The 128,762-nt window shown below is 39.7% G+C and overlaps 1 protein-coding gene across 3 annotated transcripts; it reads left to right on the top strand.

Moving 5' to 3' along the window:
- Nucleotides 1-15,757: 15,757 nt before the first annotated feature.
- Nucleotides 15,758-127,538, top strand: L3MBTL3 (L3MBTL histone methyl-lysine binding protein 3). 3 transcript variants are annotated; one of them, XM_044249080.1, is made up of 23 exons: nucleotides 15,758-15,851; nucleotides 19,352-19,436; nucleotides 38,994-39,110; nucleotides 45,794-45,905; nucleotides 46,270-46,344; nucleotides 47,773-47,932; nucleotides 49,039-49,171; nucleotides 51,021-51,105; nucleotides 52,653-52,744; nucleotides 54,432-54,536; nucleotides 56,224-56,359; nucleotides 58,241-58,332; nucleotides 60,838-60,989; nucleotides 73,386-73,462; nucleotides 78,628-78,713; nucleotides 80,511-80,621; nucleotides 85,138-85,252; nucleotides 86,570-86,672; nucleotides 96,053-96,202; nucleotides 109,376-109,455; nucleotides 120,052-120,221; nucleotides 120,445-120,507; nucleotides 125,723-127,538. In XM_044249080.1, the coding sequence occupies exons 3-23, from the start codon at nucleotides 39,009-39,011 to the stop codon at nucleotides 125,864-125,866; spliced, it is 2,343 nt and encodes a 780-aa protein (XP_044105015.1). In that variant the 5' UTR covers nucleotides 15,758-15,851; nucleotides 19,352-19,436; nucleotides 38,994-39,008; the 3' UTR covers nucleotides 125,867-127,538. The 3 variants fall into 3 exon arrangements, with proteins under 3 accessions (XP_044105015.1, XP_044105005.1, XP_044105022.1); XM_044249070.1 differs by lacking the exon at nucleotides 15,758-15,851 and adding an exon at nucleotides 17,532-17,835; XM_044249087.1 differs by lacking the exons at nucleotides 15,758-15,851; nucleotides 46,270-46,344 and adding an exon at nucleotides 17,532-17,835.
- Nucleotides 127,539-128,762: the final 1,224 nt, after the last annotated feature.

Genomic DNA, 128,762 nt, shown 5'->3' with positions numbered 1-128,762 from the left:
ACCACTCTTCATTCCTTCTTTGGAAAACCTAATGATTTTTTCATAAAAGTATGTTAGTTATGTTCACATGGAATGGGTTTGTTGCTGTGTCCTAATATGTCAGGAGAGGAAGGGGTGAGGAAGCTAGTGTCCCACTTACGAAGCCTCCGCCCTCAGCATCTAATCAGCACTCACGGACCCCACACCCTAATATCATCATATTGGGAGTTAGGTTTTAACATATAAACTTTAGGGGAACACAAACATTCAGTCTATCATAGTACATATTAAATAAATACATGTGTATGCACACATATATACACATATATCAGTTCTTTACATAGCCTCCTTTTCTTATACAAAGCACCCAGGGATCACTGAAGCTGCTCCTTGCTGTCCTTACAACAAGCCTTCAGCATTATTCTATATCAGTACATATATATCTTCCTTATTCTCTTTATGCTACATATTATCTCCTCTTCAGAATTAACCATCATTTTAAAAACTCGTCCCATATTGATACATTTTTTTCAAGTTATTTTGTTCTTCTAAATAACACTGCAGTAACCCCGTACTATGTTATGTCACACGTGTAAAAGGAAATCTGTAGGACGGAAGTAGAAATGCTGGTCAAAGATTTAAGTGCAATTATAATTTTGATATATGTTGCAAAACTTATAAACTCACGCTTTTTTAAAAACAAAGTATTTTATTATAGCTTTATAAAAATAGATTCCATCAATTACATTAAGTTGTGATCAGGGAATATAAGAGTTGAGTGGGATGCACACACACATACACAATTTACACGTTTAGAAGCAAAAATGAATTTCAAAAAAATAAAAATTAATAAAGTATAAAGTCTATCATAATATACAAAATGTATTGTTGGGGGCGCCTGGGTGGCTCAGTCGTTAAGCGTTTGCCTTCAGCTCGGGCCATGATCCCAGGAAGGGTCCTGGGATCCAGCCCTGCATCTGGCTCCCTGCTCCGCGGAAGGCGTGCTTCTCCCTCTCCCACTCCCCCTGCTTGTGTTCCCTGTTTAACTGTGTCTCTCTCCTGTCAAGTAAATAAAGATCTTTGAAAATAATAAATTAAAAATTAAATGAATTGTTGATTGTCCATGAATCTCTTATATCATGAAAGTAATTGGGGAGAAGTTATAAGCTTTTGGCACTTGTTCAGTGTGTAGTTGACACAATCTGGCAACTTGTGCTGGAGGCCCTGAGGCGGCTGGCATGGACAGCACCCATGAACACAACGTCCCACCATTTGTAAATTCCAAATTCACGTGGCCAGTGAAGGAGATGATGCTTGTCATTACAGGGCAAGATTTCAGAGTTGGGTGGAGCTAGATTCTAGGCAAAACCTGATGAAGACAAGCCAGGTGAGCTCTTGAGTTCTTTGGACGCTGCAGGTAAGGACTTGTGGCTCACATGTATGTGCTGGTAAGTGATAAAATGAAGCGTTTTTGTGTGGGAAGATGGATTTTTTTAATCTAACATTTTCAAATAGTTTAAAGAAATGAAAGCTCTTCGTTACAACCCCTCTGTCCCCAAATAACTATCATAATTTTTCTTTTGGTCCTTATTGATCTTCTGCTCATTCCAGGGTGTCCCGTGTCTCCCATTCTATGTTTACATGTCAACTTAAATGCCCTCTCCTCCAGAAAGCCTCAAAGTTTCCCTTGAACTCAAAAAAATGATTTTCCTTCATACTTCCCTAGCATTTTTTCCTTTCTCTACCATAGCACATGTTTTCATGTATTATAATTGCCCATTTACTGACAATATCTACACTGCATCTTACATCCTAAGAGGAGTGCTGATACTTGTCTTACTCAGTGCTTTGTTCCTAGACCCTAGTATAGTACCTGGCTTATCATAGGTACTCAATAAGTATTTGTTGAATTAATGAATAAATAGAAGAATAAATTCGGGGAGAATATGGGCTCTGGGTATCTGGAATTTTTTTTTTAAGATTTTATTTATTTATTTGACAGAGAGAGATCACAAGTAGGCAGAGAGGCAGGCAGAGAGAGAGGAGGAAGCAGGCTCCCCGCTGAGCAGAGAGCCCGATGCGGGACTCGATCCCAGGACCCTGAGATCATGACCTGAGCCGAAGGCAGCGGCTTAACCCACTGAGCCACCCAGGCGCCCTGGAAATTTTAATTTAAATGCCCCAAATCTCTTTTTTTTAAAATTTTTTATTTTTTATAAACATCTAATATATTTTTATCCCCAGGGGTACAGGTCTGTGAATCGCCAGGTTTACACACTTTACAGCACTCACCATACCACATACCCCCAACCAATGTCCATAACCCCACCCCCCTTCTCCCAACCCCCCTCCCCCCAGCAACCCTCAGTTTTTGTGAGATTAAGAGTCACTTATAGTTTGTCTCCCTCCCAATCCCTTCTTGTTTCATTTATTCTTCTCCTACCCACTTAACCCCCCCATGCTGCATCTCCACTTCCTCATATCAGGGAGATCACATGATAGTTGTCTTTCTCTGATTGACTTATTTCGCTAAGCACGATACCCTCTAGTTCCATCCATGTTGTCGCAAATGGCAAGATTTCATTTCTTTTGATGTAAATGCCCCAAATCTCTTAGCAACTACTTTCAACAGCACTATTTTCACATCATTTGTTTTACTGCTTCATGTAAAATTTCTAGCAAAATAAATACACATAATATTTCTTTTCTTTTTTTTTTTTTTAAAGATTTTATTTATTTATTTGTCAGAGACAGAGGGAGAGAGAGCGAGTGAGCACAGGCAGACAAAGAGGCAGGCAGAGGCAGAGGGAGAAGCAGGCTCCCTGCTGAGCAAGGAGCCCGATGTGGGACTCGACCCCAGAACCCTGGGATCATGACCTGAGCCGAAGGCAGCGGCTTAACCCACTGAGCCACCCAGGCATCCCAATACACATAATATTTCTAATGTGGATATACTATAATTTGATATAATATACAATTTGATATAATATACAGTTTGATATAATTAATATAATATAATATAATACAATGCCAAGTATCTGACCTAATTGGGTAAGGCTTTTTCTTTACTATCCCTAGTGATGTTAGTCCTATTTGCCTTACTGGCCATCACTGGCACCTTGGGCCAAAGAAAAAAAATGGATTCTCCAAGAAGCAATAGGATAAATCACATAAGAAAAGTAGCAGTCAGTAAGTTGGGATAATATACACATAACAAGCCAGTGAAACATTCTTTAGAAGGTACTAGGAAGTATGAGACTATTTTTCAGTATTGACCAAAATTGATTTATTGTCCTTGGTTTTTTAACTACATTAGATCAAAGGAAGAAAACAGAACGCCAAGATATGGAGTAACAATACCATCTTTTGGTTCAATTTACAATGAACAAGGATCAAATGAGGAGAAACTCATGAAAGGAGGGAGTTTCAGGAAGATGCTTCCTGCTACCTCCTCTCTTTTCTGAAAGGCCAAATCCTATTCATTTCTTTTAAAGATTTTTCTATTTCATCTTTCCTTCCTTCCTTCCTTTCTTTCTTTCAAGTGCATGTGAGTTGGGGGGAGGGTTCAGAGAAAAAGGGAGAGAGAGAATCTTAAGTGGGCTCCACACCAGCATGGAGTCCAACATGATCTCATGGCCCTGAGATCATGACCTAAGCTGTAATCAACAGTGGGACACTGGATAGTAACTGACTGAGCCACCCAGGTGTCCCTTGTGTTTTCATTCCAGTCAGAATTCATTATTCCCTCTTCTGTCCTCTCCTTTACTTTTTTTTCACATATGTTCATAATTTTGCATCCAGTCTTGTGTCTTTGATAGAAAATGCATTTCTTGGGGTCCACCTTGAGTTTTCTTGAGCATCCAGCACTGTGCACCGTGACTTCCATCTGCTCATGCTCCATAGATTTCGTCAGATGCCTTAGCATCTCTGTAGGGACTTGCCTTATTGTCTACGTGGACATGTGATGGCAAGAACTAGGGTATTTAGATCCAGGGAAATATGAGGCCAGACAAACTCTTAACAATACAGAAAAGTTTCAGTAGGTACAAGAAAATTTAAATGAAGAAGGTAAAAAGGATTTCAAGATCATCACAGCTTAGCTGTGGTGACAGGGGACAGGCCCGGTTCAAATTTTGACATTCATATTTAGAAGTTTGTGATTTTTGCCAGATGACTTCAGTTTACAGCTTATTCAACTGTAAACTGAGGATAATAAGAGTAACTACCTATGTCAGGCAGACTTATAAGATGGCTCCAAAATTTCCCTCAGGCTGGAGTGTACTCTATTCTAATTGCCTCCCCTTGACTGTGAGAGAGCCCTAATGGGATGTTACGCTGGTGATTAGAGCATGTGATGTGACAAAAGTGAAGGGATTTTCAGATGTAATTAAGATTCCTAATCATTTAACTTTGAGCTAATCGAAAAGGAGATAATGCCAAGTATCTGACCTAATTGGGTGAGCCCTTAAAAGGAGGGTCCTGGGTTTTCCTGAAGGGAAAGAGATTTTGCCGCCCTGCTTGAAGAAGCAAACTGCCTTGTTTTGAGAAACCTGGGGATAGGGTCATGTAGCACAAACTGCAGTCCTAGCAGACAATGGTGATGGCCAGCATGGAAAGGGAATCCCGTCCTGCAGTCACCAGGAGCAGAATTGTGCCAACAGCCATGCAAAGTGCAGAGGACTCCAAACCTCAGACAGAGCTTAGCCCTGGCTGACATTGACTGTAGCCTTGAGAGAACCCCAGCCGAGGACCTAGGCAGCTCTGCCCAGGGCCCTAACCCCTAGAAACTGTGCAACAGTCAACATTGGTTGTCAGCAGCTGCATTTGTGACCATTTGTTATAGAACAATGGAAAACAAATATGCTACTTTATTGGGATGCTTTTTAGGTTATAGGCCATTGAGTCCAGCTAACATTGGGTTTTTCTAAAAGCAGAATATATTGGGCCAGAATTTGCTATGTCAGAGTTGGAAGAAAAGTTAAATGATTAGGCCCTGGGGGTAACAGGGACCAGGGCCACTCTGAGGTTATTGTTCAAGAATCTAGGGAAAGGGTGTATTTTGAAATAACCTGCCTCAACCACCATACCTTTGTCACTTGGCCCATGAATCAGATCCTCCCGACAGTCTAATTGGCCTCACTTCCATTACCTACCCCTTCTTTGGTGTCAGGAAGTGTTAGAACAGACAGGCCCCCAAGACCACATAGAATGAGGCTGGGAGCCCCCTAGGATCCAGGTGGTGGCGTTAATGAAAGAGAAGAAAGGGAATCTGGGGAAGCCACAAACAAAAGAAATCCACCTTTCTCCCTATAGCATTGTGAAGAAGACATAAGATAACACAGATAAAAATGTGTAACACTGGTCTTGGCACTCAGTGACCACTCAGGAAATTTTAACCACAATTATGAAGCACCAGGGCGCCTAAATCTTATCTTGACAGTAAAATAAAGTACTCTGCCTCTGGAGATGAAAAGAAAAATCCTATCTTGATGAGGGAAAAATTTTCCTAGCACTCAAGAAGACAGGCTTAAGTGCCTGTTGCTACCTAGATGATTTATAATTAAAGGGTTATCAGAGGATAGAAAGTTCTAGATTCCTAAGTGCTATTTGTGCGGATTATTGCCATGTACTCAAAACCAGACCAGCTCTGGGGCAGATTGCTCCAAACTCTGTGGGTCAGGGAGGGAAGCCAACTGATGGTGGCTATATCTCTTCTCACAAAACTCTTCATGATTGGTTCACAGCTAGGATTGTAAATATGCCAGACAGTGGCGAGGCCCAACCATCCATGCTGAAATGATGGCTTTCAATTTGAAATTTTAGAAAATTAATTCGGATATGAAATGATAGCCACATTTACTGAGGATCATAAATCAAACCTGTAACAGCTCTGAGTACCTAGTATTGAGGGATGTAGTGGTATTTTTGAGGTGGGCTTTCTTTTGATCGTTTAGTTGGCAAATGCCATTGGTCAGGAAACCCATTCTGAGGAAGGCCCATCTCATCAGGCACTGTCATTTCCAGTCTGGAACATCACTGATGGTCAAATTTAACTTCCATTCCATTCTGTTCTACTCTACAAGTATTTATGGAGCTCCCGTTATGTGCAATGAACTGCATTAAGTGCTATGATAGATTTAAAAAAATGGATAGATAAGACAGAGCTCTTGATCTTACATATTTTATTACCCCAAAAGACAGACAAAAGTTTACAAGGACTGGACACAACATAGAGCAGAATGTGGCAAATGCTAAAACAGATACAGAGACAGAAGAAAGCTTTAAACTCCCAGTGGAATAACCTGGAGTTTTGCATGGTAGAGGTAGACTTTGAGCCTTTCTCAATTATATGCCTCTTGGGGAACAGTCAGCACTTTATTCATTTATTTATTTATTTACTTTTTGAATTCCCCATACCTAGAATAATCGCTGGTACTCAATAGATGTAAGTAAAAATGAATCAGAAAAACAAGTAAACTGTGGTAAAATATATATAACATGAAATTGACCATTTTTAAATGTACAGGACAGTGATATTGAGTACAGTTGCACTGTGGCAAAGCCATTTAGCACCAGCCATCTTCAGAAATTTTTTTTGCCTTGCAAAATTGAAGCTCTGTGTTCATTAAACAATAACTCCCCATTTCCCCTTCCCCCTGCCCTTGGCTATCATCATTCTACTTTCTGTCTCTGAATTTGTTTTTATTTTTTAATTTAAATTCAAGTAGCCAACATATAGGACATCATTAGTTTTTGGTATAGTGGTCAATGATCAATTAGATGCATATAACACCCAGTGCTCATCACATCATGTGCCCTCCTTAATGCCCATGACCCAGTTCCCCCATTCCACCACCTACCTCCCTTTCCATAACCCTCAGTTTGTTTCCCAGAGTCAAGAGTGTATCATGGTTTATCTCCCTCTCTGATTTCTTCCTACTCAGTTTTCCCTCCCTTTCCCTGTGGTCCTCTGTGCTATTTCTTATATTCCACATATGACTGACACCATATAATTTTCTTTCCCTGACTGACTTATTTCACTTAGCATAATATCCTCCAGTTGCATCCATGTCAGTGTAAATGATAGGCATTCATCCTTTCTGATGGCTGAGTAATATTCCATTGTATCTCCTTCTTGATCTATCTTCTTTATCCATTCATTTGTTGAAGGACATCTTGGCTCCTTCCATAGTTTGGCTATTGTGGAAATCGCTGGTATGAACTTTGGAATGTATGTGTCCCTTCTTTTCACTACATCCATATCTTTGGGCAGACTAATCTAGGTACCTCATATAAGTGGAACCCTATAATACCTGTCCTTTTGTGATTGGCTTATTTTATTTCACATGTTTTCAGGTTCATTTGTGTTATAGCATGTGTCAGAATTTCCTTCCTTTTATAAGGCTTATTAATATTCCAGTGTATGTACATACCACATTTTGTTTAACCATTCTTCTGTTGACAGAGATTTGTGCCATTCCCACCTTTTGGCTATTGCGAATATGCAGCTATAAATATGAGTATGCAAATATCTGTCCAATTGAGAAATTTTGATAGGTCAAGCAGGTGCAAGGACAGGGCATTTCATGTTTAAGAAATAACATGAACAAAAGCAAAGTCAAGTGACAGTGCACCAGGCTCTCTTGGTATGGCTTCCTCATGGGTTTGTGGGGTGTACTAGCTGAAGATGGAAAGACCACTCTACCCTCATGGTTGAAGGGAACTAAGTACCACATTGAAGAGATAAACTTTTTCTAAAGTTATGAGGAACTACTCAGGGATTGGTAGCAGGGGAGTAATGTTACTAACGCTATACTTGAGGAAGATAATTGTAGTGGAAAGGCTACAGTTAGAAATACAGGGTAGTAATCCTGGCAGGAGACAAAGTAGGGCAGTGCCATTTGAATTAGAAAAAGGCAAGAGAGGGCATAGAGGAGAGATTATTATAGAGGAACAATCAATAGGATCTGTTAACAACTGGACGTGGGTGGCAGGAAGAGGAAGTTGTAGTTAAATCAGTGACTGAGAGAACAGTGACATTATAAACTAAGATGAAGAATGCAGAAGGAAGGAGAAGCAGGGGAAAACAGTAGTTACGGGTTTACTAAGCTCTTACAGGTTAGACAACTTCCAGACATTATCTCATTTAATCTTAACAATGACCCAGTGAAGGATGGGTTATTGTATGTGGGAGGAAACTCAGGTTTAGGTAGATTAAGTTACTAATATCTGATTAAGGGGTAGAATTGGGTGGAACTCCAACCAACCAACCAACCAACCAACCCAGAGTAACTCCAAAGTTGAAGCCTTTGTTCTGGTAAACCTCCACACCATGCCGTTGCCGTCAAACACATAGAATACCCATGTGGATCTATCTCTCAAAAAATTGGAAATGTAGTTTGAAGCTCAGTGGAATGCTCATGTACAAAAATGTGGTCCAAGAATTCTTCACACAACAGTGAGTTCAAATGATCCTGGGTGAGTACATGAGTTCACTCCAGAGAGAAGTTAGAGATAGAAGGGAAGGCCAGAAGCTAATTCCAGAGGCACTCATACTTATCAAATGTCAGGAGAAAAAAGGACTAGGTCTGAAGGATAAAAACAAAACAAAACAAAAAAACATTGAAAATCGTGAATTGGCAACAAGTATGAATGAAAAGACAATTTCAAAGAAGAGATTAGTCAACATTGTCAAATCTAGAATCTTAACTAGGAGGTGGACTGTGGCCATTAGATTTGACATTTAAGAATTCATTGGAGACTTTACAGAGAAGAAAGCATATATCATAACATCCATGGATTAAAGAATGAATGGGAGGTAAGGAAATGAAGAAAGTGAATATAAACTATTTGTTCAAGAAGTTTGGCAGCAAAGGAAAAGAGAAGTGGTACAGTATTTTAAAAAGTGTGGAATTGACAAAAGTTTTTCTTTCTCAGGATTGAGAAGATAAGCACGAGTATGGTTTTTGGCTGTGAAAAAGCAAGTGCTGAATAATGGACTGTAAACATTGGGAGAATCATGAAAATTTGTGGAGAACTAAAAAGAGGGTGTGATCAAGTACGCATTTGGAAGCTCTGCCTAGGGAAGACTTAGGGATGTCTTTCACTAGAGATGGGACAGGAAAAGAGAGAGATTTGGAAGTCAAAGGGGAGAGATGAAGGAGACTGAATGGGGAGAGAAACCCTGGAGTGGAATCTGACCTTCAGATCAGTAAAGAGTTGATTTGGCCATGGAAGATGGCGTCAACTAGAGACAAATGAAGGGATTATCCAGCTCTCCTTGAGACTCCTCTGAGTTGGGAGTTTTTGTTTTGGTTTGGCTGGGTTTGGTATTTTTTTTTAAATTATTGAAGTATTATTAATATATGAGATTATGTTAGTTTCTGATGTCCAACATACTGAGTTGACAGTAATATAATTACAGAATGATAATTGTGGTTACTATCAGTCACCATGCAGAGTTATGACAGTATTATTGACTCTATTCCTGTGGTCAATCAGCTGAAATAACAACCGAAGCCGGTATCTCTTTTTGGCCCAGTACATTTCAGACTTACTTGAAACTCCACAGGGACACCTGATTGGATTTAGGTATTTCCCAAACGTTCTCAGCCCTTTTGTAGACACTTAACTTAGATTACTTTTGACCGCTTTCATCAATGGTATGCTGATTTTTTTCCCACTTCATTCCTCACTGTCTACAAATTCTAAGGGCACACATACAGAAACCGTCGACACATTGACACTAGGAAAAAAGTACTGTCTTGAAGACATTTTCATAGAAGAAAGATTGTGCAATTACTGAGATATTGTGAACTATTTCAATACTGAATTTCAAAATTTTGTTCTTTAAAGATTTCAAACCCATTGAGAAACCTCAGTTTAAAAACCTTTCTATTGATGGTAGTTTCTGAAATAGAACCAAGGGAAAGGCGTAGCTAGTGTAATTTAAAGTGACAGATTGTCTTCTTCTCAAACACTGACATTCCATTCGGCATTCTACATGAACCAAGTAATGTTCCAGATTTTATATATATATATATATATATATATATATATATATACAGTTACACTTACTGTATTTATGTGATGAATTCAATTCCAGATCTAGGTATTAGCGATTGGAACCATGCCTCAGTTACCTCCCTTATGAAAGATAACGTAGGAATGTTATAACAAATATTTAGTTAAAAAACTGCAAAGGGCTTTGAAAATGTAAAAGTGTAATATAAATGCTAAATAAAGATAATATATTCTGAACAGCAGGCTCCTTTGAAATAGGGCCTATGAATTCCATTAGCACTCTCTGTTTACATGCTTTTAGGAACTTTTAGGGGGATGTTGCCTATGAGCATGTCTGTGACATGATACCTATGGCCTAGTAACCAGCCGTAAAAGGGACAAGTAGCAAAGCAGGTGTAATAATTTGTGTACTAATATTTCCTTAAGTCATTCAATAAATATTTTCTCCTAGTTAACTGTGTGCAGGTACAATTCTGAACGTTAGCAGTACAGCAGAAAACAAAAACAAGCAAAAATCCCGACTCTCAGGCTCACGTTTACCGAATACTAACCCTGTGCCAAGATTTAGTCTTGCATAGATCCATTCAATCCTTAGAAAGACACTATGAGCTAGGTGCTAGTCATATGCGCATTTTAGAGATCTAGAGAATGAGGTGAAGTTCCCCTCTACTTGCAAGTCTAATGGGAACAAGTCATCCTCCTTGCCGTTGCTTGGGTTCTTTTGTTTACCCACTCAGTTCAAAATAGGACTCAATTTCCCATAAGGAATGCCGAGTTATTATGGTAATACATGTGAATACAGAAATTCTAGCTATGTGGGTAGCCTTCATGGTGACCATAGAGGGGCCAGGCCTCTCCAAGCCTAGAATGACCTTTGGGAATAGGAGGTCATGCTGAGCCCAGTGAAACTATGGCACTTCTATCTTTATCTGGCTACCTTATCAGTTCTATTTATGCGTAGTTTCTAAGGCTTAATAGTTAATGAGCCTGCAGTCTACCTTATTCTCTCTGTGAATCGTTTAGTTTTTATAATGCCTATGAACTAACTTTATCTTCAGTAGTTCCAGTTCATATGGCCAAGTTTAAGAATATGGCGGGTCCATTTCATCACTGTTATTCATATGGGAAAGAACTCCCTGCTGACTCCTAGGCCACCCCTTGCTACTCAATTTGGTCCTGGGATTAAAAGTTCTTTCCTGGACCAATCAGCTGGGGTCAGGAGGCCAAGTCAAATGGAAGTGCTCGCTTCGGCAGCACATATACCAAGTCAAATGGAAAGAACATTCTAGGACCCCCTCAGACATTCTTAAGAGTCTGAGGGGCTATTGTTACAGACATGTTCTGAAGACTGGCTTGCGCCTTTTAACAATTTTTAGTCATAAACCTTTTGGGTTTAGGCTTTAAATGAGTGAGTATATTATAAAAAACTATAAATTATCTTTTTCCTTTAAATTTAGAAGGCACTTTACAGTCCCAGATTATTCTACTCTTTTGGATATGCCTGTCATATTTCTATCTACTTTTGTATCTAAACAAAATGATAATAAATATTCACATCTATCCAGAAGCTCTTTCTATATTAATTTCCTTAGGATGTTGAGAATGTGATACACATTATAATGCTTTCCCTACCTGATGAGTAATATACCCTTTTTCTTTCACCCTTAGCATTTCAATTACATTTTACCATCACAAGCTGTGTTAAGAATGTATGCAGATGTGTCACAATAAAGATAACCAGGATTCAAATGAGAGTACTTAATAAACATTTCAGCGTTATCTAGAACACTAACAAGAAAATCAAACTCAGCTCTTACAAATATCAATAATAAGAATCTCGGCCAAATCAATGTTAACGTCATTTTTATACTTGGAAAAACATGGAGCACACAATTATGTAGGCTAAAAAAATCAATAACTTGACTCATACTTAAAAGTAAGATAATACATTAAAAGGATGATTTCAAGTATTGTTCATTTAGAATATTCCTATGGAAAGATTCAATTTTACTTCAAGACTTGTGACCAGCAGCACACGTTACAACTGGGGGACTGGTGTTAGAGAAGCAGTTTGTGGCTATGAAACAGATCAAAACTAACTAGCGATTAGGGAATGGAACCCATGACCTTGATCTCATTAGTACCAGGCTTAAACCAACTGAATGAGCTATAAACTGATAACATTCTGATACCTAGCAGATGGATGGATTTTCACTCCTTAAAATTCCTTTCTTGGTTCCATATTATTTGTACCAAAATATGACAGCACTCCTGTTTGGTGGGAAAAATGGGGAAGGACGTGGCTTTCAAAGAGGCCTCAGAAATCAATTACTCTGTTTTCTTTGTCTAACAAGTGAGAGAATTGAAGCCCTGAAATGTGAGTTGACCCACCTAATGGTTCCCAGCGGGTGGTGGCAGAACCGGATTTGAACGCAAATCTCTTGGACTTCACTCCAATTTCAATTTGTGAAGGACTGGCCCTTGGAGGAGGTCCTCCTTGAACTGTTGCAGGCCAGGAAGAGTGAGTCCTATCAATGCAGGACAGGCTGAGTGTAGGAAAAGAGATGTTAGGTTTTTAAACTGAAGTTCACGCAGAGTAGAGGTAAGAGAAAGGAGCACAGTGAGAGAGGTTTTATTTTGTTTTATTTTTTTACCATTTATTTTCTTTAAAAAATTTTTTTATTTAAATTCAATTTCGTTAACATATAATGTATTATTAGTTTCAGGGGTAGAATTCAGTGATTCATCAGTTGCATACAACACCCAGTGCTCATCACAAGTGCCCTCCTTAATACCCATCATTCAATCCCCCCATTCCCTATCCATCTCCCCTCCAGAAACCCTCAGTTTGTTTCCTCAAGTTAAGAGTCCAGTGAGAGAGCTTTTCAATATTCTTCACTGGGGAGGCCTCAGAAAGTCTCTGAAGAATGAAAGCAGTGATTTGTTTAAAATATTTTCCATGTAAAATAACTTTGGCTTCAGAATATTTAGGAATGGAGTAAACCAAAGTCATTGGGTGGGGGGAATCAGTTTGGGTTTAAATAAATCAATACAAAGAATAATAAAGGAATGAGCTAATACTTTGGTTTGAGGAATCAAGGAAATTGATCTCAACTGAAGGACAGATTTGATACATAGGTGTCAGAGGGTAGAGCAGGGTGGAGTGGGAACCCAGGAATGGTAAGGAGTGATGATATTAAGTGAAGCCGGAAAGAAGGGATTCATGATGAATTATTAAGCAGTGACTAGATGGGGGAGGGGTGAAGGAACAGCAAAGAAGCTTCTACTTACTAGTCTATTACCATTTAGGGACTGGATGGAGAGAGGTCCTGTAAATAGTAGCAGTTTACCTGAAGAACACCACAGTGTTATCTAGATCCTAATGCTGCGCTCTACGTCTGTCTCCGGTGGTGGCACTAAAGGATTCTTTGTAGAAAAATTCAGAGGCAGTCTTATTTTTACATGTGAGTACCTTCAAAATATCTCCTACAGTGAACCACGTCTTGGGAACAGCCGAAATGAAATCTTTGAGGTTTTACAGACAGTCTCGGGAGGAGAAAGGCAAGGTATTCCAGAGAGCCTCAACTCATCTTCATTTTTGTTAGTGGACCTCAATTAAATGCACAAGTCCCAGGCAAGCCTTGCTCTCCAAATCCTTAGACTTCCTCTGATTGGATCATTTTTCCCAGAGGAAAAGTGGAACAACGCACCAGGGATGGCTGTCCTTCAAGAATCAGCTTAGCTATGACGTTTTCTGGAAAACCTGTCCTCATTGACATAGGCACTTCTCAACTCTCTTTGCTCTGCATACCCTACAATGGCACACATACTGTAAGGCAACGCCCAGTTCCCTGGACTGAATTCCTTGTGGCCAGTTTTTTGACTGCTCTTCTTCCCTAGCACCTTGCAGAGTGCTCAACATAGGCCATTAATATAAGTTTACAGACTTTTGAACCAACATCTCTGAAAATATACGTGAAACAGAAATATCATGCCGAAGTTATCTAGAGAGAAACAATCTATTTATTTTAGAAATAAAAATCTAAAGTTTAGGGTTTTTTTTTGCGGGGAGGTGGTAAGGCCTTAGTTTTGCATTATAGTTCATGGTCTTTTTTTTTGGCTCCTCCGATAGTCTGCCTTTGGCCATTTCACTGCTTATTATTCAAGGGCTAAGGGGAAAAGGAGAGGAGCTGAAATTCAGATCAATTAATTAGGCTGTTTGGGAACAGCTCTGAAAAGGGTTGGATGTAGTGGGTGAAATCAATAGTTAACTGGTGGTCTCAGATTATCAATAGCTCTCACTAACCCAGCCTGCGCCACTTCGCACCCCTAAACTGATGGCTGCCCAACATATGAGCATATTTTATAAGCTCATTTCAGCTTCACGGGTTTGTTCCTTTGTTCTTGAGTACATGGCAAGCCTTATGTCCTGATTTTTGGTTTGGAGAATTTGGTCACTATACCAACAGAAGAAATTGTGGGGTGGTCAGCTTCTCTAGGGTAATTTCATGGTCCTAAAGGAAGAAATTAACAGTTTATTTTCTGAAACTGGTTCAAGGAACATTCCTTAAGTAAAAAAAAAAAAAAATCAATCAAGAAATAATATTACTTACATTTTGAAGAAGGATTTTTAATACAGTATTTCCATCTGTGATATATTTAAACTCTAGGCCTCAGGCAGCAATTCTGGAAAAAGGCCTCCTTTACCCTTTACGAGATGCAAAATAAATAGTCCACTCCGAGGGCCGGAGCCTTTTTCTCTTCCTTTCCCACCCTTGCAAAATGTTAAGACTTGCTTCTTGCCATTCTGGAAATCACACGTGCTACTCCGATTTTTTTCCCCCTCGAATTGCCTACTGTTATTAACATTACAATGCTTATCACAACTTCAATTACACACATTATTTTGTAATACCTGCATCTGGTAGAAAAGGAGAACGGAGAGCTGCCCAAAAGGAGGCCTGCAGTCACTAAGTGGAAGGCTGTCAATCCTGAAATACAATACTCTCTTGATCTAGTTTTGACGCCTTAACAAAGACAGGTTTTGCTCTTCAGGAAGGCTCAGCGCTCTTGACTGGTTGCACGAAGAGGGTAGCCCTCGCTCTGCCTTTTGCCCGGGTCTGGAAACACGGATTTCTAAGTTGATGAGCGAATCCAAACATATTTCACAACAGAGGCCTAACATGTAGAAGCTGTCCATAAAGACCAACATTTGAGGAACTGAAAGAACACGCAAGTTTTACACGCACAGTTTACCCGTGCCTTCTTCCAGTCCTCAAACAGGGGGAGGTTCTACCGCTTGGAAGCTTACAACTTTATTTCTTATTTTTCATGACCTGTGGCATGTATTGAGCCTTTCGGTAATGTTTGCATAAGACCAAGGCCCACTCTTTAATGGCTGAATGAATACATTTACAGTACATGCTGGATTAGCTGCTCTGAGAATTGCCTTAAAAAAAAAAAAAAAAGTAAAGTGAAAAACAGACAAAGAAATCTATAACCTGAGCAGTCTTTCATATTTGTTTTGACTGTTTTTGAACCAGCTCTGAGGCGGTGACAAGGATACTGAAAAGATGCACCTGAAACAGTATCTGCGGGCAGCTGCATTTGCCAAGCGGCTTTATTGCTGCTTTCCAGCGGCGAAGGCGCAGCAGCAGTAACAGGGAAGCCAGAGCGAGCCTCCCCGGCAGCGGCGGCGGCGGCGGCGGCGGCGGCGGCACCAGCACCAGCGCAGTTTCCCCTCTCCCCAGCCCTGACTCTACGCGCACATGCGCACTGCGCCCGCAGCCCTGGACCATTTGTCAGGACTACTCGTGAGACGGAGAAAAAAAAAAAGAGAAAATTTGGGGGTAAGAAGCGGTTGATCGGATCTAATCTCTAATTAATCAGAAGATTGGTCCGTGCAAAAGCCATTCATTTATTTTTCTGGGTGAGGATGAAAGTTAAGAGACCTATGGAGAGAAGGAAGCGCACCCTCGTCTTGTGAAACAGATCAGGGGAGGGGAAAGGACAGAAGGGGTTTCTCCCCCACTTCTCTGCGCCTCTGGGAAAGAGGAGAAAACTTAATCCCGGGGAAAAAAGTGGGCAAGTGACTCGGAAACGGCTGGAGGGGGAGTCTCTGGGCATCTCACTCTCAAGTAGTGAGTGCGAGTGTGAAAGAGGAACAAAAGAGAGAGAAAAGAGAAAGGAAAAAATGGGGGGAGGAGAGACTTGTATTTTTTTCTTTGCGCGCACACGGGGAAGGGTGTGGGGGGCCGTGCTGAAGGGAGCCGGGGCGAGGCGGCCGCGTCGGGCTCTCGCCGGCGCGCAGGCGGCGGGATGCGTGTGGGCCCCCTCCCCCGCGCCCCCCGAGCTTGTCACTTTGGTCGCTTTCATGACACCGGGCGCGGGGTGGGGGAGCGCGGCGGCGCCGGGCTCCGCCGGGGTGCGTGCCCGAGTGGGCGCCGCGGAGCTGCAGCCCGGGCGGCGAGCGCGGCCGCCGAGGCGGGGGGCGCCGGCGGGGGGCGCGGGGGCGGCCGGGGCGGCGGATCCGTGCGGCGGGAGGCGCGAGCCCCGCGCGCCGCCCCTGCGGCCCCCTCCGCCCGTGTGGCCTTTGTGCCGGGCGCGCACCGGAGAGCGAGCGAGTGAGCGAGCGAGCGCGAGAAGTACAAGTACGGGAGACCGAGGCAGTGGGAAAAGAGGCCGGGCCACTTTCTCCCCGCTCGGGCTGCGGAGAATGGACTGGTTGAATGTGCAGGCGCGTCTCCCCGGCGTGTGCTGTGTGTGTGCGCGGCGGAAAGGCCTCCCCGACTCCCACCGCGCACACGCACACTCACACGCACGCACACACTCGCGGACCCGCGGCGGGGCTCGGCGGCCGAGAGTTTGCGTTTGCTTCCTCGCCGCCTCCCCCTTCCCAACCGACTGTGTGAGAATTTCATATAGATCAGCTCCAATTTCCGCCATTTTGGGAAAGTTGCACAAAAATAAACCCTCCGGTTTATTTCTGCCCGAGGCAGGAAAGTGCTTCGGGAAGCAAGGCGGCGCGGGCCCGCCGCGGCCGTCCGCGCGGGGGAGGGCGCGGGCCGCGGGCCGGGCCGGGAGCCCGCGCCGTCGCGGCGTTCGCCCCGCTCGGTGCCGAGCCGCGCCGGCCAGGGTGCGGGCGCGGGCGTGTGTCGGGAGGCGGCGGCGGCGGTAGCGGCGGGCAGCGGCGGCGGCCGCGCCGGGGCGGCGGGCGGGCGGGGGGAGGCACGGGGCTGCTTTTCCTGCAACTTGTTTACGCCGCCCTTATATTGGGGAGGCAGAGTGGGGTCCGGGTCGGGCCGCCGCCCGCTTCGCGCCGCGTGCGTGTGCCATTCCGGAATAATGGGTTTTGCACACTCGCGTCTTGGGCCCGGCGGGCCGTCCTCGCGCCGCGGCGGCCGGGCGGGGGGGAAGTAGAGGCCGGCGGGGGTGGGGATCGGGAAGCGCAGGAGCCGAGCCATCCGCCGCGCGCCCCGCGAGCGGGTGGGGGGGACAGGGAGGAAAACTTGTGAGCCCTGGAGGGGTGGGGGGGCACGGTGGCACGGGCGGGGGGAGGACGCAACTTTTGTGCTGGTGGTAAAACTTTAATTACCTTTAAAGAAAAAGGCCTTTTGATTACCTCCCCCCCCACCCCTTTCTGGTCAAAGCATGGCCCACAGTGCGACCGTGAGAGAAAGTTTAAAAGCAGGCGGTTTCTTCCCCGCCTTCTCCGCGGAGGGGTGAGGGTATCTGTTTGTCCGTCTGCGCACGGAGAGAGGTGGGGGTAACGAGCCGCCCTCCGGGGTCGCGGAGACCGCAGCCTTTACCCCACCCTTCCACGGGGAGACGAAGGTAAACGTCGCTTCAGTTTCCCTCCTCCCCGCCTCCCCCCCACCCCGCTTCCTTTTCCTCCCCCTCCCCGCCGATTTTTTGAGGGGACCCAAAAAACGGAGTCTCTTTCCTTATGCAACTTCCTCGGGCGCCGTGAGCACGGCCCTTCCCCCTCCCTGCATCCCTTGGCCCGCTCCTTTCCCACCTCGGGTCCACCGCCAGAAAAATGCATTAGAAATCATTCAAAGTCTACAGAAACAAAAATAGATTTTTTAATTGTTCTAAGTTTAAGTTAAGGGAAACTGAGATGAGAAATAAGATTTTGGGTGGGGGGGGCGGGCGAGGGCTGGGCGAGTGCGTCGAATTTTAATTTTGATTTTCCTAGAGCGTTGTTTGTGATATCTTTATTGGTTTGTGGAGCCCGAGAGTCTCTGTACTGGCTAGTTCGGTCGCGTGGATTTTTGCGCAAGTTTTTAGAAAAACACTGACTCGAGTAGAGCATTTCTCCGGAAAGTTTCAAGTGCAGCAAAATAGCGAACATGCAAAACTGGCCAAGGGGAGACCTCTAGTGGTTAAACGCATCTTTAAGTTCGGAAGGCCGAGAGCAAAGTTTGGCCTTTGCTTGTAGCTACGTAGTCTGTTCAGACGTGGAAGTAATTAGAAGACCTGAGCGAGCAGCCAGATGTTGTGTGAATGGATGCCGATCACAAATAGAAGGTTTAGGAAATTGGAGAGCAGATAAGTTCTGACGATCCAGCGCCTGTAGCATCGATCCCTCTGCGTTTATATGGGAAAAACGCTTTGCTTTTATCCGGGGATCTGAGATGGGTCCGTAACTGGGTTAGAAACATTTTGTCTTTATTTATCATCGTCTTTGTTTTTAATCAATCAAGAGTCACAGCAGGTCATTTCATTTGGAATGTTAATAAAAATGCCAAGTGTTTAAAACTTTGAGAAAAATGAAGGAGACGTGTGATTGAAATTTGTCTTTTATATAAACTGACCATTTTATTCTCTGGTAAATACAATTAAAGACTGGTACTTAGTTTCTTAACCGTGCAGTTATATATAGTCATAAAGTAAGTGGTCCTTTTTAGTTCTAAGAGTGTAATTTTGTTTCACTGGTTAAAACATTATTTTCAGAATACATTGTGTTTAAGTTGTGATTTAAACATTTACATACATGGGGAAAAATTGCTTACATAATATCTGTTCATTTGCCAGTGTTTGTTCTGAGGAGTAACTTTAATTTTAAAAATAAAAGCGCTGAGAAAAATTAAAGTCGAGTCAAATGATCCCTGTTACTTTCATGTATTGTTCATATAAAGGGAGATCTTTAATTTAGGAATTTAGGATAAGGGAGTAAGAATGGTAAGACCCATTTCATCTCATCCAGAACTAGTTTATTTTTAATATTATGAGTGGTATTGTGTGAAATTATGCAATAAGTCAGTGATTCAAAATTTTAACATATTAATTGTGGACTTGAAAGCTTTTTTAATGACAATGCATTGATTTTATTTTTCCACTCTTTCAGTTAGTGCTGGACCTTTAGGAGAAGTGTTGGGGGGTGGACAGCAATCCTAAAGACCACTGGAGAGTTATTTCTTCACCACCACTAGGTAAGATTTGCTTGTTGAAACAAATTGTGTGGTATATTTGCAAACGTTAAAAGCTGTGCTTGGGAATCAGGAAGGAGAATGTGGGGCAGTGTTGGCAGAAAAGCATCATTTTGTGGTGGCTGCTTTGAATGCATGAAAGTCTTGATGTGAAGTGTGATTGAGGCTCAAGTAAAACAGTAGGAAAAGTTCTGAGATTGTCCTGGATAATTTATGTACTGCCTCCTTTACTAGATTCCTAATTTGCATTTCATTTGTACCTGTTTTCTGCTGAAAGTAAATAATTTTATTCCTTGGAATTGAAAAAATGGGAAAACTAGAACAAAGCACTTGTAAGTTAATGTAACTGTTGTAACCCAGTGATATGGAAGATTCTGGAACTTGTTAAAATTTTGTAGGTGAAATTTATAACAAGAGCTCTGGGGTATTTAAGTGATTTAACTTTTGTGGCTTAAATCCAGTGTGGCCCCACTTGTGCCAAATATCATGTCAAAGGGCTGTAGTGACTTTTCCTGTGTATTAACATAGACTTGTCAACTTTTGAACTATCTCCACAGAATATATGGCTGTTGTCTAATAAGATCCCTATGGTAATTTTGGAGGGTTCTTGCTGGTTTATCTCCAGTAATTCAGGGCCTATTTTCAGGACAAAGGTTGTTCTCCGGCAAAGAGGGCAGCCTGCTGTAGGTAAACCATCAAAGTATATTTGTGCTACTCTAGGGCTTTCTTGTTATACCTATAATCCCCTTCTCTCTTTAATTTTTTTCCTCTCCTTTTTTGCCTCTTTTTATTTGATCTGTCTTAAGTGTTAAAGGAGTTGCTAATTCTTGTTAAGCAAAAACAAATAAAACAAAATCAATTAGACCTACCTTTTATGAGTAAGACTAATAATCCTCATTGGGGTATCTTAGAATGAGGATAGGTATGACCTAGATGTCAACACTGAATAATTACTGGTGTAAAAGTGATTGTTAACAGGAGTTCGTTGTCATTTTCTGCTTGTGGATGGTTTCGAGTGGAGTAATTAGTGAAATAAATAGATGAGGTCCATGTTGGTGATGCAACAGAGACGGTGGGCTGAGAATAACTCCTAGAAGATCATGCAGATGGAAGTAGAGTATAAGCAGAGTAGAAGATGTTTCCTAGGGTGTTGAGTTTCGTGTTTGGACATGCCGGGTGGAAGACAGTGACTCTTTTTTTCACTGTGGATAGTGTGGCTGTGGATAGAGTGCTAGAGTGGGAATCAGAAGACAGTTTGGCCTCTAAATGTATCACATTTTATCAGTCACTTTACCTCTTTCAGCCTAGATTTCTCCATCTGGACAATGGGGGCAACAGTGCTTGCCTCACTTCCTTTGTTAAAAGGATAAAATTAAGTAAGGTTTTGAGAAATATAAAGACATATTCAAATGTTTGGTAGTCATATTACCATTTTACCTTAGTCAGGTTTTGTGAAGGGCAGGGAGTAGGTTGTAAAGGGCAGAACAGAGTGATTTAAATCCTGGCTGAAATGATGACATTGGTTTCTGGTATATATATTATGTGGCCTTGTCACAGTACTTCCGGGGGATATTTCTTTTCTTTAGGAAAAAAATAGTTTATCTTTAATAGTGTTGGCTCATTGCAGGAAGGGACCATGTTTTAACATGATGCTAAATATAAACTGAAATGTATTTATCCCAATCTGGTCATTTAAAAGGTAGGAGTAAGTGAAATAAGTCAAATTAAAAATGATGCCTAATTGTGGAAATGGGAGGGTAGTGAAAGTAGAAGGGTTGGTGTGAGGGGAATTCATGTGCTGTAATTAATATTTTAGTTGTGTGAGTCTGCTGGGAAATGAGCATGAGAAAATAGCTAACTGGGGTGGTAAGATTTATACTCTAGGGGTCAGAAAATGGGTCCTGCAGATGCTTGTGGATTTAGGGAAAAGTCCATGCAGGACTTCCCCTACACCCCACTTAATGCTTTTTAGACCCCTTTGCTACTTTATTCTAATTATAACCAACTGCCTATTATCTAAATAGAAAAAAACAATCGCAAGGATTGACTGTCATCATTCTCAATTTGCTGATACTGAACTTGACAAATCCTGACAAGTTTTAGTTCATCTCTCTTCTTTTGTAGATTATCCAATCACTGTTTCAAGAATTCAAAAACCCAATAGTAGGGGAAGAAGAAATATGTGTCCTGTTGAATTCATTGGTTGGTTCTTGAATAGTTTCTCCTGGTTTGTTTGGTAGTTTATTTCTAAGAACACATATTTCAATTAAGGCTTTTTGTTGCAGATGCAGTTAAGATGGGAAATTTATAAGAGAAGTTACTTTATGTAATATGGAAAAAGGGTACCTTTGGGGTTTGGAGGATGAGTAACTTGAATGATCCCTCTTATAATGTTTCTACTAGTTAACTAGTTGTTTTTTTTTTTATATAAAGATTTTATTTATTTATCTGACAGACAGAGATCACAAGTAGGCAGAGAGACTGGCAGAGAGAGGAGGAAGCAGGCTCCCCACTGAGTAGAGAGCCCGATGTGGGGCTCGATACCAGGACCCTGATATCATGACCTGAGCCGAAGGCAGAGGCTTTAACCCACTAAGCCACCCAGGTACCCCTAGTTAACTAGTTTTTGTGGAGCTCTTATAGTGCTGAACACCAAAAGACTAGGTCTTTGCCCCTGAGTTCCCTGGACCATAACCCCAGGAGTGGACACAACTCTGAGCTGTTAAGAAGAATATAGCAGCTCCGCTTGGTCAAGGGACCCTGCGCTCTTGGGAGCCAGTGAGTCAGGAAACAGATTCCTGGGTTCACTGAAGAGGACAGTGCTGTATAATTGTATATACAATATTCTATCCCTTTCTTAATGCTTCGTCTTCAGAAGTTAATATGAAGCTCTTTATCCAGGATCATGAAATTTCTGAATTGTATATCCAGTTACGGTAATGGGTTTGGGCAGTTCTTTTCTGCGTTGACTAGTGTGTTCACAAAGATAACTTTCTGGTGGAGATTGCTCTACTTGCTCCCACTGAGGGATTCATTCCTCACAAGAATTTGGGGGACACTGTGTTTAAAGAGAACATTTATACCTTCGTATGTGTGTATATTTGCATATGACATCTTGAAATTCAGGGTATCTGTAGAAGATAGATTTTGTAAAGGATCTCATTATCCAACGGTAATGTTCTCAGGTTGTCCCTTCAGTAAGTTAAATTATTTTACTGATACGTGAGGACATGAGTAAATAGTGGCATATTTGTACTAAATTTGTACTGATTGTAGCAGCAGCTATACAGCAAGTAGATGAAACAAAACACCAGGAAAAAGGTACCCTTACAATGTAAGCGAGTTTGATTTATGAAGTCAAAATGTGAAAGACATATAAGAAATTTCCCCATTGAGGAGACAGGGTGGTTTGGGGGAAAGAACAAGGGCTTTTGAGAGGAACTCGAATGAAGCTGGGTGATCTTGGGTGAGAGCTTCCTTAAAAGTGGACCTGGAATTGGTTACTTGGAAAGTGATGGAGGAATTACATGTGTATTATACATAATAGTTAAAGTGCTTCCTTTATTATTCTTCTTCCTGTAATCCAGGGTTTGTGTCAATCAGCAAATATTTATTGAGCACCTAGGTTTTGGAAGTCTCATTTGAAGAGTGCTTCACAATCCTCACTTAAAACAGCGTCAAATGAATGAATGGGTTAGGGCATTACAAGGAAAGCAGCAGACCTTGGCCTCCATGTGTTCGTAATTCTATTTGAGGAAATAACCCGCACCTCGTACAGTACAGTGGTGACTAACAAAACAAAGCCACCATTCAGTGCTCCTGCTTCAGAAGGGTAGAGATGAGCACAGTGAGTACTCTGGTGGAACCACTGGTTGTGGCCTTGAACCTATTACTATGGTAAGGACCTGGGAGGTGGGGCGCCCTCTGTAAAACACTGCCAAATGTTGCTCTATTAAGTGTGATTGTATATTGAGTGCCTTTTGAATGTCAGGCATTGAGCTAGGCGCTTTATATTCTTTGATTCATTCATTCATTTATTTATATATCCAACAAATGCTAAGTGCCTTCTGTCTTCCCAGGTGCTAGTGTCTGCACTATTATCTCTAACACTTTCCCTAACCTTGAGGAGTTGGTATTATTTTACTTTTAGAGCAAACTGATGCTCAGAGATACTTAGTAATAGTCTAAGTTCATATCATACAGTTTGAAAGGGCTGGGACCAGGGAAACTGATACTGGCTTATGATTATCTTGTTAGGTCTTTAGTTTCTAATTTTTGAAAAAGTAATTCTTAGGGACGCCTGGGTGGCTCAGTTGGTTAAGCAGCTGCCTTCAGCTCAGGTCATGATCCCTGCGTCCTGGGATTGAGTCCCACATCAGGCTCCTTGCTCAGCAGGGAGCCTGCTTCTCTGTCTGCCTCTGCCTGCCGTTCTGTCTGCCTGTGCTCGCTCTTTCTCTCTCTCTCTGACAAATAAATAAATAAAATCATTTTTTAAAAAAAAGTAATTCTTAGAATATTTTTAAGAAAACACATTTCCAGATTAATGTGCTCACTTTTATAGATTGGTTTACTAAGATAAGCAATAGCAAACAGGTATCAGAAAAAAGAATGGGAAGAAAACTTTATCTCTTCCCTTTCCCTTTTTTTTTTTCTTTTTTAAAGCAAGAATTGGGAAAAGACCAATTACTGAATTATACTGAAAGAAACACCTTGGTCTGGCTCATGGCCTTGAAATGATTATAAACTGTTAAGAAAACATAACTCAGATTAGGTAATTCTCATACCTAATATGAGAATATGTGAAAAAGGTTTCACTTGTTCTTTGTAGGAAGAGACTAGATGAGGCAGTAGGGTTAGTTCCCCCAAAATGTGGATCATTCAGTCGGTAGAAAGGATGGGACCTAAATGTGTTAAAGTGAACACAAAAGATATGGAGTTTTCTCAAGAAGCAGGATTATTAAAGGGAAGAAGAAAAATAAATGGAGGTATAGAGATATTGGTGGGGAGAAGTAGGGGGGCAGGGCTGAGTATAGAATGCTGGAATCAAAATTAAAAAAAAAAGAAAACAGGAAATATGACTAATAATACATTCAACAACAGTGCTATGGTAACTGTTATACTCTTTAACCAGAAGAGTATGCTCATGCTTGCCAGATGAAGGGAAGAGTCTCTATTTATTCATTGTTTCTGTTCTGCAGTGGGAGTCAGGTAGTATCTCTCGTATATGAGTTATGGTCCATCAGATGGAGCTTCAGTCTGATGTAGAAGGACACCCCTGCGCACATTGATCATAGGGTAATAGACGGTTTCTCCTTTAAGGGAGCTCTGTCTCTATAAACTTCTTTGAGCATGTGCTACAGGCAGGCTGTTTTAAGATTGGACGGTAGCTTTATGTTACGTGTAATTTTGTAACATTAAACTCCTTCAGTAGTAGAACATTTTGAGTAGGATTGCTCAGGCCCCAAAAGTCATTTGATTATTTTCCCTTCATCTGTTACACTGACTGAACCCTGAACCATGAATTGAAATTCCTAAGAGATCAGTGTGGTCAGGTTGTTAAGCGGTCGAAATAATTCACCCTTTTGCTTTGTGTTCTTATTTGGTGGATTTGAGGCCTAGCTGTTCAATCTGTTGATAAGGAGTTTAGCTACAAATGGTTATCAAGATAAACCTATAGACTTGACTCGTGTGAAATAAAATCTGGTCACATCTACTTTATTAGATACAAAAGAGAAATCAAGTGTAAATCTCTTAATTTTAGCTCTGTGTTCTATAAAAATATGAAGCGAGTAAGAAAAAAGATCCCACTTTTAGCATTTAAAAATTATGAAATGAAATAAGAGAAAAGAACAAGATACTACTTTTAGTTTTTCTTTTTTGAGTTTCTGCATATTTTGCATAAGCATGGACATATCTGTGTCAGACAGGTTCTTGTTCTTTTTATGCCCTTTGAGTCCCCTTAATGGGTGTAAAATTTCTATTATGACTCTATTAGTGTAGTGATGTTGATGATATGATAGCACTTGTCAGGATATTTTTGCCTCAAATCGAGATATGTTGCCCTCCACACTAAAAGTGAACTTCCAATAAAAGCATTTGATGAGAGTATATTAAATATGCCATAAGCCTGTTAATGTCAGTTTGTGATTTCGTTTTCTATGTACATTTTTTTTTCTTGAAAGGCATATTTCATTTTCTGTTCCTCCTTTAGAGGAAGTAAGTAGGTTAGGCCACAGAATCTCAAATAATTCATCCTTCTTACAGTAACAAGCGGGAAGGCAGGAAGTTGAGATTTTGTAAAGGTTGCTTTCTGTGACTACCCCTTTGTGTATAATCTCCATGGCAGAAAAGGTAGCAAATCAGATAAACCATAGCTGCGTTAATAGGATCATTGTCATTAGCATACGACCAGGAGATACGTTTTGAGAAAATATCAATTAAGAAGGAACTATCCCATAATCGATTTCATATATTTTTTTAAAGATCTTATTTATTTACTTGAGAGTGAGAGAGAGAGAGAGACAGTGTGTGCACACACACAAGTTGGGGTGGAGGGGCAGAAGGAGAGGTAGAGGGAGAAGCAGACTCCCCACTGAGCAGGGAGCCTGATGTGGGGCTTGATCCCAGGACCCCGGGGTTCATGACCTGAGCCGAAGGCAGAGGCTTAACCCACTGAGACACCCAAGTGTCCCTCAGTTTTATATTTAGAGAAAGTGGGGATTAGTTGCCACTCAGTCATCTACCAAATAAGGATAGATGTGGACAGAAGACCCAGATTCTCAAAGATTGTTCTTGACAGTCCTGAGATTTCATTTCTTCCATTGAAATGATCTAGAGTTTTGCCTACCTAAAATCTATGAACTTGGGCCCTGGGGGCAAAATTTTACATCTTTCCACAACAGGATCTCAATTCCAGTATGTGTGTGATTCAGAGTTCTTATCAGGCGGGCGAGTAGAATATCGAAGCTGGTATCTTTCATGCTTGATTTGAAAGGAAAATTTTTCTTTGTAGCAATATGTGTTTGTTGAGAGATGCTTCAAGTGTGAGTTTAGATTTGTCTCTTATCCTTATTGAATAAGCCTGCTTAAGAGGTTTGAGTTTAACTTCTTTTGATGTGTCCTCCACTGACACTTAAATAAGGAGGGTTTCTTGGAGCCAGTAATGTTATGCTTCTGCCAACAAGGCAAGTGAATACTTAGCAGCCTAGCTGTGAGTTAGAATGTCACTGAAGAATATGAGATAGATGGACAAATGAATTCGATCTTTTTTTAAAACTTAATTTTTTTTTCAATGTTCCAAAAGTCATTGTTTATGCACCACACAATACATGCCCTCCTTAATACCACCATCAGGCTTAGTTTGATCTTTTTTTCTGATTTCCCCTCTCCCTAATTCCCACCCACAACTAGTCTGTTTCATTTTCCCCTTCTTTTTTAATTCATTCACTTAATAAATTTTATTGATACCTACAGTAGGTATTCATAAGGGATAAGGAAATGAATAAGTCAAGGTCCCTTTCCTCCAAAGCCTGGTCAAAGTAGATAATCATGATACACTGTCAGAAGTATTGTGATGAGGTTATAGATTTGTTCTTCAAAGTCTCTCTTCTGGTGCATATCACATACACAGGCTCCAGTTCTTATAAAGAGGGGGACTTATTCTAGTTCCTTTGGGACAATCCCTAGCTCTGGTCTGTCTTTCTCCTACTGGCCTTTTGCAAGACCTGGAACCGCAGTTGGTATGTGAGGAAGCTTTTGTACCTCCTCAGCAAAAATACCCATAAGGTTGCCAGTGGTCTACTCTGGGGTGATCATTTAGAGATTATGTCCTTCTGACTTTTTTGGTTGCTATAACATTCTTTTCTTTATAAGAATGTGGCAAAACTAAAACTAACTCATTTTGAAATTTTCCATGTCCGTGAAATCCAGAGTCTTACCGTTGATCCTAACATCCCATTTTTCTTTACCTTCACCTCTGGACTCCTGAGATATCACTTAGGGCTTTGTGGTGCAGAGGTCTCGGCCTTTGCAGTTATCATTCCTGTGCTCTGGTATGCTACAGATACTGGGTAAAGTGGTGCCTGGAGGGAACGTGGACACTGGAGTGCGGTTTGTTTTGTTTTCTTCAAAATAGCTACAGCTCTGTGTACTGCATGTCTACCATGTGCCAAATACTCTTAGCACACATGATCAAAACACAGATTTTTACAACTCTGTAGATATTCCCCTTCCATTTTATTGACGAAGGAGCCTAACGCTCAGGAGAGGTTATGTACCCTGCCCAGGATTATGCAGTAGTTTGGAAAATAGGAGACTAGGACTCAAACCCAGGTGCTGTGGCCCCGGAGCCCGTGCTTATCACCCTCACACTAGACTGGCTTCTGTTAGCTAAAATGCAACAAGCCGGGCCATGTGGGATAGTCTGAGGGCCACTGTCTTGGGAGACAAAAGTTTTCTTGGCTGCATGACCTCCATTTTCTTGCCTGTAAAATGGAATTAGTCGTAAGAGTAGTCGTGAGGGTCAAACGGCTGCTGTTGGTGAGATCCTTTAAAATAAATGGCAACTCATGGAGGAGAGCTCTCTGCTCTGGTCTGTCTGTATCCCCTTCATGTATATTAGGATTTTTGCCTTTGGCCGGTCACCCTTTTGTAGCTGTGTATTTGTGAGCATGTGTGTTTGCCCCTTATAGGCTGTGTACTTCAGAGAGCTGAGGTCACAAGGGTGCAGGCCAGCAGAGAGTAAGTCAGAAAATGGTAGATAGGCCTGAGGAGTCAGAGGCTGTATCTTTCTCAGGATCACTTTCTCTAGCCGGACTTCAAGGACTACATGTCCGGAGGGCGTTCTCCGGTCTAAGACACTAAGAGTCTCACCCCTCGGATGCAGGTTGGGAACTAGATCCAAAGGTAGCATTTGTAGCTGGATCTAACCTGAAGAGGAGTCCGTTTTATTCCTGTAAAATGCTCCCTACTTTCATGTTATTTCCTGAATTTATTTTCCATAGCTCAGCATTTTCCCAAAGGCCGGGGGCAGGGGATAGAGGACTCCATGGAATTCGATGCCCTGTGATAATAGAGTCACAAGGCGAGGGGACCGTGGGAAGCTTTGGCTTGGCCAGTACTTACCAGATGCCACAGTGCTGCTGACGTGCGCTGTACGTGTCCTGAAGACCCCCGGGGTATTCACATCTCTCTCAACAAAACAACTGCATCACAGGCCCTGAATAAATGGTCTCCTAAAGGCTGTGTTTTGAGGAATAGGCTGGGAGATGTTGCCCTGGCCTTTCATCTAGTTTTGTTGCTAAGCCTCTGCCTGGCCTGCAGTGTGTGGTCAGACCAGCATGGAGGCAGAGAGAGCCTGGCCTTCAGGCCCAGCTCCCTCCCGTTATGGCAAAGCCTTCTCTGTCACTGGAAGTATTGGCTTTTGAAGAAGGGTGATAGTCGAGGGAAACAAAAGCAAAAATAAACTGCTGGGACTCCACGAAATAAAAAGCTTTTACACAGAAACGGAAACCATTAATGAAACAGAAAGGCATCCTACTGAATGGAAGGAGGTGTTTGCAAGTGATATATCCAATAAGGGGTTAATATCCAAAGTATATAAATAACTTACACAATGCAATACACACACACACACCCCAATCCAATGAAAAGATGGGCAGAGGACTTCAATAGATATTTTTCCAAAGCAGACCTGCACATGGCCAATGGACAAATGAAAGATGCTTGACATCACCCACCATACTGGAAATGTGAATCAAAACCACAATGAGATAAGAGCTCATACCAGTCAGAATGGCTACTGTGAAAAAGACAAGAAATCCCGAGTGTTGGGTGAGCATGTGGAGTAAAGGGAACCCTCACCCGCTGTTGGTGGGAATGTGATTGGTGCCTCCGTCATGGAAAACAGTATGGGAGTTCCTCAAAACATTAAAAAATAGAAATACTGATACTGTATGATCCTGTAATTCTACTACCAGTTAATTATCCAAAGAAAATGAAAAATACTAATTTGAAAAGATATATGCATCCCTGTGTATTGTGGCATTACTTATAATAGCCAAGCTATGGAAATAATCCAAGTGTCTAGCCATAGATGAATGGATAAAGAAGATGTGATACACACAGACACACACACACCACAGGAGTATTACTCAGGCTTAAGAAAGGATGAGATCTTGCCTTCAGCCGCAAGTGGATGGACCTGGAGGGAATTATGCTACGTGAAACAATCAGACAGAGAAAGACAGAAACCACATGATTTTGCTTATATGTGGAATCTGAAAAAAAAAAAAAAAACCAAATGGACAAATAAAAAGACAGATTTTCAGGTATAAGGAACAAACTGCTAGTTGCCAAAGGGGAGGGCAGAGGGGGGATGGGCAGAATAGGTGAAGAGCATGAAGAGGTATAAAAAGAGCTAGTAGTCTTTTCTGGAGCTATGTAAACATGAGATATTATGAACAATAAAATATCTGCTTTTATGGAGTGATCTTGAGTCTTGTGATACTTAGATTTTGAACAGGTGCCTTACCGTTAAGAGATACTACAGAAATACAATTAAATAAGAGAAAAGTCACTGTCTGATATTTTTAAGGTCACTCGAGAGCTCGAATAATTGTTAAACCAGATAATTATAATAAAAAGCTAACATTTTATTGACTGCTTACTACGTGATAGGCACGAGGCTAAGGTATTAACCGATTTATCTCATGGAATCTTCACCATTGTCCACAGAAGATAGGGTCCCTTCTCCACCCTTTCTAGGTGGGGGAATTGAAACTTCCAGAGGTTAACCGGTCTGAGGTTACTGGGTGGGCAGTTGTCGGATTTTGCAAAGTGAAATGGAGAGGAGGAAGGGAAGGCAGTGGTTGAGGAAAGGGTGAGGGATGGAAGAGGGAACTGGTGCGCTCACGGCAGGTTTTGAGGATGAATTATTTTGTTTGATTCATGATGATGCTTTTAGGGTTTGCATTCCTGACTCTTTGCAAAAGACAGCTTGTCCTTTTTGCCCAAACTGATTAAAACCAGGTGCTGGTATCTCAGTTCTTTCATCTGAATGAGAGAATTTTAACCCGATTCTGCTTTTGGGGTGATGTTTATCCCCATTTTATAACCACTCCCAACTCACGGCCGTATCCTTCTGTACCGTATTTTTGAAGAACACACTGGTTAACTATAAAGCTATAAAATGTAACTCTAAGAGAAGCAACTGTAAGATTATTTGAACTCTTTAACTGCTCTTAGTGAACATTAACTAGCCATTCTTTGAAACCAGGGTTTGAGCAAGAATGGTCCAGCTACAGGGAGCTCCCTTTCTTAATAATCTTTCTTTCTCACTTTATCTGTAGATCCAAACTTTTGGTTTCTAGGTAGTGGCCACTCTTTCACTTGATTTTGAGCATCCTGGATTGGGTGACTTATCTCTCGAGGGCCTCTCGTCTTCGTCTCAGTGCTAGAAAGGTTCTTCACCTTGACTCTGCCATAGGAGCTTGGCACTGGGGGGGTCCATGCCCCTCTCTCGGAGCCGCCGCTTGTTTGATCCACCAGTGGCAGATGTGAATGAAGGGACTGTGTGAAGGGGGGATTATGAAGGACACACAGACTGCTTATCTCCAGTCAAAATAAGATAACGGCAGATTCTTGACATTTGTGAAGGATATATCCCAAGGCAATCGCCAGTTCAACTTGAGAAAAAAATCATTGTAATATACAATTCCTTCCTTCAGATTACTAAAGTATAACTGAAAAATGTAAATCATCTCTCTAGACCTTAACTACTTATCTTGCTTGATGAGCAATTTTTGTACTGTCTGGAGCACTTATTGAAACAAATTCACACATCTTTTCTACTTATTTCCTTTTGGAGCATTTGGTAGTTTTGTTCACACAATGTGTCTGAGTCATCATTGCATTTGACATTTCAGTCTTTAATTTATCTGAAACTTCTATTTTGTGGCTAGGCCTAGCGCTTTCATAAACATTTCCATATTCCCCTCATTCTGTCATAAACACTAGAATCAACTAGCAGTTAATGTTGTTTGTTTCATTTCTTAACAAGAAACAATGTTTTATCTCTTTCTTTACAGCGGCCATAGACTAAGACTCAGTACTCTGCCTAAGAGCATCTCTGGACCGTGACTGGTCCAAGTGACTTGCCCCTTGCCCCTCAGCTTCATGGTATGTCTCATTCAGAGTCATGTCTCTGAAAGATAACAAAGTCCTGAATGTCACAGGAACTTCAGATGCCTCTCAGGAGCAATAGAAGCCATAAATAATCCGTGAATGCCAGTGATCTACTATATATTTCTGATACCCGAGTTGGGGGAGAAGTGAACCTTACCTTCCTCTTCTCATCCATCTGTGGAGCTGATGCATTTGCATATATAGCTAAATACCTACTATTTAAATGACCCAAGAGTTTTGGGGAAGTTGACTTCCCTTAATGACTTCTCTGCTATTGCTTCCGTTGTTGGCAGCAATCACAAACTGAATATTTTCATGGGAAGACCTGCCATTCGTTACATGATCTATTCTGAATTGACATGAGAAGTGGTTTAGAAACATTTTTTACATTATATTTTTTTTCTCTTAAAAAAATGTGAACAGTCAGCAGGTATAAAGGAATGTCTAGAGAGCAGATTCCCTCCCGTGGCTGTCTTGCTGCAAACTGTTGCCTCCTCCTGAGGGCCGCCACTGTTGTTACCAGTTTCTGATGCATGCTTGCAGAGAGGATGTCTGCCTATATAATAAGCATATGTATATCCTTTGTTTTATAGAAGCAGTAGGACACAGTTTTTATACTTGGCATAAAATTAGAGTATTAGTCCTGTGTTGGAACTCTTCCTGTATCACAACGTAAAGAGCTCATTGTTTTTTATAATGGCATTAAATGCCATATGGATGTGCTGCCACGGTCCTTAATTGATGGACTTTTGGATTGTTTCCAATTTTTTGACCTTACGACTAGACCTGTAGTCAGTGAATAACACTTTACATTTTTCCTTCTTTCGTATGTGTAAGTATCTATAGAATAAATTTCTAGGAGTAGGACTGCTGAGTTGGAGGGTCTGTTCTTGGAAATTGATCTCCAGAGAGGTTGTTTTCATTTATAATGCCACCATCAATGCACGAGAGGGACTGCTTCCCCATATCCTCATAACATAGAATTTTCAAGTATAAGATATTAACTAATCTCCTCATGGCCTGCTCTTTCTTGAAAACTAGTGGTGTATGGTAGGTTGAGGCTTCCAGGGATTTATTCACGTGAGAGACTGAGCACATTCATCCATTTATTTACAGTGTCCCAAGGGAAAGATAAGTTGCAAAGCTTTGGTTTAGAGGCAAGGAATGGTGCAGGAGAGAGATACAGAAGGTAGTTCTGAGGACAGTGTTGCATGTCGTTTAATCTGTCCTCCAGCCCTTTTGTTGGAGGCTTAGGGCAACAAGATTGTCATAAAAATGAGTAAAATCTAAAGTAAACTGTTGCACCAAAGAGGGACTTGGGGAGTCTAATACGTTTGAATTGGTGTCAATAGTAATGGTCTCTGCCTTCAGTAAAGTCATCGGTTCCTAACAGTGGGCATTGGTAGAAGCACCTTGGACATCAGAATGCTTGATTTCAGCCATTTCTAGTCATGATAGGAAAGCTAGTAGGAATCAGAAGATCAAAAGCTGCAGTGGTGTATTTGCTGGATATGTGAACCCCACAGTGGTCTTTTTTGACATCCCCAGTGGCTGGGAGACTCTTAGGATTTAGAAGAGGTTTAGAGGAAAATGGTGGATCTTGGCTGATAGTGCAGAGGACCCATCATGGTGCACTTTGGAGATGCTTCTTTAGGAAATCTCAGCATCATTAACAAGAGATTAGGGATGAGATTTTCTGCAGAATGAGAAACGCTGTTTGTGACTTGCCTTGTGAGTAACTCTACTACCTACTTGCTTTTTATGGTCCATGGAATAAAGGTTACACATGGAGTTGTGGAATAGCACCAGGTGATAGTTAAAGAAAACATAAAACAAAGCATTTTAAGTTCTTAAACAAGCTGCTTCATTCTTAGGACCCCAACTGATTGAAATGAAAGGACTTTGTATGTATGCAAGTATGCACTTCCGGAGAAAGAAAACAAGGGAGGAAGACTTAGGGTGTCATGAAGAAGGAGCTTCTGTTAAAATAATACTGGTTGATGGCTGTTCTGTCTGATGACGAGATGATAGACAGTGTCCGAGCCATTCAGACTTCTTGTGATAGTGTGAGTAGCTACTTGGCTTCAAAATCAGATAAGGGGAAAGAACACATGGTAAATCTTTTATGCTATCATATTTTATATACAGTGTTCACAAACCTTAAAGTGAAACAATGAATAGAAATTTTTGTAAATTTTATGTGCTTATAGGTAGAGTGTGACACATTACCGATGTTTTGTGGAACAAAAGTAAATTCTAAATATTTCCAAAAATGTGTCATGAGCATTTACTTCAGGTTTTGTACAGTGCTAACTTTTAGATTTCTCCTGTTTTCTATTCCTTCTCCTAGTCACAGGATTTTGTCGTTGTGAATTTTATGCATTTATGATTTTTAAGTGGAAAAAGACTGAAATTCTATTTCTGTTGTATATGTGTCTTAATGACACTTTGTTATTAATAAGCATGTATTAGATATTTATTAAAAGGATACACATTGCACTGATATACATAAATCAAGAACTTCAGCCCTAGTAAATTTGTTTCTGGATTTGTCATGTCTAAAGGAGTAACTTAGGGAAAAGTAGGTTTAGCCAGATTCTTAGAGGCATAAGACTCTGAGACAAAGACAAGACAGTGGTTGAGAAAAAAAGGCCATGGTTGGAATTAGACCTGGTTTCAGATATTGACCATGCCACCAGATATGGTTTTGGGTAAATTCCTGAGCTCTGCCAGTCACTTTCTTCAGTGTAGACCGGAGGAATTTTAGAATCGATCTTTTTGTGAGCAAGAAATAAATGAAATAATATATGTAAATTGCTGCTTTGACTCCATTTCTGGAAGAGGTTGAGATTGAATTAATAAATTTTAAAGTACATATAGTATGTCTGACTGGTGTAATTGTAGTACCTGGTGATAACTGTAGTTAGAGAAAGAGCAGGAAAACAGTCCTTTTCTATGGATCACTCGGGTGTTACCCAGTTTATCCACCAGGGGGAAAAATTATTTTGTAATTCTACGGTCTATCAAGAAAAAGTTGCCACTCCTCTAACGCTTCACAGGGAAGTGGATTTTGTTGCTGATCCCTGTTTAGTGAGGTAGAAGTCACCGAGTGCTTAAGCACAGGTCTTAATTCACTTAACGTCTTCTCTGTTCCTTAGATTAATCTTCTTCAGGCCTTCACATCTTAGTTCCTGTTTTAAGGGTGCAGTCTAATGATAGTGAAATCTAGTACTTCTTCAAATTCAGACTGTATAAATTTTGAAATTATCAGAAGTAGATAATATGTAACACTTGAAATTGGCTCATTTAAAGGGGACAAAGGAAGAAAGAATATGGAGGGATCCAATAAACTTCAACAAAAGCCAACTATAATTCAAAGAAACAGTTTTTTTCTATTGACTAAAAATAAATGTGTATTATGTATCTAAAGAGATTGCATTTAAAATATATTTCTTTTATAGAATAGAATTTAAATAGAATATAAAATAGAATTTTTCAAGCACTTCTAAATGAAAGATGTAGTATAATAAACTGCTGTGGGCCCTTAAGATTTCTTGAGAATTACTAGCACGTTGCCTGTTTATTTCACCACTTCACCCTCTTGACTAATTTGTAGCAAATTCCTATCTTAATCATTCCATCTGTCAGTTTCAGTTGACAAGGATAAAGTCCCCTTTTGAAAGTATATGCCATCATCATCCCTCCTGAAAAATCAACATTTTTGTACATCATCAGATAGCTAGGTGGTATTCATGTTTTCCTTCCTGTCTAATTTTTGCCATCTTCTTTAAGAAATGGTTTAAATCAGAGTCCAAACGAGATCTGTGAATGATGATATTGTGATTTATTAATATGTTTCTTAAATCTCTTAATCTAAGTTTCAGATTTCCTCTTCCATGTATTTTTTTACTCCTGGCCTTGTGCATGTGTATGTGTCTGTGTGGCAGAAAGCCAAGTTTTTAATCCTATACAGCAGTGGCCCTCAAATCTCTCTGACACTCTTGAGAATGATTAAAAACTCCAAAGAGCTATTGTTTGTATGGGTTATATTTACTAATATTTCCTGTGTTCAGAATTAAAATACATAATTTAAACTATTTACTTAAAAATAAAAATAACAATAACAAACCCATTATGTTAATATATGTCTACACAGTTTTAATGAAACATAATCATAGTTTCCATCATGGAAAATGAGAGAAGTGGCACTGTGTTACATTTTGAAAGTCTCTTTAATGTCTGGCTTAATAAGAGATAGCTGGATTTTCCTATCGGCTCCTGCATTCAGTCTATCACAATATGTTGTTTTTGTTGAAGCGTATGAAGAAAATCTGCTTCACACAGATGTGGGGTTGGAAAGGGAAAGGAGTACTTTAAGTTTTTTCGTTTAACGGTGGACATTCTTCTGTGATACTACACCAAAAGTTAACAAGTGGTAGTTTCTTAAAGGTAAGTTGCAGTAGTGGGCAATTCGAAACCCCAACAATGAACTTTTCACACTGTGTTACATTAAAATCCATTGGTCTGTCTTACACTTGAAAGGATCCTTTCCATGCATAATTTTGTGACATCAATCACGGTTATTGGGAAAATACTGTTTCACTGAATTATGCAGTTCTCCCAAATGTTGACATATGTCAAATATAAAATATTTTAAAAATCCTGTTCATGAATATCACCACCCATCTCCTTATAAAAGTATTTAGCTCTTAGGAAGCTGTCAAGCCCATGGTGGAGGGTACATGTTTTCCAAAATCATGGTCTTCCCTTGAATGCTCAAATTGTATCTTCAGCAACAAATGTTGTCAGTGTTTCCCGTGAGGTTGACGGGCTCATTTCATTTATTTTTGACAAAATATTTGCCAGATATCCAAACCCAAATGAACATAGTTTGTTAAATAAATGGCCTTACATGGAAAAGCAGCTTGTTCAGCTTGCATCTCAAACAGTTCACAGGTGCTTTTCCTTGGTGCTTTGACACACCCAAGGGCTTGATGTGCGCTTCCCATTTTATCCCACAGAATGTTAAAAAGATGTGTTTTTAAATATCAAGATTTAATGAAAGTTGTCATTTTACTTCATCACGGATGATCTCTAGTGAAACCGGTGTTTGTTTCCTATAAGTACACAGTGGTAAAGGACGCAATGACTACTCCTACCACTTTGCACCCCAACGGTCTACCCACTGTTGCTTGTGTACAGATGCAGATATCATATGCTGACATTGTGAAGAAACCAAATAATGTGTTTGTATTTTTATGAAAGTACTTTTGACTTCTTGGGCCTTTAGAAAGTGTCTCAGCCTCCCAGGGTCTGTGGACCACACTTGGGAGGATTGTTGCCCCAGGAGTTTCTGACAGTCAGAAGTTTACTCCCTATGTATTTTCATGGTGTGATTTAACATGTCTCTTTGTCTCTGGTATTTCCTGTAAATAGACTTGATCAGATAAGGTTTGATTTTGTTTTTTTCTTGGCAAGATGTCTTGATAGATGGTGTTGGGTTTGTATTCTTAGTGGTCATCGCTGGCCATTGCCAAAGCCATTCATTTTTCAAGGATTGAAAATGGTAAATGTTTCAGTTCTGTTATTCCTTCTTTATTAGCAGAACTCTTTCTAAACTGAAACTTACTCTCACCAATGATTTGGTTACCCTGAGATACAGTTTGCATGGGTCTCATGCAATGTAGGCAGGATAAATCCTTGTTTCTTTTTCCAGATGATGAGTTGGTTTCCTTGTAGTCTCAAAAGGTGATCAAGGAGGTGTTCTTGGTTGGTTGATTGATTTTCTTTTCTTTTTTTTTTTTTAAATTAATTAATTAATTAATTTTGAGAGAGAGCATGAGAGGGGAGAAGGTCAGAGGGAGCAGACTCTCCATGGAGCAGGGAGCCTGATGTGAGACTAGATCCCAGGACTCTGGGATCATGACCTGAGCTGAAGACAGTGGCTTAACCAACTGAGCCACCCAGGCGCCCAGTTGGTTGATTTTCAATATCAGTATGAACTCATGGATTTAAACTCATTTAATGTGTTTCAGTTCATTGTAGGAATCTTATCCTTAGTTTGTCCAGCAGGAGCCTCTTCAAGTTGGCTTCTGAGTTCTTTTGATATGACCTCTGTTGTCTTTGATAGCTTCCTTGCTTTTTCTTGACCAGTTCCAGACTTGTCTTGCATATTTGCCACTGAGCAGAAATCAGCCCCTTCACTGGGAAGACCTGAGAGAAATGGTATTTAGACACCACAGTCTGAGCACTTGGCTGTTCCATACTCTTGGTTGGTGGTGGTTTCTAGATTTTGTCAGACAAAGCTAGAAAATATACATATTTTTAAAATATTAAAGTGCATTATGAATATATACTGATACTTCCATTCAAATTTAGGACTTAACCATCTTTCATTGCATATCAGTGACACCAACATAATTACTTACTTTTTTAAATCTCATACCACATACACAACAGTCTTGGAATAACAGTATCAATGTGACCACTAACAATAGGATTATGGAAAAATTTTATAATTTTTAAAAAATGCAAATTAAAAGCATTATCACAGTTAGCTAGCTGACTTGGTTATCTTTTTTTTTTTCCAATTTATTTATTTTCAGAAAAACAGTATTCATTATTTTTCCACCACACCCAGTGCTCCATGCAAGCCGTGCCCTCTATAATACTCACCACCTGGTACCCCAACCTCCCACCCCCCCACCACTTCAAACCCCTCAGATTGTTTTTCAGACTGACTTGGTTATCTTAACAAAACCCTATTATTAGTGTTTGCTGTGTATTTAAAGATTGCTTCCCTATTTTCCAGAACATCAAATTGGCAGACATCTCAACTGAATTAAATTAATCAATTTACTGAAAGAATCGGTTACACTGTGAATTCATTGAATTGATACAGCAAACTTAATTGACTGGTGTAGATGACAGTCTTAATGGATTGCAGTTTTCTTATTTTTTATCTAAATGGCTTCATTTTATTTATTAACATTTAATATCGATTCTATCCTTTATACCCACTCTCTTTTCTTGCTTTTCTTAAAGCAACAACAACAAAAAACCCGTTAGTGGGCAAGAAATTCTATTTATATGTATCATTTTTTATTTTAGGTGAATATGCTGTGAAACAGAATTCCTTTTTAAGAAGAGAAAAATTGACACTTTTTAATTTATAAATTTTAGTAATATTTTTTCTTCTATAATTTACCAGGGATTGCGCTAGGAAAAAAGTGATATTTTTGAAGCATTTTTTTCTAGCTCTATGGGTATGGGATTTGTGATCAAGAAAATTATGTTTGGAAACCAAGGCAATGACCACTAAAATAAAAATTGATTTGTATGTAGAATATTTATGACATGCCTTTTTCCCCCTTCCAGTTTCAAAAATAAATCATGACTGAATCTGCCTCTAGCGCAAGTGGTCAAGAGTTTGACGTATTCAGTGTTATGGACTGGAAAGATGGAGTAGGCACATTACCAGGAAGTGACTTAAAGGTAAGCTGGCTTTATTAGATACGGCTATCTGTGTGTGCATCTGTATGTATTTATTAAAATAAATTTGACTACACATGTGAAACAAGAATTAAAAGCATTAAGCAAACACTCTATGTTCCATGTGATGCTGAGATGTCTACAGTAAATCTTCAAGACAATTTGAAATGCTGACGACTTGGGAGAAGTCTTCTCAGTTGTGGTGGTGGATGGGAGTGTTTTGGCAATACGTGCTTATTGCTTATTTTGCAGAAGTTGGATTGTAGCTTCCAGAGGTTCATCCCAGGTTTGACTTCATCATGATGGACAATAAATATGGAAATGGTAGGCTTTGAGGACCTAGCTTCCTGTATTTTGTAGTCATGAACTTTGTAACTTTAAATGAATAACCACATTCCCTGTGCCCTAGTTTTCTCTTTTTAAAACTGGATAATGTTAAAATATTTAATAGACAGGGCTATTCTCCTCCCTTAAATTATTTATACTGTAAATATGGATTTTTATTTATATAATCACTTGTTCAAAAGCTTGTCCGTGCTGTACACCAAGTTGCTTTTTATATAGATGGGAACTGTTTTCAGAGAGTGACGCTTCAGCCTGTTCCTTTCCTGTGTGCTCACCTTGCCCTTTGCCTCAAGTCTCCCTAAACCCATAGCAGGACCACCTCTGCTGCCCTGCGAAACATAGTTATGCAAGCTCATCAGGGAGGCTAGTCACTCCCAGCTCTCATTTTTAATGTGTTTTTGCTCTAGTCCTATCTCTGGGACCTTGAACCTGTCTGTGGCCTTTTAGACTTTGTGTTTGTACGTGGTCACTCAGGTGTTTGAACTTCTGATCACCCTAACTGGCTGTCGCTTGGCTTTCCTCTGTAGTGCTCGGTGTTCTGGTCTATCTTGAATAGACTTTCCTGCCCCCTCAGAGTGGCTTCCTGGAATCCAGTACCTTTTAGTTTCTACTTGACAAGTATCTCAGCCAAGTCCACTCTAGTTCATCCTCAGTGGTGAGATTTGAATAGTCTGTCATTGGAAAAGTACTTAGATTTTAGTTGGGTTAGGTTGAATTAACTGCAGTGTGCCAACATATCTGAGTTTAGCTTAACAAAATTACTGCAGTGAGGTTCAGTGAAGTCTGGAAAGGAGATACGGTTTTAGTTTTAGTTCTGTATGGCCTTGAACAAGTCAGTTAGTCTCTTTGGGCTGGTTTCCTTTTTGGTGAAATAAGGAATTAAATGAATACTAAGGATTTTATCTGCTTTAACAGTCTCCAAATGTTCATCTGGATTAGATATGATGGGAATCGAGTGCTGAAATTTGTGAGAAGGAAAAACTGTTCCAGACGCTCATAATGTCAGCCTCATAGTAGCTACATGAGCTTTGTCAAGTTATTTAAATTTCCTAAGTTTCAGAATCTTTATCCAAAAAATGAGGAAATAGAATCTATGTCACAAGGTGGTTATAAGGATTGAAAAAAGTAACATGGAAAACATTTAACAAATTGTATCTTTTCTGGCTTTGTGATGTATTATGTAAGCTGCCTTTTTTTTTTATTGCTTTATTCTTATATTTTCCTTGTACATTTTTGTTGCATTATTTTGGTGTCAGTAGATGATGAAATTTATACCTTTTGTTCAGTTAGATTTTGAACTTTCTATCCCTGAGAAGTTTTCCTCCCTCAGAAATTTAAATTGCCTGAAGGTTTTCTGAGCAATGGATTTTAGGAATTAGCCTATTACTTTTATTAAGGTAATCAGGTAATTAAGCCACTTAGTGGGTATTATAATCTGGTTTATTTTATTTGACTTTTAGGCTCATCTAATTACCTGGGTAATTGCCATGTATCCAACTCACTATATATACTGTAGACAGTTTGAAACCCCACTTCTAAAAAAAAAATAATTAAAAAATTGTTTTTCCTACTTTATAACCATTTTTACTTGAAGAGATTCAAGGACAAGCCAGTTGATTATGTTACTTAGGGTTTCTTAATCACTTGTTCCTGATATTAATATCTGAGTCGCTTAAGAGACCTGATTGAGAAATTGATTTTTCACAAAAATAAGACATATTAAAAAGAACTTTGAATATAGCATGAGATTTGCTCTCTGACACCATGCCTTGTCTATCTTACATTACTGAAGCTTCTGTTTTTTTCACGGGTATAGCCATGTGGATTTCCTCCTAAACAAGGCTCTCCTAAGACAGCCTGCTCAGATTAATGTAGTCCATACAGTCAGCCAATACACAGAAGTCAGTTTCTTATGATGGGAAGAGGTTTTTATATGTTTCAGTTTATTGCCATTTCGAAAGAATGTTTCTCTGTAAAATGTTGCTGGCCAATCAAGTTGTGTCACTCTTCTGCTTAAAATCCTTTAGCAGTTTCCTGTCTTTCATGGCAAAGTTTATCTCAGAAGTTTTTGGTGATCTGGCCCCTTCTTTCTTCCAGCTGCTTCTCATTTCACTCTTCCGTGCCATCTTGTTACCCTTCCAGGCCAACTAGCTAGTTGATCAACAGGCTTCAAACCTTGGTCTGTATACTGTTTCCTGTTGCTGGGTCCCTTTGCCCCTCTTCGTCCTGAATTAACCAACCTTTATATAAAATAGTGCAAAAACTTTTCATTTGCGTGCAGGAGTGGAAAGAATAGAGAACCTACTCTCTAATGAGCACTTTATCTGCATCTTTTTATTTAATCCTTTTGAGGTATTTCCTGGCACTGTTGTCAGTTTACAGATGGGAAAACAGAGGCCCAGAATGGTTAAAGCATTTGCCCAAGGTCAAGATTTTGGCAGAACTGCATCTAAAGCTGGGCTTTTCTGATACTGAAATTGATGCTCTTAACAGTGCTATGCTACAGTCTAAAGGGAGGAGATGTTTTCATAACAAAAGAGATACAAGGAAAATATTAGAGCAATTTAGAGGTGGTATTATTTTAGCTAGAGGGATCGAGAAGGCTTTGGGAAGTAGTGGTCACGTGGGCTTCAGGTGTCTGAAAATAGGTTGGCATTTACGTGAAGACTGCTATGTGCAGGGATGGCAGGCGAGAAAGAGAAGGAGATTCAGAGGAAGGACCAGCCTAAGAAAGTATTAGTGTTACAGGAGAAAGGCCAAGTGTCTACAGACCCTCTTGGAAATACTGTAGTCATCCATAAGACATTTTTGCTTAAACAAGCTTTAGAAACTGTGCCATTGCCCAATTTTTCTGTAAAATGGCAGATTAGTATTTGTAGATGAATTTCTCAAGGCCAGCTGTAAGAACAGGCAGGGCAGTAAGTAGTAGGGGGGAGGTGCATGGTAGGGCTCCTTGTCCCTAAGCAGTTTCTCTCTCTGAACTTCTAATTGGTGTCTGAAATTTATCCACAGAGAATTATTCCTCTGGGTCATGAGGATTTAGCCATTTGGAATCCTTTAGTAGAATGCAGATATACTCCTGAGAGCGATAGCATCTTATCTAGTAAGAATAGTTGCCACTTAACTGAGAGCAAGACCCTGCAGCAGCCATGCAGAAACCCAACTGGAAAATTCACTGCACTCATCGTGCGCAGTTTTGCCTTGTTGTGCTTAATGTTCAAAAACATGTAGTTACCAGAATCTTTGCTCTTAAAGCAGATTGGTAAGTAGAATTCACATGTCAGCATGGAAAGTAATAAAACAAAAATAGTAACTTCAGCATCTTTTAATGATCTGCTATTAAAGACGGGCAAAAATCAGCAAAGGATCCTTTGCCTCTACAAGCAAAAAGAAAGAAGAGAATTGAATCAGTTAAAGGTAGTTCGAGCCAAGTCAAACAAACAAACCTTTGTAACCCCTTATATATTTCAGGCATAATTGTTTTCTGACTGACCTAGATGTATCCACCAACAGAACAAATTACAATGTCAGCTGATGTGTTTGATGTGCTTAATAAATTTCTTTTGTAAAGTTTATAATTTTGATGTTCTTGATTATGGAATGGAGCCACATGATAAATTTTAATGCTGCTTTTTAGATGTCTGGATGAAAAGAACTAATAACTTTGAAAAAAGAAGTAAGAGGGATTAGTTCAAGTTTCCATGGCTCTAAAACCATTCATAAAAGCATTACCCACTTCAGAACCTGGTGTTTTATTGGGGTAAAAAAATGTTGGGGAATGTGTCAGTCTTTCTGGAATTCCATCTGTGGAACTCCAGCAATGTTGGGAGCACCTACCAGCATATGTTATCCAGCATTTTCTACAATAGTAACATTGTGAAAGACAGTAAATCCAAACTGAGAAGCCAGGAAAAAAAAAAATTAACCCCTCTTTTTTTTTGCATATGATAGAGTACTTTGAAAACGCTTAGAGGTTAATTTTTGACATAAAGTAAATTTGGTTAGGATAGATGCGCTTTACTTTTTCAGGGTTATAGAATACCTTTGAGGATATGATGAAACTTATGAACCTGATTCCCAGAACTATGACATAATTTTGCATGTATTTTCATGCAAAAGCCCAGCTATGGATCCCTGGCTTCCAGGAGTTCATTGTGTCCCTCAGTGTCGTGGCATCTTTCCTCTATACTTCGGCTATAGGTCATTTACTGGCAATAAGTATTAGAAGGAAAAGATAACTGGGATTAATTGTTGTATTGTGGGACTATTACTTTTTAACTTCGAGAGTAGTTGAGCCTAAAGTTCAACTCCGGGTGTCATAACTCTGCACTTTAAAGATTCAACTCAGTGGTGTTCTCTTTCTAGCGTTGGAAAGGCAGCCTTGCAGCTTAGCAGCAGGCTGGAAGCTTCTACCACAGGAGACTCCAAGTAATAATGCCAATGGTGCTATTTCTCACATTCTGTAGTTTTCAAATGGGTATAAATTAACGTCAACCTATAATAAAAGTAAAACTACTTACCTGAACTGAATGACAAAGTTCATGCCTCTGGTTTTGTTAAACATTCATGCAGAATTGATTTTCTGTCTCATTCTTTCATATCATTAATTAGTAATCATTATGGCTTGTTTTTTCTAGTCTTGCCCAGTAGATGGTACTGTCAGCTTTATTTTGAAATAGTCCCTTTCCAGAGTAGATCATTTAAAAATTTTTTGTTTTCCAAAAAGTAAGGTTATTTTTAGCTCTTTTCCTCTGTTACCTTTTTGCCACTTTCTACACTGACATTTTTAGGTGAGCACACCAGGTATAGTAAACACCTGTTAGCTGGGAACTTGTATCTGAAATAACAGTTTCACTTCCCTTAACAATTTCAGCTTTGTCAGTCTAAAAACCTTTTAATCATGGTAGAGTACATGCATAAAATTTTTTAAGGCGCTGTGTTTTCCTGGTGGAAGGAATAGTAATTTTTGCCTCAGTCTTTTCTGACTTGTAGTTTGAATGATTAAATGAATTGTTCTGTTGGCATGTTGACTAAATAGATGTTTTAGATTGGGGAATGGCAGTCTTAAGTTTCACTACTACATATTGGCATGCTCACAGGTATTTCTGTGAAACATCTAAAAACTTTAAGCAAAAAGTTTATGATTTGAATGGTGAGCTTTCCAGTTTTTCATCAGCTGTCAAAATTAGTGGATCCAGGTGCCTGGGTGGCTCAGTTGGTTGAGCGACTGCCTTCAGCTCAGGTCATGATCGCTGACTTCCGGGATGAAGTCCCGCATCAGCCTCCTAGCTCCTTGGGGAGTCTGCTTCTCCCTCTGGCCTTCTCCTCTCTCATGCTCTCTCTCACTCCTTCTCTCTCAAATAAATAAATAAAATCTTAAAAAAAAATTTTTTTTTAATAAATAAAAAAAATTAGTGGATCCTTGAGGTCATTTTATTTTATGGAAAAGCAGAGGACTCTGGAAAATTTGAACTTCATGAATAGGAGAGAAAACCTAGTTGTTCAAGAGGTTAGTGGTGGTGTCGCTGCACAGAGATGGTGGTTAAGCCTTCCACCCGTGCACAGTACAACCTGGCTATTGCAGAAACATACTTGGTTTGAAGCTTGCCATGAGATGAGAGGAAATTTGCAATATTTGAAGTCAAAATGTCCATGAAATCAAAATGCCTGTAATTTTGATAGCATTGATCTGTAGCTAGTAGATCTGTTCACATCTCATAGACTTTACCGGTTGTTTTAGAGGACTCCAGGTGAATAGGATGGAGAATTCCAAGAAGCAGTGAATGAAAGAAGTACAGAACTGGGGCTCACGTGGCTCACACTTGTCTTCTTCATCTACATCTTGGAAATATAAGGAGTTGCGAGTGTAGGTCATTATTTCTGGAAGAAAGATTTCTTTCTCTTGGCCTGGGTGCGTTGGGTGAGACAAGTTGATCCCTGGGAAAACAGTAATTCTTCTTTTACTAACTTTGATTACTAAGTAAGTAGTAATACGAAATAAGAAGAGAGGAAAAAAAATAAAAGCCCTATCAAGAACTGGTGTTTGAAATGCTAGAGCACGTGGAGAGAGCAGTCAGTTCTACCAGCACAGTGCAGGGGTGGTTGGTCATTTTACCGGAAGAAGTACCTTGCTGCTTTGTTCTGTTTTTCCGTCCCCGAGTCCCTAGATTAGTAAAACGCAAAGGACTTAATATTAGCAGAGGGCTCACCTAGATATATTTGCTGAAATGAACTTTTAAAGCATAATCAGTTTGCTTCAAGACTATATGTGTCAGCCATGGAGCGATTACCATTTTGAGCGCTTTTGTAAATGTTGCCTCTTTCTACCATGTTGTCCCTAGTTTCGGGTGAATGAATTCGGAGCCCTGGAAGTTATCACAGATGAGAGTGAGATGGAAAACGTGAAAAAAGCAACAGCTACCACAACTTGGATGGTACCAACTGCTCAAGAAGGTACGAATGGGTCATCTGCAGGGCCCTTTCTGTTGAGAGTTTTAAAATAAGAATATCTAGGTTTTATAAAATAGGCTGGAACTTTGAAAATCCTGGGTGATTTTCATGGCACATGTTCTTAGGTAAATTTCTATAACAAAACTCATACAGAACCAACTTTTATATTTTAAAATAACTATAAACTGTCTTCTTTCCTAATGCCAGATCTGTTAATTGGCAAGGTTAATTGGCAATTATTAAGTAAATCCAGTGTTGTAATAGCCTACCCAGGTGATTTAGCCAAAAGCCTGCCACCTTTTTCTCATCTATCCGATGGTTGTAACTAACACCTATATGCTGATGACTCCTAAATCTGTATCTCCAGCCCCGACCTCTCCCCTGAGCACCAGGCCCGTATTTCCACCTGCCTACTGGACATCTCCACCTGGATGTCCCACAGGTACCTCAAACTCCACATGTCTGAAATGCGATTCATCTTCTATTTCCTTCTCCCCTTCCCCCAGACCTACTCTTTCCTCTGTAACCCGTATTTCAGTTGGTGGTGGCACCATCCACCCAGTGGACAAGCAAGAAATATCTAGGAGTCACCCTGAATTTGTTCTCCCCCAGTCCCGCGGCCTGTTCCTCAATCCTCTGGGTTTTTATTTCCTAAATACATCTCAGATCTGGCTTTTTCTACTAAGGACCACTGCCCCTGCCTAAGTGTAGGCCCTTCTCAGCTCTCACCTGAACTGTCGCAGACTCCACCTAGAGAACCTCTCTGCTGCTGATTTCACCTGATTGGTCCCACACCTTGAAGTCAGGGGAACTTTTGTAGATCGCTTATCTGATTTCTTCACTTCGTTGATTTCTTACTGTCTCTGTAGTGGACCATACAAAGATCCGGGTGGCACCACTCACCTGCTTGCTGTGCCACTTTGCTCTCTGTTCTGTTCTGTCTGTACACAGTGTCCTGGTAGTGCCAGCAGCACTGAATTCTATGTCATTCTCTTGACACGTCATGTGGTATCATCCTCCTTGCCTCTGCTCATGCTCTTTCTTCTGGCTGGGATGCCATTTCTCTCTTTGTCCAGTTGGTAAATGCCTCTTGGCTTTCAAAACTGAGTTGAGGCTTTGTACCAGACAGTCCTTCCCTGACCTCACCCCAGGCCAACTGAATCACTTCTTCCTCTGTACTACTTCTGGAACTTGTTCATGCTTTAAGTGCATGTTATCACATTTTATTATAAATATTGGTTTTCTTGCCTGTCTTCTCTTCTAGACTGTGAGCTATCTTGGGTAAGGTCTGTACTGTCATTATCAGTGTCTAGTGTAAATTGGTGCCTAATACATGTTTGCTGAATGAATGATTAGCCTAACAAATTCAGGCAGAGTTCCTAAATGATTTGGGTCATTATGATTTAGGAGCTCCTTTACATGAAAAGTCACATAGATGGTGACTTAACCAATTTAGTAGCATAAAACCACTCATCAAAATGTATATAACATAGATAAGCCTTTTAAAATTATGTCAGATACATCCATAAAATAGGATTCTGTAGATTGACAGTTTCATCTTCTGAATTTAGTAATGAAAATTTCTTTATCTTATTTGAACTCTGCGGAAAACGCCTTAGATAAACTTTTATCTTTTCTGCAAAATTTTTTTTTGTTGTGTAAGTGATTTGAATGATTCCTCCTAAGCCTGTTCTCTTTTCTCTGTATTCAAGCACTGTATATTGGTCATTCATTCATTCAACAAACATTATTCTTGTATTGTGTTGCTAACAAAATTATTAGAAGAAAAAGTTTAAATGTATTTTGGAATATTTTCTGTCATGTTTCTAATTGGTTTTTTGTTTTTTGTTTTCTCCTTTTCATCTTCTAGTCTTTTCAGAGAAGACTGGGATGCCTTTCAGGTTGAAGGATCCAGTGAAAGTAGAAGGGCTTCAATTCTGTGAGAACTGTTGTCAGTATGGCAATGTAGATGAGTGTCTTTCTGGAGGAAACTATTGCAGCCAGAATTGTGCCCGGCATATCAAAGACAAGTAGGTTTTTGCCCTGTTCCATCTATACAATGGGTTTTAGAGTCCAAGGTCATGGTACTTGGGAATACAGAGGCTGTCCGACATTGGTCACCCACTCATGCCCTTTATTCTCCCAGAGACTTTGCCTTTAGAGACATGTGGATGCTGACCCCCTTACTTCCATCGTGTCTGATCTGGGCTGTCCTGCTTAAGTCATATCTGCATGTACAATCTCTGCCTCTTTAGCCTTTTGATTATATCACAGGCCTCTGCTAAGCGTATTTGAATTTCTCTGTGCTGCATACATTTTGATGATACTGATGTTTATGGAAAAGCAGTTTTGTTTGTATTTGAGGGGTTCTTAGGTAACTCCGCTAACAGTCCACTGGTGAAACAAAGCCACCACAAACTGGGGACCAGCTGAATGAAGATGGCCTTAGAGAGTTGTGTAACAAGTTGTCCAACTGGAGATCTTGGGGCAGACTGCTGATGAGAAGACAGGGGTGTCCGCTGTGGCTGACGGTGCTGTGTGACCTGGCCATTTGGGGACTGTCTGACAGAGTTCAGCTAATCACCAGGGTGTGTTTTTTCGTATAACTGTGTACCACAAAGAAGTGTCTTGACCCTTATATATTTTTGTGGTATTTCCCATGTATTTTCACCAGCGTAGTGGGAATTGTCTGTTTTTGTTGGCCAACTTTTATTTTACAAAGTTATACTTGGCCTTTTTTCAGTTGCACTTGTCCTTCTTAATAATTACTAGATCTTTGCATTAAAATTGCCCTGAAGACTAAAACATCTCTAAATAATTGTTTCTTTTATTAGTGTGGATGGCAGATGTGAAAGACAAATCATTTTTAAACTTGTTAGAGCCTGTTTCACAGACGGCGCTGATCCCCTTTTGAAATTAATATATAAGCTAATTTCCATTTTCTGCCTTGGGCTGTTATGTATGCCAGTGGTTTCAGGTGTTACTTAGCTGTGATGTTCTGATGCCTACATACTTCTCCTGGTGGTTAATATTTTTCCTTTGGAGGATGATTTTTTTTTAATTGCATGATAATCAACATGTAGATGTTTGATAGGTATTGTTTCCTGTCACTGTTTTGGGTTTATAAACACAACAGAGATCAGAAGGAAGAAAGGGACATAGGAGAAGACAATGAGGAAGAAGATCCTAAGTGTAGTCGGAAGAAGAAACCGAAATTATCTCTGAAGGCTGACTCCAAGGAGGATGGAGAAGAGAGAGATGACGAGATGGTTAGTATCCCCCGTGTACCTACCGGGGGCACGGGGTGCTTCCTAGGAGAATAGCACCTGGTCAGAGGCGCTGACTTCCAGTGGTGGTTCCATGACTTTCTGTGTTTCCATCCGCGAGTTACCTCCCTACCCTCTTCTGGGTGTCACTGTCCACCTTTCAAAATGAGAATAATAAATAATGGTACTCCTCTCTTAGGCTGAAGAAGTAGGGTGTGCTGAAATTTATTACTGGAGAGCAAGGCCACAGCAAAATCTTTAATTTTGCAAATGAATCTTCAGTCCCTCTCAATAGCAAAAATGTCAATCCCATTTTGGTAAATTACAGACAGATCCCATAAAACTATGCAAGTAGGTAGAAAATGGCAGATAAATGTCAGGTATATTTAGGGGAAACTAATTCAGAATGTGCTAATTAAGGCATAAATATCCTATCCCTAAAGTATATATAGTGGTCCTATGTGAAAAGAGAACTTGGAAAGTCTTGAAATTGAAGACTTCCCCTTCACATTGGTGTTGACCCACCATTGTTTGCTCGTCTCTCTCCTAGGAGCTGGGGACACAGGGATGTGTGGCAGTGGGAGAACAGGAGCTCTCTTCTCAAGGACACCACATTCTTTTAAGGGGATAGCTAATAAACAGGAGACACGGCAGCCTGTGATAAATGCTATGTGAGAACAAAGTAGGGCATGAGGATTGGCTCGCTCCTTTAAGCTGGGCTATCAGGGAGGCCTCCCAGAGAAGCTGGCAAGAACAGTGTTATCTCCGTAACAAGAGGGAGCCCCAGCTTTGCCAAAAGACTGAGGCACCCCCCGGGCAGTGGAATGGCTGGGAAGAGCCCCTAAAGCAAGAACCTGTGTGACGTGTTTTGTTTGAGGAAATAAAGAAAGCTTAGTTGAGCCTTAAAGGTGAAGGAGGGTAGAGTAAGATGAAGCTGAAGAGGTTCAGGCCATGTAAGGCTTCCTGAGAAACCAGACTTAGGGGGTTTCATTCTGTTTTGTGTGTGATGGGAAGCCATGAGCAAGTTGAAGGCAAGGGAATATGATGACATGATTTATGTTTTAAAGCAATGGCTCTAGTGTTGGCATGTGAAAGTGAGAATGAAATCAGGGAAACACTCAGTTTATTGCAGTAGACTCATTAAGGAGGGCTAGGGAAGATAGAAGTCACTGGATTTAGGGTAGATGTTGGAGACTGTCTTACCAAGGTGGTGAGGGAGAAAGAAGGATCAGGAATAACTCAGGTTTTGGTTTAAATAATTGACTGGGTAATGACGTCTTTTATTGAGGATGGGAAGGCAAGACTGGAGTACAGAATCTAGAGTCCACTGGCTTCATGGGTTTGAGATGTTCATTGGGTATCCGAGTAGCGATCCCAGGTGGGCAGTCAGGTACAGGGGTCTGGAGTCAGGGAAGAGGGTCAGGGCTACAGACTGGGGATATTGGGCAGACAGATGATCTTTAAAACCCAGGAAGAGGGATTCAATAGAGAAGAGAAAGGAAGTGGGTTGGAGGAGACACCAGCAAAGGGACCGAGAAAGACAGGCCAGTGGGGTGTGAGGAAAATCCACACACAGTGGTCAAGGAGCTATAAGAAGAAAGTGCCCCAAGAAGGCAGGAACGGTATCTGAATTGTTGCAGAGTGTGATTCTTGGAAACGTTTTTATTTTGTAATGCCTCAGGCGAAAAGCAACACAGTTCTCAAATGACCTGTATTCATTCTTTCTTTAAAAGTTACGAAGTGAATTGAAGAAAAGTACAAAAAATAATAATGCTCTCTGACAGCTCTCTAACTTTTCGTTGGTGCCAATTTCATGAGCTTTTAAAATCATAATTTTCCTTTCTTGCTGTAGGAGAACAAGCAAGATGGAAGAATCCTGAGGGGTTCACAGAGAGCCCGAAGGAAAAGACGGGGTGATTCAGCTGTACTGAAGCAGGGTAAGTTGATGAAAGAAAGATTTTACTTGTGGCTTTATGAAGTGGAAAATAATTCACACAGGTAGACATTTTCATCTTAATTGGAATGTACACTATGGTAGTGAAGGTATTGTTTTGGGTTTTTTTAAATTTTGTCAATAAAAATCAGAGTTTTGAAGAAGTAGATAAGGAAAAAAATGGAAATTAGCTGAATACTGTTTTTCTGAAAATAAATAAATTGGAAAAAAAAAAAACCTAAAAAAAAAAAATGGAAATTAGTAATTTCTGAGTAGTGTCCATTCAAACTTGAAAACAGCTTCCGATATTTTTCCACCAAATAGTTTTTTTTTTCTACTTTTGCACATTGATTAAAACCTTTGTTCTTGTCCATTTCCTAAGGCTTCAAGTTTTCAGTGTTTCCTCTCAAACCTCAACCTCCTGATGGGGAGCCTTTTTTTTTTTGGTCATTGCTCCTCAGGCAACACTTTATTTTCACGAGGAATCCAGTCCTTAGACCCTTTCCTTTTATACTTGACTGGGTGACCTGACCTCCTTATCCATCATGGCCCTGAGCTCATTTCCACAGACGCCCACTAGATTTTGTCTCCCCTTTCTGACGCGTCCCGTCTGTCCGCCAGCCCTTCGCGTCAGGTCTGCGCACTGAAGGCAGCCCCACCGCCGACCTGGCCATTCCTGTCGTCCCTGCAAACTGGGGCGGGAGGCCAGTGTGTGTCCTCACCGCGTGGATGCATTCCTTGCCCATTCCTCTCTCAGTTGCTCAGACACGGCTTCAAGTATTTCTGCCTGCCTGAGGCACACAGCCTAACTCATATTCTGGGGGGAGATGACCTTCTGTTTTACATCACTGAGATGATAGGGGGTCAGCTCCTCACTCTGCTCTCGGCCTCACCAGTGTTTTAACCTTTCTCTTTTCTGTCTTCAGAGCCCCAGCTCTTCTGGGACCTTGTTCCTTCAGTCATTTATTTTTCCTCCTTAGGTGTTCAGAATTTTTTTCTTTTCATGGGCTCCATCTTAGCGTGCTCAAATCTCGCTCCCCCAAATACCTTTTGCTATTATATCCTTCCTTTCATTTCTATTGTTTATTAAATAAATCCACAATAAAATGGATATTGGCTGGTGGCATACATTTATCACTTATAGATTCTTTTGCAGCTCAAAGTCTGGCCCCTCCCTTCCCAAATTAGCGGCCATGCCCTAAGCACTCCTTGCTCTGGCCTCTTCTTAGTCCTCAGCTTCTTGATCTCAGGAAACCTTTTTGGATCATCTTGTTTCATGATACTCTTCTGTCTTGGTTCCCTGTGTTGTCTCCATCATTTATTCTAAATTCTTCTCCTCTCTCTTCTGCCATCATAACTGCTTATACACCACAGTTTACTCCTTACCTTTGTTTCTTTGAAAGAGGGGCCAGGAGGAGACTGGGTAATACCAGTCATGGAAGTAAAAGAAGATCCCAGCATAGTAGTAGTTTGGAAAGTGAGACTTCACAAGGTACATCTCCGATTTCTTATATCTGGGAACCCTAGCCTTTAGTTTCACTTGCTTTTCAGGTTTGCCTCCTAAAGGAAAGAAAGCCTGGTGCTGGGCGTCCTACCTGGAGGAGGAAAAAGCTGTGGCAGTGCCCGCGAAGCTCTTCAAGGAGGTACGGGCCCTTCTAGAAAGCATTGTCTGCATAGTCTGTAAGGGCATTGTCTACAAGGGCAAAGGGTTTGGAATTCTGATCTGGAATTAGGATTGATGTCTCCATTGTTTTTGTAGGAAATGTGACTTGGGATAATTTCTCAAACATACTGTATTTCATGAGTGTATTTATGTGGAGGGGATAGTGCAAGGGCAGCTAACGTTAATATAGGCTGACCACGCCCCCATGCCCCATGCACAGACACATGTCGGGACACACTTGCTCTTTTCTCTTGATATTTACCAGGCTCCCACTCAGTAATTTTAAGAGGGATACCTCTACTACTACCGAAAACCTCATACATGAAGAAAATCTGGCATGAAATTTCATGTCAACATTACGGCGTTGGGAGAAGTGAAAATGGGTTACTGAGGTTTATGTAATATCACAACAAAAATCTAAAAGCAGGTTATTGTATTCTGTTAACTGTAATAAAAACATTTTGTCATAAGTGACTTAAGCTCAGTTAGAAGTATAGCTACCAGGTGTGGTTCTGAGTAGCAGCTGCCACCACTGGGCTAAACCTGGGGTCAAGAAGCCTTTTCTGTAAAAGGGCCAGATGATATATATTTTAAACTTTGTAGGGCATCTGGGCTCAGTTACTGCAACTCAGTTCTGTTATTGTAATAAAAGCAGCCTTAGACAACATATAAAGGAAGAGCTATGGCTATATTCTTGTGAAATTTTATTTATAAAAACAGGTTGTGGGCTGGATTAGACCCATAGAGTGTAGTCCACTGAACCTTGCTTTAAATTATTTATATTTAATCATGGTGTGTAATAAATCCTCCATTGATACCTTGTTAGCTATGCATTCACTTAGGCAGTTTTAAAAACATGATGAATAGTAAATGTTACGATGATTACGTCTACATTAAGAATATTTAAATGTAAAAAAAAAGAATATTTAAATGTAATTGTAATTACATATGGACTTGTTCTATATAATTATTTTCTATAAATTTGATTCTTTGTAGAATAGATTTTTTTACATTAAAAAAAGCTTAAGTACACCTCATTACTTGAATCAGTGAAACAGCCTTGTAATTGACACTGTAAGAGCACTAGAAACAGCTAAGTAATTCTTAAAAATCCAAAAGAAAAGGACCACCAAATAATTCAGTGGAAAATTATCAAAGACTATAAAAAGGTCAAGTAATGAGGTGTATATCTGTCACATATTAACCTATATGTTAATAGTGTGTCCTCTAATAGAGAGCAACTTATTATGGAAAAAATAAGATTAATATATTAATTAACTAATAATCGATATAAAAGAATGATGAAGAAAAAAAGAACGATGAAGGGAATCATGATGGAATGATGGAATCCTTCCAAACTAAGTTAAAAAAAAAAAAAAAAAAAAGGAACGTCTCGTCCAGTGTGTGTGACATGTTATTATTTGGTTGAATATGGGGAGGACAGGATCTGTATATCTACTGCTTATTTGCACATACAATTTTCTAGGAAGGGGATGAAAGAACTGGTAGCAGTTCTTATTACGGGGAGAGGCAAATCTGGGACCTAGAGGACAGGGCTCTGAAGAACTTAGCTGTTTCATTAGTCTTTATTTAAGAGTGGTAATTAGTCACATTTTAATTGGACTCTCAGGACAAAATACTAAAACCAGTGTCATTTTGCATTTTAGTATCAATCCTTTCCATATAACAAAAATGGGTTTAAAGTTGGCATGAAATTAGAAGGTGTGGACCCTGAACATCAGTCTGTGTACTGTGTCCTCACTGTGGCTGAGGTAAGCCTTGCCTTGTCTTTACTTTTGCAATAAGATGGCGATTATGGGGTTTTAATAACGGGAAAAGGTTCCATCTGGAGTGCTGATACCGGGCATCATACTTCTTATTTTGTGTATTAACTCACTGAATCTTTATAAGAATCCTATGCAGTTCATGTGTTTTCATTCCTGTTCTGTAGATAAAGGAACTGAGAGCTTAAGTGATGTTTACAAGGCCACACAGCTTCAAAGTAGTAGAAGCAGGATTTGACCCCAGGTCCTTCTGACTCCATCGCTTTGGTCTTACTTGATTCTTTAACATAGGAACCAGACCAATGGGGGGTGGGGGGCTGGTGGCCCAGTTAGTTCTCTCTGCCTTTGGCTCAGGTCATGATCCCAGAGTCATGGGATGGAGTCCTGCATCCAGGCTCCCTGTTCAGTGGGGAGTCTGTTTCTCCCTCTGCCCTTCTCCCCCAACTTGTTCTTTCTCTATCTCAAATAAATAAAAATCTTCAAAAAAAAAGAGAGAAAAAGAACTAGACCAACAGATATTTATATATCTTTTAGTATTTCAAGGTACCTCTGTGAAATTTTTTGAGAAAAATTGTTCTAGTCTATTTATATATTTATTTTAGTCTAGTATATTATAGTAGTATATTATACACATAATACACTAGTTTACTAGTATATTACAGAGAGCATTTCTTAGAATTTATTGCCACTTGGATTTTAACTGTATGTTCCAGAGGACTTTCCATGGCAGTAAATAAGCATCTCCCTTATTATTCGAGAATGGTTAGTGGTCCCAGCCCTGCGCTCTTGACCTCAAGCTTCCTGACCGGCTTCTGCAGAGCAGGTGCTCCTGGAGTGTTTAGAGGTCTACTGTGTTGTGTGCTCCCACCTGAACACATCTGCTGTGCTAGAGGCCAAGGGATTGAGAGGCTGACTTCTATCTGAGAGCCCAAGGCAGAGAGTGACGCAGCTGAGGCCTCCTCAACCCCTGTGAAATTTTAACTCAGAACTTCCCCAAGAGCAACCCTCTAGACAGTTGCGTGGCCTCAGCATTCAGCACGCGTTACATAAAGTGAGTTCTTACTGGTGTTCCAGGGAACCTGTCTCTGCTAAGTATGAGTTGAGGAAGGCTTTTCTGGCTTTCTCCCCACGCAGCTACTGGTAGAGAGGAGAAGCTGTAGACCTCCCTCTGTGTACCAGCCTTGGCCGGCTCTCACAGTCTGCAGCGCTCTGCAAAGGCCGAGAGCCAGCATTCAGGCAGCGGACAGCGGGGCGTCACCCTGGGACTCTGCTGGGGCTGCGTGCCCTGTGAGGGGCTGGCTCTGTCCCTGCTGGCCCTCCTTGCTGATGCATGCTGGTACAATATAAAGAACGAAGAGAGGGCACGGATATGTGGGAAAATCAGTCTTCGCGTAGTATCTTTGCGCTTCTGATATAACTGGGAAGAATGCCAAAGCACAGCAGCTCAGTTCTTTCCAGAGAAGGCCTTTGCCTTTAGATTTTGTCATTTAGTTCACTTGCTTTTATGGCACTTTGATGAACATAGGCCATGTCACACTGACTGTCCATGTTTATTTGTGTACCCAAATCAATAGATTTTGTTTTATTTTGTAAACAAGTTTTGTACAGAGATATTCTGGGTATTTTGGATTTCTTTCTGTTTTTCTAGTCAGTCAGCCTGCCTTACCTATTTCAGGTTTGTGGATACCGGATAAAATTGCACTTTGACGGCTACTCTGATTGCTACGACTTCTGGGTAAATGCAGATGCTCTGGATATTCACCCAGTGGGGTGGTGTGAGAAGACTGGCCATAAACTCCATCCTCCCAAAGGTATTGTCCCTTTTTTGTTTCATATTTTAAATGCTGTAAAATCTTCTTTTCTTATACCGTGATTTGGAATTTTTAAGAATTCAGACTTTATTATGATTCAGGTAGACCCTAATTTCAAGCTTATTGTTTATGAAGAAAAATATGTTCATTAAAGTGAAAGAAGTGTAGAAAGTAGAATCCTTTTTAATGATAAACTATGTTCATGTACTTATTTGTATATAAAATAACATTGGATTGATACTTAATTTTGAATACAAATTTCAGTGACAGATTTCTTTCATACACACGCCCGTCCTTCCCCACCCTCCCCCTCCCCCCACACACAGCTGACTCTTGAATAACACAGTGGTTAGGGCCACCATCTCCCAGCACAGTTGAAAATCCACGTGTAACTTTTGACTCGCTAAAAATGTAATTACTAATAGCCTGCTATTGACCAGAAACTTTACTGGTAATATAAATAGTCAAATTAACACAAGTTTTGTATGTTACATAGATTATATACTATCTTTTTACCATAAAGTAAGCTAGAGAAAAGGAAACGTTATTAAGAAAATCATAAGGAAGAGAAGATATGGGTAAGTGGACCCATACTGTGCAAACCTGTATTATTCAGGGTCGAGTATTTAGATCCTTGAAAAAACACGTTTGAAAATTTAGTTCTAATCTGTTGACATGACTAAGTTTACTTACTCATATTTCATTATATAGAAAATCTCTAGAAATTATGCACTGAATTCACGAATCTTAATATTTTAGGAGATTGGGAGGGAGAATGTAGCCCTAAATGCTGGTTTGAGTGGAGGTTGAATTAATAGCAATTACTTTTTTGTTCCTGAGTTCTCTATACTACAGTCTGCCAGTGATTCTGCCTATTTCATTTTTACCTAAAGATCCAAGAATAACAGATAACCATCTTTTTCCAGTCCATCTCTAGTGTATTTCATAATATCTTGTTTCTTTCCTTTTCAACTGTTTCATTCAGTATTGCTTATTTGGTGTCAAAGATCCAGGAGACCAGTGTGGTATTTTTGGCCTGTTTCAGGGCTCTCGTTTTTTCATGGGCTAGCCATCCTTTGGTTTTAAGTGAAAAATTAATGGCAGAATGGTATTTTCAGATGACTGAAGGATTAAACAAAAACACGTAGAAAAAAATGAGCGTGAAAAAGAGAATCTGCAAGCCTTTATATAAATTGACCTCCTATATGTGGGAAATTATTCGCTGTTCTTTTCCTGCTGCCTTCTGGACTTTAATGGAGGTAGAAGAGAGCACATGAGCCAATAAAATAAAATGCTCGATTTCCTTTTTAAAGGAAATGTTGGCTTCAACAACATTAAATGTGAAATTGTGAGCATGAAGGCAAGGACATTTCCATTATTATAATTTGCCAGCATCCTTTCTTCATAAATCTTGAATTGTCATTCTTGTGGTGATAGACCAAGAAGATTTTATCTGTTTTATTACTGTTTTCTCCAGTTTCCAACTTGTTCCTGCAAGTGAGTTTCCCAAAATAGAACAGGTGAGGGGAAAATAAAGATTTTGACTCCCCCGCTCACTCGTTGACTGTGGAGCAGTTATACTTCAATACTGATAGAAATAGCCTGGTAATAAGCAGACCAGAGTACAATACATATTTATTACCTTTTATTTATATCCTTTATCGTTCATTCAGAGTTGGAAAAATTATACAATTTGTTGGAAATAAATACAGCCTGTGTGAGACAATCCATAGTTACAAATTATGAGTTAAATTTTGTCTTTTTAAAAAAATCGATTGTTCGATTTCAGCACGTTGGAGGTATAGCTAAAAGTGGGAATGGAAAATTAGGTATGAAACATTTTTACATTTTGCTCAGTCTGTGTATATGTGCTTATCCAAGGTTATAAAGAAGAAGAATTTAATTGGCAGACCTATCTTAAGACATGCAGAGCTCAAGCTGCTCCCAAGTCATTGTTTGAAAATCAGAATATAGTAAGTACATCCAAAATACTTTTCCTTTCAAGGGAAGTGACTTTTGATGTTTCACAGGATAAACTAAAAGTGATACCAAGAGACTATAGTAAGTTTTATTGTTTTGGTAAATAAAGCACTCTTACTTAAACTTTAAAATTAGCTTAAAATTATCATGAATACATATTTTATAGCCAAATCATTGTTACTGTGTTTTATTGAAGGGTGGAAGGCAACACAGGAAGGAAACCCTGGTGAATTTACAGTAAAAGTACATAAAAAATTGGAAAAATTTACAAAGTTAACAAGTGTTAACTTGTTGTTCACGTGGGATTCGTGCAGTGAAATGAGGGTAGCCCTGTTGGGATTTGCAAGCTTAGGGACAGTGATTCACCTTCCTTCTAGCGAGTAGCTTCCTCTTGCCATGTAACGGAAGCAAAGTCTGGATGTGTATGTCTTTACCATATTTTTGACTTGTGTTCCCACTTTCCACGCTGTGTTCCCTGTTGCATCTCTGAGGAAGCCCAACATGTTACACTCCTCTTCCTTGGCCCCGTTCTGATCTAACTGGAATTAACAGAGCAGACAGGTAGAAAGCCAAAATACCATCTTTCTAACAGTTAAGGGCTCAGTTGGAGTACATGCATGGCCTCTATCTGTTGACAAATGAGCTCGTGGATTCTGAGACCTCGAATTACGATGTACTGGCCCTTCTGCCCCATCCCCCAAGCCCAGGAGCACTGGATTGGGGCAGACCCACACCCCGCAGGGACAGAACAAGCCTGTAGAGGGGTGGAAATTCCATGCCCTGTAGGCCAGTTTGCTCTTGTGAGTGGGACCACTTCCTTCTTCCAGATTCACCAGTCAGGTAACAGTGAGTGAGAACGTAGAGAGAGACAATAATATTTCAGTAATGGGGTTCCCTCCAAATGGAAATGAATATTAGGACGGGATAGAAACTTTCTCACCCACTCCAAATACCTTCTGTTTGCGAAATGGTTTTAACCAGTTGTTTCAGGCATTGGTCTGATGGCTAAACAAGTCTCTGATCAAATTGAACATAGGCCAGGTTGAATTAGAGAACTGAAGAGGGCTGTGTGTGTGCGTGTGTATGCGTGCGTGTGTTTAGGTAACTAATAGAGCTAATGAGCCAGATCATTTTTTTAAAAATCTCTTAATTGAGAGGAGAGCTTAATTACTGAAATGTAAATACCATGTTCTCAGTAGGTATTCTCTGTCAAGACAAGGGAGGGAGGTCAGTTAGGTGGAAAATCCAGCAGCCTGCTCCAAGATTCCTAATCCCTGTCTGGTTCTCTGAGGATGCATTCAGTCAGGGATTTGATTAACTGCCTTGAACCGTCATCTTAAATTCTGTGCAGTGCTGGCATACAGCTTAATCTTGAGCAATGGGTTTGATCTCCAAGACGCAGTTAACTTTCCTATCCCTAAATTCTTCTACCTCAGAATATGCAAATATTTGTGGTCAGAGCCCTGGTAAATAATTTCAGGACTTAAACGTATCGTCAGGGTATCTGTGTACCATTAATTCATGCTCCTTCTGTTCATCTGGGACATATGCTAGCATTTTCAGATACATGTTATCTACACTTCTGTAATGAGAGCTGGATAGTTACAGTAAAATGAGAGATAACAGTTGTTTTGCTTAAAGAAAGTAGAATAGTTATCTGTGTGCTTAAGTCTGGACAGAGGATTTTTTTAAGAAGGGCAGAAATGACTTGGGATGTTATGATTGGCATAACTGATATCCCAGTACATCTCTCCAAGTTAGGATAATTTTCCTCACACAAGATCCTAAGGAATGTTTATATTTCAGTGCACCTCAGGCACTAAATCTTATTGAGCTGTTATTGTCTTGGTTCCATATCCCAGATGGCTGATCATGTTTGGTGTTCGTTATGTTAAAAATTATTTTGAATGGCCATGTGTGTTCAGCCGTTTGTTTTGCTGCTTTTGTGAATAATATCTGTAGTGTTAGGTAAAAGTTGTAATAACTTGCAGCTTTTCATGTCTGAAGATGACCTACTTTCAGTAGAGTTCTCTTTAGAGAGATCGCTTCAGAAATGGGAGTGAACTTGGACTGACTCATACACATTTTTAACTTGATTAAGTGCATATTTTGTGTGAAATAATTTTCATGATTAAGTCTGTAATCAAGAACAAGAAAAACAAAAAGGGAACTGTATGGTGAATTAAACCTGCCCAACTAGTGGAATTGTCTAACTAGGGTGCCAGAACACATATTGAAATTGATTAAACTCTGTGAGGTTACGAGTATTTTGGTCTGGAGGTCCAGATATCCGCCTAGTGACTTGGGTGTACCAACAGGACATTGTTTTATCATTGCTGCTTGTTGGAAAGCGACCCTGCTTGAAAACCAGTACATGCTCTTTAAATAACGTGAAGGCGGCTGACAGACGCCAGGCCTTCAGCGGGGAGGTGTAGAGAGGGTACAGATCTAGCTGTTAAGTGTGTGCTTATCTCTAATTAAATCTGTGTGTTTCATAGACAGTGATCCCATCAGGCTTTCGAGTTGGAATGAAGCTCGAAGCTGTAGACAAAAAGAATCCTGCATTCATCTGTGTTGCTACGGTAACAGATATGGTGGACAATCGTTTCCTGGTACATTTTGACAACTGGGACGAGAGCTATGACTATTGGTGAGACCTTTTCCGTTGCTGTGTGCTGTCTGTGATGGGTGTGTTCAAGGCCACCAGGTGCAGGGAAACAATACTAATGCAAAGCTCATGACTAAAAAAATAGCAGTGCTTTGTCCCATTCTTTGCCATTTCAGATTTTTAATTTTGCACCTATTTCATATGGCACGTATTTCTAGAGAGTATCCTTCAATTCAACTTCATGACTTGTATTTTCACTCATTCCTGCTGTGGAAGTGTGGTTTACCCCCCATCCAACACATGTTCGTGTGGGAGTGCCCAGAGATGCATACTTCCCCCTTATCCTGGGTGTCCTCTGTCATTTTCTGAGAAAATAATTTTCCTTCCTATTTTTATTCTCAGTAACTAATTCAACCATTTTTTTTCCAATTTATTTATTTTCAGAAAAACAGAATTCATTATTTTTTCACCATAATTCAACCATTTTTAATTGCCAAATACAAATATATTAATTGAGGAATATTCTTAATCCTTAGAGCTTTGGGACATACTACATAAAGTAGTAGGAGCAACATATTAGAAAATCATATACCTGTAATTCTAATAAAGCCATTATATATATATTTTTTAAGGATTTTATTTATTTATTTGACAGAGAGAAATCACAAGTAGATGGAGAGGCAGGCAGAGAGAGAGAGAGGGAAGCAGGCTCCCTGCTGAGCAGAGAGCCCGATGCGGGACTTGATCCTAGGTCCCTGAGATCATGACCTGAGCCGAAGGCAGCGGCTTAACCCACTGAGCCACCCAGGCGCCCCTAAAGCCATTATATTTTGATTAAGCAGTTGAAATAGTGATTTCCATACCTAATTCAAGTTTATTGATCATTACAATTCAGTTTCCTGGTGAAGGTCATTTCTGAAGTACTTAATTCCTTCCTAGAACACTGGCAATGAGAACATATCTTTATAAAATACGGCCAGTGTTACAGTATCAATTGAATACTAATTTATATAGGTGTTGCTGCGTTTCAGGAAAGCTTGTTTCCTGACCTGACTTTTGAGTATGCATACATTTAAAAATTCAGCTGAGTTGTCAATCATTTCCATTACTCCTCAAATTGGATTCTTAGAGACCAGTTTTACTTACAATGTTTTAAAAAGGAGAGGCATTGAATCCATTTGCTATTCATACTTTTTAAATGCTTCCTGTTATACATTACATGTGTTTTTTACAGAATTTCTTTTAAGGGTAGACAAGCAGTTCCATTATTACACCACACAGAGTCTTGTACTTCTGAATATTTTCGATGTGTTTTTCCCCAGCTTTTTTCTGCAAAGCATAATTTGCCCCATAGCGTATCTTTTCATTCCGTTTGCAATAAAAATTTTTGAAATATAGACCATTTTAAGCCTATACAAAAGTAGAATAATAGTGACCTGTCTGCAGCCACTTTGCAGCATCAAAAATTATCAACTTAAGATTCACTCTTGTTTTCTCTGTATTCCTTCTCCTGAAATCCCAACTTCAGGATTCTTTTTTTTTTTCTTTTTTAAAAGATTTTATTTATTTATTTGACAGACAGAGGGCACAAGTAGGCAGAGAGGTGGGGCGGGGGGGAGGGGAGAAGGGAAGCAGGCCCCCTGCTGAGCAGAGAGCCCGATGCGGGGCTCGATCCCCAGATCCTGGGATCACGACCCGAGCTGAAGGCAGAGGCTCTAACCCACTGGGCCACCCAGGCGCCCCTCAGGATTATTTTGAAGCAAATTTCATATAGCTTAGCATTTCATTAGTGTATATTTCAGTGTGTGTCTTTTAAAGATAGGGATTCTTTTTCTCCAGATTCATTGTTATAAATGCCATTTTGCTATTGACATATTTGAACATTCTTCCCAATTATCTTAGTTTTGTGGTTTTTTGTGTGTTGTTTTTTTCCTTTTTTTTTAGATTTGATGGTTTTAAATCCAAACGAGGTGTACTCTTCATGATTGTTTTGATGTTTCTCCTGATCTCTTTCTTTATAGATTCCTATTCCTCTCCTTCTCTACCCCTTGTAACTTTTATTGAAGAAACAGAGGTGCTTGTCCTGTTGAGTCTCCCACAGCCTGGACTTGTTGACTGAATTCTCATATTGCTTACCGTGTTCATCTGTTCTTCATATTTCTTACTAATTCTTGGTTTCTGTTTCATTCAAAATTATCTGTTCCTAACTTGAGTGAGGGAATTGATGAGAAAACATTTAAATTAAATTAAATTTAAATTAAGTTGAGTAACACCATAAATCTGTTCTGAGGTCAAGTGTGTTTCTCCCTTGCTGTGTTTGATGTGCTATAATGGTGACAGTAGCAGAGTGATGACCAGATCCATTAATAAAGTGATACTTCAGGGGCGCCTGGCTGGCTCAGTCAGAAGAGCTTGTGACTCTTGATCTCAGGGTCATGAGTTTGAGGCCCATGTTGGGTATATAGATTATTTAAATAAATATTTTTAAAAATAAGTGATACTTTAAAGCAATTATTAAAATTTGTTAAAATGAGTGCTTTTTGTTTTTAAAGTTCTGATTCATTTAGGGTGATTTTTATTTTTAGTTTTTGTCTGATTTAAACAAAATGGGTAAATGTTTGTTATTTTTTGTGGTCTTAGAAGTATTAGAGAGTGTTGAAAATGTTAAGTTGTCATAAGATGTGTTTCCTTTAAAAATGTTCTTCTAGAAAAAAGTAATGAAAAGCCTAGAAGACTTTGTCACATTCATTTTTCTTTGATGCCCAAATGCCTAGGGAATAGGAAAGATACTGGGTTCTTTTTTTAGAAAGAGCAGAGAAAAAAGATTTTTTTAACACTGATTTTTATGTTTTTATGAGCACAGACTAATTATTTTTAGGACAAAATGTACTTTGAGGATTTACTTATACTTTTAACTGTTGACATGAAATCATATTTTGTTCATTGTCAGGATAAGAGTACAGCGTGTTCTCTTTCTCAGTATGCAATTATGGCACATTGAAAATTGCTTAAATGCATTGGAATTTCTCCAGCTTTATTAAATATTATGTTCTTTGATCTTTGAATTTTGGGATGGGTTTATCTGTATAAATTACTTGTTTAGGTATATAATTGAGGTTACAAATAAGATTGCTTTCTGAATTTAAAATGGTTTGGAAATGAGATTTTTTTTCCCATTTGGATTGAATAGTGCTCTTACATCTTTTTTTTTTACCTTAGTGGGAGTTGGACAACATGTATAGTTGACCCTTGAATAGTGTAGGGGGCAGGAGTCCTCACCCCCAGTACAGTCACAAATTCGTGTGTAACTTTTGACTCTCCAAAAACTTAATAGCCTGCTGTTGACTGGAAGCCTTACTGATCACATAGCCAGTTGGTGAATTTGCATTTTGCATGCTATGAGTGTTATATACTGTTTTCTTCTAATAAGGAAAGCTAGAGATAAGAAAATTTTATTAAGAAAATCATAAGGAAGAGAAAACACATTTATAGTACTGTATATATTGGAAAAAAATCCACATACAAGTGGACCCATGCAGTTCAAACATGTATTATTCAAGGGGTCAAGTATATAAATCTGTCTATGTTTGTAGTAGTACAAATGCAATGAAATGTTTCTTCCTTCCAAAGAGGAAAACTGAAAATGTATGCAGAGTTGAAGTAGTTTTTACTAAAGGGGAAATAGTTTATGTTAGAATAAACTTTGCTTTACCTCTGGGTTTCCCATGTGCTTTCCTTATTCTGGTAATTGCTAGCAGCTTAATTCTATCCCCTTGACAGTCATTAGACTTATTAGTAATCCTAAATAGCTTGGAATAGTAGAACTAGAAAGGACTTGAAAGTTGGGGAGCATCACCATCAAGGTGAGGATGCCGTTGTCCTCCCAGAGCAGTGCCCAGTCTTCCACTGCCTGGAGACTGGGCTCCTCAGCAGAGCGCTGGTGTGAAGGAGCCTCCCCTCCCTTCCCCTGGGCACTAGCAAGGAACCTTCCTTTTTTTATATTAACATAAAACGTTAATTAGCCCCAGGGGTACAGGTCTGTGAATCGCCAAGGAACCTTCCTTTTAAGAAAAGTTATTTTCATGTGGTCTGGTCTTTTGGGAACTAGGAAGGCACAGCAGGACTTCACTGATTGTTGAGTAGAAAAGCTGTCATAATTGAGACTGCAGCTTCAACTGTCCCTGAATTTCAGTCTGGTTTCCCAGTTGAGGCAGGGCAAGAAAAAATCAACAAGCAGATCTATGAAAAAGAGAAGAGTCAAGTTACTGAATTAGAACGAACAGGGGGCTAGGGCCATTATCTCTAAGTGTACTTCAAACTTTGTTATTGTTTTTTGGGGGTTGGGGTTTTTTTGGTTTGTTTGTTTGTTTGTTTAGAGGTGGCTCTCTTTTATCTCCCCAAAGTAATGTTGAAAAGTTTACAGCATGTTGTCCATTTCTGAGAGCAGTGTCAAAGTTAACAGGTTTGTCATCATTTGAGAAGCATGGGTTGATGGTGGTCACAGTTACAGAGATGAAAGGAACCTAGGTAGCTCTGCATTTCTTCCCTGAGGGGCTCAGGGTCAGGGGAGGGGCACAAACCACAGGTTGCACGGTACATGGTTTGTGCTTAGTTTTTAGAACCAACCACTTGCTATCTAAGGTGGTGGGTAGGGGAAGGACTGACTGATTGAATGGAGGGATCTTGCGGAAGGTTTCCTGGGGGATCTGGGATTTGAGCTGGATGATGAAGGATCATAGGAATCAGCTCTTGGATGTTGGGATGGAATATTCCTGGCCAAGGAAAGCATGTACTTATGTTTAGGCCCAGGCGAGCAAACAGAGGTATGTTTGGGGAATGGCAGCCCATCTGTTTAGTAAGTGACTTTACTCGTGTCTAAGCTTTAGCTGCTCCCTTTGCAAAAGGGATAATAATATGTACCTCATAGGGTGTTGTGAGGATTAAAATAAAAGTTTAAGAAGCAGAAACCAGTTTGCAGAAGGTTAAAGAGATGGCTACAAGGGACTTCAGGCAGAGAAGGTAGGTCCTGGAGGTGAAAACAGATTATGGGGTGTTGGGGGTGGGGGCAGTCAACAGTCAGGGTAGGGTTCCCTGCACAAAAAGAGTTTTGAGCTTAGTTTTCAGGCTGAAGAAAGGAGGCCACCATGAGGAAGGTATCTGAGACTGTGGTCCTGTAGGAAGAGCTAACCTGGGGGAGAAAGGAGCTCCCTTCCCCGTCAGCCTGGAGAAGATGAAGAAATGATGGGAAAATTTGAGAGAAACATAATGATGTGGCATCTCCTTTCTCTTTCCCAAGGAGTCACTGTTAGTGAAAAATCACGTTTTAAGCTTAAAGCAAATTAATAATATTAAAAACAGCTGCTATGGGGAATGGGCTTGGAAATGAATTAGGGATGAAAAGAACTACTTAACTCAGCCTGATGATATTTGGGGTTTAGTAGTGAAACACAGAGTAACGGAGGCCCCTGAGAATTGGCGCAGACCCAAACCAGGAAAGCAGGGTTCTGGGAAATAAAGGGAGTCATCATGCTCTGAATTCAGGGAGTAGGCAAGGCCAAGTGGTGTGTATTTCTTCAAAGAATCTGAACCATTATTGCTTGAAATGAAGACTTTAGTATTTTCCTTAAGTGAGCATCTTGAAATGTTCTTGTTTGACTCTGCCTAAATTTGCAGAGTCCGGAGCGCATGCATTTTGTTGAGCTTTTGGCTGTGATTTGAGAAAACCAGTATCTCTTTCTTTTCACCTGAAAGTCTTGTTGAAATCTCTTAACCTCTTTCTGTTTTCATAAAATGAATATCTTAGCATCTACTCTCTTTATCATTATATTAACATGAGTTTTTCGTGAGTGATTTCTTTGGATTCTGACCTTTTCGAAGTCTACCTGTTGAGGTCTGACTGGATCTTAGGAGTCTTCATGAATAATTTTCACTCGCTTATGAAATGGACTTTTTTTTTTTTAATTAAGATTTATTTATTTATTTTTGAGAGAGCACGTGACCTTGTGCGAGCAGGGGGAGGGGCAGAGAGAGAATCCCCCAAGAAGACTCCCCACTGAGTACAGAACCCAACACAGGCTCCATCTCATGACCCTGAGATCATAACCTGAACTGAAATCAAGAGTCGGGACCCTTCACCAACACTTCACCAACTGAGCCACCCAGGGGCCCCTGAAATGGACTTAAAAAAGTGTTTGACATGGACTTCCTTGATGATTTTTATAGAAACCCAAAAGAACGAAGGGGGGGGGTACAATGATCAACAGTTCAAACATCTCACCATCAGTCATTTGTCTATAATTACATTTCTTTCTGGTTCCGTTTCTGCTTTTGAACACTAGATGGGACTAAGAGATGACTTGTTTGACAGTAGTAGTAGCAGAAAGGATTTCACAGGCTTCCAACTTCATTCTCAGTGAAGTGTTGGCTGATGGGCAGAGTGTGAGTACAATAGATGAAAACGGGGTCATTTCTGTTTTCTCTACTGAGATGGCTTCCTGTTGATTTTAAATGGTAACTTTGATTAGTATTTAGGCAGCATTAAACCTTACATAAGATTCGAGTAGTACAGGAATGTATCACTGAGATATACCACAGTATTTTTCTTAATTGCAGTTTATAGAGAAATGCAATAAAATCGAAAGAATTAGTAATGTTGCAGTTCTTACTGTAATCACCATGAGCCTGGCAGATAATTATAAAAACTATTTGATAGCTGTATTAGATTGGGAAGAAAGAAATTAGACAAATGTATATGTTTTCTTTTTATTATTTTTCATGAGCGCTATGTGAATTACTGCCTTGCTCTAAAATAAAATAAGAATTTCTCTGAAATAGAGGCAATACATAATCAGTAATAATCCATAACCAAATGAGTGTCTCAATAAAGAGTAGAGTATCTGGAAATAGAGTTTTATAGCCTTGTTTATATAATTTATAACAATGTTTTTATTTTATTCATTTCCAGTGTAGTTAACATACAGTGCTATATTAGTTTCACATATACAGTGCAGTGATTCAGCAATTACACACATTACTCAGGGGTCATCAAGAAAAGTGTATCCCTAATCCCCTTCACCTGGTTCCCCCATGCCCCTTTCCATCTCCCCTCTGGAAACCATAAGTTTGTGCTCTATAGTTAAGAGTCTGTTTTTTGGTTTCCCTCCCCCCTCTTTTTTTCCCTTAAATTCCACATATGAGTGAAATGTGGCATTTGTCTCTCTCAAATTTGACTTACTTTGCTTAGCATTACACTCTTTAGCTCTATCCATATTGTTGCAAATGGGAAAATTTAACTCTTTATGGCTTAATAATATTCCATTATATATATTTACCATATCTTTATCCATTCATCAATTGTTGGATACTTGGGCTGCTTCTATAATTTGACTATTGTAAATAATGCTGTGATAAACATAAGTGTACCCGTATTCTTCTGAATTAGTGTTTTTGTATTCTTTGGGTAAATACCCAAGAGTGATTTACTGGATCATATGATATTTCTGTTTTTAATTTTTTTTTTTTTTTAAAGATTTTATTTATTTATTTGAGAGAGAGAGACAGTGAGAGAGAGCATGAGCAAGGAGAAGGTCAGAGAGCGAAGCAGACTCCCCATGGAGCTGGGAGCCCGATGTGGGACTCGATCCCGGGACTCCAGGATCACGCCCTGAGCCGAAGGCAGTCGTCCAACCAACTGAGCCACCCAGGCGTCCCTGTTTTTAATTTTTTTTAAAGACATTATTTATGTATTTGAGAGAGAGAGAGATCAAAAGTAGACAGAGAGACAGGTTGGGGACGTGGTGAGGAAGCAGGCTTCCTGCTGAGCCCGACTCGGGGCTCAATCCCAGGACCCTGGAATCATGACCTGAACCGAAGGCAGAGGCTTAACCCACTGAGCCACCCAGGCACCCTGCTTTTAATTTTTTTAGGAATTTCCATATTGTTTTCCACAGTGGCTACACCAGTGTATATTCCCACAACAGAATGTATTTTAAGGAATTATATATTAAAATATATTTTATGAAATTATATCATTGTAAGATATGTACCAGTTGCTGTATGGACTTAGCATTGACCTAGCAGTGTTTTGTTTTGTTTTCAGATTTCTAAAATAATGACATACACATATATACATAACCCTAATACATAGATTAAGAGAAGTACTGGTGTGGGGAAGGGTGGTAGGAGATAACAAGTGAATAAAAGAAGAGAAAGGTAGAAACCTTTAACTATAAATTTAAAGGTATATTTCACTGAAATAATTCTGAGAAAAATCCACATTAAAAATTGGGGCTCAGGGCACCTGGGTGGCTCAGTGGGTTAAGCCTCTGCCTTCGGCTCAGGCCGTGATCTCAGGGTCCTGGGATCAAGCCCCACATTGGGCTCTCTGCTCAGCAGAGAGCCTGCTTCCTGCCCCCCACCCTTCTTTGCCTGGCTCTCTGCCTTCTTATGATCGCTCTCTGCAAATAAATATAAAATCTTAAAAAAAAAAAAATGGGGGCTCTATCAACTCACTTTGATACTGTTCAGGGCTACTGATTTAAAAGTTGGTTTGTAAAGAGGTGACTATATATTGATCTCATTCACTTAGAGCATTTTTTAGAAAGTTCTTTGTTTTTCACTAGTCATAAGACTTTTACTCACCAGAAACTCTAGCCACTGTGTTACCTTTCTGGCTTTTCGTTTTCCATTCAGAGAGGACTGTGTTGAGATTTCCTGATCTTTTAGGATAGACTCAGTGGATCTGGTTAATAGAGCAAGACTGGATTTCTTGGCATCCTTTAGACCAACATTTTCCAAACTGTGTTCTGCAGAACACTAGCGTTCCACATGATGTTAATGGACTGTCCACTAAAGCACTATTTTATAGTTAAATATTTTTAGGAAATACTAGGTTAAATAATTTGAAACTTGTTTGTTTATGATATAACTTGACAGTCTTTAATACGCTAATGATGCATTAAATATCTCAATCATTTAGCCCTTACTTTTTTAAGCTTCATTACACCCTTTAACTTTGAAAACTCCAATAAGAAATATTCTACAACTTTTTTTAAACAGATTTTAATTGTCATGTGTTGTTAGGTGCCTATACATTTATTTTATAATCCTGTTATAACTACTCCATTGTAACTGTAGCCTCCTTTGCCTTATATTGTGTTTGCCTGGCAAAATCCCAAACCTGGTTGAACTAACTTTGTGCCCACTATGAGTGATTGAATGTAGCTAGAGAAAGGCGCAACGTGCTCACTCATCTAACGTCCCATTCATGACTGCTAACCTCAGGTGGACATTAATGCCTTCCCATAATCCTGCTCAACAGATTCCCGTCGTTCTTCCAGATCACTAAAGTCCGCTCCATTGTTTCCTTCAAACCTCTCTCACTTCCTTCCCTACCCTCCCTCAACTGATAACCTTGTTTCCTGGTCAGTGAGAAAAAAGACTGCCAGCAGAGATGTCCGAGTGCTCCCACTGTCTTGTCTGGTGGGTATATTCTCTGCCCATAGACCAAACCCTCTCTGTGACTGTTGGGTGCAGTGCCTGTCTGTGCCTTAGGAGCCCACTCTCACGCCAGAGATTCCATTCCCTCTCACTGAGTCATTTCTCTCTTCTGCATCAATAGGTCATCCCTCTCTGCTAAATTATTCTTATCAGTATCCAAATAAGAGAAGGGATTTTGGGGGTTTTTGATACCCCTGGTAGACCTACCTCCTAGAACACTACCCTGATCATGGTCATTGCTCAGCATATAGTTCTTGAATAAATGAAGTAATACTTCCCATCTTTTGTAAAGAGTTTTATTTTAAAGCAATTCTAAACATTTTAAAGCAATTCTAAACTTAAAAAATAGTACAGAGGAGGGCACCTGGCTGGCTCAGTCAGTAGGGAGTGCAACTCTTGATCTCAGAGTTGTGACTTTGAGCCCCATGTTGGGGGATAGAGTTTACTTGAAAAAAAAAAAAGTACAGAAAATTTCCATATATGCCTCACTCAGCTTTCCCCTCTGGATTTCCCAACTTAAGACAAACAATACCAAAAGCAGTAAGATTCCTTTTGCTCTTGGTTTCCTTTTAAAACAGCTCCTAAAGCATGTCGACTCCATCTGCCATCCATCCATTTTACTCTTAAACCCACTCTATTCCAGGGGTGCCTGGGTGGTGTGGACGGTTGAGCGTCTGTCTGACTTCTTGGTTGGGCTCAGGTCTTGTTCTCAGGGTCATGGGATCGAACCCAAGCTCCGTGCTCAGCGCAGTCTGCTCGAGTATCTCTCTCCCTCCCTCACCCTGTGCTCCTTCCCATCTCCCCACCTAAAATAGATAAATACTTTTTAAAAAACCAACCCTCCCTATTCCAGTTTCTGTCCTTTCTTTTTTTTTTTTTTTTCCAATTTTTTCCCCAATTTTTTCCCAATTTTTCATGGCAATTTCTTTTTTTTTTTTAATTTATTTTCAGCGTAACAGTATTCATTATTTTTGCATCACACCCAGTGCTCTATGCAATCCTTGCCCTCTCCAATACCCCTGGTTCCCCCAACCTCCTACCCCCTGCCCCTTCAAAACCCTCAGATTGTTTTTCAGAGTCCATAGTCTCTCATGGTTCAACTCCCCTTCCAATTTCCCTCAACTCCCTTCTCCTCTCCATCTCCCCTTGTCCTCCATGCTATTTGTTATGCTCCACAAATAAGTGAAACCATAAATTGACTCTCTCTGCTTGACTTATTTCACTCAGCATCATCTCTTCCAGTCCCGTCCATGTTGCTACAAAAGTTGGGTATTCATCCTTTCTGATGGAGGCATAATACTCCATAGTGTCTGTCCTTTCTTATCCCCAGTTCCACCAGAACACCCTTGTCAAGAATGCTAAAGACCTTTACATTGATAAATCCAGTGATCAATTCTGGTTTCTTCTCTTCTTTGATTTTGACTCAGCCTTGACTTCTTTCTTTCTTCCCTTCACTTATTTTCTAGACATTTCTTCATGAACGTCTTTCCCTCCTACCTCTTCTGTTGTCTCTCTGTATTCATTCACCAGATGGCCTCGTCTCTGTTCATGACTTTAAATATCATCCAAAATGCTGATGACTCACTCTTACATTTGTGCTTTTACCCTTGATCTTGTCTTTGAACTCCAGATTTTTGTGCTCATTATCTCTTTGACTTCTTAACCTATCTGTCAAACATATCTTGATAACAAAACTCTTAACCATTCGCAATGCTCAAGACCATGTCTGCAGTCTTCCCATCTCGGGAAATGGTCCTGCATTCTTCCTGTGGCCCATGCCCTAGACCTTGGAATGTTCTTGACTTCTTCACATCACTTACATTCTGTATCAAATGTACCAGCATATTCTGTTGGTTTTTTCTTTAAAGTATAGACCTAAAAACATGATCACTTCTTATTATCTTTACCAGCAGTACTTTGGTCCAGGTCACTATCATCAACTCTGGAAAAGGCACTCTAAGAGCCTCATCTCATTTCCAGTGTGCTTAATTGTCTGCCAAGCAATCAGAATAATTACTTCAAAACATAAATTAGATTATGCCACTCTTCTGCCTAAAACCCCATGCATGATATTTTAGTAAACATCATTTTACTCTGAGTAAAATCCCAAGACCTTATCATCCCTAGACCCTTCCTGATATTATTGCCTATTCTCTGCTTTCCTTAGTCTATTCCTGACATAGCTGTGAGACTCCCAATTCATAGCCTTGATACTTGCTGTTCCTTCTGCCTGAAATGGCTTTTTTTCTTATGCATTTGAGTGGCGCAGTTCTCTTTCTTCACTTTCTTTAGGTGTCACCTTATTTGAGAAGCCCCTTTGACTTTACTGTTTGAAGGGTTTTTCCATTTTGCTCTCTGCCTCTTCCACTTCCTGTCCACATAGTGTTCTGCCTCCAGAGTACATATTTTATTAATTTATTTCTTGTCTCTTCCCGGTATACTGAAGATCCTGCAGAGGCAGGAACTTTGTACATGTCTTATGTGCTACTGTATCCTCCTTGTCTGTGCTAGTGTCTGATGCATTGTAACTGCTCAGAGTTTAAAATGAAAGAGGGAGCAAATGAATGTTGCACGTTAAGTTCGGGAGTACATAGACCAGGTTTGATCAGGAGCAAGGACTCAGATGCCACATAATACATGCTGCTGAAGAGTCTTATGAAAATACAAGCTTGACTGAAGGAAAGATGGCAGAGGGGAGAAGAGAGTGAGGATAGGAAGGGGCTACCCCGTCTTAATGCCTGGTCTCTGCCATTGTGACAGATGATAGAAATAGTACGCTTGCTTTTTGAGGGTGATCAAGCTTCCTGCTTTTTGCATGTTTGTCCTTACAGATGCTGAATAATTTTAGCTTGCTTGTGTATATGATTATTTATGTACACATTTACTTGTATCTGATGATTTATCCTGGTAATTACAGTTTTGTGGTTTATATAACTACAGGTGTGAAGCATCAAGTCCACATATTCATCCAGTTGGTTGGTGTAAAGAACATAGAAGAACACTTATTACTCCACCAGGTTTGTATTTATTATGTGTCTGCTATTTTTTAAAAGATTTTATCTACTTATCTCTCAGAGAGAGATCAGAATCAGGGGGAGCAGCAGACAGAGGGAGGAGCAGGCTCCCTGCCGAGCAGGAAACCTGATGCAGGGCTCAATCCCAGAATCCTGGGATCATGACCTGAGGCAAAGGCAGACACTTAACCGACTGAGCCACCAGGTGCCTCTTATGTGTCTAATACTATTTTTCATATGCATCAGGTGTCTGCAAACTTTTTCCGTAAAGGGCCAGATAGAACATATTTATGACTTTGTAGGCCATATGATCTCTGTCATAACTAGTCAATTCAGTTTTAGCAACCCTAAATGATATAGAAACGAATGAACGTAGTTACGTCTGAGTAAAACTTCATTTGCAAAGAACAGGCAGCTGGCCTGCAAGCGGCAGTTTGCTGACCTCCAGTACTTCTGGAAGTATGTACATTGGTTTAGTCCATAACAGAGCATCAAAGGTTGTCTTCTTTGGAAGATAAGTTCTTTTATTTTTTTTTTTTTAATTTTTTAAAAGAGTTTATTTATTAGAGAGAGAGCACATACATACACGTGATCTGGGTGGGGGAGGGACACAGGGGGAGGGAGAAGCAGACTCCCTGCTGAGCAGGGAGCTTGTGGGGCTCAGCCCCAGGGCCCTGAGATCGCGACCAGAACTGAAGGCAGACACTTAACTCACTGAGCCACTCAGGTGCCCCAAGTTCTTCTTTTAAAAGGTCTTTTATTTCTCAAATTGAAATTCATTTCTAGACCTTGCATTAATATACATTGAAATACATCGTCTAACCACAGAAGTGAGTTGTCTAAAGCTTTAATGAACATAGAGAAATGGGCATAGGGGACAGCATTGTGGATGGAGCCTTGACCCACATGTGAGTCCATTCTGAGAAACGCACAGTGCTCACGTTTAAGTGAGAACTTGAGGCTTCAGTTTTGTTTTGTTTTGTTTTTCAATAACCTGGCTCAGAACTCACATATTCACTTTTCCTTTTTCTGTTGGGTTGTTGTTTCCAAAATTGATTTTGCACCTTTTTGCTGGTAGTACCTCTTCTCTGTTCTCTCTGCTATACAGATACTTCAGTGTCTGCTTCCAGCCCCGTGGCCCCCTCTCCACTTCCTCACCCACTTTGAGAGTGAATGGTGTAAGGCTGACAAATGGGCTCTCTGTCCTCGGTCACGTTGAGTTTATTTTCATGTGCATAATCAAGACAGCAGGTTTCCAAGCATATGCCTTTCGAAGGAGCCACCTGGGTGAAAAGACAGGGGTATCAGCTGGTGGAAAGTGTCACTGTCTTATGTGTGGTTACTTATGGGTACTTGTGTGAGCGATGACAACTTCCATTGTCACAGGCAAAGGATAGCTGCTTAGTTTGCTTAGAGCTGATTTGTGGATTTTGATGGCAGCAAAGACTCAACTTGGAGCTTCCAGTACTTGTCTCATTCCGTTCCAACAGCTGATTGCAGGTGGGGGCTTGTCTCCAGTTCCTCGGTACCATGTCTTAGTCTCTGATCATTTACTCACCCAGGGGACCACTTCTGTCATCCCAGGGATGGCTGAAATGAGTCTCTTCTGCTTTCTGACTTTTCTCCTGTGTGAAGGGACAAAAGCTCCTGTCCTTTACTGATTTATGGAGCTGTCTTGAAGATGAAAGGGCATTAGCATAAACAATGAAGTATTAAAGCAAGATATTAACAGTTTCATGGCTCAACTGTCGGGCTGCCCGGAAGATTTTTCCTGGACGACTCTCCTGTGTCCCACGGCTTACGTAGTGTTAGGAGCCGGTGAATGCTGATGGCATAGTTACCTGTGTGCCACTGTTAGCATCTGAGTTGCTTGGAGGATTCTTTTAGATTGCCCAATTTAGTCTTGATCCATTTTCTTCTTTCTTTCCCACCTTTTTGGTCATAATCAGAGATCTGACAAACAGAGAACCAGTGAACAGGAGGTTCCTCGTTATGTCTTCACAGCACTGGCTTAAGTACGGTGGGAAGGGCTGGTGTCAGGCATTGTTGTTGACTTACATTGGGAGGCAGATAACCAAGTCTTCAGTCTCCTTCTGTGGACTTTTATAACTTAGTGGAAGAGAAAAGCCATAGCTTTTTGACAAATTTTAAAAATCTGAACTTCATGTTCAAAAGTACCAAACACTGACAACAAAGATACACTTTCTCCAGTCCTTTTTCCTCCCAGGGCAGCTTCCTGGCTGCATCTCTGATGTCCTGTGTGAGAAGGATTCCAGTCACTCCCCAGAGGTAGCTGCCCCTTCGGCCACCCTTTCCACATCCTTGATCAGTCCTCTCAGCTGCCCTGCTAGATGCCCCATGTTCATGTTTTCTTTGAAACATGTAGCATGTCTACTGTTCTTTTTCCAAAATTAAAGTCTTGGTGACTTTTAAAATGATTTTCTTTTGAATTATCCAATTGTACATTAATACATGCTTGTTCTGAAAACTTTAGAGTGAAAATAGAGGTAATGGCTGTTCGCTCTCATAATAGTTTAAGAGTTTGTCCCTCTCTCTCTCCAGAAGAATCTTTTTGCCTCTCTGTATGCAGATTTCTATGCATGTGCAGTCAGCTTTAATATTACTTAAATTTTGCAAGATACGGTCCTTAAAATATATTGTAAAGTATTTGTATTCATAGAGATATGGTTGCATAATACTTACTCTTAAACCTTTATTTTGAAACAACTTCAAGGTACAGAAAAGGTACAAGAATAGTAGAAATCATCTATGCCCTTGACCCAAAGACCCATTCAAGTTCCTCAGTCTTATCAGGGATATCATTTGTTCTAAAAGGATCAGACATTGCACTCAGGTGTTACATCCCTCTACTCTCCTTCAGTTACGTTTTTCTTGACTTTCATGTCAGTATGTTTAAGGATCACAGATTAGTCATTTTGTTGTTGTGTTTTAAAGATTTTATGTATTATTTATTTATTTGAGCAACAGAGTGAGTGCATGAGCCAGGGGAGAGGTAGAGGGATAGATAGACTCCCCACTGAGCATGGAGCCTGATGTGGGGCTCTGATTCCAGGGCCCTGAGATGATGAGCTGAACTGAAGTCAGACACTTAACTGACTGAGCCATCCAGGAGCCCCACAGATTAGTCATTTTGTAGGATGCCACTTAATTTGGATATGCTTAGCATTTCCACTTTATTAGATCCGGGTTATATATTTGGGCAGGAATATCACAGAAACGGTGCTGTGTGGCATACAGTGCTCAGGTGGCATACGAAGTCAGTTTGTCTCATTCCTTGATTTTTTAACATTAATTGATCAAGGTGGTGTTTGCCAGGGGCATTTGGGTGGCTCAGTTGGTTAAGCATCCAAGTCTTGATTTGGGTCAGGCCATGATCTCAGTGTCCTGGGATTGAGCCCTGCATTGGGCTCTCTGCTCTATTCAGAGTTTACTTGAGGATTCTCTCTCCCTCTCTCTCTGCCCCTCCCCCTGTTTGTGTGTACATATACACTCTCTCTAAAATAAATTTTAAAAATCTTAAAAAAAAAAATAAAAAAGATGGGGTTTGCCAGGCTTCTTCACTAACATAATTTTTCCCCTCTCTAATTAGTAGGTATTTTGTGGAGAGATAATTTGAGATTGTATAAATATGCTGTACTTCATCCCAGCACCACTCACTAGTTTTAACATCTGTTGATATTTCTAGTACGAATTATTATTCTGACAGCTGCTAAATGCTAATTTTCTATTCCTTGTACATAATTAGCTGATATTCTTCTATAAAAAATAACTTTTTCATCTTTGCATTTATTCATTCAGTTAATTTATTTATCTCTGCATGGACTCATACATTACTGTTTTTATCAATGAGTTATAATCTCTAACCAGTATTATTTACTTCCATGTCCAGATTTTCTCACATTTGGCTGTGGGAGTCCCTTTAAGCTGTTACTATGTCCTTTGACATGTTCTAATCATTTTTTGAGAACTTCCTACTTTCTGGTATAGCCAGGCTTATTCTGTACTTTCCCTGATTCAAACTAAAATCTCAACAAGTAGGTGTGCTCGTTGCTGCTGGTATGATACTACTTCTGTCCTCTCAGATGACATAGTTAGGAAACACACTCATGTAAAAATATTTTTAAAAATTCTGTGTATTTATGTATCTATTTAGACATTGAAAACAGTGAATTTATATCCTTAGCTCCAATTCATATCCAAGACCCCTAAGTTTATTCTAGTTTCCTACTTTGTCTATTTATACCTCTTTTTTCAGTCGGTAAGAAGTCTGCCTTCTTTTATCTCAGTATATTTACCTATTTTTTCAGTCCTCTTTATGTTAATTCCTGCTCATGCCTGCCTAATGGATTTTGGACTCTGGAGGAAACAAAAGGAGGCAAGAGAAAAGAGGAATAGTTATTTCTACATATTCTTCGAACACTGTTCCATGACCTGGGGACTTGGGTGACTCAGTTGGTTGGGCTTCCTGATCCTTGGTTTTACTCAAGGTTGTGAGAGGGAGCCCCCCTCCGCACCGCCGCCGCTCAGGCTCTGAGCTCAGCATGTAGTCTGCTTGGGATTCTCTCTCCCATTCCCTCTCCCTCCCTCACTGCGTCTCTCTACATTCACACTCTCTAAAAATAAAATAAACCTAAAAAAAAAAAAATACCGTACCTATGACTTGATTTTTGTTTGTTTGACCTAATAATATGATGATATATCTGGAATATGTCACATATTAGTATATGTAAATCTGCCTCATTCTTCTTAACAAGTGCTTTCTATTCCTTATGTATTATATATAGGACACATAACAAACAACTGTGCATTGTCTGTGTGTACATGAGATTTTCCTAGATTAGTAGAATTGGACAGTAAAGGGTACTTTTGTTTGTGTGTATCTGTATATAGGACTTACCTGAGAATATAAATTATATGTATATGTATATCTTAAATTTTCATTTAAAAGGTAATAGAGGAGTCTTGATCAAGAGGAAAGTAATATAGTTATTAAACAGTTCTGAGTGTATTATTCAGTTTAAAGTGATTATGTGGGATAGGAACATAATTTCTTAGGTTACAGTAATAATATATCCTAATTTTACAGGTCAGTTTGTGGTTCTCACTGTCATTTTGGTGAAACCTGACAGGATTTACTTTTTTCTTAGGTTATCCAAATGTGAAACATTTTTCTTGGGATAAATACTTAGAAGAAACCAATTCTTTACCTGCTCCTGCAAGAGCTTTCAAAGTGGTGAGTTAATCTGTTTTACACTATTTGATTAATTTGTCTTGGCAATGGTGTACATTCATTGAAATTCAAGAACAGAAAGAGAGAGTACAAGTGAACCAGAATAGGAAAGGGAGGGAAACAGAAGACCACAGAAGATGTTTTTGACTTCTTACAATTTTGAAAGTCAAAGTTATTACTGGGGTTTTTGTTGTTTGCATCCAGAAAATACTTTCAGTTTGGACCTGTCTCCTTGGAAAATATTTCTGCTTGAATTGGTATGTAATGAGTTGTTGTGGTCTTATGGCAAACTTCTATTTTTCCAGGTAGATGTTCTGAAAAACCAAAACAAGATAGGATATTTTCTAATGAAAATTGTATTTAACAGTTCCTTTGGATTTGTTTATGGCAAGCTGAGTTGCTGTTTTTCATTTTATTGCTATTAATCAGCATGTTTAATTATCAAAATACAAGGTCACCTGCTTATTTTAATAGTATCTTTCTAACCGGAGTCATTGCATCTTACATATAACTTGGTAAGATTCAAAGTAAACCTCATTTCTTTGCAAGGGAAAAATAAGTAATGAAATGTATTTTAAAATTTTTTTATTTCTAAAAGCTTCTTTTATAATTTCTAGTTTTCTGTGAATTTAAAGAAAACTATATTAAATATTTAAAAAATATTTTAATGTCACATAATTAGTCTGTCATAAACCTCACTTTTCTTTAAGTGATTTTCTTGTGTATAAATTGCTAGAGTTTTTAATGATAGAATTAATTAGAGGTATGGGCCCAAATATAGAAAAGAACATCAAAATTTTTTAAAGAAAAAAGCACATAAAGAAAAGCCATGTAAAAACAGCATATCTGATAGTAAACTTAGGATTTAAAAATGAATAGTTATGACCTACTTAAGAATTTTTACCTGACTCTCTGACTTTAACTCAAGCTATTACAAAGAAGAACTTGCATTGCATTTTGCTTTGAACTGGATAAAATCACATCAGTATCTGCCTACATGTCTCCTGTCACAGTGATACCAAAGAGAAAACTATGATTTCTCTAGTTTGGCCTTCAGCTGCCTTGCATTGATTGTTTTTTATCCTTTACATAATTTTCACACTTAATTTTCAGAGCCACTGTTTTGTTATACCCAATTTAAAGAACAGGGGTGTGAAGCTCAGAAAAGTTAAGCAATTTGCCTAATACAACAGTCACCTTGCCTTCTGCAGCTTGCCACTTTTTTCGAGGTTTGCAAGTTTCTGCTGAGGACTGAGGCGTAGGTAGCAAAGGTCTAGGAGCAAAGGTCCTCCTTACTCATTTCTGTTTTTACAGGACAAATTCCATCTTGTATGTTTTGATGGCTAATTTTCCTTTTTTTAAAGACATCTGCTTTTGGGTCTGATCATTTATAATCTCTGTGTCACTTCTCTGTCACTTTAAAGTTCTTCCCTCTTTTTCTGTAAATTATTTAAATACTTGTTGATTTTTGCCAAGATGCCTTCTTCTCACTAATGAGAAAAACTTCTTGCCTTCCCCGTGGCTAATCAAATAACTGAAGCATTTTGAATTTTATCTTAAGATCTTTGCTTTCTGTTTGCTCCTGTGGCTGGGTGCTCTGGTTGTTTCTATTGCCTCAGGGTTTGGCCCTGTGATTTGGGATTGTGCTTTTTGATAGGGAGGGAAAGGTCCAAAGCTATTGTAGGAACTTGTGAGTTAGAAGGTTGATTCTGTAAATAGCTCATCTTATGCTGTCTTTGTGACACGGAGCCCACCTTCTCTTCCTCTGAATCTTACCATGTAAACTTTTCTGTATGGCAGAAACCTCCACATGGATTTCAGAAGAAAATGAAGCTTGAAGTCATAGACAAAAGAAATCCTATGTTTATTAGAGTAGCAACAGTTGCGGACACGGATGATCACCGAATAAAAGTGAGTGTACTCTGGTGGAGTTTTGTCTTTGTTCTACGATATCTTGGATGGAAACGTAGGCAGATGTTTAACTTATGAGGTCCTATAATTAGTCAGACCATAGGAATATGCAAATAAAACAGCTGTGCGTCTTTGTCAATGTTTATCCAGTTTTTTTCCTTTAATCGATGCAAGAATTTCTCTTTGTGACTGACAGTTACTATGTTGTAACTCTGTTCTTTCTCCCAGCACAAACTCGAAATATTAAATGTCTGTCGTAAATCATAGAGTGATTTCTTCTGAATATGGCACCTCATTCTTCAATAGTATGCTCTTTTTTTCCCTGAAAACTTGCAGATTAATGTTTTCTGATGGGATTGTATTAGATGTAGACTTTTCAGAAGAAAAGTACAGAAGCACATCCTTTTAATATAGGATGCGGAAAGAGAAGTAATCTCAAAGAAGATCAGATTGTACCTTTCACAGGGTCAAGGAATGTTCAGGAAGGTGGATCCAATTTGTTCTGTTGGAAACTGGTAACGTCAAGTGTAGCCACAGATCCCAGTGAGGAGCCAGGAGTTCTCTTCAGCCAGATCAAATGTCAAATGTCAGGTCCTTGACTGGCTGTATTCTTTAAGAAAAAACGCTTAAAAAGTTAATTGTTTTCATGGGTGGGACTTAGAGACGAGTGGATTTCACCATTTGATAAGAAAGCAGAGAGCCAGCTTTTTCACATGAAGATCCCCATTTTTGGCATCTGAGTCCTTCTCTGGAGCCTTCCAGTTTCTGCCAGTCCCCTCCCTGATGGCTGCTGGGCGAGACAGAGAGAAGGATGGGGTTGGAATGTGCAGCTCTTGCTCAGTTCCTTACTTTCTGTCCCACCCATGGCCGTGGGATATTTATTCTAGAATTCAGAGCCTTAGTGATTTTATTTCTCTACAAGGTAAACCTCTACTCTCTGGCAGAGTTGTTGAAGGGGCAGTTACCATGGTGGGGGGAGTTGGGGAGCACACTAAGGGAATCTCCTACCTCCTGCCACCAGATTGAGTCCTTCTTGGGTTCTGCCTGGTACATCCATTTGCTCTGGTCCTGTTCTCAGGTGCCTAGGCTGCCCCCCACCCACTCTATCCTGTAGGTCAGCACTCCTTCGTTTGCCCTCCACTCACGTTGCTGCTTACTGTCACTTCTCAACTGTCGGCCCCTTTACTTCTCCATTTGTCCTCCTGGCTTTAGACCTTTGCCGAGGGAGAGAGAGGCTTAAGCAAGCTCTATGTCCAGCATAGAGCCTAGCTTGGGGCTTGATCTCACAACGTTGAGATCATGACCTGAGCCCAAGTCTAGAATCATACTCTTAACTGAGTGAGCTGCCCAGGTGCCCCTCATATTATTTTCTTTAGATTTTTTTTATTAAATTTAGAATTATTGCTGAGTTGCTTTCATATATAATTGTATTTCTAGTGGAACATTTGTATTATAAATATTTTTTATGTCTCTTTTGGGTTTGTAAAAGTTTTAAGTATTTCATGTTACACATTTGTGTATCTTCCTTTCTTGTTCTTTGTTAGACTTTGGATTACTTTTCAAAATAGTCACCAGCAAGAGTAAAACTATAAAACGTTACTAAAGTGTCTGATTTTTTCTTTGTTTAAAACCTCTTAATATGCCAGCAACTGAAGTAGTAGAATTTACAAGAGATGAAATAAAACTATACAGACATTAATAAAATTATTTCATCTGGGCTTCTTGAATGAGAATTTTGATTCGGGTTAGTATTAACTTTTGCATATATTATTTTTTATATACTTTCAGATAGCATTTTTAAGTATATTTGGTACTTATCAAAGAGAATTTTATTGTTACCTCTGTTTATAATATCTAAACTAAATTTTATCTCTGAAATTATAACTTTAAACTACTAAAATTCTCCAGATTGTCTACCAGTCTAGTTTATAGGTGGTATTAGACTTATCTATGGTATCTAAAGTACATTAATTCTAGATAGATAACATCTCATTGCCAAACTAAGTCAGTTTCATGGAAAACTTTGACACATTGTGGTATCAACAGATATGCTAGATCTACCATAAACATTCTTAAAGACATATGTAAGGAAACTTTAAAAAGAACCCTTTTGTTTATTTATGATATCAAGACTTTCAGAGACTCTATTGGCGTACAGTAATGTACTAGTTAATATCCATGGGTCTCAATTCTGAGCGCACACCTCAGTTACTTAGACATTGAGTAAACAACATAAGTATGCGCAAAACGAAACCTGTGGTTTAACAATCTGCTAGGTGGGCTCAGATGTTTTGTTTGTTTTTTCCCCCCTTTATCTCTTTCTCCTTTTCATCATTGAGACAATTCTGATCTGTAGCAGGGGTGGAGAACCATTTATTTGTTAGGATTGAGTATGTTTGCTATAGGAAGATGCCTAAATTTTAAAAAATTTAGGAGTTCATTTACAACAAATGAGACATACATTATATGAACATTGATTCCAGTGTCAAAGAAATGGAATTTAGGAATAGCAAGATCAGAATCCAGGGACGTTTCATGTGTAATAAAATAGGGTAATCACTTGATTAGTTGAGAATTAGGATACTTCAAACTTACTTTAACACTAAATTATGTGTGTTCATTTATTGGTAGCATTGATAGCATAAATTGGTATTTTTAGAAAATTATCATGAATGTCTTCTCACTGTTAATTGGGCATTGTTTTTGATCAGAGGAAAAGAAGGGGTTACTTTGACTTAGGTAATTTTATGTAAGTGCTCCTTTTATATTCAGTGCATGTGAATGATGAGTTATTTTATTTGGATCCTTGAATTTTAGGCTTTGTAACTTCTCCTAATTAGCTGTGTGATCTCTTCTCTTCTTTAAAATAATACCTATGATTTCTTCCAGGTATGGGATTCTGTGGGCTTTGATTCTAGGATTGATTGATTTCCGGCTTGAGAAAGTGGATTCATTGTGAAGGACTTTATTTTGAACCTGTATATATGTACTTTAACAACTCTGTACTATTCTGTCATACAGATGTACCATAATTTAGCTAGCCAGTCCCTAACGGTGTATACCCAGGTTGTTTTCTACTGTAAACGAAGAGTTGAGTTACTGAGATTATCAAGTCAAGGGTGATATATTTTAAGTGATTGTTATTGCAAATAACATAACAGAAGTATTTGCTAATTAATACTCCTATCAGCAGTCCAAGAGAAAGCGTTTTATTCTCATACCCACCAACTCTAGGAAACACCCAAGTGGCACATTTTTGACAGGTTGAAAGAACTACATCTTGTGATTTTAATTTGTAGTGTTTTGCTTATAAGTGAAATAGATGATCTTCTTATATGTTTACTAACTATACTTAGTTTCTTACTTATGAGCTATTTATATCTATTTTTCATCTTTCTATTGGGTTTTTAATCTTACTATGTTAATATATAGTAACTATATACATTAAGGAACAAAGTACATTGTTACATATGTAATAAATGTATTTTGGGGGTTTCTCCTGGGTTTTCCTTTTTTTGTGTGTCTGGTATTTGCCACTCATTACAGCATATTTGGCACTCTCAAGTTTTTAATGTTCATGTGGTCAATTGAACAGTCTATTCTTTCACGGCTTTTGAGTTTGGCATCTTGTTCACAAAGGTTATCCTACTCTGAGATGACAAACATGTTCACTCATGCATTGTTCTAGAACTTTTGTTGTTCAGCTTTTAATGTTTGCATTTTTCATCCATCTGGCCTCTGTTGTCTGGGTAGGAGTAAGGGATTCACAGACTTCAGGAGATGTAGCTGGCAAACAGTGTAAAAGTAAAATATCTTCAGGCTTTTGGTAAATCTTCCATCCTAAAAGATAAAGTATATGTAATAATTAAAAGCTACTTAGCTGATTCTTAGTGACCCTCGCTGGGGAACCAGGTGCTCTTCCACGTGGTGGCCAGTAACAGTGGCACCAACATAAAATCTTTTTGAGAGATATTGTAATTATTTATGAGAAAAAAATGTTTTTTAGAAATGCATTGGATGGAGAGATATTTTGTAAACTGGTTGTATTTCTAATAGGATGTTGAATTTGTTTAAAAAGACTTCTTAGCATGCCTCTGGAAGAGTTGACATTTATATGAAAAGCCCTCGTGCCTCTCTACTGGCCCCTCCCATTTCTCCGTCCCTGCCCTGATGTATTCATTACTTAAGGCATATTTACTGGGTATTTGGCCTTGCTTATATAAAGATGTTATGTATTCAAGATGTTCTAGTGTTGGAAGATACATACAATAATATCTCTGTAGAAGTACTCCTGGCAACACATTTCTTAATGGACAGATAATTTAAAAATAAGTCAAAAGTGCCTTTTTTTCCCTCATAGTGTAAATAAAGTAATTTAAATAATTAAAAAAATATATTGGGTATTAAATCTACTGTATAATTTAGAAGAGAATGAAAATTGTTATGGTGGGTAAAACTTCTATTGTAGGGATTTTCGTGACCTGAATTGTATTGTTAATTTCTTTCTGTCATCCAGGTTCACTTTGATGGCTGGAACAGCTGCTATGATTACTGGGTAGATGCAGATTCTCCAGACATTCACCCCGTGGGCTGGTGTTCAAAAACCGGGCATCCTCTTCAACCTCCTTTGAGTAAGAGATACAAGAATAATTTAAATAAATGTTTCCATGTTCTTGTATGGGGTGTTTAAAGTGTTCTTTTCTCCTATCCTTTCTGTTTCTTTCTCACTGTACATTTCTTCTCTATGTAATCCTTTTCCTACATTTTCAGTCACATGACAGTCACAAAAATATAAAAGAAAAAATGTAATGTTTGAAAAAGCAAAGTTTATATATATATTTTTTACTTTTATTTAGAAGTACTCCTCACCTTTTAAAATCAATACTGAATTTTTGGAAGACAGTTTGTCAGACTATCAAAATTTAGTGTATCAGGAGTGATTTCATACTGTAGTTTTGCAAAATGTTACCATTTTGAGAAACTGAGCAAAGTCTACAAGGTCTCTATATGAATCATTACTTAAAACTTCATGTGATTTATAATAACCTCAGTAAAAGTTCTCTTTAAATTCAATTTTTAAAAAAGTAAACATGGAAAACTTAACATACTGTGATTTCTACTTTGAAAGAAAACATATACATTATAACAGAAAATATGTAGGAAATAGATTATCGTGGGGTTTTAAAATGTTTAGCATGCAGTCCCCCATCTAGTGGCTTCACTTCTGGATGCCGCCTACAGGCTGTGTAAAGGTACAAAAGTTCACATGAATGCCATTTGTTACAATGTATTTAAACTAACAAACCTTGGAAACAGAGATTGGTTAAATTCTGGTGCATTCATGATACAGACACTGCAACAGCCATAAAGAATGTTACCATCAAGATGGAAAGATTTACAAGACATGAAGTTAAAGACCAAAGAAGAAAAATGTTTCAGAATAGCACACATCTATGTTATCCCTTATATGTGACTAAATGAAACAAAAAAAAAAACTTGATACACACACACACACACAGGTATATATGGGAATGCTTAGAACAACATCTAGCACATTACACATGAACATAAGTTGTGGGGATGAGGGAGTGTCTGAAATGTGGGTGGGGGAGTATGAATAGGATCTGTTAACTGTTTCTCTGTGGTGTTTGAAATTTTCACAGTATACCAGTATTCCTGTATTAGTTATGTTAGTTACTTGATGAAAATTGCTTAGAATCACCTCATTAATTCACATTTAGGTGTTTCTGGAATCTGTGACCTTGAAAGAGGTTTAGACCAAAGTCTACCATTTCACTATTGAAGAAAGATAAATAATGTGAACAAAAGCATAGGGGAAAACCTTTAAAAAGCCTTCTAAGATTTTTAATTTTTATTTTATAGCCTTCTGGTTAATTTTATGCCCCCTTCTTTCTTTCTCTCATTTTTGCCCCCTTGTTTTCTTATAGACCCCTTAGAATTAATGGAAGCTTCCGAACATGGTGGATGCTCAACCCCAGGATGTAAAGGGATTGGCCATTTTAAGAGAGTGAGACACCTGGGCCCTCACAGGTATGTGTGGCTGCCACTCACACGGGGATTCTTTATGTGGTCAAAGAGAGGGTACCTATCCCACACATGTGTAAGATAATGATTTCCATGTGTACTAATAGATGTGAGCTAATTTTATATTTTGATCTATATGAAATGTGGTTTCCATGGTGACCCTGTAAAAATGAAGAGTGTGTCTGTAGTTAAGTCTTCCTGCATTCCTGAAAAAAGCACTCACAGTTTAAAATAAATTTACTCTAGCTATTTGCCTTTTCTTGACAGCCTGACCAGTTGTCCAGACACTTATCTTCTGAAAGAGTCATATTGGGTTAACCGTTAATAATAATAAGAAGAAGACAGACCCTGTTGAAGGTCTTTGTTTGGTAGAATATGATATGATTTGGGGACTCAACAATTTGAATAATGAGAAGTGAGATTATCATAGATTACCAGGAAAGATCATAAGCAGCACAAATATAAATAGTCACACTTGAGAATGCATTGATCCAAAACAATGTTTTTCAAGTATTTTTTTAACCCCTAAGTAACTTAAAAAAGAAATCAAAATTATGCATCTGAATTTGATGTATTGTGTAGGCTATTTGAGGGTGTTTGTAGGCATTTAAAAATCTTATGAAATACCTGGAAGTTCCAATGATTTGACTGTGATTTTTGAGGAACAGAAGCATCACCTGTTTAGGGATGTTTTAAAATAACCATTTGTCAATGTAAGTGTTCTGACTGCATGTTAATTGGATTGCCCAGTAAGAAAATGTCCCTTGTTTATCTAGTCTGTACGCATGGTGAATCTGGGTCTTCTGAAAAATCTGAACATTGCACTACCTGTTCCTCTGAGAGTTAATAGGAACTGTAAAAGTGATGTAATTCATGTTTCTTCCCTCTCCCTCCTTTTCTTTTTCTTTTCTTCTCTTCTCTTTTCCCCTTCTTTCCTCCCTCCCTTCCTTCCTTCTTTCCTTAATCTCTGAATCCTCAAATACTGCTTATCTTCCTTTTGTAACACTCCTCCTGAGGTTTTCATGGGATTCAATCTATTTTAGAGTAAATAGTCTAAGAATAGGATGGTGATTCCATTTACAGATACCCACTTAAAAGTCTTTTTCAGGGGCACCTGGGTGGCTCTGTGGGTTAAGCCTCTGTCTTTGACTCAGGTCATGATCCGGCATCCTGGATTGAGCTCCCCACAGGGAGCCTGCTTCCCCCTCTCTCTCTGCCTGCCTCCCTGCCTTGTTATCTCTATCTGTCAAATAAATAATAAAATCTTTAAAAAAAAAAAAATCCCTTTCAGAAGTTCCTGGCTCTCTCAATTAGTAGAGCATGTGACTCTCTATCTCAGGGTCCTGAGTTCAAGCCCCACATTGGGCATGGAGCCTGCTTAAAAAATAATTAAAAGAAAGAAAGAAGGAAAGAATGAAAAAATTAAAAAAAAAATCCTTTTCATTGTTTATGTAATTGTAAACCCAAAGTTACATGATTAATGCAAACTGAATTAAATATACTATATCTTCAGAGTTGTTTAGTGTTGCTGAGTGAAGGCAGCTAGATTATTTTTCAGACATTATATAAGTCTAAATGCCAAAAATAACCCACTAGCATTAATAAATTTCCATTGTATATTAATAATTTCATTCTGTAAATATTTTTGAGTTTTTTCCCCAATAATAACTAACATTTATTGAGCATGTATTTCCTCTGCACAAGGTACTGCTCTGTTTTACATGTATGGATAACCTTCAGAACTGCCCTGTTAGTCCTAGTGTTATTTTCTTCCAATTTTTGATGAGGCCACTATGGCACTGGAGAGGTTTATTGATTGGCTCTGATAAGGGAGAAACAGAGAATGGCACCCAGTCTAGCTCAAGGGTGTGTGCTGTTGACCTCTCCCCTCGCAGTGCCTCTCAAGGCTCTGCTCCAAGAATTAGTCAGAGCAGCCTTCAAGGAACTCAGGGACTAATGGAGATATAAAGCTGTACATAATTTAATTAAAATATAAGATACAGAACAGTAATATTGAACCTTTGACCTGTTACCAACCCCAAGATGTTCATTGGACTGAGGCAGTTTGTTCAAATTATGGAAATTTGAGGAAAATTAAGGACAGGAATAAAGAAGTTTTTGTTTTTTTTTAAAGCATGCATATTGATATTATGTTGTTGTGGGGCAGTTGAAATACTTGTTTTGGCCTTCTGGGAAGGAAACCCCCCTTAAAGCAATGTCCATCATCTCTTTAGGAGTGCTTTTGGCCTGAGCTGAGAGGTTTGCCTGTCATGGCAAGGTCTTTGGTGACAGTCCTGTCCCCTGCTTGAAGGCACTGTCCACTCATTACGACCACCTTTTCCCCAGCAGTACCATGGACCTCTGAGGGCTCCTCCACTGAGCCACACCCATTTCGCAGAGTTGCGGTGATTCTCTCCAGAGCATTTCTTCAGCGATGCGGTGTCATATCTGCCAAAAGAAGGGGGGCATTGTGGGACGAGTCGTGGAAAATTTTATGGAAAGATGCAGTAAAGAAATCTTTCCGTTTAACTGGAACCCATAGAGAATTACTCATTTTTTTGGAATGAAAGAGGAAGCAGTAGACCTTCGGGCTTGAAGACATATATTGATAAAGAAGTGGCATCTGGTGTTCTGTCAGACGGAGGGCGTGACTAGCAGTTTTGTGCATGAGCCTGGGGCAGAGTTGGTGGTTGGCTGGAGCCTCGGCGAGGAGCGGTGCGTGGGCTTCAGACAACTGGCAGCCGCCATCAGCTCCTGGCCTGTGCTCTCTCCCCTTCTTAGCCCTTTCCGCTGGCTTTCCTGAGTCTTCCCAACTGTGCTGTCCTATTTACAACACTCAGAGCTCTGTGTCCGGCGGGTTATTAATCCTTAACAGGCACAGCCTGTTTTCCATTTCATTAGTAGACTGTGGCATAGCTGCAGCCTCATGGATATTCTTGAAAAGGTTCATTTCTCTGGCACTTATTTTTGTCCTTGCTGAGAATGCTGTGTTTAGGAAAACATAATGAGAAAATTCTCTTTGGACTAATTTACTGAGAAACTGCATAAATCAAAACATGCATTCTTTGCTTAGATAACAAGGAAAGTTGCTCTTTTAAGCAAGAATAATCACTTTTATGAACACATAAGCAAAAGGCTATGTTTTGACTAGCGGTTGTTGTTAGCTTCTCTGAAAAATTATAATAGTTGAATTTGATGTAAGAGGTGTTAGAAATAGAACATGTGTCTCGGCGATGAATTTTGAGAATGTGATGTTTTCAGATGTTGAAATGTAAATGATCAGTGAGTGAGTCGAATGTGGATGTTGTTCTTGTCTCTAGGGACATTCGGTAGCCGCATTGCTCCATGCTCTCTTTCTAGCAAGGGAGCATTCATCTGGGTGGTGGTGTGGTGTTTCCCTTTGTTGATTCATTCATTCGGACTACGGAAAGGTCAGAGAAGGGGAGGAGATTAAAGGAGAACTAAAGTTATATGAAAGATATTGTGCATCCCTAGTGCTTTCAGAAGTAAATCTTTTCTACATAAGATTGGATCATGGAGGAAATAAACAAGAACAAATGGGGAGTATCTCCAACAACCTCTAAAAGGTCATCATAGAATCCATGGAGAGTTTTAAAAATGCGAACAGACACCTGCAAACTGTAAACATCATATTGACTGAACATCCTTCCATCCCTGCATCCAGCATACGCTTACTGAGTGCTTGCTTTGGGCCGGCTGCAGGGTGAGGTGGTGGGCCACACAGAGGAGAGGGGGTCCCTACCCTGAAGAAGGCCAGTCTGGGGCAAACAGGGTTTCATAGAGGCATGAATGGAGTAGCACCCTTTTCCTGAGAGAAGCAGAGAATCTCCAAAAGTGAGGCATGGTATGGACTTTTTAATGCTGTTATTTATCTTTGCCGATGCTCTCTTACACCATAGTGGTTATGTGTTCGTCTGCTTCAGCTTCTTGAATACTGACAACCGGTGGGATTTATTGATGACTTCTTATGTTCCAGGCACTGTTGTAGGACTTACTGTGTGATCTCACTTACTGTTCACAGCGGCTTTGTGAAACAGGTGCTGTTCTAATCTCTGTGTTACAGGTGAGGAAACAGGGTTGGAGTAGTTAAGTACATGCCCGAGGGTCAGACAGTGGCCGAATCAGAATTCAACCGAGGCCTGGATGGCACCCAGTCTCTGCTTGTAGAAGCATGTGGCCTGATAGAGCCTGACTCGGGTTTTGGTCAGGATAGTGTGTGACGGGCACCTGGGTGGCTCAGTGGGTTAAGCCTCTGCCTTTGGCTCGCGTCGTGGTCTCGGGGTCCTGGGATTTAGCCCTGCATCGGGCTCTCTGCTCAGCGGGGAGCCTGCTCGCTCGCTCTCTCTCTCTCTCTCTCTGCCTTCTGGTGATCTCTGTCTGTCAAATAAATAAATAAAATCTTTAAAAAAAAAAAGATAGTGTGTGAGAACGATTATGTGATCACTCAGAAAACTGGAAATGTTACCTAATTGTTTAAGTAAACATATCCACAATTAAAAGGATTTCAAAGGTGGCAGTGGGGAGTAGTGAATAAGGCAGTCCTCCTCCCTTTCCTCATCAGCTGGCCCAGTCTGTCATAGGAAAAAACTGCCTCCTTAGAGGGACTGGAGGCACATTGACATTCATGTGTAAAGCTGATATGGAATTATTTGCCAGTAGAACAGGGTGTACCCTGATGAAATCCTCATGGTAGATAGTTGTGTGCCCCTGCGTGAGTTGCTTCCTCTGCTCTCTGAGGAACTCCGTCATGGTAAAGAGTTATGTGTATGTGGATAGGTGTGTGCCCCTGTGTACATGATACACAGAGGTAGTACAGGAGAAACTAGAGATGATCAGAAGCCTAATGAGAACCCACTTTCTCCGCAGAAGTTTGATCAGCACTGGTAACTTTTAAAACTGTATGAACCTTGTAAATTTAAGAAAAAGGAAACTGGCAAAGAGATTAGTTATGGGTCGATGCGTATTAGCTCTATGACAGGAGTATCTTGCTCGAAGATGATACTCAGATGGAGTCCATTGTCACCGATTAAAGCTGAGGGCATTCTTCGATATGGCGAGGTACTGTTTGCCCCCATACGACATAACAGGACAGTCCGAGCTCGTCATCGGACTCTGCCAAGAACTGGTAAAGTGACAGTGAGTAAGTTCCCTTTTTGAAGACTCAGTTTCTGTATCTGTAAAACGAGTGCTAGACAAGGAGCCAACTTCCCAGGGTAGGAATTAAACAAGATTATGGAAGTAAAGCACTTAATGTGTGTAATGCAGTTGAGCTGTGGAGATTATGACATTGTTATCATCCTCGTTTTACAAGTGAGAAGACGGGGTCTCACAAGTTGTGTTCACTCTTGAGGAAGTAATGGATGGAGCGGCAGAGCACCTTTAGAACCAGGTTCCTGATTTCTGTCTAGGGGATTGCCCATCGCTCCACGCATACTGTCACTTGAGCACACTTCATTTGCATTTTGTGGCATTGCATTTTTTTTTTTTTAAATCACCACCCACTTCAGGAACCAGCTGGCTTCCTTCTCTACCCCAGAGTAGGGGTAGAAATGTGAGGTGTGTATACCCATTTTACTTCTCTCAGGGTTCAAAAGAAGAGGGGGGTATAAGCATAAGATCATGGTGGGACTCCCTTGTTAGATCAGCCCGGCCCATTAGTAAATCTCTGCTGGGAGGGCTGTGCTCCCTTCCCCTACTTGAAGACAAGAGTTTGAAATTCCTCTCTGGCCCTAACAATCCAGAGAGGCAGACAGTTAGACAGTAAGGCTGATTTTGTTCTGCAGTCTCTCCTCTCTGTGAGCTGTCCAAGTTCATATGCAGGGATCTTAGAGCTATTCCTCCTTCATGTAGTCAACAGAGAGGGGAAGGGGATGACGTAAGAGTTCTAAACTATAGCTGTTACCATTGCATAGTCGGGGATAGGCAGCCCATCTTAAGAATATTGTGGGTCTTACAGTGTGGGAGTGAGTGGGGTCAAGAACAGGCCTCTCATTTTCTTTACTTCATATCTGATAAAAGCCGAGGGTAGGTGTGTAAATAGTTCTTCAGTCATTGTAAAGCCAGGTGTTTAACTGTGAGTGAAACATGATGGTTGCAGTATTTTTGGATTAGCAGCATACTGTTTGTCCAAAAAAAAAAAGAATTATATTTAGATTTTTTTTCTTGCTGTTCACAAAACGCAAGGCGATAAATTTGTAATAGAAATACACAATATGAGGAAGAAAGAATAGAACAGAGTTAAAGATGACAATCTGAGGCTTAGTTAATATATTTCCTTTGTCAGAAACAAAGATTCAAGAATAACAGGAGGAACTGGTTGTATTTCTTATCTTTATTCATCAGAAGAGGGGGAGTTCATTGATAAATTTGGTTGTAAGCATGTTTATTATGAGGCCAGCCTGGGTCATTTATATTTGTATGAAACAAGATAGGTGGAGCTTCACGTCTCTTGGGGGAACCACAGGGAGCAGGGCCTCTCCCCTTCCTCAGACCTGTGGCAGTTACTGTGTGGGCAGAAGACTGAAATTTAGCCAAGCAGATGCTGCCAGCTGGGTCCTCCATCAGAAGGAGTGATGTGAAGGCAGGTCACACTGGGTGTTTGCAGCCTCTGTGGAATTGGGGTTGGGTGGGAGTTGGGCGGGTGTGGAAGTGGCTGAGGGGTCTACAGAGTGAATGAAGGCCACAGCCCGAGGAGCCCCCCATCCAGTGTAGACTATGCCTGGGGAGGAGAGCTGGTTGGACCTTTCTTCCTGATGCAGCCTGACTGCCCAGTCTTCCTACTTAGCTGAATGATGCCCTTGCAGTAAGTTGATTTCTGCTCAACTTTGAACTGGTTTTTGTTACTTATATCCGTAAACACTGATAAGTACAAATATTCCATAAAGGATTCCATGAGGTACTTGAAGGATTCTTGTTCAGAAGAGACAATGGTGATGGATTTTTCCTTAACATCATTACTTGATGAATAAAAATGAGTTAAAATAGCATGGCCATTCTCAATAAGATAAATGAAATAGTGGGCTCATTTTACTGAGCTGCTTTGTTGCTGTGTGACATTGGGAAGGCACCATCTCTACTTGATTGTTTAATAAACATTCCACAATTCCTGATGTGGTCCTACAATATCTCCTTCTCTCTCATCATTCTCATCTTGTGAGGGGGTGGGGAGAGAAAAGGCATCCTTATCACCACCCAGGTCTTCAGGCCAACCTGCAGACCATTCTTCAGTCCTTCTTTGATGTCACTCCCCATCAGCTATCCATGCACAGCTTCCCTTGGAGGGATCACAGAAGTACCGTGACTGTTTTAGCCACCCAAATCCAAGTCACCATGATGTCTTTACTCTTACGAAACTACTTTTGCTCCAGTTCGGTCCTCTTGAGATCTTCCCTCCACAAAACGTTCTGAGTGATTGTTTTTAATTGTACATCAAACCATATCATTCTCCTATTTGAAGGTCCTCTGGTGCCCTCACATCAAAAGTAACCTAACCAACTGAACTCATGACTGTGGCCTACCAGACCCTACATAACACTTCCCCCGCCTGCCTCTAGTGCATCCCCTCCCCTTGCTCACACACTCGACCATCACTGATCTTCCCCCACCAAACTTTCCCTACGAGCTTTCCCTCCATTTGTGTTCTTCTTCCCATTTCCCAGAATGCTCTTCTCCTGTGTGGACAGAGCAGGCGTCTTCCTGACCTTGAGGGCTCTGCTCAAATGCTGCCACTTCAGAGAGGCCCCTCCTCACACCTGCAACAGCCCCATCTTCTCTCTTAGGTCATACTGCATGGCGTTTGTCATTATGTGAGGTTGTCTAATTTATGTTTGCGCAATTGTGGCTTCTCCTAGAATATCATCTTCATGAGAGGGGACACCTTGTCTTTTTATTTTCCATTGTGTTTCCAGTGCCTAGGAAGATAATTAGGGCTTAATAGATGCTTGATAAATACTTGCTGAACAAATAAATGAAATAACTAAAGATTGAAGTCACCTAAGCGTTTTAGGCCTAATTTGTCCCATGAGCAGCCTTCCTCATAGGATATTGTAAAGCTTAAGTGAGGTACTGTGCTTAGTACAGTACTTGATTATATAGTGAGAGCTCCATAAATATTACTAGTTACTGTTTTTGTTATTGTTGGGTTAGCATTATATACATTTAAGTCAAGACATAAGGGAATGTTATTTATGTTTGTCTATTGCATAGAGTATAGAGCAGTATGAAGTTAGGTAAAATAAAGATTGTATTTTAGCTTACAACGTATCTGTGCTAAGTTTTATAGTCAGAATCACTTAGTTTTCAAACTCTTCCCCCCTCTTCTAGGAGAAGGTATCTATCTGATTTTCTTGGTGGAGAATAAACATGCATTGTTTAAAATTTTTCCTTGGGTGATTATCAACATTCCCACAATCACCTAGAGAGAGGAAGAGACACATAAGACACTAATATAATTTATCTAAGATCCAACAGTTTCCAGTTTTAAGGAGACTTCCTAAAACCAGAGGGGCAGAGGAGCCGTTCATTGGAGGGGTTCATTGTGTATTGGAGGCCTGAGATACAGAGGCTGCCCAGTTGTTCTGGAGCCTGGAGAGCTGAGGCCTAGGCAGAGGATGATACTGACTTAACACTGATTTAATAATTAGTGGCCTAGATTTCCTTTGCTTGGATAGCAGGTATGATCCCCAAGTGGATCCTGAGAGACCAGCCAGGGGTGCAGAGGGCACGGATAGAAGGGAAGCGAGCTAAATGGGTCATGATCCAAGTTGGCGTCTGGGCTCCTTTGAGATCAGAAACAGGGTTAACTACAGATTGATACATGTATTGCCTAGGATATCAGGTGTGCATTTGGACGTGGAGCCAGGAACATGGGGGAACTACCTTCCTTGAGAGGGACAGCTGTTATAAAGGAAATGACGCAGCCCTTGAGGACCCTGAGGCTGGAGAATCACTTTGGGAAGCAGATCTGCTCCATCTGTCCCATCAGGCTCTCGCTGACCCACCGTTATCACCAGGCCTCCAAGAAAGAAAGCATTTCTTTCTTGGGGCTGATCTTTCTCGTAGATATGCACAGGCTCTGCCCTTGGACAGTACAAAGGGGATCCTGCAGTGATCGTTCCTCGGTTCCAAAGATTTCATCAGATTGCGTCTGAACATCAAGTGCCAAGACACATTTGCTCTCAGAATATACTGAAACTGTGTCTGAGAAACAAAATATTGCGTACGATACATTTAGTCATACATATACGCATATGTAAATATATATAACATTCAATTAAATTTTGGAGCTTTATGTTCTGTAGCCTGTCATTTTCATTAGAGGTGTGTTCTAATGGGAATGTTCTTCCCTTTTCCTTTTAATGTTTTAGTGCTGCCAACTGTCCCTATTCAGAAATCAATTTGAATAAAGACCGAATTTTCCCAGACCGCTTAAGTGGTGAGATGCCTCCGGCTAGTCCATCATTTCCAAGAAATAAAAGGGCAGACACAAATGAAATCTCTTCATCTCCTGAAATCAGGTAATTAAAGTGATAATATTAGTGTTGTTTAGAAGTACTCTGGTTGAAAGAGGTTTTCTGTCTCAGGTGTTTTATGTTCTCTGGTTATCTTTTCTCGGACATTATTGAAAATGTATTTGATTTAATGTAAAAGGATGATGGAGATCAGTAGTGGACTTAAAAAAATTAGGCAGAGGGTTTTTAAAAGCATATCTAATCAGACAGGCTTAATTCTTACGTGTTCCTCTTCTGGTTGAACTTTTTTGGTGTTAGGAGTTTAGAAATTCCAGTCATTTTACTTCAGGCTAGTTCATATTTCTGTGAAGATTTTTGTGAAGAATATACATTACTTCTTTTTCATTCTAAATGCTTGCATATGTGTTATTCCTTTTAATTATTAAACTGTTAATTGCACTACATTTGACCCTTGAATGACATGGGGCGTTAAGGGTACTGACCCCCCGACACAGTGAAAAATCTAAGTACACCTTTTAAGTTCCCAAAAACTTAACTAACAGCGTAATGTTGACTGAAAGCCTTACCGAAAACATAAACAGTTGATTAACACATATTCTGTACATTATAGATATTATATATGGTTTTCTTACAATGAAGTAAGCTAGAGGAAAGAAAATGTTATTAAAATCATAAGGAAGAGAAAGTACATTTCCAGTAATATATGTAATTTATTGAAAAAAAAAAATCCATGCATAAGTGGACCTGCTTAGTCCAAACCCATGTTGTTCAAGGGTCACCTATATGAGCTCATTCAGTTTTTATTTCACTCGTAGAGTTGAGTTGGAATGCTAAGCTCAGTGGATTATTAGGTAAAGAACTAGATTTTGTTTGATCTTTAAATAAAAGTCGTGTGCCCTTCCAGCAGCTGAGGATACTACTAAAAAAAAGCAGATTGGTGGAAAGGTATTCCTTAGTGCTTAGTGGGAGTTTCTTTTATGGAGTATTTTACTTATTTATTTATTTAAGATTTATTTATTCAGGGGCGCCTGGGTGGCTCAGTGGGTTAAAGCCTCTGCCTTCGGCTCAGGTCATGATCCCTTGGAATAGAGCCCCGCATCGGGCTCTCTGCTCAGCAGGAAGCCTGCTTCCTCCTCTCTCTTTGCCTGCTTCTCTGCCTTCTTGTGATCTCTGTCAAATAAATAAATAAATAATCTAAAAAAAATAAATAAAAGATTTATTTATTCATTTGAGAGAGAGAGAGAGAGAATGCATGCACATGTACGTGAGTAGGGGGAGGGGCAGAGGGAGAGGGAGTCCCCAGCAGACTCTGCACTGAGTGCAGCACCCACCTCAGGGGGATCCCAGAACCCTGGGATCATGACCCAAACTGAAATCAAGAGTTGGATGCTCAACCAACTGAGCCCCCAGGCGCCCCTTTCATGAGTATTTTAAAACCTAAGGCAACATCATCCTCTATTAAATATTTTATAACTTACATTTTTATGGATGAGCCAGGTGGACATTTGAATTAATTAATCTGATACTAAATTCATAGCAGTGCTATTGGAGTACTGGCATTTCAGGTCTCACTATCCTTTTTTTTTAATTTTTTTTTTTTTTTTAATTTATTTGACAGACAGAGATCACAAGCAGGCAGAGAGGCAGGCAGAGAGAGAGAGGAAGGAAAGCAGGCTCCCTGCTGAGCAGAGAGCACGATTCAGGGCTTGATCCCAGGACCCTGGGATTATGACCTGAGCCAAAAGCAGAGGCTTAACCCACTGAGCCACCCAGGCACCCCAGGTCTCACTATCCTTATAAAAAAGTAATTTTATCCTATGGATGGGGTGAGCTGTAACTTCTTTAATTATTAACCACAGGAAGATGATTATTTTTTTTTTACCCTTAAAACTATGACTAATGTAACGTAAACTCATTTTCCCCAACCCAGCCTTCCAAAATGAGGTCATACCATGTGAGGAAATTTACTTTAAGACAAATAAAGCACTAATTCATATAGTAATAATTATAGATACAGAGTTCATTGACTGACTCACAAGGTGGTAAGACTGCCTAGTGTTTAGATTTCAGAAGCCAAGATACTGTTTAAAATACCAACAGAAGACTCTGAGGAACAAGCAGGCCTATCTCACAGGCTTTTCACTCACCTTACCAGCTCCAGGCCAGACTCCCAGGGCCAGAGTTTCCTCACAGCAGAATCTCCTTGGGATGATTTCCTAGGGTCTTCTTTAACGCAAAATTTATGTAAAAAAAGGCTGTAGTGGATTTGACCATTCCAGTGACCTGTCTTCTCTGAGGTGTGGTCATGGTTCTTCATGTAATCACCCAGGATTTAGGGAACAACCACATACATTTTTAGTTTTCTCTATAACCTATTACATATGTTTTACATCTAAATAGTTTTCTGTGTCATGCATTTTTCGCCCATACTCTCTTTTGAGTCAGTGAATTCTGACCTGTCATTACTTTTTGTGACTGAATACTTAGGCTTCTTTGTATTAAGGTCAGTTTCTTCAGGTGATCTGCTTTCATTTGGTATGTGAGTGTTCCATTATTCATGTTTTCAGAGACTCTTTGGATTTCTTCTTGCCTTCATCTTCCCAGATTTACTGTTTTTATTTTACTGTATTTTTATAACTGAAAAATAAACTGAAAGATTTGATTACGTACATGCAAAGGAAACATGAGGGAGACGATCAAAATAACCCCTCAATTTTTAAGGTGAACATTTTTTTCCTCACTGTTTTTTTTATGCGGAAGTATATGTAAGAGATGATTGCAGACATTTTGATTTTGCAACCTAAATGCTTCCACACAATATGTTTCAAAATAACACAGATTCATTTACTCTTTAAAAATTTTAACTTCTTCCTTAATTTTTTTTTTTTAAGATTTTATTTATTTGACAGAGAAATCACAAGTAGGACAAGTAGGCAGAGAGAGAGGAAGGGAAGCAGGCCCCCCGCTGAGCAGAGAGCCCGATGCGGGACTCGATCCCAGGACCCTGCGATCATGACCCGAGCCGAAGGCAGTGGCTTTACCCACTGAGCCACCCAGGCGCCCCTTCCTTAATATTTTTAAAAATTGACTTAGGATTACCTTTTTCTACTGCAGGCAGTCACTGGTTCTCACAGTAATCCCAATGGCACTGGGTATTTTAGATATAAATGATCATGAGGTGCCAACATAGTAAACACGAACAGATAAAAGAAGGCTGTTAATGAAAAAATGTATCTGATGGCTTGATACATTTGATAATGTATGGTTATCATACATAATGGTTGATTTAAGGTAGAATTAACAGGGTAGAAGTTGGCTGGCTTCTCTGCTCTAAGGGAATCTGTGTGAACATATTTAATACTTTTTTCATTTCATAAGTAAATATAAAATTTTGGATTGCTGACTTCTTTCACCTGGACTTAAGAAAGAAACTAGTAAGCTGTGCAGAGCTCTGAGAGCAATGATAATAATAAGCCTCAGTAAATGTTAGCTTGTATTAACGGGGCAAGCGGGATAGGTTACCAATTGTTGCATGGCATTCTTTTATTCTGGCAGAGCAAAGGAAAGGCTGGCCCATTTCTTTCTTTCCTTTCCTTTTTTTAATTTATTTTTTCTCACTATAGCACATACCCTCCCCAATATTCCTCAACCTGCCACCCCATCCCTTCAACCCCTCCCCTCCAGCAACCTTTAGTTTGTTTCCTGAGATTAAGAGTCTTTTATGGTTTGTCTCTCTCTCTCTAGTTTGATCTTGTTTTATTTCTTTAAATAGAACATTGAAGATAGTTCTCACAATACCAGATTATGTTCTCTCTCCTTTTCTCATATTCTTTACATACATGGATAGAATTTTTCATTCAGGTTTTAATGCATTTTCCTTGCATCCTTTGTAATAATTTACTTACTTTGGTAGCCAGACTCTACCAGATTTTTTGTTTGTTTGTTTGGGTTTTTTTGTTTTTTGTTTTTTTTTGTTTTGTTGTTGTAATACACTTTAGGACAGCAAGAGACCATTTGTCCCCCCAGAAGTGGACCCTGAGACAAAGATTGAGTTGCAGGTGGTTTATTTGGGAGGTGAGGAAGACCTCCATGGGGGAGTGATGGAGTGAGCCGGGGAAGGGGAGACCGCCCATGAAAGCTTTGTTGTCACACTGATTACCACTTTGGACAGCAGGGACACAGTCCTGCTGTGACCACTCTGGGAGTCTGTGTAAAACACAGTCTCAAAGTTTGCCCACCGTGAAACTAAAGGAGCGGAGCTATTTAAACAGCAGTTACCTTCAGTCCCAGAGTGAGGCTGCCAGGGGAGGAGCACACAGTCATTTCCCCGCACATCAGCCCTGTTGCACACCGAGCAGCGGGAGCCCAGGTTAGTCCTTCAGGGAGGCGGAGTGGGAAAGACCGTGGAGCTGGCGCCATGGCTGGAAGGGGGTGCTGTCCAGCAGACACGGGCTGGGCATTGACCGCGGTTGCTCTGCCACCCATCACCACCCCCTCCTTCACCTGTTTCAAATGCCAGAGGATCCCCAGGCATTGCTTTTGATCTGGAAGCTGATGCAGCCAGGCCAGATAAAGTAACAATGCAAGGAATATGTATATCCTTTTCAGACCGCGACCATTATTGTAAGGGCAAGTTGGCAGGCCACCTGCTTAGGCTGGGTGTGGGGACAACTAATGTTCCACGGCAATAGCTCCTAGACGTTGTTGCATCAGAGTCCCAGAGACCTTCTGAGAATTCAGATTTGGGGGCCGGGCCAGCCCCACCAGAATCTTCCAGGCTAGAACCCAAGAGTATGCATTTGAAAATTTGTTTGTTTGTCCCTGCTTGACAACTTGCAGTGATTCTCTATTACCCTTGAGATGGAGACCGTAATTCTGAGCCTGGCCTGGAAGGTCCTGTGTTCTCTGGCCCCTCTTGCCCATCTCTGCCAGGCTCGTTTTTAAACTTAATGCTTTAACCACTGGGGTTCTCAGTCATCCTTTGCTCTCTGCCTAAAGCCTCCAGGCCTGTCGTCTCCTAGCTCATCTCTCGTTTTGCAGGCTTCAAGTTCATATCATTCCCTTGGGGAAGCTTTATCTGATCTGCTGGAGTGTAGTTCAGGTTCCTCATTACGCTCCTTCACAGCACACAGCCCGATGCCGCTGTCGGTTTCAGGTATATACTTCTGAGTCTGTGTACTTTGCTTGACAGTAAGTTCCATAAAAGCTGGGGCCACATCTTCTCTGGTTCTCTGAGACACCCCAGCACAGAACATGCTACCTGGCACCCAGTAAGGATGCAAGGTGACCTCGAAACATCCACCAGCCTTCAAAGGAGACAGATCAGTTATATAATCTAAGAGGCAACCGCTGTATGAACTTTTTGTTCTGGTGAAACAGCTACATTCTTCAATGTTGTAAGGTCTCCATACTGGGTATCTGTTAAATGACTAGATGAACCCCCAATACTGGCATACATACTGGCACTCTTATAAATTTGGCAGTGCTTCCCAAAATGCTGTTGTTTTAATTCCTGTCCCACATAGGAAATGCTACCTTTTTCATTCTCCACAGGAAATGAAATTTTCATTTCATGTACCGTAGAAATGACAGCATTTATATGGCAAATGACAGCATTTATATGGCAAAGGGAGTGAGTGGGGCCGCCTTTTATGACCAGATGGGAGCACTTGTAAGCAGGGACTCAGGGTATCCTGGCTGGTAAGCTCCGCCCCACATTAAGATGGCTTCCCTGTGAGTCCTTTTCTAGCTGTGTTAAATATTTTGATCTGTTTTCCTACAGCAATACGTCAAACCCAAAAGGATGGTTGGGTTATGTGAATTCCTAATGTGTATTTAGATAGAAATGTGAGTCTGCAGTCCTTTTCCAGTTAGCCATTGATTCCTCAGACGTGTAGCGAGTGTCTGCGTTGTGCCTCGTGTTTTCGTTGAGATGTTTCCCTCACTTGGGAGAGGACAGCGGTGTCCCTGCCCTCACAGCACTCCTCGCCACAAGAGGGTGAGTCAGGGGCTTTCCCAGTCCAGTCAGGGGCCAACTTTTCCCGGGGACTGGGACCTGAAATCTCTGCATGTCTACCACTGAGTAAAAGTATGTATGTATTTCCTCTACATCTTAATAAACCTGGGTTTCAAACTTTGTTTTGCATCAGACTCATCAGATGTTTGTTAAAATGCAGCTTTCAAAGTACCATCTCCAGAGTTAACGGATTCAGGAAGTATAAGGTGCATCCCAGTTCATTTTTAACAAGCGCCCCCAGGAGATGAATGCAAGTGATCTTGACACTAGGCTTAGAGAATTATTATTCAGTATAAAGACCCCTCTCTGGAGTAATAATTCACAGTGTGTTACCCATCAGAGAACATCGGCATCGATCCCACATAGGCTCATTTTCGTAAAATCTACCCTACAGCTGCTTGTAATTGTGTTTCTAAATTAGGTGCTATCCCTATTAAAAATCGTGGAATGCTCTAAGCTCCCATGTTGTTTAAGCCTACTTAGACATAACCACAGAAACACAGTAAAACATGTTTTAAATATCTGCTAAATGCTTGTGTTACCTTGCAAGGCAAAAGCCCATTGCTAATCTAAAGCCAGTGAAAAATTTCAGTCTGTTCAGCTCATTAGAGGCCATTAAAATGGCTTCTCAAGTTGTAGGACCAGTGTTTCTGCTCAGAATTACAGAGAGCAGTTGTAGGAATTGCAACTATTAATCTGATTTATATTTCTAGGATGAATCCGATTTGCCAGTCACTCCAAGAGCTAGTCTGCACACTTGAGAAGGGCTCTATTAAACAGATGGGAACACAAGCTCACAGAAATATGAAACTATAAGCATATAAAAATCTCTTTACTTTGCAGAACTGCAAGATCAAAGAGAATAACCTTAATTTAGAGCCAGAAGTTCTAAAAGATTACAAATGCTAATTAAGAATCTTTTGGAACTTTGTTTTGCTTTTTGAGGCTTTCTGAGCCTGAGGGTTTGTTGTTGGCAATTGGAGAAAGTCCCTTTTGATGACTAGGCATTACCTGCCCATGTAAAGCCTGTTTCCTCTGTCAGCAGGCTGCCAGATACGGATCAGGAGTGGTGCAAGTTTAAAAATATTCCAGCTTCTGGGAACCTGAGTCAAATCTGTGTGGTTGTTTGTGTGCCCCAAAGAGAAGCTCAGTTTTAATTAAAACACTTACAGTTCTTTTTTTCTTTTTTGTTTTTAAGATTTTATTTATTTATTTGACAGAGAGCAGGATCACAAGTAGGCAGAGAGGCAGGCAGAGGGAGAGGGGGAAGCAGGCTCCCCGCTGAGCAGTGAGCCCAATGCGGGCCTCAACCCCAGGACCCCAGGATCACGACTTGAGCCAAAGGCAGAGGCCCAACCCACTGAGCCACCCAGGTGCCCCAACACTCACAGTTCTTATGCCGACCACTGGGACACCAAGGCAATCATTCAGAGTGTTAAGGAAGCGATGACTCTGTTGTTGTATGTCTGTGAAGTCGGGGGGAACAATACTGAACTGGGTTTTATTTTATTCCCTTGAACAGCACTAATTCCTGACTCAGATGACTCATATATAGTGGAAAAGCAACGGCATCTGTTTACTTTTCTTCGACAACGTAAAAGCTGTGCAGTCTTGCTCTTCTTATAATATGTGGTCTTTGTTCCCCAACGCTCCTCATTGGTTAGAGCTTTACATTTTATAAGAGAATTGATCAGTTAATTGCTGAATTAGTTTTTCTGGGGGTCTTTCCTTGGCATTTGATGATATCCACTGTTTTGTCTCATTATATTACTTTTCTTCATTAACATATGTTCCTTATGCTAAATGCTAATTTATTGGGCTTGTTAATCAAAATGTTTTCTTTTTAGACATTAGATAAATAGTAAACCATGTTTCCCTCCCTTAGGCCATGTTTATGAAGACACTATTAAAACCACTGCTAGGGGTGGCTGGGTGGCTCAGTCAGTTAAGCATCTGACTCTTGATTTGGGCTCAGAATGTGATCTCAGAGTTGTGATATCGGGGTCCTGAGATTGAGCCCCATGTGGGGCTCTGTGCTCAGTGGGGAGTCTGCCTGTCTCTCTCTCTGCCTCTGCCCCCACATGCATGCACTTGCTTGCTCTCTCTCGCATGCCCACCTCCGTCCTCTCTCTCTCTCTCTAAAATAAATAAATAAACCTTTAAGATGGGATTGGGAGGGAGACAAACCGTAAGTGACTCTTAATCTCAGAAAACAAACTGAGGGTTGCTGGGGGGAGGGGGGTTGGGAGAAGGGGGCTGGGGTTATGGACATTGGGGAGGGTATGTGCTATGGTGAGTGCTGTGAAGTGTGTAAACCTGGCGATTCACAGACCTGTACCCCGGGGATAAAAATATATTACATGTTTATAAAAAAAAAAAAAAAAAGAAGAAGACTATTCAGATGTTAACCATAGACATAAAAGTTTTAATGTGACTTGTTTCATTTGCCATCTTTTCTGAGTCCTTTTGAAGAGGATGTGCTGAGGCTGTGCGTGCTCGCTCTCCTCTTCATTTGTAGGAGGCATTTGGAGACACCTCAAGTAATCTTTTATATTTCCTCTAAAGTATAAACCCCGAGATTCTCTTTATTGGATTTTTTTTTTCCTGTGAGTGACCTCAGCCCAGAAATTTAGCCAAAAAAAAAAAAAAAAAAAAAAGAATTTGCTGGGGGCATGCAAAAAAGACCTTTTCACATTCAAGACAGAAATGCCTGTATTTTTTTATAGGGCCCTCAGCCCTTGCTGCTGCAGTCACTGTGTTGCCTCTTGTTACGAGGGAATACAGGTAACTTTTCAGCTCTAACAAAAACCCCTGTGCGACTAGAATGAGCTCTGCTGGAGAGAGAGAAGTGGGGTTATTTCAAGCTAAGAGCCAAACCAAACTCTTGTTGGATTTTGAGGTATAGCTGAAATCCCTGGATTGAAGCAAAGTAATTGTTGCACATTTTTTCAATATTGTTTTTAACATACTGGGGACTAATGGAAGGATAATTGTCTAGGGATTGTTTTTAAATGAAAAATAAGCAAACTTGAAGAAATGTAGCACTTTGCATTCATATGTATCCTGTTACTATGTATTTACCCTTCTGATGTTTGTTTTGCTAATAATTACCACAAAGTATATTTAGAGTAAGATAGTAAGACATCTAAAGCATGATACATAATTACAGAAAAAAAGAGGATGCTGACTCATGTAAGGAATGCATTTTTGCACTTGAGTGGATTTCACTGTCTTAATTAAAAGCCTAAAGTGTATTCTTGAGTAAGGTTTAAGCTGTGGTTATATTTCAATTCAGACTAAAGAAATATTGAAATAAATTGGTACTTGAAAATTCTAAAACCTCAAGAGAAATCGCTGTATTCCTTGTCCTTTTCTAGGGGTTTTTTACCCGCATTAGCTCACTTAATCTTCACAGTGCCTTATATGGGGCTAGGTGCTATTGTTACATCATCATTCAAAAATGTAGAACCTCTCTTGGTTACAGATTACACAGCTAGTCAATAGCAGACCCAGATTACAGTCCAGGCCATCTGGCTGCAGTCTGGCTTATTACTTTTTCTAAAAGTTGTTTTAAAACTTGAAGAAAACAGGTGACAGTGGGTGATTTTATCCCAAAATGTAAGTAATTCTTAAACAGTAGAAGCTGCCATTGATCATGCTCCTGCTTCTGTGTCTGGCTGGGGGCAGCATTTTCTATTCATTATTTTATTGAGTCCTCAAAATGCCGGTGAAGAAAAGGATTTATTACCCTCGTTTTACAGATGATGCAGCTGGGAAGTAGGGAAGTTAAGTAACTTGCTGAAGATCATTGAGAACTAAGTAGCAGAACTGATGTTGGACCGAGGTCTGTTTACTTCCAGAGACCGTCTGCGTGACCCCTCCATGTTCTGATTCCCTATACCCCTGCCCCCTGCTCCTTCCTAAATGAAATTTTTGGCACTGGAAAGTGTTGGTCAAGGGGAGAAAATAGAAGTGTTTTTCTGTTCAGCAAAACTGTACTACTAAAACACAACATCAAAATACTTGGTTGTCTTTTTTTAAAGAAATCGGTCAAGAAGCATATCAGTACCATGTTCCAGAGCGTATTATAAAGTTATCACAGAGTTGAAGCATTCTGATAATAAACATTTCTTTTTCTTGAATTGGAAGATCTGTGCCGCTAGAAAAACTCTGTGCTTAGGAAATTGAAATTCTAGATCAAGGATCTCATTTTTGCGCAGAGGAAGAGACCCATCATGGCACCCCTTGAGTAAGAATTGGCCATGAAACTCCTCACCTTGTAGGAGGGAGAAATATTGGTTGCCCAAATGAGAGACCAATTTTTATTTTAAATAAAATACAAAACAAATAAAAATGAGTCAGATTCTTCATGCCTGACCTTGTCACTAGAAGACGGGTAGACTGTATCCTGGAGAAATGCAAGGGTTAAAACCAGCTAATAATTAAATCTGATTATGGATTTTGGTGTCAGTAAGACTTGGTGCTATACTTATCCTACAAATTCGACATTATCCTCTTAAGTTTCAGTGGCTATAGGAACAGAATCTTCTTCCAGCAATTATTATGAAACATTGGACATGTAAAGATCTCAAACAGCCTTTGGTGCATAGTACGTTCTTGTAACTTTTCTTATTGTTAACTGCTCCCACATTTCTAGATGTGCTTAAATAGGGTCTGCTCTCTTCAGTGGTTCTGTTCATCCATTTATTTTATAACGCTTATTCTAGTAAACTGCTCAGGTGAACCCACTGCCCCACCCCTCCAACTTCCTAGCTCAGTGACATACCATGTAGAACCCCATAGGGGTTTAGTCACTTTTAATTTTAAGGAATTAGCAGAATCAATCTATTAATTGGAAATGAAACATTCAGTAGACATTTCTTCCAGAATCCTTTACTTGAATTGTGTTTGGCAAAGAGGAATATTCATATTTATATATTCCCAAGTTTATATGGGTTCAGTTTAATGACATATTGTGAGTTGCAGTAGGGAAAATGGAAACTGAATAAGCTTCTGTAATGCAGCTAAATAAATAATAGAAACACAGATGGCTTCCATTTTGCTTCTCTGGGGATGGATTACAGCAGATTCAGCCCTAAAGAAACTTTTTGGGTCAGAGGTCTTGTTTTCCTTTTCCATCTCCATTCTCTCCAATCAGATGGTCCTCTTCTTCCATTTCATGAGATAAATCATTGACATTGTATTTGGGCATAAGAATACAATAAGACTTGGCTCATATTTAAGTCTTCTATCTTTATTTTAACAAAACTTTAAAGGAATGTTGTGCTTTATTAAAACCACAAAAATATGAAATTTATTAGTGGACAGTTCTGATCATGAAAATGAAAATATTTGAAAAATTCTGAGACTTAATTTTAGCCTTTGATCTCAGTTTTTATTTTTTTTTGTCTTTTATCCATTCATTAGAGCTTTTAGGAAATCTACAATAACTAATTTGGAATTACTGACTCTGAAAAAAGGCCAACTTTAGTTATATCACTATAATGCGACATTTTTTCTCATATTAAGATAGTTGTGCACAAACAACTTTTCAGTAGTCAAACTACTGGGATAGACTTGTGGACTCAGAATATTATTTCTAAATTTATTATTAAACAAGTTCAGAAGTTCATAGAAGCTGATTTTAACATAGGAAGCTGATTTTAGCATGTTGTAATTACCACATGTAGCTCCAGTACAGTTTTTACAGAGAAGACAGTTTTTAATTAATGTCCTTCTCCAGTTATCAGTGATTTTCTTATTTCTCCCCATATTTCCTTCTCCACACTTTATGGAGAAATGATTATCTCTCCATAATCATTTAATTGATTGCACTTGGAAGGAGATATGTTTATATTTTGTATTAACAGTGGTTTGTCCCCATTCTCAAATAAGCAAGTTTTCTTCAGCATTTGTGCTAAGTTGTTTTTAGCATGAACTTATTAGCCAGGGAGCACAGATCTCAATGAAATTTCACATGTGTCCATGGAAATGATGTGTCCATGGAAATGATCTTTCTAAGAAATAGTGAACGTGTATTTATGGCATACTTACTGTGTTTGAATTGTTGTGTTAAATTATCATCATTCAAATGGAGAATAAATTAGTGCCTTTGTAATTAAGATCACACATCTTCTTTATATTTTCTTGGTTATTTGGTTTCAAATGTGTTACCTTTTTTCTTAAAACTTTACAGTAGAAGTATGATCTGGATCTTTCAGAAACTCATAAAGGTGACAATACATGAGAAACAGTAGGACATCATAAATGCAGAGTATTATAAGGCATTGAAGTGTGTAAACCAGGGATCATAACCTCAACAATACCAGGAAATTGGAGATTGGGGTGTATTTTAAACTCTGGGAGTGGAAAAATTAGGTTGAAAAATTTTAAATACTTGAAATTTACCTTTAAAGAAAATAGAAGTAGTCTGTGCTTGGTTCCCTTTAATGCCACTTTTGTCCCTCACTTAAGGGTAAAGCTGTGAATTAAGATCGTAATGATTTCATTGCATTTTGGAGCATTTCGGCATGCTTAGATTAGCATCGGGTCATTCCTGGTCAAAGAGTTGGAATCAGTTCAGCCTACACATTTGACCTAAGCCAGGAAAAGCTTCCTAGAATTGAGTTTGATTCTCCTGGGCCAATCTCAGGCTCAAGCCCAAATCCCAGAGATGAGTGTAGTATAAATGCTACTTGATTAAATGGTCTGGACTTTAAAAATATTTTCTTTCCTTACATTGTAGCTTTACTGTACAGTAAAGTAAAATTCTTCATGAATACATGTCCCAGTGTGAAGTTGAGTTATTTGATAGCTGAATTTGACAGAAAAGTTCACCTTAATAACATTCTTAGCTTTAAAAATCTCCTTTCTGAACTGTAAATCAAAATTGGTAATGAAGAAAATGGATGTTTATAGATATTTTAGTAGGAATTGCTTCTTCATAGAACTGAAAATCCTTTCAAACATTTTAGTGGTTTTAAGTGGTTCATGTGTTTTTACGTTGTTTTGTTTTGTTGGTCTTTTAAAGTTTCAAGTTTTTATTTAAATTCTAAGTAGTTAACATATAGTGTAATATTAGTTTCAGGAGTAGAATTCAGTGATTTATCACTTACTTACCTGTAACAGTTGCTGAGATGCAATGCTGAACTATTCTTTAAAGTGCATCTATTACAAAATATTGATACACCTGTTTTTCTCAGAGACCAGCATGCTGATGATGTCAAGGAGGACTTTGAAGAGAGGACAGACAGTGAAATGAGGACGTCGCAGGAAGCCAGAGGTAGCCATAATAATCTCATTGTATTGATGGATATTACTATTAATACTCAACTATCAAACTTGACTAGAGTATAGTAGCCACTTCTGTATTAAAAATAAACTTTATTTAGTTGGTTTATTCAGTTATCACAGGCTCTAAAAGTTTATTGTTCAGGATAAAGGTATAGTTGACCTTGTGCAACGTGGGTTTGAACTGTGTAGGTCCACTCACACATGCCCTTTTTTTTTTTCCAGTAAATACAGTACAGTCCTATAAATGTATTTTCTCTTCTTTATGATTTCCTTAATAGTGTTTTCTTTTCTCTAACTCATTGTATTATAAGAATACAGTATTGGATACATTTAATAAGTGTAGGTTATTATATAACCTATAATAAGTATAATAAGGTTATCGCTGAGGCTTCTGGTCAACAATGGGCTAATAGTAGTTACATTTGGGGGGAATCAAAAGTTATACAGATTAAAAAAAAAAAGTTCTACACAGACTTTTGACTGTACAGAGTTTGGTGCCTCTAACCCTTGCATTGTTCAAGGTCAACTATAGTATGTAATTCATAATGATATGGATTCATTTGTGACCTATATTTATAGTCTCTTTGACATATCTGTGCAATATTATATATAAAATTTGGGTAGCATTCTATTTGGTTCTTGTGATGTATTTTCTATGGTATTGTTATGTCATTTCCTTCATATGTTTAAAACTCACCTCAGAATGTGTATTGAAATCCAAAGGGAATTTATATGGTCTTAGTCTAATACCACAGAATGAAAAGAAAATCATTTAACAAATGTTTTAAGTTGTATCGGAAAAAGTGATTTGTCTTCCATCTTTGCTAAAAACACATTACAGTGGCTTAAGTAAGTAATGAAGTACTGACGGTTGGTATGGATTGTATTTATGACTTACACATATTTTTTTTTTTATGAGAAAATGTTAACCTGATTGGGATTTTAATGATCTCCCTGGAGGCTTTGCTTTTTCATATGAATTTTTTGCTTTAGATTATCGTACGAGATTTGAGAACGGCACCTAAGGACTGTTTGTCTGCAGTGACCTGTTCCATAAGGGATGGCTTGATTTCCATATCTGATTTTTAGAAAGTAGTAACCTGTGATTATTTTAAAGGTTACATTCACTGCTGTGTTCAGCATGTTCTGTTGTGTTTAATTTAACACCACATACAAATCCTACAGATGGCCAGGGTTTGAATCCCTGCTCTGCCACCTGCTCGCTGTGTGATTTTGGACATGTCACTGAGCACCTCTCAGTGCTTCTGGTTCCTTATCTACCCAGAAGCCTAATGATGGTAACTCCCTCCTCAGGTTGTCATGGCGATTAAGTGTAAGTTGTTTCAAACAGTGCCTGGCACATAATAAGTGCTGTGCAAGTGTTTGATTATTTTAAATGTTTCTGGCCATTTAGAAAGGAAGAAAAACATTCATGAGGATTTTTGTCATCAAGGAACATTGGACTCTCAGACGAAGGTCTCTCTGACGAGGGTCTCTCTGACGAGGGTCTCTCTTTGTGAATGGCGGTTAAGATCACAGCCTTCATTCCTCTCAGTGGTACATCTCACTCTGGGCTTCAGTTTCCTCCTGTGTAAGATTAATGTAGTCCTAACATAGCCATGTCATTAGCTTATCGTGAGGATTAAATGCTCCAGTGGCTAAAGTATTAGCCGGTGGTAGTAGTAGAGAAGTAGTATTGTGGAAGACATGTTTATTGCATGAAATTCTGTCATCATTGGAAATCCAGATAGAAGCAGAATAGAATCTTCTAGACTCTGAACTTTTTGAGGGAGTCATACTTTGGTAAACTTTTCAGTCTGTTCCTAACTTTGATCCATTTAACTTTTATTGGATTTGCTGAGCTGATTTTGATTATTTTTTTTCTGGAAATGATCTGGAAAATTACTATTCTCTTAATAGCGAATTTGGCTTGATTAACATACAATATGCATGGTGTTCTCTCTTTGTCTTTTCAAACTTTATATATTTTTGTCCTGTTTTTCTTCATTTGAAGTACCTCAGTTTTTCTGTTTTATTCTCTCTGGAAACATTACTAGGATTCATATATAACTCTTAATTATTATTCTCACCTACAAAACCCGTAGTTCAATATCATATATTGTTTCTGTCTTACTTTTTGTTAGTGAAAGGGAGAGAGCCTCATAAAATAAGTTGCTTCGAGAATTTTTGCACATACGTTCCTAAGTGAGATTTGACTATTAGTATCTCATCCATTTTTAGCCTCTTAAAATGAATTTGATAACTTTCCTTCATTATCAGAGTTTTGAAACATTTTCTATAAAGCATTCACGAAACTAATTTCATCTGTCGTAAAATCATGCTATCATTGCCAGCTGGTCTTTAAACCCAGGAAACGTCTTTTGGTTATAATTTTGGTTATGACTTGTGCTCTATTCTCTCTGTTGACTGGTAATACCCATTATTCTTGAGTTAGACCCAGGGGATTATATTTATATTCAAAATATTTAACAGTTGGTTTGGCATTCAACTTTGCATAAGATAGTTAAAATTAACAGTGGTATTAGTACTGGAGTAGAGTTTTGGATGTTCTCCACTATACCAAGAGTTACCCTTAATTGCTGGATCTTATGAAGTCCAGTTAAGGGCCTGGCTGCCTTGGGGGAGGGTGGGATTGGAATGGGGGAGGGGGAGCTTTGTACCAACCAATATAGAAGTATTTTAGGGTTTTTTTTGGTTTTGGTTTTGATAGGAAGAACAAGCATGGCGAGGGGGAATTGGCGAGATGGGGTGGAATCTTTAAGCAGGCTCTACACCCAGCACAGGGCCCAGTGCAGGCTCCATCACACAACCCTGAGATCATGACCTGAGCCAAAATCAAGAGTCAGACACTTAACCAACTGAGCCACCTAGGTACCCCAGTATTTTAGTATTTTCACGACTTCTATATATATTTGATGTTCTAGGCATCTTTAGCAAGTTGGAATATCTTACTTAGCTTCTTGCTCTGCCAAGTCTACTACTTACCACCTTTAACACGAATTTTAACGGCAGTGGTTTTTATTTCCCTTCAGTTCCCTGCATTGGCTTGTTCTCTTTCACATCCTGCTTTTGTTTTGTCGAGGTCCTATCCCCTTGGACCTCACTAAAATCACAAAATTCTTCTGTCCATAAATCAGTGCTCCTCTTCTGAGGTTTTATAGAACCTTTTGTCAGAGGCCCCGTGGTGATTGTTTTCTATTTTAACATTTTTGAGTCCAGAGAATTTTTCTAGGTCTTTTGTGAAGAACACTTACCCCTCAGTGGTCCCATTTGGGTGCTGGAAGAATTCTTCTTGCAAACCTGAGCCTGGAGGTCAGGTAGATAATACTGCACTCTGGGTCCACATTCTTGAGCCTAGTAAAGGTTCACCAGGGATCATTCCTAATTCTGTCCTTCCAGTGGTGGAAGGAGCCCTTCCCAAAAGTAGTGGGCTGCGTGGTGGTGCAAAGAGGGAAGGGAAGCCTCTTGCAGTGTGTGTATTATTTAGGGTAGAGGACACTTGAAAGAAGCCACCCGAAGATTCTTTAAAAGGCCAGTAGGGTTTAAGACTCAGCAGGCCCATGAGAACTATGTTTGGAGTCATGGAGCAAATTGATATTTAAAAAAAAAAAAAAAAAACTTTCTCCTGAAAAAAAAAACTCTCTCTCTCCTCTGTTTCTTTAGTTAGTTCAAGTTAATTCCATGCAATATGGGTAATTCTGAGCCCTCTCTTTTTATGATTCTTACCATACAACTGAATTTGACCTTTGGGAAGTTTAACTGAATATAATTTATCACTTTTTCTCCTTTCTTCTTTGTCCCCCCACCTTTTTTTTTTTTTTTTTTTTGGACTTCTGTCTGTTTTACCTTAAAAGAAAAAAAATAACTCATTCCTATCATTGTAGGAAAGCCCATTAATAAAGGATTCTATGGGGACGCCTGGGTGGCTCAGTTGTTTAAGCAGCTGCCTTCGGCTCAGGTCATGATCCCAGCGTCCTGGGATCGAGTCCCACATTGGGCTCCTTGCTCGGCGGAGAGCCTGCTTCTCCCTCTGCCTCTGCCTGCCACTCTGTCTGCCTGTGCTCACTCTCCCCCCCCCACTCTCTCTCTAATAAATAAATAATTTTAAAAATAAATAAATAAAGGATTCTATGACCTGGCCTTCAAATTCAAACTCTTGTACTCCTGGGAAAGGTATAGTTTTGTTTTCTTTCCTGCAAGCCTTCTTTCTCATGGGTGGCTGATATGCAGAAAGAATTGAATTCTATTTTATAATGTGCTAAATTCTCACTTGAAGAGTCAGGCTTGCTTTTTGCCTCCCTAGCAGTTGGTTTTTGGGTTTTTTTTTTTTGGTTGTTAACCTTGAAATGATCCTCAAATATCTTTCAGCCTGAGTTAAGTGTTCTGGAGCGAATCTCATCTCCATTCCTTGATGCTGTGATCCATTTATCTTACCCAATCACTCTTATTGTTCATCTTTTTATATTTAGTCACCAGTTAGTAACTCCATTTAAAATTTTTTTTTTTTTTTTTTTTTTTTTTTTTTGTTGACAGATGTATTCCTTTTCTTCTGGCCTTATTCTTTTCCCATTAGGAGCCTATTTTATAGACTCATAGAATATTAGCCTCAAAGGGTATTGACTCCTTTTCATTTTTGCTTTTTATATCCAATACAGTCTCAGTAATTTGCCTTTCTTTCAAAAATAGAGATAATTTCTCCTGTTTGCTGAGTCGTTCCTGTACGTCAGACACTGGGATAAGCATTTTAAAAATATCATGTGATCCTTACAACAGTCTTGTTACTTTGACTTCACCGAAATTATAGCACTAGTCAGTGGCAGAGCATGAATTGGAGTCCACGTTTATCAGACTTTTAAGCTCACCCTCTTGACCATGACCCTCTCCTCTGTATTAGGAGGCAAAAGATCCAGGGTCACTGTCTGATGCTGTCCCTCTTCACAGAGTGGCTTTGGGTGTCAGGCTTCTGTTTCTTCACCTTAGGGATAGTTACCTCCTAGCACTGTTTTGAAACTAAAATGAAGCAAGGCAGTTGGAGCTTTTGGTCTCACTTCTGTCTCTGACTTAAAGGGCTAGAAATGAGTCAGGCAAGAGGTCAGTGGTAACTTAATGCTGTCAGCTTTTTGATTTAGTATTCCAGACTTGGAAATAGGAAACCCGCTCAGAGAGAGATCCGAGTCCAAACGCAACAGAGAGGAGTGCTCCTCCTTTTCTCTAGGACTTGCCCTGCTTGGTCAGCCTACCATACAGTGGTTGCACTGGGTCTTAATGGAATGGTCCTGTGGGAAGCAGGTTCTCGTGCTCCACGGAGATGAGGACGTCACTTTCTACTAGGAGACTTCATGGTTGGTTTACATGATGTTCCCTATACTGAACATTTATTGTCTTGACATCAGAGGATATTTCTTTTACGATCAGCTTTATCAGAAATGACTTCTTACGGGGGTTAATCTGTGACTTCACATTTTCCTACCTTAAGCCAAATCAGGAATTTTAATACCTATGCTCTCAACCAGATTGACAGACATGGCGAGCAAATTTGTAGTGGCAGGTTTCTGTTTTGGATAACTATATTATTATGGATTGCACTTCATTTCAAGAAAGTCTGCAAGAATATGCTGTCTTGAGAAGTCATTCACAGTTCCCGATACAGTGTCCATGCTGAGCAATTTCCATATGGTAAATCATAATCATAAATAGGAGGCAGACCTCTATTATTCATTCTCCAGGTATCAACCTAGGAAAACTATCCCTCTCTCGATAATTGCCCAGCAGTCATGCAGTAGCTGCCTAACAGATGGAGTAGCAAGAAAACCATACATATTTCCACCAAGTTACTTATCTTAACACTACTGCCACCTAACATTTTCTTGCTTCCGATATTAAGGAAGCCCAGAAATACCCATCCGTGATAGTCACGAAATAGTAAAAGTCAGTTAGACAATTTCCAGACAAAGTATAAAGTTTCCTAATCATATTTCACTTCTGCAAGGATGAGTAAGAACTGGGCTTAGAAATCCTCCCCGGGCTGTGCCCAACGGTACAGAATTGAGTAGCAGCGAAGAACTATGGGAGCACAAAACCAGAAGCCAAAGGGGAGGGGAAAGGGGTAAATGTTCATTTCTGGGAACTTCAAAACATACAGAAAACTCCTGTAAAAGTGTAATTTTTCAGGCAGATAAATAGTTTGAGAAGAGAGTGGTAAGAAATGTGACGGTGGCAGAAATGTCTTTGAGAACAAAGGCTTTGTTTTGTGAAGCACATTGTGTACATTCAGACCTACTCTTCCTTACTAGTGGCACTGAGCCGGCTGCTTGAGCCAAAGCCTTTTGCATTTATTTTAGTCTGATCACATGTTAAAAAATAAAAACCTAGAGTCACATTTCTGTGCAACTCAAGGGCTCAGATACACATTCACCTAACTGAAGTTTTCTCTGGTTTTTTGGGTGGGGATCATAGCTAACACTATTATTTTCTGAAGAGATGGGATGTTCTGTGGCTGGGAAATTCTACTTTTGCCCCATTCATCAGAAAACACCACTGGGCCTCAGGACATCATGCAGCATGGTAGAATTAGCAAAAGCAAGGAAAGTCTGAAGTGAAAGATGCGAAGTTTGTATTAGTTTTAGAATGATGTGTCTGTCTTAGGCCTCTTTATAGTGTCAGCTTCAAAGACCTGTGAAGCCATCAGAAATTTGGGATCTTTAGGGGTTTTAGTCATTTCTTCTATGGCTCGGTTGTTTTTATTTTATTTTATTATTTTATTTTATTTTATTTTTTAAAGATTTTATTTATTTAGTTGACAAAGAGTGATCACAAGTAGGCAGAGAGGCAGGCAAAGAGAGAGGGGAAGCAGGCTCCCTGCTTAGCAGAGAGCCCCGTTCGGGGCTCGATCCCAGGGCCCTGGGATCATGACCTGAGCTGAAGGCAGAGGTTTAACCCACTGAGCCTCCCAGGCACCCCTCATTTTTTTTTCTAAAGAGTAATGATGTTAGCAACATTGGAAATGAACTTAATACGATAGCTTTAGGAGGAAATAGAATGGAACTGCTGTGAAGGAGCGAAAGGTGGCAAGTGTTAGTAGAATAGAGACATTTGTATCATAAATGTACCACTTTGGAAAAGACTGACACTTAGGTGGCAAGCAATTAGAGGATAGACAACCCATAAAGTGGGCTCTGTAGTGTCACTCTCCTGTGGAACTGGAAATCTCACCACTTCATACTAGCCTGCCCCGTGAAAGATTTTACAAATACCATATTTCAAATAATTGCTAAACTCTTGGTAGTGTCTCAAATTAAGAAATGTTTTTAAATACCCTATGTTTATGCTAAACAAAAACATCTTGAGCTCTGTGAGAAACTTAAAAAGAATAAAAAAATAAAAACTGTTACAGTCTTATATGTTTGGCTCATAACATAATCAGTAGAACAGGATAAGAGCCTAAAACCTCATAATCAGTCATATGAGATTCATTAAAAGAAATGGGGCAAGAAGGAAAAAAAAAAAAACGGGGCAAGAAGTACCATGATGGATTTTTTTTTTTAAAGATTTTATTTATTTATTTATTTATTTGACAGAGAGAGAGAGAGAGAGAGAGACAGCGAGTGAGGGAAGACAAGGAGGGGGAATGAGAGAGGGAGATGTAGGCCTCCCGCTGAGCGGGGAGCCTAATGCAGGGCTTGATCCCAGGACCCTGAGACCATGACCCAAGCTGAAGGCAGACACCCAACAACTGAGCCACCCAGGTGCCCACCATGATGGATTTTTTTAAAAGTATTTGAAGAATTGAAATGTTTCATGTGGGACAGATAGATTTTTCTGTATGAGTTTTTTTCCCCCTAATAATTACTTTTAAGTTATTTTCTAATATTCAGAACATTTCAAAATTCAGATTAGGCTAGTTTAAGATAAAAGTTATTAAAGAACCACAGTAGAACAATAGGAAATAAATTTTTAAGAAGCTGTGCTATTTATTAATACAACAGAAAACTTCAGGCACAGAGGAATACATTTAACAAAAGATATGCAAGACCTGTAATGAAAATGACAAAAGGTCAAAGAGAACTAGTAAAGAAGTCCCAAAGAAACAGAGCAATATACCTTGTTCTTGGATTGGGGGGCTGGATATTGTGAAGGTGTTTCTCGGGATCAAATCAGTCTATATTCAGTAGTAATCTACATCAAAATCCTAGCTTTTTTTTTTTTTTTTTTTTTTTTTTGCAAGCCGGTTCTAAATTTTATGTGGAGATGCAAAGAGATAAGGATATTGAAGAAGAACTAGATCACGGACATCAGGACACTTTTAAAGTGGTGGTAAATAAAACCTTGAAGGTCAGCATAAAGAGACTGGTGCAACAGAGTGGAGAATCTGGACACACATGTTTATGTTAGAGCAGAACTGTATGCAGTACACTGGGGAAAGGATGGTCTTTTCAGTAAATCGTGTTGGGGGAATTAGAACTCCCTGTGGAAAAAAACCATTAGGAATGGCAAGCCTTATGTCACCCCATACAAAAATAAAGTTCAGATAGATTGTGAGATAAAACATGAAGTACTCAACGGGAAACAGAGGAGACTAACTTCAGGACCTTGAAGAAAGCACGGAGTTCTTCAGTAGACGTACAAGACTGTATTAAGAGAGTAAAAACGGAAGGCAAGAGTGGAAGATGTTAATATTTCCAGCAAAGGATTCCTATCCAGAGTATGCATAGGTAACTTCTACAAATCAGTAAAAAGAAAAAAGGCAAGATGACCCAATGAAAAAAATAGGCATAAAACAGCTTCACAAAGGAGGTTCCCCATTTGGCCAATAAACTTGGGAAAAGATTGTCAACTTCATTAGTCGTCAGGTAAATGCAGTTATCACCACAATATGATACCACAGCAAATTCACCAAGATAGTCAAAATGAAGAAGCTGGACGATGTCCTTGTCCACATGTCCTTGAGGACATAAAAGATTTGTAACATTCTTACACTATTAGTAGGTGCATATCGTGCAAGTACTTTGGAAAACTGGCAGAATTTGCTAACGTTGAATGTACGCAAACTCGGTAAGCTCAAAGTTTCAGTAATATATATATATATTATACATATATATTTATATATATATGCATTATATGTATGTTTATATAACAGAAACATATACATATGTTCATGAAAAGACATGGACAAGAATCCTCATAGCAGCACTGTTGATAATAGGCAAAAATTAAGAACAACTCCACTGTCCATTAATTCCAGATTCATTGTGCAAGATTCGTAACAATGAAAAACTATGCAGCAAAGAGCAGGCAAACTACAACCACAGAAAGCAAGCGATGCGGATGCGTCTCCCAGACGTGCTGTTGAGAGAAAGAAGCGAAACACCAAGGTTTTCATCTGAATGTAATTCAGAGGGGGTTAAAGAGCCTTGGTGTTGGAAGTCAGGAAAGGGGTCACCCTTGCTGGCTGGGGTGTGATTAGAAGGGGGCATAGGGAGGCTCTCAGCATGCTGCCATGTTGTTTCTTGACCCTGATGTGGTCACTGTGAAAATTCTTTGAGCGGTACAGTATGATTTATCTACATTTCTGTAAATCTTACTCTTCAAAAAAATAAAGTTTAAAATATTCTTGGTGATACAAAATAGTTTAAAATTTTCCCAGAGCTACAAAAGCCTAAACTAGGTAACCATTTGGCAAAGATAGTAGAATTGAAGTATCTGAATTATTCACTGTGGGCTGGTATAGGGGTGGAGAAGCGTCAATGTTAGGGGAGGTGCCTTTCTTCTGATGGGCTTTGAGTAAGTAGTTTTCAAAAAAGATTTATGTTCTAAAGGATCTTAAGGAGATAATTATTGACAAGATTTAGGAGTCCCAGTGACATAAAATCATTTACTAAAAAATGGTGATTTTAGGAGAGCAGCAGTAAATAGGCTTGGGTTTAGAAGATAAATGGAATATTCTATACCTTTAATTTTTATCTCCACCAAAATAAGAATGACAAAAGCATTTATTTGCCTTTCTGTGGTTTCATTTTTATTGTAATAATTTCATATCACTGTCAAAAAAATTAAGTTGGCTAATGTGATTGGTAAACAGAAATTGAAAAAAGAATGCAGGACGAGATGAAAGGAAAGAGGTATGGTAGTACACGGTAACGACAGGGGCTGGACTTCAGCACACAACTTGACCATTATTACCTTTAGGACATCCACAGCCGAAAGGGAAACAGAACTAGTTCCTGAGGTGAGAGTCATTTTCCTTGCCCGTGAAGCTCAGAGGCAAGGATCTTCCATGAAACATTAAAGAGGCTGTGTTGCGAACGTGACCCATCTTCTATAATGGGTAACACAGCAGACATGTGAGTTGAATTTACAAGTTGTTTCTTATGGTGACCTGGAGTAATGAAAAAGGAAAGTGTAATTATTCAATGAATATAATGTTGAAAGGAAGCAGTGCTTTAACCTAAACCAGCCCCCACCAACATTATTTGGGGGAGACACATGGCATTTGAGGCTCTTTTTTTTTTTTTTTTTTTTTGCTGCTTCTTCAGAGTGTGATTTCCCATTTGTTTCAATCAACCAGGTGCCCGGGAAGAACCTAGCGTACAGCAGGCTCAGCGTCGATCAGCTGTCTTTCTGTCCTTCAAGTCCCCGATCCCATGTCTGCCCTTGCGCTGGGAGCAGCAGAGCAAACTTCTTCCCACCGTAGCCGGAATCCCTGCCAGTAAAGTGTCCAAGTGGAGCACGGATGAGGTGTATTTTCTTTTCTTTGTCTGCCAAGGGCAGTTCGAGCGGTGTGTTCTTCAGGGCGGGGTGTGAATGCAGTGAATGCATGTGGGGTTTAGTCTTTTTTTCTGAAAGAGGAGAAATTGTTCTGAGAAAAGCAACTAAAACATATAGGTGAAATATTTTAAACTCGTAACGTTTACATTCTGCCTTCCTTTTTAAACTGGAATTTTTATCTCATATTTGACAGGTGTCAGAATTCATACAGAGCTTACCTGGGTGTGAAGAACATGGAAAGGTGTTCAAAGATGAAGTAAGTATTCCACTGAGTTGCAGTCTGTTACTTGGTGGGATCAGAACACTGAACTGCAGTGAACGGTGAGGTATTCTGAATTGGCAGAAGAGGGATGAGATGGAGTGTGTCGAAATTGACAGATTGGTATGGAGTTGTCTAAACAGCAGTATTAGTCATTTGTATAAAAAATGTCTTTGTCTGAGATTAGGTATGGCAGAAATGTTTGTACCATTTCATGATGCTCTGTAGCAACAGCACTATAGAGTCATTATTTTTTTTATAAAAGGCGGGGTGGTGCCTGGGTGGTTCAGAGTTGAGTCGGTTGAGTATCCAACTCTTGATCTCAGCTCAGGTCTTGATCTGAGGGTCGTGGGTTCAGGCCCACCATGGAGCCTACTTAAACACACACACACACACAGAAAATTCATAGTATGCATTTGCATAGTTTATAACGTAGGAAGAAATAAGCAACATTTTATTTTTACTAATATGAAATGAGTTCCCTTTATTTTCAAACATCATTTTAACAACACCTAAATTAAATTCATTTAATGTTATAATAAGCATTACTGTTATTGCTAAAATAACCCCTTAGATCTTATACCTATCTCAGTAATGTTTATAACAACTGATATTCATTACAGTCTGCAGTTGGCAGATTATATTAGTTGTTTTCATGTGCCTGCCCAAAGCTTCAATAGAAGAGGTGATTAATGATGTTACGACCTATATTGAGCATTAGAACAAAAAAGAAGTCGGCTCTACCTAGAAGTCATTCGATTTGAGCACAGCAGGAGACTCTTCTCACTTGAGACCTTTAAAAATAAGCCCTTGCCAGTCAGTTTCTCCAAAGAAAGCAGTCAATTTTCAGTCCATCTTGGCTACGGGAAGATGGAAAGAAGACCAAGTAATCTCAGAAGGCTTTCTCCACATCTGCTGTCTACAGTTACAAGTATATATGCCTTGTTTACCTCTCTGTTTAGCCTCAGCAGCTAAGAATAGCACACTTTCAATTAAGAGCCTTGCAAAGGTATCAGGACAGCTAAGAATGCAAGCACTGGGCTTCAGTGTCGTTACACTAAGAGGTGTCGTTAGGCTTTAGGTGGGTGCCCATTAAAACATATAGGCATCTTATTTTCAACATCCTTTTTTCTCTGATTTATGTTCTTATTTCAAGAACTTTTTTCCTTCTTTTTAGTTGATCTGTAATTGATAGTTACTCAGATTTGGGGGCTTCTTAACTCCTAAATTCTAAGTGTCTTCATGGACCACAGCCCATTAATTTTCAGTCCCCAAACAGATTGAGACACCTGCAGGGAATGGTGGTTCTTTCTTTGAAAAAACAGTCATGTAGTTATTACCTGTGAAAATGATAAAACATTTTTAAGAATAAATTTATAGCACATCCATTTTGTAAATTCTCTTTCTGGCTCTGTTCATATGCAGACAATCTGTGTGGATTTGCTTTGTTACTTAGTTTAAGATTCAAGTACATATTCAAATATGATACTTCTTTGAATACATTTTCTCTTCATGGCATAATATCTCTGGAGATGTTCCTCGGGCATCAGTATCCTCAGTGTCCTCCTTGTAAGGAGTGAGACACTGAATGTCCACTGTCCACATGTGTTACTCACATAATCATTCATTCCCTTATTCATTCATCCTATAATTTCTTGTGAAAATCGTATCTCGCAAGGTTAGCAGGTGCTGGTTTTTTGGCTTAGAAGTAAACCAAAAATCTAAAGTCTATAAGTCATCTATCTCTAAGAAGCACAGTCCAAGGGTTAGGATGGGCTGTTACTTGAACCATGCTTGACTTCACATTCTCCTGTACACTCCACATCCAATCTGTTGAAAATCCTACTAGGTATAATTTAAGAACAGGTAAGGATTCTGACTTTCTGGGTTCCTTTGCCTTCACCACTGGTCTGAGCCCCCACCATCTCCCACCTGGATTAATGCTGTCACCTCCTAAGTAGTCTCCCTCCTTCTCTTTCTGCTCCTCTGTTCCCAGCCTAGCCAGGGGACCCTGCTAAAAATGAACACAGTCATGTCCCTCTTCCATTCCTAGCCTTCAGTAGTAAATCAGAATAAAAACAAAAATCCTCACAAGGGTCTGCAGTCTGATAACCCCATGACCTGGAGCGAAGTGAGAACCTCCTGACCTCTGTCTCCTCCATCCCTGGCTTACACTGTTCCCGCACACTGGCCTCCTTGCCAGTCTCATAATCGTCCAGGCGTGTTCTGGCTCTTCCCTGTGTGGAATGTTCTTCCTCCAGATGTTCACGTGACACACCCCCTTGGCTCAGATGCCACCTTCTCAGTCATCCATTCCTGTCCCTGCTGTCCTGTCATCTCCCCACCAAGCTGTCCTCTTCACAGCATGAATCGCCTTTTAGAATGGATTACTGTCGATTCATTACTAATTAAGTTGCTTATTTCTTATATTTTCTGCTCACAGTCTGTCTTCCACTACTAGAATGTAAACTTCACAAGGAGTTTTGGCTTCTTTCCTTGCTTGTTTTTGCCCGTATCTCTTACTCTCTTCTGTACGTGCATCCCCAAGAAGAGTGTCAAGGATGTAATAGATGTTTAATAAGTTTTTGTTGCGTGAACATAGCATGTCACTGTGATTTGCAGTTAAAACATTGGGCAAAGAACCATGGGTGCAAAATAATAGTAATGAAATGGAAGGCCAGAACACCCTGAGTTCCAAATCTTCCTTTGGAGTTTTGGGCCTGGAGCCACATACCTCACCTCTGGAGTCAGACCAGTGTGTGCACATTACAAAAGCAAACAAGAAACAAGCCCAGTATTACATCGCAGTGATCACTGGTTTTATTTTATTTATTTATTTATTTATTTATTTTTTAAGATTTTATTTATTTATTTGAGAGAGAGAGAGACAGTGAGAGAGAGCACGAGCGAGGAGAAGGTCAGAGAGCGAAGCAGACTCCCCATGGAGCTGGGAGCCCGATGCGGGACTCGATCCCGGGACTCCAGGATCACGCCCTGAGCCGAAGGCAGTCGTCCAACCAACTGAGCCACCCAGGCGTCCCTGATCACTGTTTTTAGAAAGGATTTTCTCCAATTAAGTTTACTTCCTTCCAGTGGAGGTGTGTAGGTCTGGTCACACTTTGAAGCAACATGTGTGAAATATACGGGCCAGCACTGGCCTTGGGATGACTTTTTCTTTCCGGTGGAACCTTCAGAACAATCTACCGAACTTCACCTTCTCCCCCCACTCCCAGCTTTCAGATTCCAGCCTTGCCATTTCCTCTCAGACTGTTTCTTTTCATCAGTCATTGGTCATGTTAAATTCTTATATAATCTCAGAAGGAGGCTCAGTAGGGCCCAATGTCATAATAAACAATTCCACCTTTGTAATGAGCTCCTTGGGAACTGGGATGTTATTTGACATTTTCGTTAATGACTTAGAAGACTTCTCTCGGACCATATATCCTACTAAGGTCTGCCTTGTCCGTTGAGGGAAATGTTAATAGATCTAACTCTCTGCTTGGCCTTGATTGATCAGAGGACTGTCATAGCACAAGCAAACGAGACCAGAGCAAATGTTCCCCCCAAAACAATGGAACGTTTCCCGTACTTGCCACTGAATTTGTCTTCACTTGGAAAATAACCTTGGGGTGTCTTTCCTTCCTAGTTTATTACAATAAGATGTTTCCTTACTGAATTAGGAAACTTTTTCCAAATAATTAATACTCAAAGTTGCATAAGATGGCCCTAGTTCTTATCAGTTAAAAGGGTTTTCAGGCTTGTTGTATTTTTAGAGAAAAGAAGAAAATCTTAAACAGCTACTAAATTATATCAGCCTTTCTTTGGTACACTGTGTACAGAATTTGGAGTGGTATTGGTTTGCTAGGTAGGGCTGCCATGACCAAGAACCATAAACCAGTAACTTAAACAGTAGAGATGTATTGTCCTCCCAGTTCTGGAGTCTGGAAGTCTGAGAAGGCAAGAAAGGTATTAGCAGGGTAGCTTCCTTCTGAAGGCAGAGGAAAGGCTCTGTTCCAGGCCCCGCTCCCTGGCTCCTAGATGGTGTTCTATCTTTGTCTTCACATCATCTTCCCTCTACACTTGTCTGTCTCTGTGTCCACATTTCCTCTTGGTATCAGGACATCAGTCATCTTGGATCACCATACTCCAGTATGATCTCATCCTAACCAACTACATCTGCAGCAACCCCGTTTCCAAATAAGTCACGTGCTCAGGTTATTGGCAGTTAGGACTTCCATGTATGAACTTGGGACAGACGCAGTCACCTCAAAGCAGTACATTGCTGTCAAAATTTCCGACGTACTCTGAGGCAAAGAGCAAATGCGTGTCTTACTTTTTTTTTTTTTTTTAACTTTCTGTGTAAAATGGAAAAACTGAAAGAAAAGCAATTTATTTAAGGTGGTGGAATGTCTCCAAACCTGAAAACTTTACAAAAAAACTGTTAACTTTGTTCTGTCCACTAAAACAGACATCTTCTTCAGAGCTGTATCTTTAAACCTCAAAGTTTTCTATTCTGTGGAAGCAGAGAGTTTTACTCTCAGAGAGACTCAGAGCAAGGAAGGATGTTGGTCACAGTTACCCACGTAATACAGTCAGCCTAGTGTGCAGTTCTTCACACCACCTTTGTCACCTTCATCTCCTGTTTCCATCTACACTGTTGATTGCCTTTGTCAGTTACTACTCTCTTTCTGTCTGTGAAGAGTAATTGTGGCCACTCTAAAAATGAATCTTATTTATCAGGTTTTTTTAATGCAGAAAGCTATTTTAAAAAAATGTTAACATGCAGCCAACACGTTTGCCCAAATTCCTTGTTTATATCCACAAGCAGCTGTGTGCTTACTGTGTGCTTATTCTCCTCTCTCATCTGAGAAACTGCCATAATGGGAGCTGGATCTAAGGCACCCCAGAGTTTCCCAGATTCTGCTTGACTCATTGCCTAAGTCAGAGTCATCACGGGGAGATACGGGCGTCTCCCATTTTCCTGCAGGCCGATTTTTCAGATGACTTCGTTTTCACTTTGCTTCCAGTCCACATTTGGTTATTGTCGATAAGAAAGCTTCATGAATTGGTAAATGTCGGCACACATGAGCTCCTATTTGTGCCGTTCTCGTGGTGCTGTGCAGAAGACGGCTGATAACGCAGCTTCGCCTATTTGCCACACCACCTCGTCCGACTGAGTCATAATCTTTTTTGTCTTTTCTTCCCATTGTAGCAAATTGATGGAGAAGCCTTTCTGCTCATGACCCAAACAGACATTGTTAAAATTATGAGCATTAAGTTGGGCCCTGCTCTCAAAATCTTCAATTCCATCCTGATGTTCAAAGCTGCAGAAAAGAACTCTCACAATGAACTTTGAAGATGGGGAATTTGGAATACCATCAGCTTTCTGCTTTAAAAGCTCATGTTTTATTCAAAGCACAAGGACAGTTATAACTCCTACACGAGAAGTCTCCAAAACTCAAAAGAGCGATGCTATCTGATTATTTATATTCCTCAAGAGACAATATATACGAATCCTTATGAAAGTCCTTCGGCTTTTAACCAAGTACTGTCTAACAGCGGTCATCCTTTGGTTCTGTTCACTGAGCTAAATTTATCTTTGTACATCTTTTTGAGGCTTGGGGGTGGGGGGAAGGGGACTTCATTAATTATTTATGGTAAAAGGGGGGGGTCAGAGTAAGAACTTTTGGCATTTTGTAAACATTGTTGAATTCTCTTTCATGCACACTGTTTCTTTTTCAGTACTTTCAGAAACCTTTTTATATAATCCAAGTTCAACTGAAACCAAATTAGTCAAAACCTGGCTGAGGTTCGCCAGTGGGACTGTTACCTGTATTGTTCATCTTGTGCCATATTTTGAATTGCAACATTATGCTAAGTATAACTTTGCAAGTCATGATATTGCCTAACTGCTTGTCATAATTTGTTGGGGCTGGACGGTGGTAAAAATTACTTTAAATCAGTGTTTTTACTTTTGCACGCATTATGAAATGTTAAACAAATTACTTTTCACCAGCATCTTTACTATAATTACCAAAAACGTGTATATAAATAATGGAATTGAAAAATAAAATATATAAATAAATTAGGTGATGTATTTGAATGGCATCAATCTTATACATGGTGGTGCCCTATGTATTTACAAGAGTCCAGTGGTGTCAAAGGAATATGCAGTTATATTGGGGGAGGGGGTGTTTGTAAGGATCTTGAACTATTTGTGAGATGATCTCGAGCCTCTCTCTGATTGCCGATGAAGTAGCTGTGGTGCTTTTCAGAGCTGAAGGGGTCATTCTGTCGACGGGAACACTACTCCATATAGAGTTCTGTCCCAGAACTCAACTTCCTCCAAAAGTTTTCTTCGGGTTGGCTGAAGAGAGAGTGTATGGATTTTACTGAAAAGGTAGGGTGGGAGGAAGCAACAGCGGTCATAAAGAACATAAAGCTTCTAAAGGCTCACAGATCCAGGGGGCAACTTCCCAAAGCAATTATTCAAGAACCTCCATTTTGGAAAGGTTCCTTTCTCTGTAGAATGGTTCACCTAAGTTTTATAAATGTACAGATGCACTTTAAATGAAAGCCCTTGATTACCTAGAAACAGCTAGCAGTAGTGTTTCTTTTCCAAGAATGTCTTTCCAACACAATAGTTAAATTATTTTATCAGCCTTTGGATGTAATGTCTACTCCTAGGATGGGCCATTTATCGAGGGCTATTATAAGAGTAGCAAGTAAGTTCGTAGCATGCTGGGGCAAGTTCCACCTCTCTCCTTAGTTGCCCTCATTTTCTCGGATATAGGACTTCCTTTGATGTCCCCCGTTGGGAGTCTACTAGCAGTCCTTTGCATTTGTCATAATTCAAAAGGGCCATGACATCTGCAATGTCCCTTTCATTTCTTTGCATGAATCTGCTTAAATAAGTTTTTCGTTGTCGGGGTTTTTTTTTTTCCTTTTTATGTTCTGTTCAGAATTTGTACATTCAAGTTGCACTTGTTATATCTGACATGAATGAAATAAAATCTTAATTGCAGTTACTTTTTTTTACATATGAATGATTTTTTTAGAAAACTTGTCAAACAGGCAAATAAGAGCTGGAGCAATGTCAAAGATTTGGGCATTACCTCGCTATGTAAAGAATCTGCAGGATTCAAAAATTGTCAAGCTGTGTCCCAGGTGATGCAAAGAACAACAATAAGTGAGTAATTAAGTGGACACATTTTTAAAAAGCTGCAAACATTGTATAAGCCAACTGGGACCTGTCTGCAGGTTGAAATATAACCAAAGGATGCCATTTTGGATTCGGTAGACTCAGACTTATGTTAGTCAACAATAGGAGTATTTACCAAGGGGCAGGGCTGTGCTGGGGGCACTGGGGATGCACCTGGGAAGAGACAATAAAGCATAAGTGCGTTTGCCCTCACGGTCAGCTCGAGTCTGCCATGTTTAGAGCCAAACCTCACGGCTGTGTTCCTGCAGCTCTGCCAGGAACTCCAGCCCATGGGGACAAAGAGGGGCTTTCGTTGACCTTTAGCCACAGAGACTGTGTACTTCCTAGGAAAGGAATCTGTAAGAATTTAGTAAATTCCTTTTGGAAGAGGAAGAATATGACAGATTATGGAACTAAAAAAGTGGTGGGGGCGGGGGGGGAGGAATAAAGGGAAGTTTGTAAGGAACGAAAGGCACAGTTCAGGGAAGGGGGAAGGGAAGAAACAAATCATGGAATTAGGGACTAGTTCAGGTGAAATTGATAGGAACCAATTTGGTCCTCTGCCTGTCCATTGTCACTGAAGCACGGTAGTGAATGGTCATTGTAGAGGTGGGCAGCTGATAAATTGCATTTTCTAGCTCACTGACTTAAACATTTTACAGAATAGTACTTAACAGAGAAAAGGGCATTAGAATGAGTATTTCTAGAGATGTATGTCATACAAATGTTTTTCAGTAATTCATATGAATCCCTTTCTTTGTAAACTTTTAAAAAATTGGTAACGTTACCCCCAAAATGCTCATGGCATTGTGATGGAAGTATTAGCACACCTAAGTCTCTTCAGTCTCTAAACCAGTCTGTTCTGTCAAAACTGATAGGTTTTGTTGAAACTGTGATGATGATTATCAAGGAGCACCTCAAAACTGTAATGTTGTCATGTATCCTTATAAAATACTTGAAAAGAGTGCACTGAGTCTTGTGAAACCTAAGGACACCTTATGTACCGTCTTTAGGAACAGAACAAATGGAATGACAGCATGGGATGGATGGG

This window comes from Neovison vison, chromosome 1, assembly GCF_020171115.1.
Source record: "Neovison vison isolate M4711 chromosome 1, ASM_NN_V1, whole genome shotgun sequence".
NCBI lineage: Eukaryota > Metazoa > Chordata > Mammalia > Carnivora > Mustelidae > Neogale > Neogale vison.
This window is presented reverse-complemented; position numbering and strand designations above follow the sequence as displayed.

Bases quoted from the DNA above. Each gene is read 5' to 3' on its own strand.
- L3MBTL3 (XM_044249080.1), top strand. From the start codon at position 39,009: ATGACTGAATCTGCCTCTAGCGCAAGTGGTCAAGAGTTTGACGTATTC. The intron at 78,714-80,510 runs GTGAGTTAATCT...TCTGTATGGCAG, and splicing joins CTGCAAGAGCTTTCAAAGTG to AAACCTCCACATGGATTTCA. The intron at 85,253-86,569 runs GTAAGAGATACA...GTTTTCTTATAG, and splicing joins TCCTCTTCAACCTCCTTTGA to ACCCCTTAGAATTAATGGAA.